This window comes from Acanthochromis polyacanthus, chromosome 12, assembly GCF_021347895.1.
Source record: "Acanthochromis polyacanthus isolate Apoly-LR-REF ecotype Palm Island chromosome 12, KAUST_Apoly_ChrSc, whole genome shotgun sequence".
In the NCBI taxonomy this organism is placed as follows: Eukaryota; Metazoa; Chordata; class Actinopteri; family Pomacentridae; genus Acanthochromis; species Acanthochromis polyacanthus.
The window spans coordinates 29,143,758-29,287,936 of record NC_067124.1 but is presented as its reverse complement, the minus strand read 5'-3'; the positions used below and the strand labels follow the sequence as shown (position 1 = coordinate 29,287,936).

The 144,179-nt window shown below is 39.0% G+C and overlaps 7 protein-coding genes across 7 annotated transcripts in view; 1 reads left to right on the top strand and 6 right to left on the bottom strand.

Moving 5' to 3' along the window:
- si:ch73-139j3.4 (tetraspanin-19) overlaps nucleotides 1–1,199 on the top strand; it is a 7,278-nt gene extending 6,079 nt beyond the window's left edge. The window contains exons 7-8 of the mRNA XM_022212037.2: nucleotides 214–297; nucleotides 418–1,199. Of these exons, the coding sequence (XP_022067729.2) occupies nucleotides 214–297; nucleotides 418–669 (336 nt within the window). The 3' untranslated portion in view covers nucleotides 670–1,199. The remainder of the gene's footprint in view (nucleotides 1–213; nucleotides 298–417) is intronic.
- Nucleotides 1,200–25,123: 23,924 nt separating this feature from the next.
- hjv (hemojuvelin BMP co-receptor) lies at nucleotides 25,124–31,418 on the bottom strand. Its single transcript, XM_022212043.2, is given in 6 exon segments — nucleotides 25,124–26,113; nucleotides 28,020–28,048; nucleotides 28,051–28,554; nucleotides 29,381–29,512; nucleotides 30,805–30,852; nucleotides 31,287–31,418. Coding segments are annotated over 4 exon segments (1,257 nt in total). The 5' UTR covers nucleotides 29,475–29,512; nucleotides 30,805–30,852; nucleotides 31,287–31,418; the 3' UTR covers nucleotides 25,124–25,483.
- Nucleotides 31,419–46,508: 15,090 nt separating this feature from the next.
- Nucleotides 46,509–84,010, bottom strand: thbs3a (thrombospondin 3a). Its single transcript, XM_051956792.1, is given in 35 exon segments — nucleotides 46,509–47,920; nucleotides 48,619–48,758; nucleotides 52,344–52,516; nucleotides 53,316–53,512; nucleotides 53,603–53,651; nucleotides 53,903–54,061; nucleotides 54,063–54,082; nucleotides 54,629–54,810; nucleotides 56,345–56,397; nucleotides 56,893–56,976; nucleotides 56,978–57,012; nucleotides 57,664–57,810; nucleotides 57,813–57,822; nucleotides 57,923–58,030; nucleotides 58,347–58,457; nucleotides 59,338–59,490; nucleotides 60,649–60,720; nucleotides 62,399–62,445; nucleotides 62,448–62,468; nucleotides 62,471–62,534; nucleotides 63,814–63,851; nucleotides 63,854–63,917; nucleotides 63,919–63,942; nucleotides 63,944–63,989; nucleotides 64,063–64,099; nucleotides 64,102–64,111; nucleotides 64,340–64,371; nucleotides 64,374–64,421; nucleotides 64,514–64,533; nucleotides 64,641–64,690; nucleotides 64,693–64,749; nucleotides 66,321–66,574; nucleotides 73,217–73,423; nucleotides 78,556–81,586; nucleotides 81,818–84,010. Coding segments are annotated over 34 exon segments (2,856 nt in total). The 5' UTR covers nucleotides 78,638–81,586; nucleotides 81,818–84,010; the 3' UTR covers nucleotides 46,509–47,858.
- A 127-nt stretch (nucleotides 84,011–84,137) lies between these two features.
- On the bottom strand, nucleotides 84,138–105,158 carry mtx1a (metaxin 1a). Its single transcript, XM_022212038.2, has 8 exons — nucleotides 105,034–105,158; nucleotides 97,478–97,547; nucleotides 97,309–97,388; nucleotides 92,111–92,203; nucleotides 91,851–92,033; nucleotides 87,115–87,191; nucleotides 86,768–86,925; nucleotides 84,138–84,857 (listed from the first exon to the last, which is right to left on the bottom strand). The coding sequence occupies exons 1-8, from the start codon at nucleotides 105,112–105,114 to the stop codon at nucleotides 84,628–84,630; spliced, it is 972 nt and encodes a 323-aa protein (XP_022067730.1). The 5' UTR covers nucleotides 105,115–105,158; the 3' UTR covers nucleotides 84,138–84,627.
- A 1,489-nt stretch (nucleotides 105,159–106,647) lies between these two features.
- On the bottom strand, nucleotides 106,648–118,834 carry LOC110963597 (V-set and immunoglobulin domain-containing protein 2-like). The gene is made up of 7 exons (XM_051956783.1): nucleotides 118,704–118,834; nucleotides 116,567–116,941; nucleotides 115,220–115,489; nucleotides 111,824–111,911; nucleotides 110,731–110,785; nucleotides 110,019–110,152; nucleotides 106,648–108,093 (listed from the first exon to the last, which is right to left on the bottom strand). Exons 1-7 carry the CDS (start codon nucleotides 118,753–118,755, stop codon nucleotides 108,036–108,038), a joined length of 1,032 nt encoding a protein of 343 aa, XP_051812743.1. The 5' UTR covers nucleotides 118,756–118,834; the 3' UTR covers nucleotides 106,648–108,035.
- Nucleotides 118,835–120,565: 1,731 nt separating this feature from the next.
- LOC127536437 (transmembrane protein 176B-like) lies at nucleotides 120,566–126,903 on the bottom strand. The gene is made up of 7 exons (XM_051956787.1): nucleotides 126,756–126,903; nucleotides 125,229–125,423; nucleotides 124,899–125,015; nucleotides 124,407–124,463; nucleotides 123,900–124,115; nucleotides 121,716–121,838; nucleotides 120,566–121,292 (listed from the first exon to the last, which is right to left on the bottom strand). Exons 2-7 carry the CDS (start codon nucleotides 125,403–125,405, stop codon nucleotides 121,227–121,229), a joined length of 756 nt encoding a protein of 251 aa, XP_051812747.1. The 5' UTR covers nucleotides 125,406–125,423; nucleotides 126,756–126,903; the 3' UTR covers nucleotides 120,566–121,226.
- A 1,207-nt stretch (nucleotides 126,904–128,110) lies between these two features.
- The window catches only part of LOC110968873 (uncharacterized), a 63,330-nt gene continuing 47,261 nt past the window's right edge, over nucleotides 128,111–144,179 (bottom strand). Inside the window, exons 19-26 of the mRNA XM_051956770.1 lie at nucleotides 137,459–137,673; nucleotides 137,095–137,348; nucleotides 135,834–135,965; nucleotides 132,931–133,069; nucleotides 129,755–130,148; nucleotides 129,093–129,140; nucleotides 128,708–128,751; nucleotides 128,111–128,523 (exon numbers count right to left, since the gene is read on the bottom strand). Coding sequence (XP_051812730.1) covers nucleotides 130,123–130,148; nucleotides 132,931–133,069; nucleotides 135,834–135,965; nucleotides 137,095–137,348; nucleotides 137,459–137,673 — 766 coding nt within the window. The 3' untranslated portion in view covers nucleotides 128,111–128,523; nucleotides 128,708–128,751; nucleotides 129,093–129,140; nucleotides 129,755–130,122. The remainder of the gene's footprint in view (nucleotides 128,524–128,707; nucleotides 128,752–129,092; nucleotides 129,141–129,754; nucleotides 130,149–132,930; nucleotides 133,070–135,833; nucleotides 135,966–137,094; nucleotides 137,349–137,458; nucleotides 137,674–144,179) is intronic.

The window sequence follows — 144,179 nt, the reverse complement described above, 5'->3', positions numbered from 1 at the left end:
TGTTTTTGATTGTAGAACAAATGAAATTTGGTCGCTTAAGAGCGTAATGACCAAGCGATTGACCAGGACGCTACTGTCCCACAGTGTTGTGCTCTACTGAGAGTCTGTTCTACGTGGAGGAGCCACAAAGCCCTCTATGTTAATGTAATGTTTATTTGACTCCATGCTGTCTGTGTGCTCTTTTCTATCAGGATAATGTGTTTGTCGTTGCAGGGTTGCAGAGACAAGCTCACTGATTGGCTGCAGGAGAACGCAGTGACCATCATTGTTATAGACCTCAGCCTCATCTTGATTCAGGTAATAAAATTGGAATCTGACTCAGTTTATAAAACGTGTAGCTTGAGAATTTCACAACCCCGTGTTCATTGCTTCCTATCCAACACTAATCTGTGGTTAATTTGCGACTGTCTTCTCCAGATTCTTCAGTTCACTGTCGTTGTGTTCCTGTATCGCGCATTTGGTAAAAAAGCGGCTCTGAAAAGATCCAGTTTGCTGGTTGACCACACCCCTAACGATGACCTGGACTATGGAGAGGAGAACTATGCCTGCGCAGAGCCTGATGGTGGTTACGTAGACATCAACAACACAAACTTTGTAGGTCCCAACCACCCAGCCTACACTCCTGATGACTCCTACCAGACATACAGTGAACCGGCTTATCGCTACTAGTCGGCTTTACCAAAAACCTAAACCTTTGGCTGGAAAAGGAAACTTCTGCTTCTGAACTGTTCTAGATTGTAAAGGCCTTTTGTGACCACCAAAACAACTTAAAGTGACCATAAGGAAACCAGAATCCTCCTTTTTCCCCTGACTCTTTCACAATCAGCATCATTTAAAGAATGAATGAAACCATTTTAAGGATATTTAAAGCTGTGATGACAAGTAGAACTGCATATTACACCTCTATTGTTCCTGCAATAATCATTACAACAATAATGTACAACACATCTATTACTATTTCTTTCTCGTTTTGCTGTCTGACAACAGAAATACAAAAATCTGTAAATGAGAACAGCCGAACTGTGAATTCAGAGTATTAAAGTGCAGTATATGTGAGCACAGAGAGCAGGAGAGAAGCTTACAAATGTAAACAGCAGCTGAGTTTAGGTTGAACTGAAGCCCAACAGATGACATGAAAACACAGTCACCCACCTAGTGCTTGTTTATTGGTTTAAATTAAAGTTTCCACCAACTCTGAATGTCCTTCAGTGTTACACTTTTTACAGAGCTCTGACCTGTGGGAATGCCACCAAAGCTAATATTAGAAACATTAGCCAACAACATGCCAATACTGAGAATTTTGACTTTTAATGTGGCTAGCACTAATGCTAGCTGTATTAGCTGCACAACATGCTAACAGTAAGGAATTTCCTATTGTTAACATCAGCTGCACAACATGCCAACACTAAGGATTTTCCTACTGTTGGTGCTAATGCTAATATCAGCTTGGATTGTGGTTGGTTAAGTGGTATGGAGCAAAAATTTTGTCTTAAAAAGATGGGGGCTTGAGGAACAGCAAAGGGAAACCTCTTCATATTTTAACAGCTTATAGTTTCTAAAATTTCTCTTTTTAGTTTTTCAATGTAAATATTGTCTGTTTACTTTCCTCTTTTATGACAGTAAACTAAATGTCTTTGGACAAAGCTAGTTGTGATCTTGGGCTTTCAGACACTCTGAATTTTGTCTACCAAATATCTAGTCAAGTATTTAAGAAGGTAATATTTGAGAAAAATAATGTGTTTTGCATATTAAAGCATGTAAACATATTCTAATAAACCCTAGAAATAAAATTATGAATCTGTAAATGTGCAGAATTTGGGCTTTTTTAAACTGCAGCGTAATTTCTGGCTGGCTTACTTTTAGAGGCTATTTATTTATTTATTTTTCGGAATTAATGGAAATGAAATGAAATTCTACATTAAAGAATTCATTCAGGAAGGAGGAGGCCGGGATGGATGGAGGGTATGCAAAGTTCAAGACTGTGACACAAGAGGCTGAGGTTCAGGTTAACAGAAAGATGGCAGTGTGGGTTAAATTGTCGTGTCTCAAGTCTTTGTGGACTTTTTCTGTCTTAAAGCAGACCACCGTCTTTTCTGAGTTGAAAAGCTGCTACTGGACTCAAAACAGAACAATCAAATGTCTAATAATGCTGTAGTTGTATATTTCTGTGGCAAAAATCCTCTTTGAAGACTTGAAGTTGGTGTACAGTGATAACACGTCCTGTCGCTGTGTGTCTGGAGGCGGGGGAACTGCTGCGGTGACCTTTAAATTGAAATCACCATCACAGCGTCATCCTGTCGACTGATCGTCTGCTGAGCAACATGAATCTGCTGCCTCTGATCTGTGTGAGCGCGCTCTGTGGTAAGATGTTCAAAAAGCTGTCACAGCTCAGATTTTTGCCTCATAATATATAACCTATGTTTATTATTTTTTCTATTATTTTTTACAAATGGAACTTGTTATACTTCTGGACAAAAGACTTTATCAGTACAGCGGGGTATATTTGATATAGTGGAGCAGTTATGTAATATCTACGTATGTAGTTTGACTTGTATACATGATAAATAGATCATAAATGTATATTTTGTTTGTCTTTTTGAGTCGGTGCATATAGTGGTCAGTATTGTGTGCATTTGGGCTGCATGATATATATTCATCAAGAAGGAAATGTCAAAAAAGCAAATCAGCTCAAACATATCAGGCTACAACTCGTTTTTTTCTGATTAAGACGAAAACAAAACTCACGCGGTTCTCATTTTCCATGAGTTATTTACCAGACAGACTTTGCAGTCATAAATATGTCACATATATGTTATTTCTATGTATTGGAACATTTAAGGTAAACTAAGCTTCCAGTGCTGTTAAATTTAATCATGAAGACAACCAATGGCAGCTTGTAACTTTACACATACAATGACGATATATAGATCCTTATGCACACTCGTTTTTGTCTTCAATTAATGAGTCCATATCATCATTTTGTCAAAATAGCAAAAACCGGAAACCTGTCCTTTTTACTTGCCACACGTGAAATTCTACTGATGGTAGAGGCCTAAATAGTTGCTGAAAGGTCAAACAAAGACTAAAATCCTGGGTCATTTTGTACAATTTGTGTTATTTTCAATCTTTTTTTATTAATAATTTTGAGTAATTTTTTTATGTTTGAAGTCATCTTAATCAGGTTTTAAGCCAACATAGCAAAAAGTTGGAACCTTGGCTTGTCATACAAGCAACGCATCAACTTCTACTGAAGATAGAGGCCTTAAAAGTTGGTGAAATGTTGACCAAAGACTGTATGTTTAGTAGGAAATATGGTTACATCCATATATATGTACACTTAAAGGAACTTTCTGGGGCCAGAATACTACTTTCTTGGAACATTTTCAAGGGTCAATAATTAAAAATTTTGGCCTCTGTTGGACCGATTTTTAATAAAGTAATTGGTGCTTAAACTTAACGACATAGTTTTTGCACCTAAACCTAATCGAGTAGTTTTCTGCAGTCACAGCTGGAGCTCTGCTGGTTCAGACTCCACCTTTTGTCTCAGTGCCAGCTGGATCAGACGTGAACCTCAACTGTGATGTCACTGAGGCAGGTGGGCGGTGCTCTGAAGTGGTGTGGCAGCACGTCGGACAGGTGAGCAACCTCAGACCATTAAATGGTGTGTCTGGATTTGAAAAAGGGACAGTGTGTCGGCTGCAGATCCCCAAAGTCACCTTGCAGGACGCCGGCAGGTATTACTGCGTCTACATCAACGGACTCATGCTGGTGAACAGTAAGGGGACTATGCTGACTGTTACAGGTGTGCTGTGGTCTTTTACAGATATTACTGGCTAATTAATTTTGATAGTAAGAAGATAAAACAACATTAGTGAGTCCAGTGTGCAGGATCCAACAGCTTTGACTGTTGCGTTAACTCAGAGTGCACCAGAACAACGACACAATAGCTACTGGATGCAACGCCAGTTCTATGTAAGAAACAGAGCTATGATGCCTTTATGGTGAATTTTAGGTTGCTGAATAGGATGCTGGAGAAGAGAAGACCTCAAAAGGCAGAAGAATGGCCCTCATTGTCTCACTGACTTTAACAAATCAGCACCCAGGCTGCCAAATTTAGCCAAGTACTATTAGCAACTAATTCCACCAAGCAGTTTTGGTATGTAAACTGAACCAAGTAGTTTTGGTGCCTCAACCTAACAAAGTAGTTTTTGTGCTTTAACTTTACCAAGTACTTTTGGGGCTTTGACTTAACAAAGTAGTTTTGGTCCCGAAACCTAATCCAGTAGATTTAGTGCATAAAACTTTAGTTTTGGTGCCTAAATTTAACCAACTAGTTTTGCATCTAAACTCAACCCATGTGTTTTGGCACCTCAACCTAACAGAGCAGGTTTTGTGTGTAAACTTAATCAAGTACTTTTGGTCCCTAAACTTAACCTAACAATTTTGGTACTTAACCTTCGAGTAATCCTGCAAGTCAAAATTGACCCGTTTTAAAGTCTGAAATTGTGGAAAAAAAAATAAAACATTTCACAGTGAAACTTCTGATGTCCACATTTTCAACATTTTTGGGAAATCTTTGAATATTTTTGGAGGAAAAAAGTTTCTTTAAGAACATTCACAAAAAAATCAACCAAAATCCAGCCAAATTCACTGGATTTTGGTTGATTTTTTTGTGAATGTTCTTAAAGAAAATATTAGAAGTTTTACTGATATATACGCAATCACTTTAGATATTTTAAGGATTTTTTTTTTGAAGATTATTACTCATTTTTTGAAAATATTTACAAAAATTTTCTTGCCAAATTTGGGGGATTTTTTTAAAAAATAAACCTTTTAAGGAAAACTTTTAAATAATTATTGGAATTTTCTTCCTCGAGGTTTTGCAAATTTTCAGGAATTTGGGGAATTTTTTTTTTTTTTTTCAGATTTTTTTCAGACAAGGCAACAATATTTTTTGGTGTCGGTAAATGAGGACAACAGGAGGGTTAAACTTAAAGTAATTTGGTGCCTAAATTCAACCAACTAGTTCTTGCAACTAAACTTAGCTCAGTGGATTTGGTGCTTCAGCATAACCAAGTAGTTTTGGTGCCTAAACTTAACCAAACAGTGAGTGAAAACAAAAGCTAAAAGCAGAAACTATAATGAAGATCTGAGGCAAACTCAGATTTAATTTACCTTGTTGAAAAATGTTTTGCGTCCAACAACTCCTCCATCCTCCAAAGGTGAACTTTTGTTCCTCTCTGTAAGTGCTTAATTTTTAACTTAATGGACTGACAACATTAGAGTCTGGTTTATGTCGAACTCAAACAACTGAGGACTTTCTCATCAGAGTCGCAGCTCCAAAGTCCTGCAGTCGAGCTCATGGTCCCCTCAGACGTCAGCTCCTTCCTCCCTGTTCCGTTGATCTGTCTGGTGTCTGGAGTGAAGAACCCTGATAAGGTCACGGTGGACTGGGAGGTTGTTGGGACTGATGGCGTCCAGCAGCTCAGTCCCACCATCCTCCCCGTCAGCCAGGCGGTCGTCATCAGCCAACAGGTTCATGTTCCTGCAGAGAGCTGGTCTGCAGGAGTGGAGGTGTCCTGTGTGCTGAATGATGGAGAACAGAGCATCAGAAAGACTGTCAGCAGCAGACCAGGTGAGTTTCAGCCAGAGCTCTCTGTCACTTTTGTGCCTCTTATTTTTTCTTTATCATTGTTCATGAAGTTCATTTGACCCTTATGGCATCAGTAATGAAACTAATACATATATTTCACAGTTTCATCATTATCTTACCAAGAGTTTTTCATGTGAGATGAAATCCAGATATTCTTTAAGGTTTCTACTGCGCCTGTATGTTCAAAGTGTCTGCAGGGAAGTCCAGTCAGTGTGTGCTGCTGGCCTCCATCACTGGGGTAGTGTGTGTCGCCCTGTTTACCGTCGCCATGGCGCTCAGCATCCTGTTGTGCCGACAGAGGCGAATCCGTGAGTGCTGCGTCTTCACCTTCACCAAATTCCACAAAGCTGCCTTGAATGAACAGTATCTTGTGTTTATCTGAGGAAAGTAAGAAAAATACATTTCAGATCTGAGAAAAATAAAAACTATGTAAAATATTTGTTGTTTTCTGTATGCAGGAGGGATATCAGAGGGTCCACCAAATATCAGTGAGGAGGTAACAGAGGTTTACAGCCTGTTTTGGATTCTAACTGTTAAACTTTAACTGCATCATTTCTTCTGTAGGGACTATGTGAAAATGATTGGATATATAGAGAAGACACATCTGGAATATTATTTCAAATGAGATCCAAGGTTAATGGCTTAACATGAGTTACTTTGTTTATTTGAGTAAAAATGTACCGTATTATGTAAAAGTTTGTTAGCTAGATTATTAGGAAAATTCTTCAAGTTTATCACAATTATATGACACTGGATGCAAACAAAGAATTGGGTTTAGGTTTATGCAGGTATTAATCAGTTAAAAAGCGCTTAGATATGCCTCAATTTTGACATCCCTAGTTAATGATGATTATGACAACAGCAACTCTGATGATGATGATGATAGTGATGATGATAGTGATGATGATGATGTGTCTGCAGGCTTCAGCAGAGCTTCATTATGCCGCTCTGAGATTTAAACCTTCAGACAGAAGAAACGTCCCCTGAAATCAGCTCATCTTCTGCTGCTTCTTCAAACCTTTCTGTACATTTGAGGACCGCCAACGGCACTGAGTAGCTAAAACCTTTTCATTCAAAATACCAGTTTAAATCACCAATTTAAAATGAACAAAAGACCATTCTGTTTTGTAAACTGGACAAACTGAATTTTCTCAGTGCTGAAATGAGGGAGTTTTGTGTTTGTACCATTAAAAGTTAGTTTTTGAAAAATTTCCTGCAGCTTTAAATCTGATCGCAATGCCTCTACTCAGCCAACAGACACCCACTGCTTTTCAGTCTAAAAGCTATAATATGTCACATCTGTCCATTAAAATGTCAAAAAACAATGACACCATTGTTATATAAGACAAGATAAGATAAAGCAAGATATAAATATGATACAAAACTGAAATAAGAAAAGCACTCAGAGGGTGCACTACTCTGCCAAGGCCGTTGTCATTTTAACATTTTCGATGGATGAAATCTTGAAAAAATTTATGGCAGTAATCCCGGCAACATAGACTGTGGCCATTTAATATCGATGTACTCACAAACAAAATGACCTTGCTCTGAGCACAGGTGTCTGTTATACATGTGCATGCTATGTACAGATACCGAATCATATGACCTAAATATGTAGCAGGCGGCAGGAGTTGATGGGACTTGGAAACACTCCAACAATTTAATTAATTGTTCCTTGTATCATTTCCGATGGATAAGTCCCAATAAATCCACAGTGGCTGATTTGTAGTAGGATCGCAATCATGCGATCATCAGCAGTCAGTTGACATAGTGTTCACTTGTCATAGTTACAGTGACGCCATGCTGCTACCTGGCAATGATACAGAAATCTTTAACAAATTTGTGGATCTGGACTATAAGCTGTCAAAATTTAATCAGGTGGTCCTTGTGCCATTTCTGACCTTCCCTGAAAATTTCGTCCAAAGCTCTTAGTCTGTTTTTGAGTAATGACACAGACAGACAGACGGACAAACATACACTGATCATCACATAACTCTGTTGCGTTCTTTAGCGACTTAACAAATAGCATTAGCCTCTCTACTGTGGCTCCAGTCAGGTTTCCATCCATCTGTAAATCAGCAATGGTGGTAAAGACAACTTCATTAAAGACTTACGTCACGCCATCAGTTATTACTCTGCCAAGGAACACACACCAGACGTTGGTCTGTCCGTCTGTCTGTCTGTCTGTCTGTCTGTCTGTGACATTACTCGAAAACGGACGAACGGCTTTGGATGAAATTTTCAAGGAAGATCAGAAATGACACAAGGACCACCTTATTAGATTTTGGCAATGATGCAGCTAATAGTCTGGATCCATGGATTTGTTAAAGATTTCGGTATCATTGCTAGATAGCAGCACAACGTCTCTGTAACCGTGACAAGTGAACACTATGTCAGCTGCTTGCTGACGATCTGCTCCAGTGGATCCTACTTCAAATCGACCATTACAGACTTACCAGGACTTTTCCGTCGGAAATCATACAAGGAACAGTTGATTCAATTGTAGAGGTGTTTCTGAGCCCCATCAATTTCCGCCGCCCGCTAAATATTTAGGTCTCGTGATTCAGTATCTGTACATAACGTACACACGCATAACGCAAGGCTACTTTGTTTGTGGGTACATCTATATTAAATGGACACATTCCATGTTGCCAGGATTTCTGATGATCAAATGCTACATTTCTAAAACAAAACACTGCATTTCTGACAATGCCATATGGGGGAATGAACAGCTTTGTTAGAGTACTGCACTCTGAGTGCTTTTCTTGTATTATTGTTGTGCTTGTATTTGAAAATGCAAAATGTGTAATTTTAATTAAATTAGTTCGAAAAGTGATTGTCTTCATTTTTATAACTGTCGTTTTCCATCAGTTAGCCTCCAGCTGTGTACAGAGACTTGTGTTTTTATTTCTAAACATATTTGTGTTGTAACATTTTGTAGAGTTGTCTGTTACTGGATACAGCAGCTTTACTGAACTGTAATTACGGTCAATAATATGTTTTACTATGTTGTTTTTATTGTTCCTGTAGAGCTGTATTAAAGGTTTGGAGTTAACTAATGTTCTGTCTGTGTAAGAGTAAAGAAAACACACACAAAAAAAACAACGTCTAGTGTGTCGGATGCGGACCAAAAAAGCAGCACCGAGCTGTTTCTGTTCACTCAGCTATTTCTCAGTGGAAACTCTCATTCTACAGATTGGTTGTGCTCATTTGAATTTCTGGTTGCTGACATCCTGCAAAATGTTGGCCTTAAAGCTGTTTTAGGCAGCATCAGCATTTTAGTTGTTAACCTACAAAGCATGAGCTCACACCAAACAGGAAGGGGTTCAAAGATGGAAAGGTTTGAGAACTTCCTGAAAACTTGTTTTTCGTTGTTGGTGGTCATTAGTTGTTGACATCTCTAAACCAGAGAGTTGCCATTCTTTTGTTTCAATTAATTCTCATTTACTAAGAGTGTTCCCATCTATAGTTTTTCCAATTTTTGCATAAATGCTGGACATCTGAAAGAAAAACCTCCATCACTGTAAATTATATCTTATTTTCTTCTTCGCTGGTTTCGGTGCCACCCAATGTTTTTGTCACTGCGATTTGCACAACCGCAGTGGACGGAAGCATGAAGTGTTGCAGTAATTGCATATGTCGTAATATCGTGTAGTTTAACGACTGCAAAGAAGAAGCATAAAAAAACAGAGACCGCAAACGACAAGCATGAGATGCATTCAAACCAAAAAGATTTGAAAAAGAGACGCAAAATGAACACAGATGCAAAGCTACAGCAAAGAGACGACAGGATGCTGGGCAACCACAAAACAAGGGAGAACAACTGCAAGCTACATCAATGTGTGTTACCCTCACAGCCTGCAGGAGGCCCTCAGGTGTTCCCAGACATTCAGTGTAAATCGCAAAAACTTTTTCTTTGAATGATTTATCTTCAAAATTTTATTAAAAGACTTTCTGATCAGAGAACAATTCAAGAGATTCAGATTCATAAAATATGAATATATTTACAGTCATTTGGTAAAAAACTAAAGTCCATACCAGTCTACAGAAGGTGTGCATGTTCATGAGTCTGTTTACATTTTGTGTTAATTCAGATAAAGTACAAAACTACAGCAGCAGTGCCCCCTGGTGCTCACACAGAGAATTACAAAAATCCATAAACAAACACCACAAATGCTCACATTGGAATTAAACATAGGAGACCAAGAAATTTGGAGCCAGAGATAGAAATCACAATAAGATAAACTTTGGTAAATGCTGAGATATAAATTGTTATATGATGTAGAATTGTTATCTGCGCAGTGCTTCCACCTGCTTGTTCCAGCACGCAACACACTCCAGTGACTGCCGGACGGAGGTGAAGTCCAACAAAGCCGGCGAAGAGGAGGAGAGGGGGGATGAGGTGGAACAATCTGCAGAGGCCTCGTCTGATCCCTTGTGAAAGAATAATCAATCAATCAATCAATCAAACAAGTTCCTCTAATTGATTTAATTGGTGTTTTGTTGTCTCAATAGCTCAGGGGACAGTCAGCCTTTTTCTCCTGATTTTATCATTTCTCCTTCCTTCATGGGCATAGACCAGCACCACCCCATTCTGGCCATATGTTCCCCTGCCGGTGTGTTGCCGGTCTGTGGGGCTCTCTGCAGCTGCTAATCAGTGATTGGTCGCAGCTGTGGGAGTCCCACACCTGTAGCGCAATTCCTCCGGCTGTTATATTAACCAGCTTCACATGGCAGGGGATCTGGGACCATAAAGGATTACTGCCTTGTTTCCTTTATCTTGTTCTGAGAGAACGCTGCAGCGCTGAGCAGCCAGTCTCTCCCCTGCTGCCCTCTGAGGAAAGGACATTGTGAATGTTTTGCCTGAGTGGCATAATTGTTATTTTTTGTGAATAAATCCTGTTGACTGTGACCTGCCTGCCGCCTACTCTGTAAACAAACAAACAAACAAACAAACAAACAAACAAACAAACACTCACTCACTCCTTCCTTCCTTCCTTCCTTCCTTCCTTCCTTCCTTCCTTCCTTCCTTCCTTCCTTCCTTCCTTCCTTCCTCATCCAATCAGCTCGCACGCTCACCAAGTTTCTATGTTTTTATCATTTCGCCTTTTCCTTCCTTCCTTCACATTTTCCTCGTCCAATCAGCAGGCAGAGACTCACCAGGTGTTGCAGCAGGTGCTGGTTCAGGACAACCACTTCACACAGAGCGCTGTTGTCCGGAGAGTAGGGGCGGAGCTTCTCAGCACAGTCCTTATAGTGCAACAGTCTGCTGACCACGGTGAATCCCTGCACCAAACCACATTCAACAATCACTCGATTTAAGCAGCCCAGATGGCAGCAAAGTGTCCACAGTACATCAATACTGGGAGGCAGGTGTACTTGTACATGTTTCTGTATGTTTCTGTATGTTTCATTAGCTACATTTGCTTAAAAACTATCCACAGATTATACATGACTACAAAAAGACTTAAAATGACCACAAAGAGACACAAAAAACCTAAATGGAAGACCACAAATATGTATTACAAATGCCAAATCATCTGTAATACATGCAAACATATCAAAAAGAAACTTCTAAACCTTGAAAATGGAAAAAAGAAACTCTCAAATGCATGCAAAACAACAGAGATACAATAGGTTCACAAAATGCTGGACGGCTATGAAACAGTGCAAAACAACTACGAGGAGCCACAGAATGACTACAAAGAGAGATGAACCAATGGAAAAGAGAAGCGAATAGGTTTGAAATTACTGCAGAAAATATATAAAGATCAGAGAAAAATGACTACAAAAACACAAAATGACTACAAATAGACTGAATGTGATCACAGAGACACAAAAGAAAAAAATTGAAGCATCTACAGAGAAATAGAATTCAAGTATATCAAAAAGAGACAGAAATCTTGAAAAAGAATAAATAAGCAGAGATAGATGTTAAATGACTGCAGCGAAACATGAAAGGATCACAAAGAGGTGAGAGATATGCATTCAAACAGCCAAAAGATTTTTAAAAAGTGCACAAATAAATGCCTAATTACAGAGAAGAGCGAGAGAATGACTATAAAGAGAGAGTAACCGATGGAAAAAGAGGCACAAATTATGAAAAAAGGTTCTAAAAAAATATTGCAGGAACATAAACCACAAAACAACTACAAAGAACCACAAAACAACAACATACAGAGTCAAAAAAAACTACAAATAGATACACATCAATCAGAAATAGATGCTGACGTTCAAAATTGAGCACTCATGTCAAAGTGAAACTGATTTCTACAAAGTAATGTCATTTGATTAAAAACGTAAAACTAAAAAAAAAAAGATTGCATAAGTATTCACCCTATTTAAAGTGATTCACTCAGTTCAACACAGGTGCAGCTAACTGGAGCCAGAAGTCACACAGTTAGTGAAATGGAGATCACCTGAGTGCAGTGGATGTGTCTCAGTGATTGTAGTATAAAGATACCTGCATCTGGAAGGTCCAGTGACTTGTGAATCAGTACTACGGGCCACATCTGCACCATATAAAAAGACAAAACAACAGTCCAAGCATCTCTGTGAATAGTTTACTGAAAAGCCCAAGTCAGGGGATTAATATTTCCAAGTCATTAAATAGTCCTTGGAGTCCAGTTAAATCCATCATTAAGAAATGGAAGGATTATAGCACATGTGTAAAACTGAGTGACAGATCAAGAAAGCAACAGTGAGGAGGGTCACCAAGACACCTATGAGTCTTCTGGGAGTGTTACAAGCATCAGCAGCTGAGATGGTAAAGACTATAGTTAAAACAACTGTTGGCTGTTCTTCACCAGTCAAAGGTTCATTAGAGAGCTTTAAAACTCATTAAATCTGAACTAGACTTCATTAGAAGACATATTGGAGACTCAAATTCAACTGGAAGAAGATTCTTTGATCTGATGAGAATAAAATTTAGCTTTGTGGCCATCAGAAGAGGCCGTATGTTTGGCAGACACCAGACACTTCACATCATCAAAAACAGCATCCTCACAGTGAAGCATGGCGGTGGCAGCATCATGGTGTGAGGATGCTTCCCTGCAGCAGGCCCAGGAAGACACTTGTGTTTCAAACAAAGAGGATGTGCACTCAATGAAGGACCTAGGATCTCTGACCCATCACTATACAGACCAGCCAATTTAGTCCCACAAAACCTCCAGGAGGCTGGGCAGTGAACTCTGGCGTCCCAGATTCACCACCCTAGTGCCAGTTCACACTGCTCCTACACAATCCAAACAGCACTGCCACGTTCCACAGACCCAGGCCCATTTAGAAGATGCTCCAGGTAGTGACCAGTACCAATGCTACCGGTTAGCTAGTGAGAGATGCTGAATACCTAGTGCCAACTGCTAAAAACTGACAAAGAAAACTTACCACTGACAAAGAAACTACACAAGCCAGCTCACCAAACTTGCGAGTGCTACACGCTAATCACTAAAATACATCACTTCAGCCAAACTCACCACAGACAAAGACTATACAAAAGCAGACTTCATCTAAGAATAAAGTGCCAATTGCTAACTGCTAATGCTATCTACCAAGAAAAAAAACAATCAAACAGCAAACAAAAATAGTAAGACACAGCCACTACCGTACACCACAGACTTACCTACATGGTCCCAGAGAGACTCTAACAGGCCACGCCCCCACCTTATCTACACTTCCTCTTCCTGGCTCTCTGCCCATTGGGGAGGGAAAAGAAGGCGAGGAAAGCAGAGTGAAGGAGAGGGCTTGTCCTCTGCCTCCCTCTACTTCCTCACCTTCCCTGTTTTACCCCCCAACTATTATTACTTTTCCTAATCCATATCCACTGACTAGATCTAGCAGCCACATCTGCCATGTCTCTCACCGTCTTCCTCAGACTCTGGTCCTGCACTCCCAGCTCCCTCAAAAGTGAAACAACTGGCTTTGCAACAAAGCCCCTACACCCCAAATCAACTGGGCAAACTCTGGGTTTCCAAGGTAAAGGTAGAGTGTGAAATTAATTCAGTAAAGTATAGAGAAATCCAGAAGGATTAGCGGATGCAGTCTGGAAGAGAGCTGCAGCTTAAGAAGATTTGTTTTCCAGCAGGACAAATGTGTCGAAGCAAACAGCCAAAGCTACGCAGAAATGGTTTAAAGACAAAATAGTGACTGTTCTGGAGTGGTCGAGTCAGAGCCCAGAGTTTAATCAAACTGAGATTCTGTGTCTGTACTTTAAAAAAAAAAAAAAAAAATCACTGTTCATTCATGATCCCTGTGTAACCTGAGAGAGAAGAATGGGCTAAAATTCATCAACATCCAGATGTTCAAGGCTGATTGAGACCTCATTGCTGCCATCTGTGCATCGACTAAATACTGACTTGAGGTGGGTCAACACTATGCAATCACTTATTTACCCTTCTAATTAGCTGACAATACTTTGTGGAAATCAGTTGTCCCCTTTATGTGAAAGTTTCTTTTTTTTTTTTTTTTCAAATCTTTGTCAAAAAAGCCATGTGGTACCTGGTTCAGCTGAGCAGGAGCCATTGGGCAGTGCTGGACTGGCAGATCTCCAAGGTGCTACACCAGAAACAAGCATTAATACACCCAACAGACAGTGATAGAAATGTGCATCTGTTAAAATGCATGTCTGTTAAAGGGAGTTTGGTGTCGGGAGTCTCACCGTCTCTCTGAGGACACGATTGTAGTTTTGCAGCGCTGCCAGCAGGTCCTCAATGATGCTTTGCATTTCAGTGTCTGTTCTGTCGGTCGGGTTACCTGCTGCAGGCTCTGCCCACAGCGCCAGAAACAAGAAGAGCACGTACCCACAATGCACTGGAACAAGAAGGGGAGAAGGCTTTATTTTAAATAACACAAATGGACATGTGATATTACGGTGTGAGACTCGGACACTTACAGTATATTTACACCAGTAACACCAAACACCATTTACATATTGGTGAGTTTAACTTCAGTTTTCACGTACATGACCATCAATGTTATTTTCATATATTTTCTAATTATAAATCAAAGCAGCTCCTATCAATTAGTACCAAATTCTGTTCAAATATTGATTAATTTAATATCAGTGTGCATGAAAGTGAAGACAGATTTATTTTTGATGATTTTTTAATCTCACATCAAAGCAGCGTTTATAAATTCACACCCAACTCTATTCAAATAGTGAGTCATTTAATATCACTTTGCATGTAGGTCAATACCAATTATTATATTAATTCATGTATTTTCTAATGCAGCTAGAATATCGACACCAAACTTCATTCAAATATTGATTCATTTAATATCATTTTGAAAAAAGGTGAATACCTAATATTTTAATCACCCTGAAATACAATGTTAGCCTGTTTGTCATTGTCCATTTTTGCAGTGATTTTTGTCTTTGTCCTTACATTATTCACCATACACATCACTGTTCCTTGTGCTGTAAGAAAATAATGATTGCATTTCTAATTTACTTTTTTTTTTTTTTTTTTTACCAATTTACCTTTAATTTGACAGATTTTGCCTGTTTCAATAAAGTACAGCTAATCCCCAGTAAAAATCCAGAAAAAAGCATTAATTTATATTGACTGTAAAACAACTGAGCAATAAAAAAAGTTTTTTAAAAAGCTGAACTCTACCGCACAGTTTTGAGTGCTGCTGCAGATCAACATGCATTTTAAATTCATATCCATAGATAAATAATAAAGTAAAAATAATACCAATATTGAAATCCTTAACTGTATCAACTCTGCTAAAACTGCCCAAATTAAGCAAGTAAGGGAATAAAACTGACTTGTTGCCTTGAGATGGAGGTGTGCAGCTGCTGGGAGACTTCAGTCTGGTCCGCTGCTCTGGTCCTGTGAGCGATGTGATGTGAAGCCTTCATGCTGCCGATGCTGATATTTATCCTCTGTCCATCCTGATTCAAAGTGCGTTCTGAGGAAACTGGCTGGCTGTTGGGTTCTCAGAAGGTTTGACATCAGTTTTTTCCATAGGCTTGGTTTCCAGGAGTGCTTGGAGCCTCTCAGCACTGACTCAGAGCCGGACGGAAGGTGCATCTCTCCAAATCAGGCACTTCCTGTCTGATCACAGACACAAGACTGTACTTATTCAAAATTTAATTTGTTGCATCACTGATACCATGTTCTCATGCCTTGATATTCCTCTTCTTCAAGCTTCTGCAGACTGTGAGTCATTTTGTCAGTCAGCATTTCGGTTTATCCACAGACATTCATGGTGCATCCTTAAATCTCCCAACACCGTTTCCAGTCGTGCAGCTTCATATCTTCACGCCCACCTCCATGTTTCACTGTCAGGACTGTTCATTCACTGTGGTAGTCCTGGTCAGGTTCACACCAAACATGCTGGACTCCACCTGATCTCAATAAATGTATCTGACATGACCAAAGAATGGGCTGCTTTTTATGTGTTTTTTTCTTTAAGTGTCATGTTGCCATTTTGTGGTGAAGACCAAACAAGTTTTTTTTCTTGTTCTCCATCCATAAAGGTTGACGCTATGAAGTGTCCTTTACACTTTCAGAGCTTCATAAAAACTCTGTCTGTGGAGTCATTTTAGGAAGATGACCACTGCATAGCCCATAGGTCCAAACCTGTTCACAGCTCATTTTGGAACCATGTGCATGCAGTTCGGCTGATTGGAAATCACAGGTGAACTCAGTTTAGTTTCAGTGATCACAGGTGGATTCACTTCAGTCTGCGTAAAAGATTTGTTCAAAGCAAGAAATATTCTACTGCAAAACCTAGAAAAAATGCACTTATTGAGGGACAATACACGTTGGAATAATTTCACAGCTGAGTGATATTACTCATGAGTGTGCTCACTGTTGTTCTATACTGTACAAAAAAAAATCCTGTTCAAAAAAATGAAAATCTAGCAACAAGTATGCCAGAAAAAGTATGTTAAAACACAGAATATCATAAAAAAAATAGTTAAATAATGGGAAATATCTGTAAAATCACATATTGGAGGATATCGTAAAATGCAAATACAGATTTTTTATGTTCACATTATTTACAATTTGGACCTTCTTTATGGTTAACGCGTAAATTAGTTTGCATTTGTAGAGGTGAAGTTTACCGTCACTATTGCACCACAATGAGTTCCACTGATATCCTCAGGTCAGAAATTCTGATCACAAGATTTAACCACACAATGCTCTGCCTTGTTCATTATCAACATCAATCACAGCGACTCATTGTTTCATCACTGATCATTATTCAGATTTCTGTGTATCGAAATGCTTCACCGCTGTGATTCACTGACTAATGAGATCCAGAGGAAACCGTATGAGTGACGTCACACTTACAGTCAGTCATGTTGTGGATCATGTTTCTCACAGTGATTCAAATCAACTGTATCTCTGCAGCACAAGCTGTGAACAGCAGCTTTTTATTTTGTGGCTACAGAAGAAGAAAAGTCTCACGTGGCAGGATCACTATTTCATAATGTTCAGTGGTTCTTTGCATTTCATGAGAAATGTGAGCTCCATAACTTACTCATGAGGTTGGTGGGTGTTGAAACATGTAGCAACAGAGCTCGCTGTCTGCAGTTTTTCCTGCCTCACATTCACATATACAGCGCCTTGTGAAAGTATTCGGCCCCCGTGAACTTCTCAACCTTTCGCCACATTTCAGGCTTCAAACATAAAGATATAAAATTGTAATTTTTTTGTCAAGAATCAACAACAAGTGGGACACAATCGTGAAGTGGAACAAAATTTATTGGATATTTTAAACTTTAACAAATAAAAACCTGAAAAGTGGGGTGTGCAATATTATTCGGCCCCCTTGCATTAATACTTTGTAGCGCCACCTTTTGCTGCAATTACAGCTGCAAGTCGCTTGGGGTATGTCTATCAGTTTTGCACATCGAGAGACTGAAATTCTTGCCCATTCTTCCGTGCAAAACAGCTCGAGCTCAGTGAGGTTGGATGGAGAGCGTTTGTGAACAGCAGTCTTCAGCTCTGCCCACAGATTCTCGATTGGATTCAGGTCTGGACTTTGACTTGGCCATTCTAACACCTGGATACATTTATTTGTGAACCATTCCATTGTAGATTTAGCTTTATGTTTTGGATCATTGTCCTGTTGGAAGATAAATCTCTGTCCCAGTCTCAGGTCTTTTGCAGACTCCAACAGGTTTTCTTCCAGAATGCTCCTGTATTTGGCTCCATTCATCTTCCCATCAGTTTTAACCATCTTCCCTGTCCCTGCTGAAGAAAAGCAGGCCCAAACCATGAGGCTGCCACCACCATGTTTGACAGTGGGGATGGTGTGTTCAGGGTGATGAGCTGTGTTGCTTTTAAGCCAAACATATCGTTTTGCATTGTGGCCAAAAAGTTGGATTTTGGTTTCATCTGACCAGAGCACCTTCTTCCACATGTTTGGTGTGTCTCCCAGGTGGCTTGTGGCAAACTTCAAACGAGACTTTTTATGGATATCTTTGAGAAATGGCTTTCTTCTTGCCACTCTTCCATAAAGGCCAGATTTGTGCAGTGTACGACTGATTGTTGTCCTATGGACAGACTCTCCCACCTCAGCTGTAGATCTCTGCAGTTCATCCAGAGTGATCATGGGCCTCTTGGCTGCATCTCTGATCTGTCTTCTCCTTGTTCGAGGTGAAAGTTTAGAGGGACGGCCGGGTCTTGGTAGATTTGCAGTGGTCTGATACTCCTTCCATTTCAATATGATTGCTTGCACAGTGCTCCTTGAGATGTTTAAAGCTTGGGAAATCTTTTTGTGTCCAAATCCGGCTTTAAACTTCTCCACAACAGTATCTCGGACCTGCCTGGTGTGTTCCTTGGTCTTCATGATGCTCTCTGCACTTTAACCAGAACCCTGAGACTATCACAGAGCAGGTGCATTTATACGGAGACTTGATTACACACAGGTGGATTCTATTTATCATCATCAGTCATTTAGGACAACATTGGATCATTCAGAGATCCTCACTGAACTTCTGGAGTGAGTTTGCTGCACTGAAAGTAAAGGGGCCGAATAATATTGCACACCCCACTTTTCAGTTTTTTATTTGTTAAAAAAGTATAAAATATCCAATAAATTTCTTTCCACTTCACGATTGTGTCCCACTTGTTGTTGATTCTTGACAAAAAATTTAAATTTTATATCTTTGTGTTTGAAGCCTGAAATGTGGCGAAAGGTTGAAAAGTTCAAGGGGGCCAAATACTTTCACAAGGCGCTGTAGGTAAGTCTAAAGGACCATTGCTCCACTGGAAAATATAAAATACAAAATTACTTCAAAGAGACCAAAAATGTTCAAAATGAAATGCAAAACGAGCAAAAAGAAGCATAAAATTACCACAAAGAGACAAAGGTGACCAAAGAAAATGTGAAAAATGACAATAACAGACAAAATTAACACAAAAAGGTGCATTCCAGTAAAAAGATACAAGAGACATGACAATAGAGACATGAGAAACCACAAAAAAAAAAAAAAAAAAGACAGATGATCACCTTATGGTGAAAACTCACTACAAAGACAAGCAAAGCAATATAAAATGACCACAAAAAGATGCAAAATGACCAAAACACTGTGAGAAATGACCACCACGACAGAAGAACTATTAAACAAAAAGATCATAAAATGTAACAAAACAAGAAAAAAGAACAAAAGAGACACAAGGTTGACACAAAATTACCACAAAAACAGGAAAAAATGATCAAAAAGTTGCAAAGCCACATTAAATCATGAAAGAATCAGAAAACGATGCCAGAATGACCACAAAAAAAATGCAAAAATGACCATTAAAACAAGCAAAAGATCACAGAATCATGAAAAAATTACAACAGAAAGATGCAGAATGACCACAAAATGATGTTCAATGAGCACAAAATGACTACAGTAAGGTACAAAGTGACCACAAAAAAAAATGCAAAAGTATCACAAAATGATGCAAAAATGACCATGGAAAGCTGCAAAATGGAGGTAACAAGCTAGAAGAAGAAGATGTGAAATGACCACAGTGCATATAAATAATGGCAACAAGGTGCAAAATGACCACTATCTGTAATGTCAGTCACTCAGCTGTTTCACTGTTGACCAACACAAACAGCAGAAACACGTCAAAGGCGAACTGGGGACATTTTCAGTCCATTTATAGGAAAAATGAAATGATTTGTTTTGTTTTTATGAAAATCTGATTTAATTTCAACAAGATGTTTTTTTTAATTTTCCGTCTTGCAGCATTTCATCTACAGCCATGGCCATAAGTTTGGACACAGCATGACTTACTATGTCTGTTTTGATGTCTATTACAGAACATAACTAATATTTTTTGACAGCACCAGTTTAATTAGTCAACAAATCAACAAGGGATATAATATTATCAATAAATTCCAACAATTGGAACAACTTTGTTCCCAAAACATATTAGAAGAAAATAACAAAAAAATGCAGTACTTTCACAACCGAATTTGGTAAGAAGAACAAAATGACACCAAACTCTTTTGATGTTTTTTTTAAATATGAAACTTAATATAGTTCTCAGGAGTTGTGTACTGTATTGTAAATGACAATTTTGTGGTATTTTCTAAGATTCACAAGCGTCATGGTACTTGTGTCCAAACTTATGGCCATGGCTGTATACTGTTGCTTCATCTTTTCATCATTTTCTCACCGACAGGCTCATGTGTGGCTCCGCCCACTCACCTTTCCGAGCTCTGATGTCACCTCTCACTTCCAATAAACCAGTGTCATGCTGTCATGCTGTCATTCTGATTAATTACACCTCATTTCTTCGCTGTAAGGGGTTTTTGTGCAACAATTCGGCAAGTACAGGAATAGGTGCCTGCAACACCTGAGTGGGCGGAGGTTCATACAAAAACAGAACATTCTACAATTTCAATTTCATTTAGCACACGCTTTTATCCAAAGCAATGTGAATCTGAAACATGTTTAGTTTAAGGTTTCTGAAGCCAAATTCAGACATCAAAAGACTCAGTTAAACTTTCCATCTGAAATGAATGTCAATAGCTTGACTCTAGATCTGTAAAATTGGCTAAATGCATTTATCAGATTTCTAACCCTCGTGTTGTCTTGCGAGTCAGAATTGACCCATTTTACAGTTTGAAAATGTGGGGAAAAAAAGAAACATTTTCACAGTGAAACTCCTTATGTCCACATTTTCAACATTTTTGGGAAATCTTTGAATGCTTTTTAGTTGAAAAAAAGAAATGTTAAAAATGTTTCTTTAAGAACATTCACAAAAAAACAGCGAAAATCCAGCAAATTTTGCTGGATTTTTATGTGAATGTTCTTAAAGAAAATATTAGAAGTTTTACTGATATATATATATATATATACACACACATATATATATATATATATATATATATATATACACATATATATACATATATATATATACTTTAGATATTTTCAGGACTTTTTTAGAAAATTCTTACTCATTTTTTATATTTCTAATATTTACAAGAATTTTCTTGCCAAATTTGGGGGATTTTTATTTTTTTAAATAAGACTTTTAAGGGGATTTTTTAAGGAATTATTAGAATTTTCTTCCTGAAGGTTTTGCAAATTTTCAGAAATTTGGGGAATTTGCTGACAAGGAAACAATATTTTTCGGTGCCCGTAAATGAGGACAACAGGAGGGTTAAAATCTTGGACAAAACTGTGTATTCAATATACTGTTTTCTATTAAAATGGGGTTCATTTTATTTTATGGGCTTAAATTTTAAAAATCTGACTGAAAGTCATTAATTAGGCTAATTTTGTTTGTGTAAGTTTGTTTTTCCTCTTCTGTTTCCATATTTCTGAATGTCAACTTTTAAACCTGAAAAATAAAATCACAAATGTTTAATGTTTCATCAATGTATAGTACATATTTCTATGCAATTCTTTGTACAGCTTTTCATCATCAGAAGCAGTAGCGGGTTTCTCTCTCTCTCTCTCTCTTTTTTTTTTTACAGTTTATTCAAAGGTGCTCTGGTTCATTTGTTTCCAACTAGAGCTTGAGCAGCAGTGTTTCATGAGGAGTCGATAAAAGTCTAAGAGCAGCTTTGTTTCATCCAAACCAGGACACCATGATCTGCTTCAGTTCACCAAAGGAGTCACCTTCATCACTTTTAATCCTCTGAACCCCAAAACCCGCTGGTGGTTTAAAAAGGCACGTTTTCTTTACAAAACTGAAAAAAATGTAACACTTTATCAGAGCCAAAAAGTGTTCTGTTCAGTTCTTGAAATACTCAACTGTTTTGTGTTGTTTCATTGGAAAATGTTACCTTTTGCTTTACTCTGGTGTTGTAAGAAAAAAAAATGGCACTACTGGTTGCAACTGAGAAGCCATGTCTGACTCAGCTGTGACCAACAACTACATGAAAAAAATTAGGAGTTTTTGGCTGGACTACAGGCAGTGTTTACACAGAAAATGTAAAGTAGTCAAATATCTACTGCATTCAGAGTTTCATGTTTTGAGCACTGGTAAACCTGCGGACAGTTTTGTTGGACTTATCATTACTTGGATGATTTATGTCATGTTCATGTTTCTAAGTTTTCTCTCCTCATGGCTGGGCTGGTTCCATAGATGCAGGACTTTACATTGCAGCGAAACATGAGACCACAGTGAAGACAAACATGACAGGAGCAAAAAGGTTCTGCCTGACTAAAGCTGTAAATCACAGAGCTTATAAATATCTTTCAAACACTCTGTCACTGGCACTGATGTTTCTGAATTTCTTCCAAAGATTCCACCAAATCTGAGCAGAAATGAAGACGCTGCATTAGCTTCAGTTTCTTCATTTTAACCATCTAAAGACCAAAGTGCGCCGTGCTCAGACGCCTTCTTAAAATGGTGGCAGGTCCTATTTAATATCAGATATGGCTCAGTTTCAGTCGAGGGGAGTAGACTGAACTAACGGGTCCGATGGTATGTGTCCACAAGATCAGTCATTTTCACGTTTCACATTCATTGACATTTGACGGTTCTGGTAGCACCGAGAGACAGAGAAAGTTAAGGTCTAAGCTACTTAATGCCTACAGCCATGGCGATAAGTTTGGACACAAGTACCATGACGCTTGTGAATCTTAGAAAATACCACAAAATTGTCACAATATAAATACCAGTCATAGCCATCAACCAAACTGAAATATATTTCATTTTGGTTGATGGCTATGACTGGTATTTATATTGTACAGCCATGGCCATAAGTTTGGACACAGCATGACTTCCTACGTCTGTTTTGATGTCTATTACAGAACATAACTAATATTTTTTGACAGCACCAGTTTAATTAGTCAACAAATCAACAAGGGATATAATATTATCAATAAATTCCAACAATTGGAACAACTTTGTTCCCAAAACATAATATTAGAAGAAAATAACAAAAAAAATGCAGTACTTTCACAACCGAATTTGGTAAGAAGAACAAAATGACACCAAACTCTTTTGATGTTTTTTTTAAATATGAAACTTAATATAGTTCTCAGGAGTTGTGTACTGTATTGTAAGTGACAATTTTGTGGTATTTTCTAAGATTCACAAGCGTCATGGTACTTGTGTCCAAACTTATGGCCATGGCTGTATAGCATTTAGTGCAACTACACATGTGGACAAAATTGTTGGTACCCCTCACTTAAAGAAGGAAAAACCCACAATTCTCACTGAAATCACTTGAAACTCACAAAAGTAACAATAAATAAAAATTTATTGAAAATTAAATAATCAAAATCAGCCATCACTTTTGAATTGTTGATTAACATAATTATTTAAAAAAACAAACTAATGAAATAGGGCTGGACAAAAATGATGGTACCCATAACTTAATATTTTGTTGCACAACCTTTTGAGGCAATCACTGCAATTAAACGATTTCTGTATTTGTCAATGAGCGTTCTGCAGCTGTCAACAGGTATTTTGGCCCACTCCTCATGAGCAAACAGCTCCAGTTGTCTCAGGTTTGATGGGTGTCTTCTCCAAATGGCATGTTTCAGCTCCTTCCACATATGTTCAATGGGATTCAGATCTGGGCTCATAGAAGGCCACTTTAGAATAGTCCAACGCTTTTCTCTCAGCCATTCTTGGGTGTTTTTGGCTGTGTGTTTTGGATCGTTGTCCTGTTGGAAGACCCATGACCTGCGACTGAGACCAAGCTTTCTGACACGAGGCAGCACATTTCTCTCCAGAATGCCTTGATAGTCTTCAGATTTCATCGTACCTTGCACACTTTCAAGACACCCTGTGCCAGATGCAGCAAAGCAGCCCCAAAACATTACTGAGCCTCCTCCATGTTTCACCGTAGGGACAGTGTTCTTTTCTCCGTATGCTTGGTTTTTGAGTCTATGAACATAGAGTTGATGTGCCTTACCAAAAAGCTCCAGTTTGGTCTCATCTGTCCAAAGGACATTCTCCCAGAAGCTTTGTGGCTTGTCAACATGCATTTTTGCAAATTCCAGTCTGGCTTTTTTATGAGTTTTTTTCAGCAGTGGTGTCCTCCTTGGTCGTCTCCCATGAAGTCCACTTTGGCTCAAACAACGACGAATGGTGCGATCTGACACTGATGTACCTTGGCCTTGGAGTTCACCTTTAATTTCTTTGGAGGTTGCTCTGGGCTCTTTGGATACAATTCCAACGATCCGTCTCTTCAATTTGTCATCAATTTTCCTCTTGCGGCCACGTCCAGGGAGGTTGGCTACTGTCCCGTGGGTCTTGAACTTCTGAATAATATGAGCCACTGTTGTCACAGGAACTTCAAGCTGTTTAGAGATGGTCTTATAGCCTTTACCTTTAAGATGTTTGTCTATAATTTTTTTTCGGATGTCCTGGGACAATTCTCTCCTTCGCTTTCTGTTGTCCATGTTCAGTGTGGTACACACCTTTTCACCAAACAGCAGGGTGACTACTTGTCTCCCTTTAAATAGGCAGACTGACTGATTATGAGTTTGGAAACACCTGTGATGTCAATTAAATGACACACCTGAGTTAATCATGTCACTCTGGTCAAATAGTTTTCAATCTTTTATAGAGGTACCATCATTTTTGTCCAGGCCTGTTTCATTAGTTTGTTTTTTTTAAATAATTATGTTAATCAACAATTCAAAAGTGATGGCTGTTTTTGATTATTTAATTTTCAATAAATTTTTATTTATTGTTACTTTTGTGAGTTTCAAGTGATTTCAGTGAGAATTGTGGGTTTTTCCTTCTTTAACTGAGGGGTACCAACAATTTTGTCCACGTGTGTACCTCTGGAAACTCCTGGCCAACTTTTGAACCATTCATTCCCTATCTAAGATGAAGACAGCTTCTGCATCAGCACAGAATATTTCTCTTCCTTCATATTTTAAGAAACTCGTTCCAGAAGGTATGTCCTACTCTGGTTGGTGGTCATTAGGCGTCATAGAAGTCTTTGTCATGGTGCCCTTGGATGCTTGGATGCAGAAAGTACTTGTTTCTTAACACAATGCAAAGCTATTCCAGTTGTTGAAAATATCCATTGGACTGATTTAAATGTCTTTATTGTCCTTTAACGGGAATCAACAGCAGCAGATGCTAAATATTCAATGACTCAAGTCAGACTGGAACGTCCCTAATTTTAACAATATCTCAGACAAAGCTTCCAGATGTGTTGGTCCAGTATGAAATCCAGGAGCAGTCAGCCCACAACTGAAGTGCTCGTCCAATCAGGTGCAGCCAGTGAAAAGGGGCAGGGCCTAAACTGGTTTCCTGTTGGAGAGCACCTGTTAATCATCTGCCTTGTTGCTTTCCCATTGAGCACCCTGTGCTGGGGGGCGGGCCAATCCCTTGCACCCATATCATAGACTATGATCTTTATATATTCCCGTGGAGACATACTTCAAGGTCAGTTTATGCAGCTCAGAGTTCCCAGCATGCCGAGCAGCAGCAGCAGCAGTGTGACATTTGGTCGGGCTTGGCCTGCAGAGGCGACCGGCAACAGGTGAACTCCCTCCCTGTCAGAGATCATGTTGCGGGCGTCTTGTAATGCGCTGATGGCGGCTGTGCTGGAGTTCAGGTCTCCGCTGGTGATCAGGTCAAACACGCAGGCCTGGTAGTAGACGTCTCGGGCAGGAAGCAGTGCAGCGCAGTGGGCCTCTGCACCAATGGCGGCGGATGTCAAGGAGTCCGGCGGTGGCGGCCGCAGTGTGTTGAGTCTCTGTGAGATGGGGCAACCCCACATGCACAGCTGCAGGTCCTGTTCGGGGCCAAAGGCCTCCACGACGCCACGTGGCGAGCGAACCGAAAGGCCGAGTGAGCGGCCGCTCTGACGCACCACCAGCAGGGTACCGATGTGAGCCGCTCGGATCTCGGCGTGCCGACCAGGGCTCTGAGTTCTGACTGTTAGGCTGCGATGACCCCGCCGCTCACCGCTCCACACTGAGCCGTCGGCAAACGCTGCAGGGACGTTATCCAGCTCTGCCTGGTACAGCTGCTGATCAATACACTGACGCCAGTTCTTAAAGATGATGGTGATCTGACAGGGGACCCAAGAAAACAAGAAACACAAGTTATATAGCACTAACACACGTGAAATGCAAACAAAATAAAAACTACAGTTTTTCTGGGAATATGGTTTCTTGTGTGTCTGTGACACAACCTATGTGTTTTAGAAATGATCAGGAGCTTAGTGTATGACTTAGTCTCACAGAGTCGGGCCGTTTTGCACCTCATTATCATTCTGATGTAGAGGAAAAAGAAATGCTCATAGGGAATCCAACGGCAGATTGTGTTTTGATTCAGATTGCTGGGCTTTCTGTTCTCTATAATTCATAAGGTTTCCTGTTGGAGAGCTGAGAGATGACATATGTTGTGAATCTGCGCTATATAAAACTGAATTAAATTGAATTTAATAGTTAGCTAGCACATGTTATTTCCTTGTCACAGTCTGAGTCAACAATTAATATGGATTCTGGATGCAAGCCCTTTTTTGTGTCAGATCTCAAAAATAACACACTCAGGACCTTAAAGACAAAAGTCTCTTTATTTCCACTTTCACTGAATTAGATAGTTTAACCAACATCAGTCCTAATCATAACCATCAAAGAAAATGGGAAAATTATTTTTTAAACAACTTACAACAGATCGTTTTAAGTTTAGGTGAAACCAAAGGTAGCAGCAGCACCAATCAGTCAAAAGAAAAACATAGAATATCTCTAAATGGGCTTATTTTTTACAGCCCCAGCAGATACAGTCCGCTTTCATTTATTTCGTTCTTGTAAGTGACTGACAGGTGTCATGTCCCGCCCCCGTGATTTACTGATCATTTGGGCTAACTTCAGGCAGCCCACAGGCCACTGACTTTTGACCAATAGCAGCGAGTTAACACAGCGGTGCTGCTATTTGTGCCAGAGTTGGGAAGGAGGGAGAAAAAGTTAAGCTATGACGGGTGTTAGCATGAACGAGGTGGATTATTTTCTTTCTTGTCCATTTTCCTCAATGTCTTTGGAGGAAAAGCTGGAAGTTAAGAGACTGGGATCACATCGGCCAAACGATGTTCAACTAACTCAACGGGACAAACGACAAAATCGTAAGTTTTGTGTTTCTTGGTTTGACAGAAAGGACTGGCTAACGGCAAGTGTAACTAAGAATTCACTTTTCTGTTTCCCATGCTTACTTTTTGGAGAAGATATCGTACGGACTCAACAAGGAATTGTGGATTTGAAACATTTGTCGGACATAATTAGAAAACATGAATGCAGCACAAGTCACATCTGAAACAACGTCAAGCTGTCCATGTTAGGAAAAGTTAACATCGCCTGTCAGCTGGATGAGGGCCACTGCATCGCTGTACAGAGGTACAACGAGCTGGTGAAAAAAAATAAACATTCACTATCAAGGATTGTGGACTGTATTAAATTTTGTGGAGCACACGAGCTAGCTTTACGGGGGTCTGACGAATCCCCCATTTCAACCCAACGTGGCGTATTTCAGGACCTGGTTGACCAATTTTCTTTTTTAGACAGCCAGTTAGCAGATCACTTGTCAAACACACAAGTTGCAAAGTACACTTCCAAGACTAGCCAAAACGAGTCTCTTGATTGTATGTTAGCTGTTTATGAACAAAAAGTGACTGATGAAATATCACAGACGGCATTTGTGGCTGTGCAAGCTGATGAGACAACCGATGTGGCATGTGTATCTGTATGTGTGTGAGAGAGAAAGAGTGTTGCTGTAGAGCACTAAAGTATAGTCTACCTGCAATTGATGTAACTGTGTGTATCATAGGTGATGTTGATTTTGCAGCTGTGTTAACTATTTAATCGGTACTATACATTTGTTAGCCCACTAAACAAATTTCACCACCAGCCACCACTGCATATAACCAAACGAAAACACAGCTGATGTCCTTGACTGTTGCATTCACATAACCTCTGACTCACCTTGGTGAGGACTGTCGCGTGCGTCCCCCCCTCACAGGTGAGCTGGTGGCTTGTACGTACAGGTATTCGTTGTCGATGAGAGGCCACGCCCCCTGCACAGCGCATGTCTGGAATTCGTTGGTGAAAGTTCTAATGTGTGGATCTCCAAACACGCCACAGTGCATGTACTCCGGCGTCCGTCCTTCTCTGCCGAAGAAGCTCCTGTCGTAGAGGCAGGTGTCCCCTGACAGCGTCCCCTGAGGTGGGGGCCGTGGCTGGGCCGTGGGTCCCGCTCGCGGGCACCGGTGTTGGATCAGCAGGTCCTCGATACCCTGAACCGCAGAGTGGTATGCGAGGTCACCGCGACATGCCCGGGCCATCCTCTTGGTGCACATATCGTAGGAGCGCAGTGCGCTGCAGTAGCCAGCGTTTACCGCCTCCCTGCTGAGAGCTGCTCCCCCTGCTGGTGCTGCACCGCTGCTGCTGCTGCTGCCCAGGTCCAGTGTTGCAGCCACAAAGTCAGAGTTACACTTCAGGATATGACAAGAGGCTCTGACTGGACGCACGGGAAGAGTTTGGTTAGAACATTTGAAAACCTGTAGGTGGATATTAGTTGTGTAGTGGCTGTGTGTCAAATCACATACCTACATACTATGTTTCACTCCAAGTTTGTACGACAATTTTATACTGTTTCATGGAGTATGCATACAGCTGGGGCATAGTACTTCGTCTTAAAGTTATGTCTGCCTTATTAATTTTTTGTAGTCTGTTGTGAAAAAAGCTGTCATCTATGTGTTTGTTTCTCTGTAGTTCAAACCTGTTTGTGACACGGTGACACTCTCATGAGACACTGTGATGAGATTAATTTGTACACAGGATTGAGGATCAGAATGAGCACAACAGCATGCAGGGTTGCAAACTGGATACAGCAGAACATCCTGCTATTTTTGACATACTGGATTGACATATTATTTTTCTGGTGTACTATATAGTATAAAAGTGGGGTTACTGACACCCACCGAGTTTGCAGAAGTAGTACTGATGGTATTTAGTGATGTTGCATCATGGGAAAAGTATGATCTATGTGTTTGGAGCCACTGCTGTAGTAATGTACAGTTCAACTTCAGGATGAATCATAAGAAAGCAACTTCTTTAGGAGGAAATATTTCATTGATCCACAATCCCACACACACTCTTTAAGGCTGGCGACAGACAGGCAGGCATTTGCTGCGTCATGCTTAGTTGTTAGGTTAAAATCCACATGAATGTTGTCTCAGCTGCCTTTCAAATATACTCACAGTGTGTTTGCGTAGTTCAGTGGCCAAAGTTGTTAACATGTGAGTGTGTGTTTTGTGTGTGTGTGTGTAGGTATGTGCTTGTACCTTCAGGTAAAGTCAGCTGGACCAGCAACAGAGTCAGGCGTATGCAGTGTTGCCATGGTAACACAGGATGGTGTGTGGTAGCCCGAAGCTCCATCAGCAGGCTGACAGCTGGACCGATCCGCGCTGATCGCTCTGAAAGACCACACAGGTACGTCACACCTGAGTGTTACCTTTGTCTTAACTTTACATTACCTTTATGGTACCTGTAATTTATGCTGCATTGACTGTACGTTATCTGTGCGTTGCCTGTCTGTTACCTCAGTGTTACTCGTCTGTTACTGTATTGTTTAATGACCAGTCGAGAATATCATCACTTCAAGAGGTTTAATGTAATATATCATTCCGTGAATACAGACATGTGATTCTCTGCCGCACTCATCCAACTTGCTGTCTCGAAACCAGCAATACTTTGGTCTTATATCACCATACACTGTGCAGCATTAACTAGTCACTTATACTTATTACATTCCAGTTACCTCAGTGCTACCTGTCTGTTACCTCAATGTTACCTCAGTGTTACTTCAATGTTACCTGTCCTTCAGGTGTAAATCAGCTTGTTTCTTGCTCTTGTCTGCTTGTTGAGGATTTCTGATCATGATGATGCTCCTTGTAAGAGCTTCCAGTTACCTCTCTGAGTCTCAGTATGAATCACTAACGGATTGATTGATTGATTATGATGTATTACAGTCCATTAGTGATGTCTATGACTGTGATCATCATTCTCTTTAAAACCCATCACTCTTTGTTCTTTGAACTGTCATTCATATTGAGACTGAGACTGACAGTGATTAAACAGCAGCAGTGAGTCAAACACAGAGATTTCAATTTGACTTCCAGCCACAAAACCTTCCCTTTAAACACCTGCTTCCATCTAAAATCGCTACACACTGTATCAATAAACAGCATTCACCCCCCTCGGAAATGTTCCCCTTTACCTGCTTTTCAACATTTAATTGTGGTCAATATAACAATATAATGTTTTTATTTTGTTTTTTATAAGAAAATCCAAAAAAGACTCTTTCATTTCAAAGTGAAAACAGATTTCTACAAAATAATGTCCATTAATTTAAAATATAAAATGTGAAGTAAGTTATTGTTTATCAGTATTCACCTCCTTTAAGTCAGTATTTAACAGATGCACAACTTAGACACTGCAATTTTCCACCGTTCTTGTTTGTAAAACTGCTCATGCTCTTTGACATGAAAGAGTCTTTTTTTTTGGTGTGTAAATTCTTGTCAAAAAAGCCAAATTATATTGACTGTAGTTAAATGTTGAAAAGCAACAAAAAGGATAGTCTTTCAATGGAGCTGAATACTTTTACAGGCACGGCAAGAAAGCAGCTGTGCAGTGCATTACGGCGATGCAGCGTTGCACTGATTTGGGCATGTGTGATGTTTGTCAGAGCGCCACCAACAGAACAAACCTGTCTGATGTTAGCTGAGACCTTCTTCTTCTGGAGCCATCAGATAACCTGCAACACAAAGAAATCATCACCTGAGTGACTCTTTCACAGTTTGATTCATTTTCCTCCTGATTCCATGTTTGCTACATCATTAATCAGTCCTGAACCCTCTGTATTCTGTTTCTGTTTGTATGATAATATTTACAATGCTTGATGATATAATATTAGAGTTTTGTCTTTTAGTATATTCTTTTGGTATTTCAGCCATAGGTGAAGCTTTTGTGTGATGTTTTGAATTTGAATAAACTTTTTACTTAAATGTGAGGATTTATTGCTTTTATCTGTTTACACTGAGCATTTTTCTGGCTCTAAATTAGCAGTTTGAAGACTTGTAGAATTTAATAACAAGTAACTAGCGTCTCTTGTAACCTTTAGGACCTGAATAATTTCAGCTATTACTCATTTAGATTTGTAATGATCGTCAGCTTTAATCAGAGGCCTACCTGCAGAGTCAGTGTTGTTCCTCAGTGATGAACCCATGAATGAAATGACTAAACATTATGAGCATGTTTCTGTGGTCGACTCCATTCAGCACTGACTGAATAATAAGGACCAGACAGAGTGTTTTGGTCAGTCAGTGTTGTAACATGGACTCTCTTCTGTTTGCTTGTGTTAGTTTTTTTTTCTGTAGAACAAACAGAAGTAGGCAAGAGGCAGAGTTTACTGTGGTGCTCTTCGGTCATTGGTTCCACCATCAAAAAGACTGAGGCATGAACCAGATGACTGACAGCGAGGACGTCATCAAAACTGAAACTTTCAAATACTGTCTTATTATGTGGCACAATGCTGAATTATCATGTAGGGCCCCAGATCCTGAAGGGCCTCAGAGGCTACAGGTTGTTGCCAGTGATTTACGTTATGCTAAAATCCACCAATAAAGCAGCAATAAAAATATTTAATGAGCCCTCAATAGGTAAAGCTTATTGCACACAATTTTATATTTAGATCATTTATGTGTGATTTTTAGAAAGGATTATTTTTTAGTAGAAATCCCTAAAAATTCATTGCTTCACTAGTTGATATTAAAAATCAGCAGTTACCTTTTAATTTCCAAAATGTTCTGTAATTATTTGCATGAAATAATTCTTAAATATTTATTATTATGATGGCTTTTATTATAATTTTCAGTTGCTGTCAGTGACAACTGGTGAAAACTCATTAGTTCTTTTACCTTTCTGTCTAGAGTTTTCCCCAGTTCCAGTCTTTAATCTATGTTGACCCTCAGTCATACATACAGGAGCCCTCGACGTAGAGAAGCAGCAGTCAGAAGTGCTGAAACAGGACTTCATGGATCTGCTGAACAGAGTCAGAGGTCTGAAACCTGTTGTTTATGTGAGCGGTCCACTACCTACAGTCCGGAGAGGAGATGAGAAATTTAGCAGGCTGATGCTGCTAAACAGATGGCTCAAAGCTACATGTGCTGCTCAATCAATAAACTTTATTGACAATTTCAACATCTTTTGGGAACGCAGACACCTCTTTAAGGCAAATGGAATTTTCCTTAACAGATCAGGACTGCTGCTACTGTGCTCAAACATTTTCTACTCCGTGCGTCAGACACCAGCCACAGTCAGAGATAAAAGCCAAGGACATCCAAAACAACAGATTGCACAGCAGGCTGGAGAAGAACTGTTGCTGCTGGAGATAAGGACTGACCAAGGACAACAAGGAACCCAGGAAGAGGCCCTAACTACATCACCACCTCCTGCCCCTCATCCAACAGATCAAAGACAACAAGAAACCCAGGAAGAGGCCTCAACTGCATCACCACTTCCTGCCCTTCATCCAACAGATCAAGGACAACAAGGGACCCAGAGAGAGGCGTCAACTACATCATCGCCTCCTTCCCCTCATCCAACAGATCAAGGACAACAAGGGACTCAGAGAGAGGCCTCAACTACATCATCGCCTCCTGCCCCTCATCCAACAGATCAAGGGCAACAAGGGACCCAGAGAGAGGCCTCAACTGCATCACCACTTCCTGCCCTTCATCCAACAGATCAAGGGCAACAAGGGACCCAGAGAGAGGCGTCAACTACATCATCGCCTCCTTCCCCTCATCCAACAGATCAAGGACAACAAGGGACTCAGAGAGAGGCCTCAACTACATCATCGCCTCCTGCCCCTCATCCAACAGATCAAGGGCAACAAGGGACCCAGAGAGAGGCCTCAACTGCATCACCACTTCCTGCCCTTCATCCAACAGATCAAGGGCAACAAGGGACCCAGAGAGAGGCGTCAACTACATCATCGCCTCCTTCCCCTCATCCAACAGATCAAGGACAACAAGGGACTCAGAGAGAGGCCTCAACTACATCATCGCCTCCTGCCACTCATCCAACAGACCACTGTCCATCTTCACCCCCACAGCAAGAGGAAACCTCCCCTAACCCCTTACCCTCCCCAGCCAGTCTCTCTCCTTCCCCTACTCATCTGGATTTCACAGATGACATGAAAAGGCGTGTTAATGCTGGAACAAAACTGACACCACGCCGAAATCCCATATGCTTGCCAACTAGTCTTGTCTTTGAAAATTCAGTTGTTTCTGATGTCTGACATGTGCCAGGTCCAGGCTTCAAAGCTGATATTAATGTCATCAACCAGGAAAAGCCGGGGCCTTATGGAAATCAGGTAACCAGTATTTCTGTCCTAGTAGGCAACAGAAAAAGAAAGGTGGCTTTGTCAAGGCACAGAAAGAAAAAGCTCTTAAATATATTACATATTATTTGTGAACCACAAACATCTTCCGCTCACATGGCAGGCAAAACTCCTCAAACATTAAAGATGGCTCTATTAAACATTAGATCTTTAGCTGGGAAGACATTTTTAATTAATGATTTTATTATTGAGCACAATCTTGATTTTATGTTTTTAACTGAAACTTGGTTAGACCAAAATAACAGTACAGCTGTTCTCATCGAGTCGACCCCTCCCAACTTCAGTTTTACCAGTGAGGCCAGGGTGCACAAGAGAGGGGGCGGTGTTGCAATTTTATTCAAAGAATCTTTTCAATATCAGCAGTTATCCTTTGAACATTTCTCCTTGTTTGAGTACATAGCCCTTCAACTGAAGTCCTCATCTCGAGTTGTGCTACTTAATGCTTACAGGCCTCCTAAATACTGTGCAAACTTTTTTGATGATTTTAGTGAACTGATGTCTATGATCTGCATTGATTTTGACTGTGTAATTATTGCTGGCGATTTTAACATCCATATTGACAATCCTCAGGGCAGAGGGACTATAGATCTATGTAACACTCTTGACAACTTTGGGCTGGTTCAGCATGTAACAGAGGCCACACGTGACAAAGGGCATACGTTAGACCTACTTATCTCCAAGGGTCTGAGTATTTCCAATGTTACAGTGTCTGACGTTGGTCTTTCTGATCATTCCTGTGTTTTCTTTGAGAGCACTGTCTCGGCGCAGTCAGCAACTTTCACGGAGGTAACCAAAAAACGGTGTATTACTGAAAACACCTCTGAAATATTTAACCAGACTTTTTCTTCTACACCAGCTCCGTCTGGGGCTTCAGTCGATGAGCTGATAGGTAGTTTTAATGCTAAAATTGTAAACATTATGGATGCCATTGCTCCAACTAAGGTGAAAGTTATCTCTGGTAAGAAAAAAATCTCCATGGAGAAATGCCACACTGGTCAGAAATGGCAAAAGAGAGTGTAGGAAAGCTGAATGTAGATGGCGAAAATCAAAACTCCAGGTTCATTATGACATTTACAAAGAGAAACTGTGGACTTACAATTTACAACTTAAAAATGCAAGACAATCTTATTTCGCAGATATAATCACCAAAAACAGTCACAGTACACGAGCCTTATTTGCTACTGTGGACAGACTAACAAACTCTCGTGTGTCAGTAGCCCCTGAGCTGCATTCTACCAGGGCCTGCAATGACTTTGCATCATTCTTTATAGAGAAAATCCAAAACATTAGACAAGCAGTTAATGCCCCCACAGTAGGTTCAGGATATGTCCTGTGTCAGCGTAAAACCATTTTAAACACCATGACGCAATTTAATCCTATTAATCACAAAAACCTGGAGGACATTATACATCAGCTAAACTCCTCCTCCTGCTGTCAGGATATTCTGCCCACAAGGTTTCTCAAAAAAGTCTCCCAAGTACTGCTGGCGGATCTTTTATGGATTGTGAACTTGTCTCTTACGTCAGCTGTTTTTCCTCAGGCTTTAAAAACTGCCGTGATTATGCCACTTTTAAAAAAGAGCAACCTCGACAAGTTACAAATGAATAGCTACAGACCAATCTCTAATCTCCCATTTTTAAGTAAGATCATTGAAAAAGCAGTTTTTCAACAGCTAAATCAATCAAACTTTATTTATAGAGCACTTTTCATACATTAAAATGCAGCACAAAGTGCTGTACATGTTAAAAACAGTCCCCTCCCCCCGCCCCATCTCCAACCCCAACACATACACCCACACACACCAAATACCACCCCCCCACACACACACACAGATGAAGTAATCTTAAAAGTGCGTGGCTGAGTACAGAGGAGCCAGGTCAGTAAACGCTAGGGGGCCGACTGCACGGGGCGCCGCCTACAGCACAGGGCCAGATGCCTCCGCCTGGGCATGCCCCGCCACAGCTAAACAACTACCTAATAAAAAATAACAGCTTCAGTGTTTTTCAGTCAGGTTTCCGACAGCACCACAGCACTGAGACGGCTCTCATTAAGGTAATTAATGACATCCACTTAAACACAGACAGCGGCAGGATGTCGGTCCTAGTCCTGCTGGATCTGAGTGCTGCGTTTGACACAGTCGACCACAATATAATACTTAACTGACTGGAGAACTGGGTGGGACTATCCAGCACAGTACTAAACTGGTTCAAATCTTACCTAAAGAATAGGAATTACTTTGTGTCTATAGGTAACTTCACGTCTGAGCAGACAGTAATTACATGTGGAGTTCCCCAAGGTTCCATTCTGGGGCCTCTTCTGTTTAACATCTATATGCTCCCACTGGCTCAGATTATTGAAAACAATAATGTAAGTTACCATAGCTATGCAGATGACACGCAGATCTACATTACAATGTCCCCAGGAGACCATGGCCCTATACAGGTGCTGGGAAAGTGTATTGAACAGATAAATGAGTGGCTGTGTCAAAACTTTCTTCAGTTAAATAAAGACAAAACTGAGGTAATGGTTTTTGGAGCCAAGGAAGGGCGATTAAAGGTGAGCCTAGAGCTTCAGTCTTTACAGTTAAAAACTGCAGACCAGGCCAGAAATCTGGGTATGGTGATGGACTCAGAACTCAGTTTTGGAAAACACATTAAAGCAGTTACAAAGTCGGCTTACTATCACTTAAGAAATATCTCAAGAATTAAAGGGCTGATGTCTCAGCAGGACCTGGAAAAGCTAGTCCATGCATTTATTTTCAGTCGGCTTGATTACTGTAACAGTATCTTTACAGGTCTACCCAAAAAAACACTCAAACAACTGCAGCACGTTCAAAACTCTTCTGCCCGAGTCCTCACTAAGACTAAGAAAATAGATCATATCACTCCAGTTTTAAAGTCCTTACACTGGCTTCCTGTCACTCAGAGGGTAGATTTTAAAGTCCTGCTGCTGGTCTACAAAGCTTTAAATGGTCTAGGACCAAAATACATCAGGGACCTCCTGACTCAGTATGAACCACCCAGACCACTCAGGTCATCTGGATCAGATCTTCTAGTAGTTCCTAGAGTAAAAACCAAACACGGAGAAGCTGCATTCAGCTTCTATGCCCCATATATATGGAACAAACTCCCAGAAAACTGTAGATCAGCTGAAACTCTCAGCACATTTAAATCCATTCTTAAGACGTACCTGTTCTCAGCTGCTTTTGATTAAAGTATTTTAAATTATTTTAAACCTTATTTTATGACAGTTACTTTTAACAGTTATTTTAACTCTTATTTTATGACAGTTATTTTAAACAGCCCTTGTTTTCCGACTCTTGTTTTTGATCTTTTTACTGTTCTGTTTTTCTTTTAATAATTGCCCTTGTTTTCTGACTTCTGTTTTTGATCTCTTTACTGTTCTGACTTTTTTTAAAATGATTTCATAAATGTTTTCTTTTGTTTTTCTTTTAATAATCATCATCCTCTGTTCTTAATGTCTTTGTAAAGCACTTTGAATCACCTCATTGTTGAAATGTGCTATATAAATAAATTTGCCTTGCCTTGCCAAGCTGTTGTCATCTGTTTCCAGGCTTTATGCTAAGCTAGGCTAGCTCCCCACCCCCACCCCCACCCGTTTCTAGTCTTTATGCTATGCCAGGATAGCTGTTTCCCATGTTTCTAGTCAGTAGCTAGGCCAGCTGATTCCCCTCATTTCCAGTCCTTATGTTAAGCTAGACCAGGAGTTTTCCTCTGGTTCCAGTCTTTATGCTAAGCGAGGCTAGCTGTTTACCCCTGTTCTAGTTTTATTACTGTACTGGGCCAGCTGATGTTTCTCGTTATGCAAAGTTTAGAAAACACTTTTCCCTGTCTTCAGTCATTATGCTAAGTAGTCTGGATGTTTTCCCCAGCCATTATGGAAAGTTAGGGTAACTTTAGGGCTGCCAACTTATGACCAGACCTTAGAGTGAGATTTGGTTTGTGTGGGATACTGACAGGGGGTCTGGGGGTCCTCTCCCAGAAAAATTTGAAAATTATTGATCCTATTTCCTGCATTCTGGTGTAATTTAAGAGCATTTTGCCTGTTAAAATCTTATTATACAGATAACGTTAAGGGATAATAAAAAAACACTGAGGTTAAAAAAAATCAGAAAAATAATACAGAGCATGGGCAGGCAGTATTGAAAATGGTTCTTCATGTAAAATGTGGATGAAAGTTCTGTGGCTGGATGTGCACAACACCTTTTAGTATTTTCCATAAATATATGCATAATTGAAATAACTCCAGCAATGACTTTGTAACATTTGTCTTGGAGGATTTTAATGCACACACTCAACAGCTTCAAGTTGACCACATCAGCCAACTAAACAATATAAAGTGCTTAAGCAAAAACAAAACATAACTTAAATTATCCATTCACTGAACAGAATTACAATCAGACACTAAACTCTGTATTAAATGTCAAAACAATCCATGTGACTCTAAAAACTCAGCAGCTTTACAAACTCTAAGACTAAACTCTCCACAAGGATTCAAAATAAGTTGGACTTCTACATGAGAGCTATAATTATTCTTCATCTACTTCCTGAAAAGTTTAGTCAATAAAAAAGACAAAAACTAATATTTTCAGCTGAACTAAAGACAGACTTTGTGATTTTTCTGCTCACATGTTGTTGTAAACTTACTCTTTCATATAAATACCCTCCTAACCTCCTGGAAACCAGCGTTTGTCCTGTTTTTGTGTCGCTCTTTTGTGACCCTGGACAGCCAGGTTGTAATAATTTTTGAGCAACACACCATACTATGACAGTTTTACACTGAAGGTTCTACTATGAAACCAGTTTGACATGTTCAGGCGTTCTTTGTGTGAAAACTCAGATTTCAGGTATAAGAAAGCGGTTTTCAACTTTCTTTGTTAGCTTTCTGCTTCAACTTTAAACTAAATTTACTTCACTAAGCCAGCCCTCTGGACTTCCAGTAAGCTGTGTTCCTATTGGCTGTCCAGGTGGCTGCTTGGTGTTATCAGGAACACCTGAGCAGCTCACCGTCTTCCTGCTTTATGTCTGCAGTCAATCATTTCCTCTGCTTCTCTTCACCACTGAACCGGGTTTAGCTCCGTTGCTTTAGTTTGTTCTTTAGGTGTTGGCTTGCAGCTTCCAGCAGTAAAATCCTCTTTAATGTGTTTTCTTGGTGTGTTTTAGGGCTTTGTACTGGATAGTTGTCTTGTCCACCAGGTCGGAGGCAGAAGAACTTGTCATGAAGAGGTGTTGAAGTCGGCGAGGATGGAGTGACTTTTAACAGCGACTAGAAGGAAGACGACTAGAAGAGCAGGTCTTTAACCAGCATCCCTAAAATCCATGGAGTCGGCTCCAGAGAAATGAAGGGAGGTCAACTTTTGTCAACCTCCATCCAGATGTTCAACTTGATATCTTTACTTTGAGATTTTTAGCACCACAAACCTTTAGTATCACACTTCATTATCATTTATTAGGACTTTAATGGAATCCTAAAATGATTTCCATCCGAACATCTATCTCTCGGAGACAAATAAAGGATCTGTACACAATATTGAACTAGTCCTTCAATATGAATGACAAGCTTCCACCAGGACTGTCACCTGACCTTTGGTCCTGTCTAACAGATGGGATGGGCTTAGTGGGTGTGTGTGTGTGTGTGTGTGTGTGTTTAGTTGACCCATGTCTAAATAAACTATAGAGTGGAGGTTTAGTGTAAGCTTTGGATAAAGTCAGTTTCAGGTAAGACTGGGTGACGGTATGTCTCCAGGAAATAAATGTAAGCCGCTGTAATGTCCTCTGACGTGATGGAAACGTTGCTGTGTGTGTTTTGGCTAAATTTAAACTCCAGTTGCCCCCCAGAGTTACAGTCAGACTTATAAATACCCACATATGTGCAGTTTACATACAAGAGCTCACAGTCAGAGCGGTGTATTCTCAGATACAACTCTTATTTGTGTTTAGGAAGAAGTATTTGTGGTATTTTTAATAATGGAATTAATAATGGACAATGGTAAGAACTGACTTCACGTGCTTGTTTTACTTTTCCTGCAAGCAGCATGCAACACGGTTAGCCCAGCTAAAGACAGGAGGCCTAGCTTGATTGAAAGAGAAAACACTGATTTGGTAATTAGATTTTCATGTATGTTGTTCTCTAATATAACATTTTGAGATGTTATGTTGCACCTAGTCAAAGGTGGCTGTAAACTGATCTGTGGTTCTGCCCTCGGTTGCTCTTCCTGAATGACCTGGATGTGCGTCTCTGTTACTTAAATGTTAATAATAAGAACTAAATTTTAATAGCGAAAATAGAAAGGAGAGAATTAATTGTTACTGAGGATCAAATACATTTTAGAATAACTGAATTCAGCAGCAAAACATTAGATTCAGTTTCAAGTTTATGGTTTCAATGTAATAAATTGAATTCATTACTTTTTTTTTGATGTAGTTGTTTAGATTTAACAATTCAGATCATGTGATTCAAATATATTTATAACTATATTCTACATTTATTATAATGGACTGAATCATGTGAACACTGGAAAAAGATATATATATAAGGTTGTGTAAAATTACAGGTAATTTCATGTAAACATGTTACATTATTTGAAATAGAGCTCACATTGTTTTAAAAATTTTCAAGCATCATTGAATTTACAGTTAATGACTATTTTGATCATCTCTGCCACAGATTTAAACAAAAATTACATGATTTTAAAAGATTTCCTTTAAATAAAGAGTCAGTACTTTAACGTTGATTATACATGCTTTAGGTGGTAAAAACACATCCAAAGAAACATTTTACATTTAAATTTCAAGATTACAAAAATGAATGGTGTTACTGTCGTTGAGAATCCTCCCATGTCACCTATTTCTATTACAACTGAATGCATAATAATTCTAAAAATAAAAAAGTATATAAAGTCACATAACATTTCACATAATTTTACATGAATTTCACATCTTTCAAAAAATAGTTAAATTCACAGGTAATGGTTATTTTTAGATTTTTCGACATTACAATAAAATTCTGTACTTTTTTAATAGTTTTTTTAGCTATTGAGAAAAATATCTGTAATTTCAAATCGAAGACACAACTGCACAAGTTGCATATTAGTTGCAAGTATCTTCCAAAAAACCCCACATATTTTTTATTTCAACTAAGTATATGACGTCTACACGTTGAAAAAAGAAAGAGATACATATAGTGCTGTATAAAATCTCTTGTAAATTTGTGTTAGTTTTACACAAAAGTTCACATTTATGGCAAACTAAAAGTTTTTCTTATGTCTTTGCTAAGTGTTTATCGACATTTGAACATTTGATGATCTGTATTGTGAGAGTTCCTTGAATTCAATAGAATGTATTTTTTGAAGAGAAATATGGTAGAAATAACCCACACAACTCTGAAACAAAGTGAACAAGATAAAGGGCAGAGATTCTGAAATTCTGTTCGTTTCCACGAGACAAAGTAAAGTTGTAATATAAGTGTAAAGATGTGAAATCGGGAGCAGGGATGAGAAGTTCACAGCATGCAACAGAGTTTATGTAATATTAATATACAGAATAAAGAGAACTGAGTACAGTCTTGAACAGTATCACTTAAATGGGAAATGATTCTAGACTGAGTCACCTCACAGTAATCAGATTACTTCTGAGTAGAGCATTTCCACTGATGTGAAACTAAAAACTAACAGTTTATATTTACTTGAATAAAATTACAGCCCCTACAGTAAGAACTGTCCACCTTCATTACTCTAAAGGATGCGTTCTCATTCTTTAGAGACTATTGTTTTAGCTGCTCTCTGTTGGAGGGGTTGTGCTGCTCCGGCTTTCTCTTTAAAATACTCCTAAGGTTCTTTTAGCTTCAGGTCAAGCCACTTACTATTGTCCACTTGCTGCAACATTTCTCTTCTTCAAGTTTCTGCAGACTGTCATCTTGTCACCCAGTATTTTGTATTATCAACAGACAGATGCTTTATTCATCCTGAGGGAAATTCAAGTGTTCAACAGCTTACACACAAATAACAAAAAGACAGGACAGGTAGGTTAGTAACATTAATGTTAAAGGGTAGTATATAACTTGAATTTCCCTCAAGATTAATAAAGTCTATCTATCTATTCTGAAAAACTTGCTGTACAACACTATGAAAAACACTTCTAATTTTAAAATCTGTAGAAATGCTAAATGTAATTAAAATTCAATATACAATATTTACACATTTCAAGGCGCAGTGATTTAAAGTGACTTAAAGTGAATTCAAACGTAGCAGGAAAGCTGTTGTATCAAACTACCTCAGGTGCATAGACATTTTACAATCAAACATTAAAGCAATCTCTATAAGGTGATACTATTTTAAATTATTTGATATTTAGATGACATTGCACATGCATGCACTCACTTCAGCTGTATACTGTATATGCCTGTGTGTAATGCCACATACCATCACATATATACTTATATATTAAGTATGTTTAATCTATTATATTTGCTTCAGGTTATTTCATAAAGCATTTTGTTTTATATTATTGCTTCAAAAACAGAGGCTGTAGATTTACCACATGCGGTATGTATTTGTCTCTTACCTTCAGTTGGTTCAGTATCAGAGTCCGTCCATGTTGCCAAGCTGTCAGAGGAAAATAACCCAAAGACTCCAAAACCTGCAGGACGCTCAGAGTCTCTGTCTGTAGTTCCAAGACTCGGTTCAGGTCTGTCCAGGACTCTGGTGGTCCTACCTCTGGTTCTGGTCTGAGCCTTGTGCTGCTTACACAGCCGACCGGGAGCTTCGGCAGCTTCTAAATAAATCACGAACAACCACCTGCTGCACGACAACTGTCCACACACACACACACACACACACACACACACACACACACACACACACACACACACACACACACACACACACACACAGCATCAGTTTATTTTTATTTCAGACCTCCAGGAAGTCAAACTCTATTTGTAAACGGCTGTTGCTTCGTTCAACCAAAACAGAACCTTAACCTGATTTCATTTCTACAAACACACAAACAAGTTAATGTTCTGTAAATATTTCTTGGATGTTTTATAGATCAAATTACACTCAAGGGTGAAATAAAAGTATGTCAGCCATTTGCACTTTATTTCAGTTTTTCCATTTCTAGCTGCTTTATTCTTGAACTGTCATGTTAATTTTCATTGCACTACATTCATGTGACTGCTGCACTCACACATTACTCTTCACTTTATCACAGGAACAGTTTATATATATAAAAAATACAGGTGGAACTCTGTATAAAATTGTTTAAAAGTATTAAAATATGAAACAGTAGAAAAGTTTCACTGTGAAAATATGTTTTTTTTCTCCCCATACTTTCAAACTGTAAAACAGGTCAATTTGACCCGCAAGATGACACAAGGGCTAGAAAGGGCATTTGCAGTACCCGAGTATGGACAGCAGGGGGCGGCACTGACTCTCACATCCATCCATCCATTCTCTATACACCGCTTTATCCTCATGAGGGTCGCGGGGGGGCTGGAGCCTATCTCAGCTGACTTTCACAGCTGCAGTGAAAACCACCTGCTGCTGTCTGAAGTGATTTCAGGTCGCTTCGAACGGCAGGTGGGAGAACAAATCAGTTTCTCTGCAGAGTTTGTGTGTTTCAGCTCCGTGTCGTCTGTTCGTTGCTGGCTTAAAACAAGTTCTGTGAGTTTGAATGATGATTTAATTGTGTGCAGCAGGTTAAGTGGATGGCCCTTTAAGCCTGAAGCGGGGCCCCTCCACGCCTCACTGAGCAGCTCAGAGCCTTTGTTAGGGTGGAGGGGTGGAGAGAAGGGGAGTCCAGACCAAAGCACCACTGACAGACCGAGACCCTCCACAGAGCAGCCGGACAGACGGACGGAGGCAGCGCTGAGGTGAGTTCTCCTCCACTTTTTACATTTGTTCCAATCTGAACATGAAACATCTGATGCAGAGTTTCGTGATAAAATCTGTCAGGAATGCTAATTACCTCACAAGTTGTGCTGATTATTCTCCGTCATGTGAAACTCAGACGTTCAATCGTGCTGCTTAAAGACTCTAAACTAATTCATCAGGTGAATTTGTGGGAACAGCAAAGCTGGACAGATTGAAGTTTTAAGGAGGAAAATAAACAACAAACTCCTCCTGAACGTGGGTTGAGGCTTTCAGCATTCTCAAAGGCTTTTCATCTCTAATAATCTATGTGAATGGATGGAATCAGATTTTATAAGCTACACTCTAGTGCTTCATTTGATTGTATCACACACTTTTCAGTAGTGTAGTTGTTGTTCTGTGGTTTTCTTTTGTCTGCCTGCTCAGACACAACACATGCACATCAGCTGCTTGTTAACTCGGCTTTTAACTGTGCACCGTGTCTGCAATAAAGAATAAAAAAAGCTTCAACTGATGTAAGTAAAGTGCATGTTGATTTCACTATTTACTCCCTTCAGTCAGCAGATCAGTGCTAAAGGACATGCTTTAAATCAGTCACAGAGCTAATATGATTATTTTTCCGAAATACTGATACATAATTAAAAGATTAAACATTTTTCAGCAGTGAGTTGTTCCACTGCTATGCGTGACAAGAAACAAGCTGTTAAATATCCAAAATCCTAAATTAATTATTAATAAAATAAAAAGAATACTTTTAAAGACATTTTATGTCCTTAAATTAGGGACCTGCAGATACCCAGTTAACATACATGATAGATAAACTCTTAATATAATGAAGATGTTCCAACTATAAATACTGATTTCAGATTCTTACCACACTTTTCCAGTGGCAGGACAACAAGCTCAGACATCCAGCCAGAGACATAAAGAACGAGAGTGGGGAAGGAAACCTGCAGAAGACTCAAACAAACTGAATGACAATAATTCTCATTTATATCTTCGGTTTGAAAATCAATGCATGAACACAGTCAGAGTGAAGAACTACAAATATGTCAACAAATGCAGCAGCTATACCCATAATTATCCAACATTAAGACAAATATAATCCTTCCAGCTCATTTTCCAGGAGCTGTTTATGTCTGGTTTAACTTGAAAACAAACTGGTTTCAAATAAGAACCAAAGAAGCTAAGTTAGGCTGTTTATCTGATATATAGATACCGGGCTTTGCAAAAGTTCTGTTACACGGTTTCATGATCTTTAGAGACGTTTACATGTCGGAGTGAAAAATTCCATTAAACAAACTGAAAGTTCTACCTTATAGGCAGGTGTCATTAATACAAATTTGTTCTCCGCTGAAGTTGTATCAAGATAGAATGGTGAAGATCTTTCAGGTCTTCACCATTCTTGAGCCTCTCCGCGACTCTGTGGACGGTCATCCGGCTGATGTTCAGCTGTTTGGCTCTGTTAGACTTCTTGTGGCCAGCACGAAGGAGAGCAGATATCTCAACTCTTTGGACTTCCATCTTGATACAACTTCACCGGAGAACAAATTTGTATGAATGACACCTGCCTATAAGGTAGAACTTTCAGTTTGTTTAATGGAATTTTTCACTCCGACATGTAAGCGTCTCTAAAGATCATGAAACCGAGTGTAACAGAACTTTTGCAAAGCCCGGTAGAGAGATATAGTTTGTACTCCTACAGTCAACAAGGACAAACAAACTTCTGATATGTGCACACATGTATTACAGTATGAGGGATTATTGGTGCTACGGTTGCTGTGATGTTTCACTGTAACATAGAAAATGAATCGTGAGACTTTGTGCTTTCAAAAGATGTAAAAGAAGTCAAAGCCTTTAAAAATAAAGGAACAGATTTTCAAAAAAAAAACAAATTTGTAGCTGGTGTCAACGCATTAAATCCCAGCACCTTCAACAGGATGTTGAAAGTTAGATTAAGATTATGTTTGATTTAACAAAAGGTTTTAGGTTAAGTTTAAATCAAGATTTGGTCTAGTTTAATGTTTTATTAAACGTAGGTTTTGGTCAAGTTAAAATCAAGGTTAAGTCTAAGGTTAGGTTTAGGCTGATGTTAAATCAAGATTAGGTAAGTCTCCACGAAGTTAATGTAGGTCATTATAATGCGTTTTAAAATGATGAAGCTTGTCCGTCCATTTCAGGTTGTGCAGCGTGTTTCCTCCCGGGGTCGGGCAGGTCCGGGATGCGGTGCACTGTTGTCATGTCCCTCCTCCAATATTGCACTCGTCCCGGCCTCCCCGGCCCAGGGGTCACGACCCCCCACCTCAGGACCATCAGGAGAGGATCCCAGCCAGAGATGACAGAGTCGAGGTAGAACAAAGATCATGAACTAATTGATGGTTTTAGCTAATGACATTCAACAATAAAACAACCAAAACACTTCATTTCACTCATAATATTCTGTCTGCTGCAGAATCACTCTAATAGTTATTTTTAACTAAGATTGTGGTTTGTCTACAAGTCAGTCGTCTAATTTTAGATGAGATTTTTTGTGTACTTTTACACACAGAAATGAATATTCTCCTGTGCAAATGGTGCAAACAGAAAATACGTCTCAATAAATGATTAATAAATTAAATTTGTCCAGATTCAAGTCTCTCACCAACTTTTGGATGGATTGTGACGACATTCATGTTCCCCTGCCGATTAATTGCAATAACTTTAGCAATTCTCTCAGTTTTCCTCCAGAGTCTCCATCCAATCAACATTTTAATGTGTCCAACGTTTTGGTTTTGGACCATCAGCCTCAGCTGGACTCTGTCTTTACTGCTAGTTAGCTAATGTTAGCATCCTGACGCGCTAACAGCATACCTGCTGAACATCATTTAGAACAAAAGGAACTACGATGAAGTAGAATGACTTAACATATTAACTGATTAACTTATCTGTATTTCAGTAGCTAAGAGTCATCGTGGAAGAGCTGGGGAGATGAAAGGTCAAGCATGTGACGAGCTATAACATTCAAATGTTGGAGTAACTGTGTACAAGGTAGCCAATTTAGATTTATACTGCTTCTGTAAATTTCCACTTAGTCTGAGTCAGTCCTTGTGCCGTAAAAATAATGAAACACAAACCAGGATTGTAAGAAAAGTCTTGGTCGGGTAGTTTATTTCAACAAAGTTATGTACATTTTGAAAATACACAAAAACAGGCATTCCCCTTTTCATTCAAATCAAAGCGTCTCTTCTGTGTAACGTTAGCTTATCAAGTCTCAGCAGGGTCGTCTGGGTCGGTAAACGCCTGAAATTATCCTTGCTGTTGGTTTGCAGATCAGTTAAAAAGAGAGTTTATGCTTTTTCCTTAAATCCTTAACAGCTGCACAGTATTCAGGACTGTTTTCATGTTTTAACGGCACCGATAAACTCAGATCAGTGAGGAGCCAAAGCAGGAGTTTGTTTGAAGAAACACGACTGAAAGACGAGCACACCGACGTTCTATCAAAAGGAAACACTTTCCGCAACAGTCTCCAGGATTATTTTTTCTGAAGACTGGACTGTCTGATAAAAGTCAAGGACTGACAATCATCACAAAAAGCTCAATATTTTATTGTGGAGACATGAGAAAATGAGATCCTTCTTTTTTGTTGAGGAACCGGAATTTAAGAAATCAGCAGCTATGTTTCAGAAAATATGAATTTATTTCCATTAACTTCTTTAGATCAGATAAACCAGACTGTGCCTTATTGCCAAGAGGTGGCGCTACAGGCTACGTTAGCCGGAGTAAACGTAGAAGAAGCCAACTGCTAAAAAAGTTTGAATTTTGGAATCCTTCCTTTCTCTTCTGAGTTTAGCTTCACCAGCTGTGTTGCTTTTAGCTTGTATTATATTTCTGAAACTCTTCATATTTGTTTCGGAGCTCCTTTCCATGTTTATGACCGTTATCTGTTCCCAGCTCCATTCCTCTTATGTGAAAATGCTTAAAGCCAAGTCCAGAGACCCCAGTTGACTTACTTAATTAATAACCAGCTTCGTGTGACTGCAGCTGTTTGGTTTAATGAAGTCAGAAAACGAAAACCAGACCTGGATTTGTTACCTTGCTTCCTCATGTTGTTTTGTGAAACATAACTTCATGAACTTGACAAAAACTCTGTTTTAAACCTTTATGTTTAGCTATTGGTTAAAAATATCAAACAGATTTTGAATGAAGATTCTTCTGATCCAACCTCACTCTATGTAAAGACAAACAACAAACATTTAAAAGCTACACAAACCGACACTGATTCAGGCGCTCCTGAAGTGTTTCCCCAGACTGTCCACTCTGACGCTTGGTTTCTGTCTTTCAACGATTTCCCTTTCATTCATGCAACACACAAACACAAACACACACATGCTCACACAGCTCGCATTCAGACTACAGTTAAAGTGTTTGGGGGATGTGTTTGTCCATGTATTTGTGTTGTGAGTGTGTGTGAAGAGTCTATCTGCAGCTCTCAGACCTCAATGTGCATCATAACTTGTTTACGATGAGACTTGAAGTCTTCAGGCACGGTGTCTGAAATTAGAAAAAAAAAAAGCAAAGTTATTTAGTTGGTTATTAAGGATAAATTCTGAATTCATGCATTTATGATTTCTGCAGATACAAGAGCAATTCAGTGTAGGGCTGTGTAATTTTTGAAAAAAACCCAAAACAAAACATTTTTGTTGTTTTTAAGAATTTTCAACAGATAACTTGAACAACTTTATCTGAAAAGAGTTGATTCTAGAATAACGGGTGATTTTGTAGGGGAGTGAATCTGGATTGGAAATTGAAAAATGATAATCACGATAATTTATCACAATTATTCACTGACTTTTTTTTTACATTTTAAAAAACTCTACTTCCACATTGTGCTACATTCCCTCTTACTGAATGAAAGAAGCCTCTGTTACAGATCATTTACTCTGTTCTGAAATATTGCATCAGTCATGGTAAAGTGTCCCTGGAGCAGATAGAGTAAAGGGCTTTGCTTAAGGGCCAAACAGTGGGAGCCTGGAAGCACTGGGGCATCAACTACTGACGTGGTCATGGCTGAAAACACCTCAATTACCACTGTTGTGAACTAGAACGGGCGATTAATGGGGATATTTCAATTGTGATTGCGGAAAGCAGCTGCACCTTTCTTGTAGTTACCAGAGATTGTGGAGTTAAACCCATGTAAAGGAGGAACATGATATTATACTCCCTAAAAATGATGTGATTGGAGGTCATACCGTTACATCTGTAGCGCAGGTTGGACCAGATGATATTTTCCTGGGAGAAGCAGAACACACCGAGCCGGCCTCCTCTCATGGAGGTGTCGACCACAACGCCTGAATCCGCCACCATGTCCATCCCCTCAAACAGCTTTACCCTGCAGTCACAAAAGCACAGAGACGCGCCGGTTCAGAAACCTCACAAAGAATAAAGCCAAGAGGGGATACATAAATAAAAACTTCATGAAGAAGATTCAGGGACTGAAATAAAGTGTTTCTAGACTTTGGGTTTCTCACCTAGAATCTATATGAACAAACAGTACCAGTCATAAGTTTGGACACAACGTCTCATTTAGTAGGTTTTATTTAAATATTTTTTACATTGTAGATTAATACTGAAGACATCAAAACTATACAAGAATACATATGGAATTATATTGTAAACAAAAAAGTGTGAATCTTCAGTATTAATCTACAAAATAATACAATTGAATAAAAACCAATGAATGAGAAAGTGTGTCCAAACTTTTGACTAGTAGTGTATTTATACATTTTCTGCTTGGAAAAAGTTAGCTATACAACATCAGTTATCATGGTGTGTTAGCCAAACACATTTAAGCTGTGGCTTTAGCCTCAACATACCTTGCTAGTCCATTGATCCTGTTGCGTAGTACAAGAAACTAAACAGTTCCAAAGGTAAACATCAGTACACTCATAGTGAGAAACCAAACACCCCTTGACATAAACACCCCTTGATACTGCAGGTTAGCAATCAGTTTGAAAAAAAGGTAAAAGCACGGACTGGGCAGCTTTGAAATCAAATGACCCCTGATACAGTGGGTTGAAAATCAAATGCCCCTACGTTAACGAGAATCTCAGCAAGTGTGTCGCAAAGCACGTCAAAACAATACAGTAGTACGATTCTGATGTTGATGACGGTCAATCAGCTATTGATCCAATTACAAGTATATCAAAGCAGAAGGCAGCAGACAAAGGACATGCATGTCAGAAAATGTAGTTGTTGCTGTAGTACCTGGTTGTTCCACCAGGTGGAGACTCTTAGTGTTTATTACTGTAGTGACCAGAAGATACTCTACGGGCAGTTAGCGTTCACAAGCTGAGAGCATTGTGGGAATTCAGATAGCAATGGGTCAATACGACATAGACTTCTGTGGCTGTCAAAGGCTTCTGGTCAGAGCTTCCATATACAAATAGAATTCCTGGGCTGAGTTTAGTCTGCTTTTAAACTTGGTTTAAGACAGGTCTGGGCTTGGTTTGAGACTAGTGTAGGACTGCTTTTAGACTGGTTTGAGAGTAGCTTCTGAGATAAATTTGGACTGGTTCTTGACTTGGTAATAAACTGTTTTTTGACTTGTTTGACTATTTAAATGATTAAAAAAATATTAACCAGTAAGACAGAAGAAGAAGGACAGGCATGTCAGAGAACTGTGTTGTAGATTAGAAGTGGCAGCAAGTGGAATCTCGTACTGCTAAACACTGTAGCGACCAGAAGAAATGGTCACTACGGGCAGTTTATGTTGGTCAGCTGGGAGCATTGTGAGGGTTTAGCTAGTAAAGGGCACCATGACAAAGTCTTCTGTAGCTGGGTTTCCATTACAGTTTTTCGCAAAATAAAAGCGATATTTCTAAAATTTCAACAAAGTATATTTGGGCTTTGAACGCGTTTCCATTGAAGGTTGTTCTGGGCAGAAGCATCGTAACTCTTGTAAAATATCATCCCGCGAGATTTCGATGTCGAACCCTTTCTCCCTCATTTCCGCTTATATCTCCTTATAACACTCTGCATTCCTCTGCTGTTTGCTGTCTAGTATGGCAGTGATGTTTTTCTCAAGAATAATGGCAAGAAAACTCTCGGTCTCCTCTTCTGTCCACACGTACCGCGCCATGTTTACTCCAAGAAAACTGGTCATGTGACCAGGTACGTCACGTCCGGTGACGTATAATTGCGGAAAAAGTGTTTCCACTGCGCTTTTGCGATATTTTTCAATATCGAAACATCTGAATATCTGAAAAACCACCTCATGAGAGCGTAAAAACTTTTTAGCGATATTTTAGTCCTTTTTCGAAATTCAGGTGTTTCCATTACCAGTTTTTTATTTCACTATTTACATTTTGCGCATATCTAAGGGTAATGGAAACGCAGCTTGTGACAGTTAATGGATACCGTCCAGAACTCACATTATTAAACCAGACCTAAGTTATAAGGACAGTGTACCTGTAGCAGAATGGCTAAATAATTAAGCTGTAATGGGGTCTTATGTCATGTGTCTGTTGTTAAAAATAGTTATATGGAAGGATGTCCAGTGCACTTAATTTTTGCAACTGATTATTGATTGGTAATGTTGCCAATCTGTTGGGAAAACATTTTTATGACGTTTGGATCTCTGGTTTACAGCAATTATTATCTCAGTCAAATAACTTCTTATATTCACATGATGTTTGTGGGTGGAAACAGGCCTTGTTGTTCCTGTATTTTGCTGGTTGTCTTGAATCTAAGTTACAGTGTGTGCTTCGTTTGGGCTTTTGATGAGATAAAATGAGACTGATCACATCTTTATAATGTAATGAATGCAAAGCAGAACAGTTAGGATATAAAGAGGTAATTTCTGAACACTTTATTCCCAATGAAACATCCAAACTACAAATCTGTGCTTGAAAGAGCTGAACTGTGACTTTGAAATAATATAGCGGCTGAGAGAGTTGAGAGAATGGTGGGGGGGGGGCTCTCTCTCTTCAACTTCCTGAATAGACTTTCTACAAACCTCCTCCACCTCCTCCTCCTCCTCCAGCAGTCTGTCCTCCTTTATTCCTTTTCTTTTCTTTTTCTCCTCCTGACTGACTGAAGAATGTGAGTTCAGATTTTTTTTTTAATCCGCTGCTGTATCAAAAACACGAATGTTTCCAGAAACAAGCACAGAAACAGCAGAGTTAGAAATCTCTGAAACAAGAACGGATGTTTTAAAACATCCTGTCAGCACCACACTGCAAAATTAATAACTAATAACAAAATTAAAGTTTTTATTTTATTATTATGTAAAGAGACCGAGAGGCTGCAGTGAGAACAAATGATGAACATTGAGCTGAGTCAGATTCAGTCACACATGAAGCTCCATCAGCTCTGACTGGATGCAGCAGGTATTTAATGTGATAAAGTTTTCCAGTGCGTCTCTCTGTCTCTCCGTCTGATCTGCATATCAACGGTTGCTGAGGCGGATTCTTGCCAGGGCTTTGGTCGCCATGGACACGAGTACAATAGAGTACCGGGGGCCCCGGAGCCACAAAGAAGTTTCAGAGGGGAAAGAATGCAGTAAAACGAAAAGAAAGAAAGAGACAGAAAACAGACGAGTAGAAGAGCCACAGCTGCAGGCATACAGAGTACTACACTGTACTGCAGTATCTGTACTGTACAACAATGCAAATTCAGTACTAAACTGTGCTGCAGCATCTGTACAACACAGTTCTGTAATATTTGTACTCAGTGGCGGCTGGTGGTAAAATTTGTTGGGTGGGTTAACAAATGCATAATACAGATTAAATAGTTAACATCACCTATGACTCTCTCTCTCTCTCTCTCTTTCTCTCTCTCTCTCTCTCTCTCACGCACGCACGCACGCACGCACACGCGCACGCACACACACACACACACACACAGAGTAGTTTTAGTCGAGGCCACTACAGGTGTAGTTTTAGTCCCTGCAGATGTGGTCTGGTTGGGGTCTTACCTGATGTATCCCACTTGCGGCCGGTGGGTGAGCTGCCAGCGGTACGAGGTTTTGTCCTTCCAGCCGGTGTTCCGAGGATCCTTCCACAGCAGCTTCACCTCTCCAGGTGTGTCTCCGGTGTGCCACAGAGCGTTCCTCAGAAACTCACCTGGTCCAGTCCGAGACTTCACCGCCTGCAAGACCAACACAGGTATTCAGTTTCTACACCATTCCCACTGGGTTCAGTTCAGTTTGAGAGGAGAACCAGGAGAACACAGAGAAGCAGAACTGAGCATGGCGCAGACAACAGCTGAGGAGTCAAACCACCTGAGACGACTGAAAACCTGCAGGTTCTATCTGTTCCCTGACTGTTAGACTGACTCATGATGGTACCAGAAACATTGTCAATCACTGCAGAGCGCTGACCCCAGATCTGAGGACTGACCCAACATCTAGACCAGTAGAAACAGCAGAATAATGAACAGTAAAGGACAGTGGAATAAAGAACAGCAGGACAAAGGACACAGTAAAACACAGTAGAGAACTTGACCTGCAGGGAAGGCTGAGCCATGGTTCTAAACAGTAGAATAAAGAACAGTGGAATAAAAATAGTAGAATAAAAAACTGCAGAGCCCTGCAGAATAAAGACCAGTAGAATAAAAAAAATAGAAAAAGAACAGTAGCACAAAGTTGAATGAAGACCAGTCAAATCCAAACATTGGAAAAAGATCAGCAGAACAGAGTGGAAAAAGAAGAGTGGAATGAATAAACAGTAAAAAAAAAGAAAAGAAAATGAGCAGTAGAATACAGTACCATAGAGAACAGTGGGACAAACACCAGTGGAATGAAGAACAGAGTCAAGGAGAACAAATAAATGTATAATACAGTGACATAAAGAATCACAGAATAAAGAATAGAACCCCTTGAGCTGAAACACAGGCTGGGCCATGGCTCTGAACAGGAGAATAAAGACCAGTAGAACCCAGTAGAGACCTTGAGCTGCAGTGCAGGCTGGGCCATGGCTCTGAAGGGGATGGACTGCCAGTACGTCTGCTCCGTCTGCTTCCACATCACCACATAGAAGCTGGATGAGTCCTGGTAAGCGAAGATGAAGCCGGCGTAGTCGTCGTCTGTCACCGTGTTGACGTGGAACGTTCCCTCGAAGTCGACGCCGTTAAACGCTGTGTAACCTGCAGATGCAAGGAGGAGGAGACGGTTTGTTGTAGCACCAGAACCAGAGGAAGGCTGTGATTTAATACAGGTTAAAGTAAAACACGTACCCACGGCTAAACCAGGATCACTGTTCATCGTCTGGACGATCTCCATCCCCTGCAGAGCAAAGAGAGCCTCAGTTAGTCTTGATCACACCTGTATTCACTGAAGGAGTTGGCATGTATAATTATGTGCAGTACCAGTCAATCTGACAGTTTTCTTTTGTCTAAAAATTGATTTCAGGACAGCCATTAAAACACTGAGTTTACTGTGATATGAGGCAAACAACAGCATCAGATCCTCTCATCTGAAAACCTGTCAATCTGAAGTGAACAGGTACAGAAACAGTCTTCGAGACCAGAGCTGACCTGATTGAGGACCACCCAGTTGGGGTCGATCTGGGCGTCGCCCTCCGGATCCAGGATGACCGTCTGATAGGCTCTGAAGTCGGTCAGCGTGACCTCAGCGCTCTCTGGACACACGTCGATCAGATCCATCACAGCGTCGTTATCGAAGTCGTTCTCGCAAAACATCGCCAACGCCGTTCGCTGAGGACAGACAGGCAATCAGACAGAAGGACGGACAGATGGGAGTCCAGCACTGTTCGGTGTTTACAGGAATGATCTGGCAGCAGAGGTTCAAAGATCTGTGGCTGCATGAAATTCTGCGGTTCAAAGCAGAACTGCTGTACAGTGGAACTCCACAACAACCATTTTTAATTCAGGTGCACCCAAAATTTCTCTCCATAAACAATACATTTTTTAGCATTAGCTTTATTGTCAGCTCCGGTACACATGAACATACCTGCCACGCATGCAGACAAGCAGTACACACGAGAAGTTACCAGTGTTCCCTGAACTCCTCACATGCAAACTATTATTAGACGCTGCAATTTACTGATCTTACAATAGACATCATCATAGACAGTCATAGCCATCAACCAAAATGAAATATATTTCATTTTGGTTGATGGCTATGACTGGTATTTATATTGTAAGTGACAATTTTGTGGTATTTTCTAAGATTCACAAGCGTCATGGTACTTGTGCCCAAACTTATGGCCATGGCTGTACGTGTTTTTTTACGATCCTTACCATCAGAGTCTTTCTGGTTGGGGTTGACGATGAGCCGGCAGTTGTCGTAGTCATCCAGGACGCCGTCGTTGTCATCGTCGTGGTCGCAGTCGTCTCCGAGACCGTCGTTGTCGGAGTCGAGCTGGGAGCTGTTGGGGATGTCAGGACAGTTGTCTCTGCTGTCCTGGTGACCGTCTCCATCCCTGCAGAGATGAAACACTTAGTGTCTGTTTCACTACACTTCGACTTTTACTGTTTTCATCCTGCTTTACTGCAGAGTCATGATTTAAAACTGTTAGATATTTATACTTTTGTCTTTGTTTTTATCAAGAGACATTCAAGTACCGTGATATATTGCAGTGAACAACATGGAAAAGGCTTGAGTTTAACTGCTGTAGAGTGGAAACAATTAACCAGCTAATAAAATAGTTGTCAAATTGTCTTCTTTTTTATGTAAAAATTTTTGATCGAGGCTTATAAAATATGAACATTTTCCTGTTTCTCTTCTCCTCTGCGACAGTAAATTGAACATCCTTGAGAAGGGAAACACGATCAATATTTTATGCAATTGTTGGACATTTTATTGACTAAACAACTCATTGATCAATCCAGAAAATAATGGAATGAGAAGATAATTGTTAATTGCAGCCCTCATGAAAATACAGCTAATAGCTAGGTGATGGATAAACATATTTGCTTTAACATCTAAGCTATTCTAACTATGGCTTGAATTTGTGTACATTTTTTTTTAAATACAAGAGTTTTGTTAGAAACAAGTTTATGTCATTGTGAATTAACAACTATTTTGATAACTGTTTCGTGTAATTATTTAAGAAAAACTAAATTATCTGATTGCAGCTTCCTAATAGCAAATATTTGCCAATTTCTTTCCTCTGCTGTGACAACAAACTTAATATTGTTGGATAAAACAAGACATTTGTCATCTTGGGCTTTTGCAAACCCTGACAATTAAAAAAATTAACAGCCTAATTGACAACAGAAATAATCACATCTCGTCTTAATGCACGCAGCATGAACTTAGTAGTTACAGCTTTGATTTAAAAGGATCCAACATATTTGTTTTTACACCTAACACTTAAACTGTTCTCTGACATTTATTTTCTTGACAAAACAAGTACAGCTATTCAGTGAAAAAGGAAAATGACAAATAAAATGAAATAGCAACAACTTAACAGAGGAAAAATTTGGGAACGATTGGTCATTTCATGCTGGTAGCTTAATTACCTCCGCCAAGGAGGTTATGCGATCGGGTCCGTTTATTTATCTGTCTGTGTGCGTGTCTGTGGACAGGATTTCTCGGAAGCTACTTGTCGGATCTTCGTGAAATCTTCACCAGAGGTGGATCTTGGCCCAGGGAAGACTCCATTCAAATTTTGTGTTGATCCGGTTAAGGATCTGGATTCTGGATCCGGATTTAGATTTTCAAACTTCGTATCATCTTCCCTTGGCGGAGGTCAGAAATCTCGGATTGCTCTTGTTAATTTATTTCATTGAGGTAAAATTTAATGTAGCTTAAAACATTTAATTTCAGCAAGTAACATATTTACATAGCTGATATCCCAGTGAACTGTAGGTATGAAGAAACTGACGCCACTCAAGCCTGTTGTCAGGTGTCTTTTTGCAAGTACATGGTGTGCATGTTTCAGGTGGTTATTCTTGTTCAACACAACAGACAAACTAGAGAACCAGAAGAAGGTGTGTGTGCGTCCAACATACGTGTCCTGGTTGGTGTCACAAACATCTCCCACCAGGTCGTTGTCAACGTCTGTCTGAAAAAAAGAGAGAGGTTCATGGAAACACACTGTGACCTTTTTTGTTAATGCCGTAAGATTCTTGATCCAGGAGGTGATTAATTAAATGCAGACATCTCACACTGACAACATGACATAAAGCATCATCTTGATACGTCCTGTATTTAAGATCATTTGAGACCTAACATGAAATTGTAGGTCCATTAAGAGATGAACTCATAGCATTCATGTAAAATTATCTTAAAGACACAAATTCCCTGAAAATGGTCCAATAGACAAATCACAGTGGTCCAAAGATGATTAACAGCTCACATAATAAAGATAAAATAACCCTGGTACATAAATTCACAATATTTAGCCTTGCTTTTAATTGTATATTTGTGTTTAGGTCCCTAAAGAGTAGGCAAAAAACTGAGCAATCCACATGTAGTAGACGTTTGCAGGGTGAAACACATCTGTTGTGAAAGAACACGGGTTGATTTTAAGGTTCACATGCTGACTGACTGGTCGTACCTGCATTGGGTTGCTGAGTTCAGGACAGCTGTCGCAGGCATCTCCAACTCCGTCTCGGTCTCTGTCCGTCTGCATTGGGTTTGGGTACCTTCGGACAGTTATCAAGAACGTTGGGAATACCTGAACACACACACATGCAAACATTATTCACTCACCAGGTCTGTTTTTTGGAGTCTAACGGCTGCTCAGTTTGCTCCTTTCTGGATAAACAGATTTGGTGGTGATGCTGACCCAAACAAACATGATCCTGATGGTTCATCTGCTCTTAAACAGCGGTGGGCTACAAATATAAAGTTTGTCCAGAGGGGGGCGTAGGAGGAAAGTTCTAAAGGTTACCGTCATAGCAGACACATTTCGTGAAGACCTGTAGCTGTGGAGACTTTCTTTCTTTGGACAAACTGCAACCTTCACTCTCAGAACTTTTATTTCCTTGGATCAAATAACCTTCCTGTGATGTCTAGCTGCTGTACAAAGCCAAAACTCTGGAACTACAAGTTTGGTGTCTGACTTTCTGACATCTTTTATATTGTATTGAAAAAATGTTAAAGTTAAAGCAGCGATTAGTTATTGATTATTTTATTGATAGAACAGTGTTTCATATTATCATATTGGGAAATGAACAACATCAATTGATGTCCAGGACAGTGTTCCTGCAGTTCAAGTTTTTCTTTAGTTCCTGTCTCTGCCCGTAGAGGACAGAATAGATTCTGTCTCCTGGTCCTATCTGCGATATCAGATCATGTATGTGAGGACAGGCTGGTTGTCTCTTACCGTCTCCGTCGATGTCCTGGTCACAGGCATCTCCCTGTCCGTTGCTGTCGGTGTCTTTCTGGTCACTGTTGGGGACGTTGGGACAGTTGTCACAAGCGTCTCCGAATGAATCACTGTCTGAGTTCTGCTGATCTTTGTTAGGTACCAACGGCAGTTGTCCTGAAGGACAGAGGACATGTCATGTGATCACATGATAGTAGCTGTTACATCTGCAATAGCCCTCAGTCTGTTATAGCTGCAGTCACAATCTTTATCGAACCTCCACGTTTTTGATGCCGTCTCCGTCTGCATCCTCATCACACTGATCACCGATCCCGTCGTTGTCGGCGTCCTCCTGACCCGAGTTCGGAGTGAACACACAGTTGTCCTGGAGGACAAAGACACCGTGTCAAACTCCAACACTGATGTCACTAAAGTAGTGGCTCTGACATTGTCAATTCACCTTTAAAAAAACAAACAATGCTCTAACAATCTGCTGCTGTAGGTTGATTTACTTACTTTACTTAAAACCAACGTCAGTTTATGCTAGAGTGATATAAAAACATATGCTAGAGTGATTTTACATTCCATTGTTTAACACTGTGATAATTTATTCCATATTGTGATAAATCTGACAGGGAAATAAGAGAACACATGGCAGAATGTGACAGGACAGGATACATTAGTTATGGATCACATCAGACCTGTTTGCAGTGCTTGTCGTTGTCCATGCAGGGCAGCGAGCGGTCGGGATATCCGTCGATGTCTGTGTCCACTCCACATGTGTTTCCATTACCAGCCCAGCCTACGTTACACTATGAACACACACATTTCACATGCTGTCAATACTGTCTTGTAGTAAATGATGAAAGACGATTCCATTAAATAATCAACATTTTCATCAGAGAGACAGTATCAGGAGGATCTACAAAAATAATATCAGTTTCCTTTATTTTCATGTTATTTGAAAAGAAATAATGGAGAGAAATGTTTTTAAAACTATTTTACAGATTTTCAGAAGAAAAAAGCATATGTTTACACAGTAATGGTTAAAAAAGGTCCAAATTGTAAATAAAACATTAAAATTCAGTTTTTTACAAATAGTAATTTGTATTTCACAATGTGTGACCATAAAATGACCATTTTACTGTATTTATACAGACATTTGCCATTATTTAACATTTGTTACCATTTTGGAGCGTTAGAATATTTCATTCTGTTGTCACATTTGACAACAACACACTTGTGATGATTTCAGGTTTTTGTTATTTATGATTTTGATGCTGGTCCTGTGAGGAGGAGCATAGTCTAACAGTCTCAAAAAATAAATTGAATAAACAAACAAGTAAAATAATTGTAAACACAAAGTTTGCTTGTAGGGGATCTAGGGAAATCTTTGGAATCCCATAACTTTAGTTCTAAATCAGTCAAGTTAGTCCCCATAATTAATAATTCTGTTGTGTCTTAGCCTTAATATGTTTTAGAATCAGTTAAAATTGAGTTTATATTATATTTGTGGGGATTTAATCCAAATATTTAAATTACTGTAAGGATGATCATATTTTTTCTCTTTGAAGCACTTTGACTTGAACGCTGTTGCTTTAAATTTGCTGTATACTTAACGGTGACTTGACACTAATGTGTGCGTTTCTCATAATGTTAAATAAATTTGAATTAAACAGGATCTCTGCTCACCTGACAGGAGACCTCCCCGTTCCTCTCCATGGCACAGTGGGCGTTGGTGTCACAGGGGTTAAACGTCAACGCGTTGCACGACTTTCTGGGGAAGCAACCGGACGTCTGGTTGCCGAGGAAACCAGGTTTACATCCTCCACATTTGTACGAACCCTGAAGACAGACAGAGAGGCCAGGACGTTGTAATGAGGAGAGTCCACGAGAGGGCGGCCATCTCACTGAGGCTCACCACTATGGAAACAGCACAACCATGACTAGAAGATAAGAGAACGCAGGAATGTCTTCTGTGCAGCTGACACAGTTAAAATGACAACTCTCTCACAACTCACGGACAACATTTTTCCAAGTGTACGCAGGTGTTACCAGTACTGGATAAATGTTGACTTTGGAAAGATGTTTCACCATGTGAATGTATCTTTGTCTTGTTGTTTTCTGTATCTTTGTGGTAGTTTTGTGTCTCTTTGCGCTCAATTTTATGACTCTGTGGTTGTTCTGCATCTCGTTGCAATTGTTTAGCATCTTTTTGTGTTTTTTTGCATTTCTTTGTGGTTTTTTGCGTATGTCTGTGCTCATTTTGTTTCTCGGTGGGTTGTTGGTGCGTCTTTTTGTGGTTGTTCTGCGTCTAATTATGGCTGTTCAATGTTTCTTTGTGTCAGTTTTGTGTCCTCTGTTATCATTTTATGTCTGTTTGTGGTTGTTATGTATCTCATTATGGCTGTTTTGTGTTACTTTGCGATCGCTTTGTGTCTCTGTTATCACTCTGTGTCTTATTGGTGGTTGTTCTTGTATCTCTTGTTGTTGTTTTGTGTCTCCTTGGGGTTTGTAAATGCAGCTTAAAAAACGGTAATACAGAAGAGCAAAGGTGTAAAGAAAGTTGTTGGAAGATAAATTCAGCATGGTGAAACAGGCTTTCTGCAGTTGATGTGCGAGTTGAGCAAAAAAGTTTGTAGAGGCTGTAAGAGGTTAAATAGTTAAAAATCCTGTAGTATGCTGAGCCTTTTTTCAGTATTTGTAAAAATGTGGAAATGTGGAAAATGTTGCGTCAATCTCTATTTTTTTGCAAAGTAAATAATCAAAGAAATTCAACTTTTGCTTATGTTTTTGCGATGTTGTGTCACTGCAACTGTGTCATACTGCACAGAAGCACAATGTTTCTCTTTCCTTCCATATCTGTGCTGTTTCCATTGAGGTGCAGCATTTTATAATTGAAAAATGAGCCCACAGTGATGAAAAATTTGACCGTTCCTGACCGTAAACAGTGCAGTGAATGCTCCATCTGTGTGAAACAACCAGTGACAGAAACTCACCAACACTGTTGATGCAGACAGAGTTGGACACACAGGCGTCAGGTAGGTCGACACACTCATCGATATCTGAACACTCCTGAGAAACACATTCGACACGTTACTTCACAGACATGTCACTGCAGGAAAACCACCGTGAGACTGACTCATGATTTTCCTGCTTTTGCAAGTCAAAGCATTCAAACTCTCCCCCAGCTGGGCTAGAAGGTAAACACATCTACAGCTAATTTTTAGATGTATGTGGTGAAGGGGGTTGTTTTTTTTGTGTGTCTATTTTATCTCACTTATTTTTCCAACAAGAAACTATAACCTTAAGAGAAACAATTAGAACAAAGAAAGAGTGGTTATTTTTTTTACGGGACGATTCCAATAATACAACCAAGAGGAGAATGTTTTGTTGTTTTCTTGAACCTTTCACACAATAAAAGCAATAAAATAAACTGCAACTTTTTACTATTATGAGTTTTAATTACAGACAAATGCGCAAACACATGAACACACATCCGACAAAAGACATCCGCTTTTAGCTGCCAATTGTCGTCAGGTTTAAAAGAATAATAAAATAATAAACTCTACTGCTCTTGTTTTCTGAAATTGAGTTCTTTCTGCAATGAATATTATTTTCACTGTCAATTATTCTCTTGCTTGTTTCCAGATTAATTAACTTGCTGCTTAGTTTATAAAATGTGAGAAAATGGCGGAAAATGATATTCAGTTTACTGTCAGAGGAAAGAAAATCAGTAAATATTCACATTAAAGAAGCCGCAATCACAGAATTTAGACTCAAACTGATTGATTATGAAAATTAATTTATTAGTTGACAACTATCAATTATTAGTTGCACCTCTTATGAAAACAGACAACAAAATGGCATAAACTCGCTTTTTATCGGAGCTAATATAAATTTCTTCTTCAATGCAAACAAAATACTAACTTCTATGTTTGCTGTATGTCCACGAGAGGGCGCAACTAATATTATTAGCTAAATTATTACGTTATTTCATCTATATAGTGTCAGAAAATGTTAAAAATGGCTGATCACTGTTTGCCAACAAAAGTTATTCAGTCACTGTCACAGAAGAGGGCAAAAAAAATAAAATATTTACATTTAAGAGGCTACAATCACAGAATGTAGGTTGTTTTTTCCTTAAAAAATTACTTTAACTGATTTACTGATATCAAAAGAGTTGCAGATGAATTAAACAATCAACAACCAATTGATTAATCAACTATTGCTGCAGGTCTAAAGTAATGACATTTTAATTGTTGTTTCTGTGTCTCCTGTAGGACACTTTTGTTCGTGTTTTAGTTCTTATACAACATTACAGATCAACTGTACCCAAAAAGGAGAAAATGTCTATGTTCAACTCTTCCAGTCAATTTGAGAAGCATTTTTAAAACACAGTCGTGTGTTTTTTTTAGGCTAAAAATACAATACACAGAGCAGTATATTATACAATATTGCAGAAATAACATCACAGTGAGACAGATGTTTTTTCCAAGATGTAATAGTGTGGTTTTGGTGCTCTGAGCTGTTTCACCTGCATCCATGATTAGTTGTAATTGTTTCAGCTGCACCAAATACTGAATTTCCAGCGTGAACAGCTCAGACTGTAAAACTGCTCCGACTGAGTGTGAAGTCTGGACACTGAAACATGTTGGCACACACCGGAGAGGTAGGAAACAAGCTCGCCTTTGTCAGCCACCACCTCACACGTAACATTCCTTAACAAGCCGCATTCATTCATGTGTCTGACCTGTCTGTGTGTCTTGGCGTAGTCCAGTCCGGTTCCAGCCAGAGGCGCCCCCACAGGCCTGGAGGACAGGCTGACAGCTGAACCCCCCCACAGTGTTCACACAGGCCTCAGGAGAGTAGCAGGGCTGCAGCTCACACTGACAGAGCAGGATTGTGTTACTGGTAGTTACTGTGTTCTGATGTTGTACACCGATCAGCCACAACGTTAAAAACTGTCTGCAAATACTGAGTCAGTCCCATCGTGACTCCACAGCCCTCTGAAGGTGTCATTTGTGGTCGTTTTGCATCCCTTTGTGATAGTTTTGTGTCTCATTGTGGGTTTTTTGTGCCTCTGTGGTCATTTAGAGTTTCTTTGTGGTTGCTTTGTGTGTCTTTGTGGTCAATTTGCGGTCTTTTTGCATATGTTCCTGTATGTTGCACTGTGCTGTATTTTGTAGGTTTGTTGCATTATGTTGTAATGTGGGTGTATTGTGTAGCGTTTCTATGTGCTGTGGTGTTGTTGTGGTGTTGCTGTATGTTTTAGTGTTGTAGTGTTGCTGCATTTGTCGTGTTGTTGAATGTTGTAGTGTTGCTGTTGCATTATTGTATGTTGCAGTGCTGCTCTAGTGTTTATGCTGTAGTGTTGTATGTTGTAGTGTTGCTGTAGTGTTGTGTATGTTGTAGTGTTGTTGTATGTTGTAATTTTGCTGTAGTGTTGTTGTATGTTGCAGTGCTGCTCTAGTGTTTATGCTGTAGTGTTGTATGTTGTAGTGTTGCTGTATGTTTGTAGTGTTGCTGTATGTTGTAGTTTTGCTGTAGTGTTGCTGTATGTTGTAGTGTTGCCTGTATGTTGTAGTTTTGCTGTAGTGTGCTGTATGTTGTAGTTTTGCTGTAGTGTTGTTGTATGTTGTAGTGTTGTATGTTGTAGCGTTGCTGTAGTGTTGTTGTATGTTGTAGTGTTGTTGTAGTGTTGTTGTATGTTGTAGTGTTGTTGTAGTGTTTTGTAGTGTTGCTGTAGCATTGTTGTAGTGCTGTATGTTGTAGTGTTGCTGTTATGTTGTATGTTTGTAGTTTTGCTGTAGTGTTGTATGTTGTAGTGTTGTTGTAGTGTTGCTGTAGTGTTGTATGTTGTAGTTTTGCTGTAGTGTTGTATGTTGTAGTGTTGTTGTAGTGTTGCTGTAGTATTGTTGTATGTTGCATTGTTTCTCTAGTGTTTTATGTTGTGTTGTTGCTGTAGTGTTGTATGTTGTAGTGTTGCTGTAGTGTTATTGTATGTTGTAGTGTTGCTGTAGTATTGTTGTATGTTGCATTGTTTCTCTAGTGTTTTTATGTTGTGTTGTTGCTGTAGATTGAGGTGTGCTGTATTTTGTAATGTTGTTTCTGTATGTTGTAGTGTTGTTGTGGTATGTCGTAGCATTGTTGGTAGTTGGTTGTCACCTCGTCCACGTCCCTGCAGTGTGTTCCGTTGCCGGTGGTCCAGGTGGGCAGGGTCCACAGGTGTATCCAGGGTAGTGCAGACTCTCCATGCAGGTTACTTTCTTTGTAACAGGGATTTGGAGAGCAGCGGGGAACGAGGCTCGTGGAAACCTGCACACAGACACACAAACAACTGGCTTCAATCAGGTCCTCAGATTTTATCCAACTGGCTTAACGGTGACAAGCAAAAATGCAGCTGCGACTCACCACCAAACCTGACACTCCGGGATGGTGTTCCTGATCAGAGCATCTCCTTCACCTGAGGACCAAGACGCAGCAGTTAATTCCTCAGGAACTTTATGTTTCACCTGTCCTCTGACGCTATGTCCCACCACTACTTTGTACATTAATCCTCACCTGTCTGATCTCACCTGCTTTCTAATGTCCTGTCTCACCTGTTTTGTGATGTCCTTCTCACACTGTTCTCTGATGTCCAATCTCAGCTGCCTCCAACTTTCGTCTTTATCTGTCTGACAGTCTATCTCACCTGTTCTCTGATGTCCTGTCGCAGCTCTCCAGAATCTGATTGAAGATAATGAGTTGACCAATCAGAGCCTTCGTGTGATCGCCTGTCAGGAAATTTTCAGACAAACAACCCAGTCATCAAAACACAAGCTGATAAGGTGAATACTGACAGTTTCAATGAACCAACAAATCTCACCCAGGATGGAGTTTGACGGTCTCCGTTCACTAAAAGAACAAAAACATCATCGGTACAGGGGATGAGCCAAAAAAGCCATCACAGAGCTGCTTAAGGGGGATTGCCTGAACACTGACATCGAGTTGACTCACCTGAGTTGTACGGCTGATGAGTCGCTTGGAACGGACAGTCGGTCAGGAGCTCCAGGCCTTTAGCAACGCTGCCCCTAGAGCCAGTCTGAGGGACTCCACCGCCCCCTGACAGGTAAGGAAGGGAAAGTGTGAGATTGGCCACAACACGGTCTTCACGGGGATTCCGTGAAACTGTCACGTCAGTTTTGTTTCGGTTTCGTGCGCACCAACACGATGTCGTCATGTTTTCGTGCGCTCACACACGACGAAAACCCCGCTGTGGGTAACACATCTGAAAGTGGTTTATAACGGCGGATTCCATGACGATCTAGCTGTCCATCGGCGTTGCCGCCCGCCGCTGCAGCCAGATGTCTGGCAGCCGCAAATGGCGGCCGGCGGCCAGCGGCCGCAAATGCCGATGGACAGCTTAGATCGTCATGAATCCGCCGATTTGCATAGGATAATTTAAAGAATGTCCGGCGGCCGCAGCGGCCAAAACGCCAATGGCAGCTTAGATCGTCATGAATCCGCCGGTATAAACCACTTTCAGATGTGATTACCACAGCGGGTTCGCTCGTGGTGAGCGGCACGAAAACATGACGACATCGTGTTGTGCGCACGAAACCGAAACAAAAACTGACGTGACAGTTTCACGAATCCCCGTGAGACCGGGCTGAGATGCAATAACACCTCCTGTCAAAGCTACATCACTTATCACAGTAAGAAACTGTAAAAATGGTCTGACTGTTTTTCAATTAATCCGTGACATTTGGCTTTATCGGAAAAATACAAAAACAAGCTTAGAATGGTGATATTTCATTCTAATCACTTATTCTACACAAGGATGGAACAATTGAAAATGTAAGTTGCTAAAATAACTATAATATATAGAAGCCAACATGTTTTCCACTGTTGGAAAAACCTGTGAGCACTTCTTTTTTTTTCATGTTTGTAAGACAAATAATCCAAGACATTCAACATTTGTTTCTTCTTTTTATCATATATAGCACTCTAACTGTGCCGCATTGCACAGAGGATATGCTGGGTTTTCTCTACTTTAGTCTACCGTTTCCATAGAGGTGCAGAACTTCATATTGCAGTGAAAAATTAGCCCACAGTGAGAAAAATGAGACAGAAACTGCTTGGAGTTCAGACGGTTTAGGAACCAGGAGATCACTTACAGCTTTACCTTCTCCTAAATAGAACAACATTAGTCTTCCAGATAAAAAAAAGAAAAAACAAAACAACAGCACAGAGTTAAAAGTGTTCCTAATGTAGTAATAATAATTTGGCCTAGCAAAGGTCACTTTCATGTTTGCAATGCTGCAACAAATACTTCAAGAGTGATTCAGCTTAGAAGAAGGGATTTAAATTTCAATGTAAGTGCATCTGTTGGATTCTAAGAGTTTAACAGAACAATACTGGAGGGTGTGAAGGGTATTTCTGCAGGGAAAGTACCTCCATTCCGATGGTAACAACTTATATTGACCATCAAATGGCTGCGATATCTTTTCTTCACCACTCAGACCTCACAAAGCTCATATTCTTGCTAAACATGTCAACATTATTTTTTGACTTTGTCTTGTTTAGTACAGTTTATGACACATAACAAGGAAAATCTTTACAACATATATTTAGCATTTTTCCTGAACTGAAGATTTAATAATTCATTTTTTATTCATCTATCTCTCTCTAACCTGGAGTCTGGCGTACGCCTTCTGTCCATGTCTGATCTCCACCATGTCTGCTTCCCTGGGCAGAGGAACCAATGGCGGCAGACCCTGGCTGGAGTCGGCCAATCGGCAGTCAACGTAGAGCTCCATCTGCATTTGTTCACGATGAAGGCCGCCGAGCCTCAGGATGATGGAATGAGTCCGCCCATCGGCCAGGTTGGCGTTCTGCAGGTTCACCGTGTGGAGCTTCCCATCAGCGCGGACATAACGGACCAGGACTGATGAAGAAGAAGAGGAAGAAGAAGAAAACATTAGTCTGATATCTGCTTTGATAGTATCGTGGTATGAGATCATATTTTCCAGATATTTTAAAGATCAAAACTCTAAATCCTCAAATGCATTTGAGTTCGTTCCGTACAAATCAACAAATTGTGTATAAAGTTCCCTCCTGACCCCTCAGAATTTGGACAAAAACTTTATTTCTTATCCATTCTCTATACACCGCTTTATCCTCACTAGGGTCATGGAGGGTGCTGGAGCCTATCTCAGCTGACTCGGGCGAAGGCAGGGGACACCCTGGACAGGTCGCCAGTCTGTCACAGGGCTACATATACAGACACACAATCACACTCACATTCGCACCTACGAACAATTTAGAGTAATCAATTAACCTCAGCATATTTTTGGACTGTGGGAGGAAGCCGGAGTGCCCGGAGAAAACTCACGCAAACTCCATGCAGAAAGATCCCAGGCCCAAGCTGGGATTTGAACCAGGGATCTTCTTGCTGCAAGGCGAGAGTGCTAACCACTAACACACTGTGCAGCCCACTTAATTTCTTAATCAGACTATAATATATTCAGTGTTACAGGCCCTTGAAGTGCTGTATATAGGGGTGGGAATAATGTCTAGAAGATGAACCTCGTATCAAAATGCACTGTTAAAAGTTTTCTCTGATGAATTATCTGACAACAGAAAATTCATCCAGGCTACCGATGCTTGTTTCTGTGACTTTATGTCATAGACATTAAACTGTAGCTGGACCATAGCTGGTCACAGACAAAATAAACAAAACAGTATATTTAGATTTAGAACTTTAGATTATGACACCTGGAATGGACGTAAAATTGATTTGGTTGTAGTTTTTAACAGAACTCAAGTGCATTTTTCTGCCCTAAAATTTCCTGTGTCTATCTCCTGTATTTATTTGGTTATGAGACTCAGAAATAATAGAAAAAGTAACAAAATTAAAGACTGTTACCCACCAAAATTAGGGTCTGTAACTCTGGAAATATTCATAGTATGAACACAAAGCTTTGCATGCTTCATTAAATATATTAAAGTTATTGTAATTTAATATATTCATAGTATGAACACAAAGCTTTGCATGGCTTCATTAAATATATTAAAGTTATTGTAATTTAATATATTCATAGTATGAACACAAAGCTTTGCATGGCTTCATTAAATATATTAAAGTTATTGTAATTTAATATATTCATAGTATGAACACAAAGCTTTGCATGGCTTCATTAAATATATTAAAGTTATTGTAATTTAATATATTCATAGTATGAACACAAAGCTTTGCATGGCTTCATTAAATATATTAAAGTTATTGTAATTTTTAAAAATCTACTCATTCTGAGGAGATCAAGTAGGAGACAATGATAGATTTTTCATTAACTGACCTCATTAAGTGTGTGAGTGATAAAATAATAATTAGAGTGGGACCTAATAGTCGCAGTGTTGTCTCAACTAAATCTAGACACAATAATACAGAAGTGTGTCTGTTAGGCTTTTGTCACATGATGCTGCAGCAACTAGTGCAGAAGAGCACTGAAGGATTTGCAGATGAAGATAAAAATGAGCTATCAGAGCACTGTAAAGCTGAACCAGAGCATGAAGATGGCAAAGTCATCTAATGTCTACAGTTCACTCAGCTGTATCAATCTTGCTGCTATAAACACACAGGACAAAATGTACAAATTTGCAGCTTGTGAAGTTAGAAGATCTGACAAAGTCTCCTGGTACACCATAAGCTGCAGAAAAGGAAAGAGAAGCCACGACTTGCTAAAACCGATGAAAGTCTTAAAGTCTTTAGGTTGTCCAGAATCCGAACCAAAGAAACATTGCAGAACACATGACTGTGATTCATGATTACTGCTCTGACTGATTTGTCAGGTGTGGCTCTACAAGAAGAGCAACATAAAACAATAGAAGCATCAAATATATCAGTTTGATCTGAACCATTATCATCAGCATACAACAAACTATGAACTATTTTTCCATTTTATAAGACACAAACACATTATTGAGCTTGTAGTTGTTAGTAACAAGCTATAAACAGGCTACAACATGATTTTATCATCTGCGTCGAATAAATATCGGTGCTGGGTGTACTGGTGTCAGAAAAATGCATTTGAGAGTTGATCAAGAACATGATGTTTGCCCCTGGTCAGAGCGAGGCTGTGAACAGGCAACAGTTTCATCTGCACTCCGGATGAGAAAATGGAAAACATGAAAGAGAGTAAACAGCCTGAAGGAGTGGACTGTTGGCAGCACGAACAAGGAAGGCTGACCAATAAAGAGCCACAATATTAAAAAAAAAGCACAAGAGTGTAAAAAAACAATACAAACACCAGTGAAGGGTTGAGGGGCTCCACTGAGCTTCAAAAATGATTAAAAACACCATCCTGCTGCCACAACAAAGTTATTCCATCATACATCATGAGCGGCTTGATTCTTTTTTTGTTATAATCTATAGATATTTAAAATGGTATCTGTGACATTTCAGATTGACAAATTAAACACTTTCCAAGTAAAATCATTTTAAAAATTGCCCGTCTACCCACTTTCAGCATGTTTTTTTTTTTTTTGCACATTGAAATTGGAGGTTATTTGAACCATAATATCTCCACAACAGCTTGCAAATTTCAGTTATTTCTCATCATGTCATTGACTCAGAATCAGAAATATTGGACAAAAAAATCAAACAGTCTCTGAACCCCCCCCCCCCAAAAAAAAAATTAAGCTTAACTTGTGATATTTCCTGAACCATATGAAACTGCATGTCTCTTAAACTAACTGATTGAGCAGGCATGACAAGTTGTACTTTAAAGATAAAAATATTGGTAGATAGAGTAATCCGAACAGGGCAGAGTTCGAGACTTTCAAAAGGGTTCTCCAAATATAACAAAAAAAAAATCTTTTTTATTAAGGACATATTTATCCTGAGATACGGCCTTAAATTTTAATGCACAAAAATATATGCAGAAAGGGGGTTGACGTGCAAATTTTGTCTTTAAGTTTTGTAAAACATTTGATATATCAAAGTAAAATTTCACTAATGTCTTAATAAATATCATTTTTCATGTAATTTTCAGGCAAATTAGAGATGATTAAGTTGAATGTTTTCTAAATATTTGATCATTTAAATGGAATGAGTCTATAACGCCAAATGCCAATTCATTCACTACTGAGAAAAGTCACCAGCATCATTTCCTTGTTTTATAAAGACTGTATTTAGCAGCTGTTTATGGAAAAAGTGGTTGTAAAAAATGAGTGAGATGGTTTGACATTTACATTTTCAGTAGGAAACAAGTTTATACGGGTCTTTCAGATGTTGAATATTAAATCTGTTATTCAAAACAAGACATATGTTGTTGGACAAAATATTTTGGCAATTACTGTTGCAATACACAATAAAAAAAAAGCAGAATATTTTATGCTTCCAGCTTGTAAAATCTGAAAAATTGTTGCTCTACGTTGTCAAACATGACTATCAGTTGAATATTTTTGAATTCTGGGCCGTTGCTCAAAACTAGACACATGAAGGTGAAACATTTGCCGGTGGGAAGGTTCAACAAACATTTTTCGCAATTTCTTGACACTTTAGAAATAAAATAGTTAATTATCAATTTCAAAAAGTAGCTGCAATTCCGCTGTAATGAAAACATAGTTGTGCAGTCAGATTCAGTGACTGAATGTTCTCCGAGAAATGAATGATTTGGCTGCTTCCCTGTTCTGTTCTTATTTTTTCCTGAGCAACACATAAGAACTCTTCAGTGAACTGTAAAAGGACTTTGATAACCCCTAGAACATCCCCAGTGACCACTAGAACCTTTTCAGCAATCCACAGATCCTCCTCAGTGAACTATATACGGTTCTCAACACCTTACAACCTCCCATATGATCACTAGAATCTCTTTGACAACTCCTAAAACCTCTTCAGTGAAGAGATTTACCACCCCAGTGACCCATAGAATGTGTTTAAAGACAACTAGAATCTCTTTCACAACCCACAGAACATCCTCACCAACCAGTGGATCCTCCCCGTTACCTCTTGAACCTTTAAATTGACCCTAAGAACCTCCTGAACTGTACTTCATAGGCAGCGCTCCTCCTCCTCTTAAGAACCTTGTTAATGACCATTAAAATGTCTTTAGAGATCCATAGAACTTCTTCCGTGACCAATAGAACATCCTCACTGAAGACAATTTAATGGTCATTAGGGAGTTTGTAATTGCACAACTGTGCACAATAACATCCTCAGTGGGAATGAGAACCTCCTTAAAGACCACTAGAGTGTCCTCCATAGAGGTCAGTAAATAGAACCTCTTCAGTGACCCATAAAACCACCTTAAAGTCCACTAGAACATTTTCAATGGCAACAGGAACCTCTTCAAAGAACATTGGAATGTCTTTAAGAATCCATAAACCCTCTTCCATGACCAATAGAACATCCTCACTGAGCACTGGCTGTTCCTCTGTATCTTCTAAAATATGTAAAATGATCCCACCCCTGGATCCTCTTTTCTGTGCACGAGAACGTCTTCAATGGCAAATAGAACCTCTCTAATGACCACTAGAATGCTGTTCATAGAAGCCAGTCAATAGAATCTCTCATTAACCCACAGAACCACCTTAATGTCCACTAGAACATCTTTAGTGGCAACTAGATCCTCCTTTATGACCACCAGAATGTCTTCCAGAGATGTCAGTTCAAGGACCCTTAGAATACCCTTACTACCTGCAAGAACCTCCTCTATGATGTCAGAAGCTAATACTAAGAACCTAAGATAGAAATGCATGAATCATGAAGGAGATTCTTGCGTCAGATATTGCTCAAAAGAAATCAAAGGACACACAAAGGAACATTACTAAGCACTTTTTTTCTACAGTTTATAGATAAAATATTTAATTGATAATAAAAACAATCATTAGTTACAGCTGTGTGTTCATAAAAATGTGATTGTATTGATTCAGTGAATGAAGGTTCTCTAACACTGACGTAGAATTTTGCTGTTTCAACGGAACAACTGCCACCCACCACCTGAAATCAGCAACAAGCACATTAAGATTTCACCTAAATGAGATGCTGATGAGAACTGCTCTGCCTGAATACCGCAGATATCAACAAACCGACCGTTCACCTTGAAATAAATCGAATATAAATACAAAGAATACAAACAACACTTCAGGCAGCAGCAGGAGAAGAAAGATGAAGGTTTCATGCTGAACTCAGTCTCCTCTCTGGAGGTCAAAGGTGGCGCTGAGCCCAAACATCAACACGGAGCAGTTTATGAAATGTCGGCTCAGATTATAATGATCATGCTGTCAGAGCAGCTGCAGGCTGAACTCACACTCTGTCATTATCAGGATAAAGGGTGTATTAAAACGACAACACAGCCAGAACCGGATTCCTGTGCAGGGCTCTGAGGCCCAGCACAGACCGGCTTATCAGACCAGACGGAACCCTCAGATCCAAAAACACAGAACTGCAGTGCATTCTGAGAACGAGATGCAGCAATGAGTCAGTCGCACACAGCTTCAATAAGCATCATCTGAGTGCTAGATGGATCTACCTTAAATGTCATATTTCTTCTGAAGTCGACCATCGTCTTCATATTTATTAAGTTCTAGTTGAGATCTCAGAGTTTCCACACATCTGGGGTCTGCCAGGATGGATTGTAGGGAGATGTATGCAAAAAAATGAGGCAGACCAGTAGAACACTTCCAAAGAAACATCACTCAGAGGAAACAACCCATAACAACTCTTTAGTGAACCACAGAAGGTCTTTGAGAAATCCTACAACAGTGGCAGAACTTCTAGATGACTTCTACAACTTATTTCTTGGCCCATAAATACTCTTTCAATCCTCCATAAAAACTCATCAGTTAACCATAAGGTCTTCAATATCCCCATGAAGATCCCAAGCTACCATTACTACCTCCTCAGTGACCCATAGGACCTCCTTAATGACCTCTAGAAGCTCATCATGGAGCTTCCATATATTTAATCATTGACAGAATATCCTGACTGACACCTGGAACCGTTCAAATTTCCCCAAGAAACTCCAGGAACAACTAGAGCTTCATCAGTGACCACTAGAACCCTTTATTTACTCATAGAAGCCCTGTGGGTAACTTTCCAGTGGCGACTGCACTTTGTAAAGAACCACTAGAACTTTCTAAAAGACTCTGATATTTTCTCTAGTAACATATGGCACATTATCTTAAAATCTTCAGGTTCCCTTACATTTAAAGGTTAGTGCTTTGTTCTGTCAGATATCACAGATGATTCACTGACAAACTGAAGGATCCCTGAAGGTACATTATTTCCTACCACATTTCCTGCCCCCTGACTCCAGAACCAGGATTTCTTCCTTACATTTCATCCTAATTACCTGGAACCTCCTCTGAGAATCTGTGCTGTTTCCACTGAGTGAAATATTCAAACCACAGACTCCATGTTTCTGTGGAAATGTTCTACAGGTCTGCTGCCTCATGTCACACATGTTCCCCTTAATTCATCCTGACAGATTTAGGATCTGTGGAAACTTTGAGATTTAAAAGTGAAGAGGATTTGAATGGAGTCTGGCTTAGTGCCGTCAGACTCAGCAGTTACATTTCCACCAACCTTTACTGATCTTCCCCATGACAGCGACCTCCAGGTACTTTCTGTTGTCCTGTTTGCTGTAGAGACCCAGCAGGACTCCACCCAGCTTTGCTGGCAGGCGAAACGTAGACACCACATAGACGTCACTGAGTGCGCTCAGACCACCTGCCAGCTTCTCCACAGCTGAAATGATCTGCTTCGAGTCTTGAAGGCCCAACACATCAATCACTGAGGAGGAAAGAGGGACAAACACCTGTCATTAACACCAAAAGAAAGAAGATCTGGTTTTATGGCACTATTTCACTCATTTTATTAACACTGACTGCATTTTAAAATGATCTGTTTTGTTTATGACCATAAGTTGTAACTTTAAACCCATCTCTACAGCACAGATTCCTCCCAGAACTCCCACAACCTGTTTCAGAAGCTTTTTACTGGAGCTGTGACGTCCAGGTGGACTGGCCGTCTGGTTGGTCGATATGTTCTGATCAAATTGTTACTGATCAGACAATGACTGGTGTTATTTCAGAGGGAGAAAAGTACAGATGGTCCCAGGCTTGATCAGTCATTTATTATTTAGTATGTGCTGATACCGAGTCCCAATCCAATTTTCATAGCCAATACACACATCAAGTGCATTAAGGTTTCTAAAATCAATCCAATGTATATGCTTGACGAGTGAATAGCTAAAGGAATTCTGCAGGTTCATCAGCTTAAAGCCTTTTAAAGATCTTTTTAAACACAAAAATAATTGTAATTAAACAGCACTTTTCTAAGTGAAGCCACACAGTGATGAAACCGCGACTAAAACTTGAAGAAATGTGATGAGGCAGTGAAACCAGAGAACAAAAAATAATACAGGTAAAAGGAATAAAATACCAAGGTCTGTCATGTTTTGTGTAACTGTTGCTATGGTTACAGGTGATGTTGATATATGTGGTTAAAAGGATGGACTCATTTTACCTGTTCATACATGAAATGCCTCCCTGCAGGCTTGTTTTGTAAAACTAAACTGCATTTGACTTGAGCTGGCAAACATAAACACCACAGAGGAAGAATAGCGAGAAGCTGATAATCTGTCTCAGCTTGTGGAGCGACGCACATCCTACCTTCTCCACACTACATTTCAGACAGTGCCATACCAGGGCTTTACAACAAGGTTTCTGACCACCTGTTTGACATGAAGGAACAGCTTGGATGCAGAAATTCTATTTTTTTCTTAATTCTTTGCAGAGCCATTCAGTTGTTCAGCATAAACTCCAGATTGGCTTAAGTAATTTTAATATACTTAAAGTGTGCATTATCTAGGAAAATCGGATTGTCAGACGGGGACAAAAACCTTAATCAAGACATCTGTAGTTACGACATGTCAACAGAACACCCCAGAGTCGTAGAAAACCTTCAGGACTAAATCAGTGACCTCCCAATAAACAGATACAGTAACGTGTATTGTATTGATCTGCTGTGCTGCTCAGATCGAATTTGACTGAATGATCTGAGTAAACATTTTTTGACTCCTTACAGTGCAGATGCTTCTACAACCTGTTTTTCCATTTCTAAGGTGTTTACAGTAATTTCTAGGTTGCCAGGTTGTGCAAAATCCTTCTCCAGCTCAACACACTTTAGCTCTTTATCTGATTCTTCTAGTGCAGTGTTTTACCTTCTGGAAAAGAGCTGCAACTCTTCTGTAAACCAAAACCCACAGCTGCACACTTGACAGGCTTTCCTCTCTTTTGAATAAATGATTTTCCAGGACATGAGCCTGGTATGATAGATGGGATCAAGCCCTGGACTTCCACAGACCACATTTACACTTGTCTGTCCAACCTGGACTTGATTAACTAACTGTTTAAGACACAGCTTGGAATGGGGAGCGTTTAAAGGCACAGTTTTCAGATTTGTAAAACCAGTATTTGTTTGGTTCAATCTAGACATAATCTGAAAACAGCTTTTAATCTAGTTAAAACTTGAAATGTGATCTCAAACACCCTTTACATTATTCTACTTATCTGTTGTTGTTTTTTTTTAGTTTGCCTGATTGCTATCTTACATTTTTGGTAGCGTGTTTTTGTGGATTCGTCACTTTTATCTTTGCTTCTTTATAATGCACACTAAAGTGATGCTGCTTTCCCTTATTGTGCAAAATCTTCAAAAAAATGAAAACTTTTTACGCAAACGTTCCTGTAACTGTTGACTTCAGTGAACTGCATTAAGAGCTAAAGCCACAAAAAGTGATACATCTAAGACTACACCTCGATGAAAATTAGGAAAATATGTCATTATATCCCCTGAACTCTTATAAGTAATTCAACTGACCAATTCTCAGCACTTAACTAATTTTAAGTTGATATTATCTAAATGGTTGACATCATAATGTTGCATCAACTTATTAACATGTTTAACTTAAAGTCAAATTTCTGCACTAGTTGACGTTTACCTAAATTCAAGTTGAGGCAACTTAATAAAATTGATTTAATAATTACTTTTTCTTCACCTTGAGGTCAGGCTTTTGAATCCACTCATCTCATATCTACTTTAAACTGGAGCAACTTAATCTTTCTAATTTGCCAACTTAAAACCTTGTGTTCATTATAATGTTAATTATGTACATTACACTTAAACATTCCTTTAAAATAACAGATTTTGATGTGCAAATATGCTACCAATGATCAAAAAATTTAAAATGCTTTGGATTTTGGGGGAAAAGCTAATTCCACTAACTCAATGCAGTTTGTTGGTTGAACATAATTTCATTTGAATTTAAAAAGACTGATGCAAAATGTTTTCATTTGGATGGGAAAGTAATCTTGTAAAGATCTGAGGGATGTAGCCAGTGCAGAAGACAATCTAATTAGTAAATACTGGGAGACCACAAGGCAGCTGCTCATTGTTTGCCAAACTAACCTCTATGCAGGCGTTATGTAAATGTATTACGTGGTGATGTCGATAAGTAACAGAAGAAACTTGAGGATTTAAAACGAGGTGTTTCAGTCAGGCCATGAGCGAGGTTTTCTGTGGGTGAGAGGACTTCACCTTTGTAATTTTGCAGATGTATTAAATGCAGAAAAAGCAGACATATAACAGTGAAGGTTAAGCAGTAGAATGTGGCTCTTTAAACCTCCACTTAGAGGCTCTGCTGTACTTATTGACGAGATGAAGCGTGTGGCGTCATCATGAAATGGCTGTGGACGTATTTGGGATTTATAAAGATCTCCAAATGATTTAAAATCAATCATTCCACTGCAAATTTATCCCAAGAGCAGAGATGGAAAAAAAGAGTCCTCAAGAAGCCCAAGCTTTTTATCCCTGGATCTAAAGGTAATTTTGCAGCTGTTGGTGTCAAAGTGCTTGCAGTTACAATCAGTATCATTTGAGCTGCAGGGGAGGTGTTCCAGGAAAAAAGCCTTTACCAGTAAACACACACGCAAAGAGAAGGCTTTTTAAAATAATGAGCTCTGGACAGATGAGCCAAACACAGAGCTGTTTGGTCGCAGTAACAGTCGACACGTTTGGCAGCTCTTCAGGAGAAGCACCATGCGCCATCTGTAAAGTCTGGTGGTGGAAACATTCTGGTTTGTTTCAAAACGACGACAAACACACACAACACCACTACAAAGAGACGCAATGCAAATTCAGTGAGGCACACTATGACCTCAATGAGACACAAAATGATGACAAAGACAAACAAAACCACACAAAAAAATGAAAGCGAACTGTGACACCAAAAATGACTTCAAAGAGACAGAGGTTTACTTTACTTTTTTCCTTTTGGCACTAACCAAATAAGACAACACGTTCCAAAGAGACACAAACAATTACAAAGAGGCACAAACGACTACAAAGAGACACGTGACAACTTCAACACACAACACGACCTCAATGAGACACACAATGATGCCGAAGAGACACAAACAACAACAAAGAGAATCGAAATTACTACGAAGAGATACAAACTACAACAAAGCCACATAATATGACCACAAAAAGACAAACGACAACAAAGACAATCAACACAAAACGACGGCATAGACACAAACAACTACAAAGATATAAAGCAACTACAAAGAGACAAACTACCACAAAGAGACAGAAAACAACTGCGAAGAGAGAGAATGACCAGAGACAAAACAATCCCAAAGAGACACATATGTCAGTAAAGAGACACAAAACCACTCCAAAGCCACACAAACAACGACAAAGAGGCACCAAACAACTGCAAAGAAACACAAACAACTTGGGAAGAGACAAAAAACGAGTACAAAGAGATGCAAAACAACTACAAAATAACACAATACAACTACTACAAGAAAGCAAAGTCAAGAAGTACAAAGAAAACAACTACAAAGACACACAAAACAACTACTACGAGACACAAACGACTACAAAGAGACACAAAACAACCACAAAAACACACAATCAATTATAAAGAAACAAAGAGACACAAAACAACTACATAACAACACAAAACAATTACCAAGACACACAAATGTCAAAAAATAGACATAGAACTATTATAAAGACACACAAAATTGGAAATAGACACAAAACAACCACGAAGAGACAAACAAATGGTCAGAAACACTAAATAACCAAAAAGAGACACAAAACAATTACTAAAAGAAATACAATGTCAACGAGCAGACAATTACAAACCAAAGGCAACAACTACATGTAAATATTGTAAGTTTTACAGGAAGTAAACAGCAAATAAATCAAGACATATTTGCAGATGTAAGCATTACAGATCTATTTCTAAATCTCTAATTTAGTCAAATAAAGAGCTGAAAACACAATAATGAAGCACTGATTACAACCTGGCAACCCAAAAGAGTAAATAAAGAGTATAAAGACACGTCAGCAAACAGAAACCTTCAAAGACCATTCCCTGAAGGCTCCCTAAAGGTTGTTTGAAGGGTTCTTTTTGCTGGGATTGCTATTTATGGTCTACATCTGGAATTCAGAGTAGTGTTTATACATCTTTAAAGACTTAATGTTGATTATTATGATGAAAATGGCAACACTAGAAAAATACTGTATATAACTCAGTATTAAACACAAACTCTCATATTCTACTACAGAGTATTGTCATCAGTTATACATTAAATATTTTAGTAAAAATACAGTAACATATTTTCATTTGGTAACTACATTTTTTAAATAAAATCGGTTTCAGTATAACAAGAAATGATTTATTAAATAAACGTACATAAGACAGTAGTTACCAGCCGTTTTCTATAAAATGTTAAAGTAATACAGTGAAACAAATACGTTTCCTTCTAAAATGTATGTAAGTAGTTCAGACGGGGACCTGACTGCAGTATCTGTCTAGTAAAAGTACTCTTCAGACACTTTTTGGTTACCTTGAACGGCCGGGCCGTCCGGGACTCCAGCCGTGAGCTGAGCGCAGATGACTGACAGCAGAACCGGGACACTCCAACCCATGGTGGAGCAGGAGGGGGGCAGTCCGAACTAGCAGAACCGGGTCTCAAAGCTTCGGACACACAGAACCGGTCCGAAAAGTTCCCAGAGCTGTCAGTGGGGGGAAACCGAGGAATGGAGAGTTTGAGTCCGGAGGAAGGAGCAGGAGGGTCGGGGCAACAGGCTGGATCCACACCGGGGAGACAGCTGCGGGGAAAGGACAGACCGACCGAGCGCCTGGTCCACCACAGGACTCACTAACGGTCCGATTCACGAGCACAGCTGGAAACTGCTGCTGGCGCGCGCTCAACTTGCCTCCGAGCGACGCGTGCGCACAGCGTGATGAGCACGATGCGCGTGACCGAGGAGGGAGCGCACCGAGTTCACAACCAGTTAAACAAACAACTTTAAAACGGAATTGCATGATTTAGTAATAATAAAAATCCTCATATGTTAGTCAATCTGCAGTTAGTTAAAGTTAAAAGAAAAAACAGAGAATTGAAATGATGATTTTCCATTTCCGTCAAATGAGATGCAGAAAGAGACAAAATAATTACAAAAACTCACATGGCTACAAAGAGAATAAAACATCACAAAGACACACAAAACTATGACAGACACATAGAAAAACAACTACCCAAAGATAAACTACTACGAAGACACACAAAACAAGTACAAAGAAACAAAAGTATTGCAAAGACACAAAATGACTACAAAAACACACGACTACAAAGAGAATAAAACACTACAAAAACACAAAACACCTACAAAGTTACAATCAACTACAAAGACACAAAACAACTGCAAAGACACACAGAATAAGTACAACGAAACGAAAGTACAACAAAAAGACACAAAATGATTAAAAATGGGCACACAACTACAAACGGAAACATAATTACAAATATACACAAAACACCTACAGAGAGACACGAAGCGACTACAAAAAAACTAACATGGCTACAAAGAGAATGAAACAGGACAAAGACGCACAAAACGACAAAGACAAAAGTACTACAAGGAGACAGAAACAACTAAAAAAGACACAAAACAACTACACAGAGACACAAAACCACTACAAATAGAAACAAGACAACTACAAATAGATACAAACATTTTCAAAGATGCAAAAACAACTACAAAGACACACACATCTACAAGCTACTACAAAACAACACACAAACACCTCAGACAGACAAAATAATGAAAAAAGACACAAATGACAAAATTACTACAAAGTGACAGAGGTTTACTTCAGTGGCACTAACCAAACAAAACATGACGTTACAAAAAGACACAAAACAACTATGAAGAGACATAAATGACATGAAATGAAGTTTTAAAGAAAGCTAAAAAGAGAAATACAGAGTGACTGAAGTGCACCTCTGAGACACTACTGTTTTATGCTTCGATTAGATTAAATTTTCCTAAATATTTTAACTTATGTAACTCATAAAACTCAATATTATTGAAGTATATTGTCTAAATTGAAGCATTGCATAAAATTACACATGAATTTTATACATTATGATTGATATTTTGATGAATTTTTTGTAAATAGTCGATATACTGATTATTTTTACAGCATGAGGCTTTTATGCTAGAAAAATGTCGCATCCGGAAGCTGAAACCAGATGATTTAACTGAAAATACTTGATCAGTAATTCCCTCCATCCATCACAGCAGCCTGTAGGTCGGAGGTCAGGAGCTGCCTCTCAGTTTGTCTATTGAGCTTTTACTTTGGACCAACATTCAGGTCTGCAGCGGTGTCTGCAGAAGGCCCAGAACCAGACGATGAGAACCCTCACTGCAGCCTCTACGAAATAAACACAGCAGAGAGACGAACAAAGCAAAAAGCAGTGCTACAAAGATGTGGCAAAACTACAAATAAATGCAACATAAACACAAAACAAACCACGAAAACAACCACAAAGAGACAGAAAACTACAATGAAAAACAAAATGACTACATAAAGACACAAAACAGCTACCTCAACACAAATCAAAAAATAAAAACAGACACAAAACAACAGCAAAGAGACACAAATGTAAAACAAAGAGACAGAATGATAGAAGAGAAGCAGAAGGGCTACAATGACACAAAAGGAGGCACAAAAACAAGAAACACAAATTGACTAAAAAAAGAAATAAAGCAGCTGCATAAAGACACAAAACAGCCAGAGTGATGCAAATCAGAAAAAGTAAGACAAAACAATCTCAGAGAGACAACTACAAAACTACAGACACAAAACAACCACAGACATAACTACAGAAAATACAGACAAAATCAACTACAAAGAAACAAAAAAATGTGACAAAGAGAAACAAAGCAACTTTAAAGACACAAAACTAAACCCACAAAACCACAGAGACACAAAACTCCTACAAAGAAATGAAAACAGCCACACATACAGACAAAACAATGAGAAAGACACACAAAATGACTACAAAGACACACAAAATGACTGAAAAAAACAACCACTAATGACAAAATAATTCTAAAGACACAAAATAACTACAAAAATACAAACTATCTACAAAGTCATACAAAATTACAACAAAACAAACAAAATGACTACAAAGAGATGCAAAATTACTAAAAAGAAAAACAACAAGATGAGCCCTCAGTAGAGGGCAGAACCACGCCCTCTGCTGGTGAAAACCCTGTCCTCCCTATACAACTGATGCAATATGTATCAATTTTGATCATCGCACGTATATCCCTCCCTACTTGATCTGCTGACCTGTAACTCCACAACTGAGCAGGGGACCTTAGACTGATCTTCAGTGCCAAATTTGATTATCCTGACTTCAGCGGTTGCAGAGATATCGGACCGGACATACACACATACATACATACTTACCCAGCCAGATACCTCACCGAATGCAATAACACCGCCGACGTACCAGTCGGGACACAAAGTAAACACTTTGACAAACAACACAAACACACAAAATGACTACAAAGAAACAACTACAAAGAGACACAAAATGACAACAAGGAGATACAAAAATTATTAGAGATACAAAATGAGTACAAAGAAACAGAAAACAACTATAATGACGACTATAATTTGGCTTCATGCATTGAAGGGTTACTGAACAAGCGACTGGTGATGAAGACATGTACACATATGACAAAGAGAAAGTCTCTTTGTATTCATGATGTCAAAATTTCTGGAGTCCTGATTTTAACTCCAAGTACCCTCGCAGAAGTTTTCGGGTCCCTGAACCCTGAAGGGGCCCCGGGGTGGGTGAAGTCATGATCCAGTTCAGTAAATCAGCAAAAACTGGAGTGATTTTTCAGAGCTGAAATCAGCGGAACAAAGAGAGGAGGATCTAAAGCGAGAGGTTTTTCCCGCAGGCCTCCCCTCACACTTCGGGACTGTTTGTTTCCGATTCTGGAGCGTCGCTGTGGAAACCGGCGTTTAACAGCAGGTGAGGGGAGGGAGGAAACTCTGCCTCCCACCCCTCCGAACTTGCTTTCTCTGCTCGGCCTGAAACAGAGGTGTGTGTGCAGAGGGAGAGATGGCGTAAATGTGGGTCTTTCCTTGGTATTTTAACAGTGTTTTCGCTTAGAGAAACAGCTCAGATCCAAAAACTGCTTCCAGATCAGCTCATTAAGGCCCGAGCAGAGCAGAGCAGGAGGGGAAACACTGCAGTGACAGGACATTAACAGCAGCAGCGGGCGAACAGGAGCCAGGCCAGGATTCCTGTGTGGTTGCGTCATGTGCAGCTGTACGTCCCCGGGGTACAGACCCGGTCAGGGAGGGTGGAGGCTCAGGGTGGAGGGGTGAGGGGAGGGAAGAGGGGTGTTTGGGCAAGCTGGAGTCAAAAAACTGAGTTTCCATTATCTTCACATGTGGACGTCTGTTGTTTAGTTGGAATGGTTCACTGCCAGGAGTATCCTGTTGGATTAGCTTTGTTCTTTGGTTGCAACAAAAGCACTGTTCACTCAGAGGATTACGTGTAGTTTTTCACTGAATCACACCACATAAAGTTCAATTAAATCAGCTTTTCATGTATTGTTAACACCATGTAATTATGACTGTTTTTTCAGGTTTCATCTGTTTAACCTCCACTCACCCTGCTAGTTTAGATAAAAAATGACCACATGACCAAATTAAAGACACTGTAGCTCCTGACCACTCTGACTGTATCGATGAATGAGTTATTGTCAGAAAGAAAACCCTGTAAAGTTTCTTAAAAAATGTCAGACAAGCTAGACGTGAAACAGAACCAGTAGCAGCCTTACTTACCAACTTAAAATTTTATTTAAAATTATAAATCCCATGTTTCCATGAAGATAAACCTTTAAAATTCAATAAATATAATGTTTAAAATCTATAATTTGAATTTTTAAAAATTAATTTATTCATCTTTTAGTATTTTTGTTTGTTTAGTTTTGTTCTGTAGTTGCAATAAAACCACTTTTCACTTAGTTTAATTCATTCTTTAACTGAACCAACTAATGGCTGTCATGAAATATGAAGTTTTTAAAAAAAAATAAAACAATTTGATTTTTTTAAGTAAACATGTCAGATACATAGTAAACTGACAAAACAAAACTAGACATTTGCAGACATTATCTTGGCTTTTACAAAATTAAAACAGGAGGTTTTAAATTGTTGTGAACTTTAGAATAAGAAAATCTTCACATCCAGAATGTGTGATGTGACTGAATAGTAGATGAATAATAAAACAGTTAAGGAACAGATGAAAACACCTGTGAGCAACAGTGAGCAGGACACACGTCTATCCATACAGCAGTCATCACGACTAGATAGTGTACATTTAAGCTACTCTTGTGCAAAATATACAAGCTTTGATTAAAAGTTTCAAGATTTTCGCATGCGAGCATGAAGCGTCATAAGTCAGGATTTCAAGTGACATTTTTTATGTCAGGTTCCAGCTCCCCAAACTGTGTCTAAACGGTGACCCTTCAACTTGACCTGTATTTGGAGGAGGACGAGGAAAAAGTTGCACGGAGCCAAATCTGGAAAGCGAGTGGAGAGCAGTGATTGTGACGTTGTTAGCATTTAAAAAAAAATCTAACTTAGCATTAGCATGAGCCTCAGGCAGACACCCTTAAACAATCTGATGCTGCAGAGTCCATCACCACAACTGCCACAGTTAAACAGCAGAGAGGTGCGCTTGTTTTATGGACCCTGATGGGCAGCCAGCAAACACAACTATAACTCCATTTCATTTGTCAGAAAGAGGTGCAACTAGGTACTACCGCTAATACATTTTCTGACATGCACATCCCTCATCTTCTGCCTTATTGGTTAATATATTTATAAATGAAAAAAAATTGACCTTGCTTTTTCCTGCTGTTGCTCCTGTTTTATTGTCACCCCTCATTTCTGTCTGTATCCTCATCAATACTGGCCACCACTGGCAATTTCCACACATGAAAACTGCTACTGGTGAATATTAAATGTCAGAATCCAACAAAGTGATGAGAAATATTCCATTTGTCACATTAGAAGCTTGCTGAATATCTCCACAGAATCAAAAACCCATGAGTCTTAAGTTATAGATTTATTATTTTTTGTCATTGCCATGTGATTAATTTTGTTGAAGGCAGAAAAGAAGCTGTGTTGTTTCTGAACACTATTTTGGTTTAGGGAACAGAATGAACTCATTCTAAATGGCAAAGTAATCCTAAGTTAACTTTACTTACTGAAGGAACAATGTTCATAAAAAATGCAACAAAAGTTAAGAAAAGTTCAACAAAATTGCATTTTACGAAACAATGGTACCCATTTTAAAGAATATCCAGTGAATAATTTAAAAATGTATTTCTGTACATACACCAGCACCAGCTTCTGTCCACTAAAAGGCACAAGGATGTGTCGATAAATAATTTTTTAATAAGAGAAATTTCATACCAACACGTCTCTTGTGGCTTTCTTTGGTGAGATACAGTTAATCAAATATCTGTAACATCCAGATTTTATCCAGAATACTTTTACTTCTGTCCATGAAGTCCTGTGATGACGCCTGTCCACCTCAGCCATCTCCTTCCTCATCGTCGTGGGATCCCATATGCTCCAAGTCTGGCGGCTCCTCCAGCGCCTCCTGCTGGACGTGCTGGATGGACACCATGCCAGTGAGGAGGGCGTAGCTCAGCATGGCGCCCAGAGCTACTAGGGCCGAAAGGATCTGCTTCCTCCGCTTGTTGGGGACGTGGTCGAAGTCTCCACCTTCAGGCTGGGACGACGTCTTCTGGCTGGAGCTCTCTGAAAAAACACGATTTGAAGGCTGTCAGTCATGAGGTCAACAGCTCTCATAGATCTCATAGACCAGACAATCTCCAGACTAGTTGGTTGCAGGAAGAACAGAAACCTGTAAACACCCTTGTTTTATGATAAGCCTGAACTATCTCAACTGGTTCAGGTCTGACTTGTTTACCGTTTACTGGGAGTTCGCTCCAAACTAACTGAAGTCAAATAAGTCATTTGTGTGGCTACATTTTGCTAAAATTGATGGCCAAAATTCATGTGTAAACTTTGCAGACAGGAGTTTGTAAACTCAAACTCAAAAACAAACATCTTTCAAAAACTGCAGCTAACTTGTCTGTCCCAGATAGCAAACTGTGGGTGAATCAATGTTGAATCTATGTTGAGACCTAACGTTGAAATTATACAGAAAGCGCAAGGTTGATAAAATGTTGAGTCAACGTTTGCTTACATAGATTACATGTTTGCAAACATAGATTCAACATTAATTAAACATTGACCTGTCAAACATTTTAATTAAACCAAAATACAACGTAGATTCAATGGTATCTTTTAAACACAAACTTCAATGTTGACAAAATGTTGTTAAATCAACGTTGATCCAACCATCAGTCTTCAACCGTAACCACAAGTCAACCTTCTTAACCCCAATTCAACATTGATTTAACATCTTTTGCTATCTGAGTAAAGTGTGATTTATGGTTGAAAAGCAAATGTTGACTCAACATTTTATCAACCTTGCGCTTTCTGTATAATTTCTACGTTAGGTCTCAACGTAGATTCAACATTGATTCACCCATAGTTTGCTATCTGGGGTGTTATAATCCTCAGTAGGTTTTGGGCTGAGATCACAACGGTCCAAAATCTTCCATAGGTGTTCACTTTTATCGACTTAATTTAAATCGATTTTTTTTCTATCTAATAGTATTTTCTATCCCTTACATGATTTAACAGCATTTAGCAGTGAAACGGTCAGATTTTTCCTTCAAGAATTGTTAAGAGACCAGAAACAGAGCTCACAGAGTCATTCAGGTGACCAGAAACATGACTCCAACTGAATCACGATGTGTAAATCAGGTTCTATTTTAATGGATTGTTAAATGTGTTTCAAGATGGACGACTTTCCTGCTGAAGTCAAATCTACCTGTAGGTTGTAGAAGACATGCCAGTCATGTTGATCATTTACATTTGGAACACTTCCAAGTTTAGGATTTAATCTGTTCAACTTTCTAAACTTGGAAGCATAAAAACACCAAACAGAAAGCAAACTGGGAGCCTCTCAGACACTGGTGCTGCTGATGGTATAAACTAAACACCAAAACTTCCTAGAAATCATCAATGGTAAAGCAAAATCTGGAAATAAGACCCTGAAATATGAAAAAAAAGTCTGCCTGAAACACTGGTCCAATAATCAGAGATCCAAAGTGATGACATGCATGTCTTCTCACATTATCCATCTTTTCCCTAAATGCTTGAATGATTTCAACCATTTTTGTTTGAGCAGCAAACGTCTCCATGTGTTTTTGTCTTCAATGAGATAATCTGTTTACAGCAACGGTTTACATGACATCACACATTCTGATTCCAAAAGATCTCAGTGGTACAAAAGCACAGCCAGACTCAAGGTGGAGCAAACTTGAACTCATAAATCTGTCAAACACTTAAAAATCGATGGTTCTGAAAAAAAATGCAACACGATATTCTTTGGTGAGTTTGATCGTAAAGCCTGTGGGCAGTTTGTCAGAAAATGTAAACATATTGAAATGAGTGAGAAAACCTTTTCTTCCTGAAAATAAGAAGTCTGTACAGTCTTTACACACGAAGTTTAGTTCTTGGTAAACTACTTCACTCCTTACAATAAATCAGCTGCTTATCATCACACATTTCCAGTCTGGGTGTGTTCGCCTTACCTCGGTTATCTCTGGGGAAATAGAGCAGCAAGATGTTGGTGCAGAAGTTGGTCAGGTTGTCAAGGGATTTCAGACACTGTTGCAGTTTCCCGTTAGGCAGTTTGGACTTCAGGATGGGTGCCAAGTGGCCAAACACATAGGCATCCAGAGATGAGGGCCTACAGTGGAAAAGCTTATGATTTTACAAAGTGCAACACCAAGAAACAATAACTTGACCGGAGATGTTATATCAATCATGATGTCACTTGTTTACAGCAGCTTCGGCAGGTTTTAGAGGTCATGTTGGCTTAGTATTTACAGACCTTTAGTGACTGCCTTTCCATGAATACGATTGTGGATGAACTTACGAGTCTCCAAAGAAGAACTTGTGTGAACCGAGTCGTTGGGACAGCAGGTTCATACACTCTGCAGCATCACGGTACAACTGAAAAACACAAAACCAAGACAAACAACGCTCACAATCCAACAGGTTTTTTGATGGAAGCAGATCAGCAACGCTGTGAACAAAGACAGCAAGACATAATCTGGAGTGTAAGACGTCAACATCTCAAAACTATCCCTGGGTCTTGGTCACAGAAACTGGTCCAGACTAGCCAAAATCTACCAGAAGGTTCTTGGTTTGTCAGAACCACTCTGCAGTCAATCAACTCCTTCTTCGTGACCTCCCAGATAGAGTCCTTCTACATCCTGATTCTGTAGTAGCCATGGTCAGAGAAGCGAAAATGCTGAGAGACAATTCTCAGAACTGCTGCGAGTTCAACTAAAAGTCTTTCTTCATGATCTTCTACTGGTTTTTGAGAGTCAGCAGCTGGAGTCATCCTGGTCCATTGAGACCTGTCAGCTTATTTCCAGAATCTAGTTAAATCTGAAAGGCCTGATCCATCAGGAAGGTCTTCACCACTGGTTTCCTCCAGCAGGTTCAAGGGCAGTTCAAGAACAGGTGCCATAAGCCTTCAGCCGTAAACCAGCTGATTGTACAACAAAGTCTTGGAACATGGCCCACTGTGATCTTGTGACCCTGACCTTATTCCTCCTTGTCCAGGGCAAACCTTACTGCAGTTCATTGTTCAACCTCCTGCTGTGTACACAGCTGTGCCATGACCGGCATCTCTGATTTACTACTGCTGACAGGATGCATTAAAGATCCAACAGCAAGCATAAATTACACTGTGGAAGGTAAGGCAAGAAACTAACATGGCCAAGGTCAAAGGTCTATAGACCAATGGAAGTGCCTGAGCTAAACATGTAAACTGTGGTGGTTAAAAAAAAAAAAAAAGGTCATGAATGACAGATGTGCTCATCATTAATATCTTTTCAGTTCAGCCCAGTATTAGTAGCTTTCTTCCAACTTCTTTCACTGAAAGTTTCCACTGTCTTCTCTGTGATGAGTTTTATGACCAGTGGGCTTTTGAGACTTGCTAATACCTCCACTGCTTAACTTCTGAACCCGACAGGTGCAAATTTCATTGTTCTTTTGCTGTGAGGCCATGTTAAAGTCACATGTCTGTACTAGAGCAGGTGATCTCAGGTTAAATCAATAAACTAATTAGTTAGCAGAAGTTACCAGTAGACATAAAATGCGAAATAACAGAACGGGTGGCAGATTCACGTAACTCAAAAAGAAATATATGGGTTATTTCTTCAATGTAAAGTCAAGAGGTCACCACAATTTAAGGAATCATCCAAGTGTTAAAAGGTAATTGGTTAGGAAACAGTTTCTTAAATTATCCTCAACTCATCGTCAACTAGAAAGCCGTTTTATGAGTGTTAAAATGCATTTCAGTTTTAATCAGTGAATTGACTCAGCTGGCTTAATCATCATCACAAACTTTGGTCGCAAAATGACAAGCAGTTGGAACATTGTATGTTCCAAAGACTTAACAATGTGGCTGAAAGCTCCACGTCGTTTCGGTGTAAAAGTTTCCAAGTACCCAAGTCCACAAAAGTCTGGGAGTACTTTAAATTGTCACAGAACAAACAGGTGGTTTGTGCACCGCACAGAGTTTGGATTGCAGACCACAGCAGCACAATGCAATGCACCAATATCTGAAGAGAAAACACAGGAGGATTGTGGAAGATGCACCTCCACAAAAGGCAAAATCACAAGTGATGTCTGTTCGTTGGTGTTAACTTTTGTCCTTGTAATTACTAAATACACTCACAAAGCACCAAAGGTGTCTGTTTGCTACCTGAGAAGTTCCAACAAATAAGAGAAAATGTTAAGGCTACAATTTTAGGGCTTACTCTTTGACATGCAGTGTTCCTTACCTATTAATAATTGTATATTTGCTATTATCTTAAGCACATTTCTTTGTGTAACCTTTGCTTACATGTTATTTTTTGCCATGGCATACAGTTTACCAAAATGAAACGCGCCTAAATTAGATAACCGATTAATCGGTTAGGTTAGAAATGTCCCAATCAAGGCATTTTTTTAAACTGATGTGATAGGATGCGCATGTGGCTCTGTTCACAGAACAACTGGGCTGTGGAGGTAAGGCTCCTCTAAAGCTCCTCCAGCAACTAATGGTAAATTATACAGGTGTGGATGACAGAGAATCTTCTCCTAAAGAGTATCTCCTCATGACACACATTTGTTATAATAAATTAAGCACCTTGGACAAATGGCCTGTGCCGACACTGCAGTTTTAAGTCACAGACGTATGTAATCACCCCAGCTTGATTCAACATTGAGCTCTGACTGGACTTCATTAGGCGTCACTGAAATCTTTGTCATGGTGCCTTTTTACTAGTTAAACCCCTACAACACACTCTGCTTGCCAACACAGAAATGCCAGCATTAAACAGTATGAGGTGGCACCTCGTACAGTATTTGAAGTGTGTATTATCCAGAAAACTGGTATCGAGTGAGGACTCCATTTCGCCAGATACAAGCCTAGCTCAATGGTAGGAGGATGTAGGTATAAACCACCTGTCATTTCAGGAAGCTTTGTCCTCTCTTCTTCTGTCACTTTTTTGTTATGATTAAAAACCTGCGAGCAGAAGCCCACCGCATTGAAACTTTTGCAGGGATTTGGATGGCACAGTAAGGCTGTCCTGCTACTGTTTTTTTGGGGGATTATCCTTTATAGTCATAGTGCTCGTCTCCCTGTACGCAAATGTTCCACCAACACATTTCCACCCATTGTTATTTTGATGGATCAGTAAAGCCAGATCCCTCACTTAGCCCCATCCACAATGACCGTGATTGGTTTAAAGAAACACAAAGAAGCTAGAACGTTTTTTTTTTCTCTCAAGTGGAATTATAGCGACCATTTTGTTTGAGACTAGCAGCTACAAAAATATTAGTATGTCCGATTTGGAGCAAAGAAACATTTTAATCAGGACATCCCTAGTTTAACTGATTAATCCATGAAATAGTCAATAGATGAATGGATTGAAAAACAGTAGTTAGTGGCTGCCTTAAAAAACCTCCTATACTGGTATTTGTATCTTTGATCTAAAGTTGAATAATCCCAGTCAACACAGAGAGAGCCATTGTGGAAAAATGCATGGATACCAACGCTGGCTTTCAAAAGTGGCCTCTCTGAAGGTTTCTCCTGCTGACAGGAACAACTTGTTCTTTAGTGACATTTCCCTGAACGCTATGTGACCTCTGACCTCTGTCCAGTGGGCTGATTGTTCCACACCAGTAGTTTTCCAACAGAAAAGCCCACTGAAGAAAGTTTTCCTTTCGCGCTACATTTGTTCCAACCACTTCAGCAGCCCAAACACATGGAAACGATATCTTGGTACAAACTGGAAAACTGCTGCATGTTCTGAAGTTACGGCAGCCGGCCGACACACAAAATCAAAGTCAGTCCTGTTTCCTCACAGACAGACAAAAACGCTCTCTGTGGTTCTGATGAACATTTGGTGCATGCTGTGACCTCATGGCAGTTTTGACATCATGTTTAATTTTAGGAGAAAAATCCAATTTCTTTCGCATTGAGGTCTAAGAAAAAACAAGTATCAAACAAAGAAAAAAGGGAGGAATTACGGAAGAAAGGATAGATAAAGATGAAAGAAAGAAAGAGATGGAAAGAAAGAAAGACAGACAGAAAGACCGAAGGAGAGGGACTTATGAATGAAAGATGACAGGAATAACAGAAGAGAAGGAGAATGATTTAAAGGTGAGACAGAAAGATTAAAAGGAAGTCTGAAAAGAAAAAATTAAAGAGAAAGAAAACAGAAAAATGGAAAAACAAAAACAGACTTATCCATGTTGTTTTCTTTCCTGCTTATGTATATGTTTATACATCAAGAAGATTTGTTTAATTCTTCCTGCAGATTTTCACACGAATGAATGAATGAATGATTTTTGAACAAACCACAGATGAAACTTTGACTGAGCACTTCTCATGTCCTGGCTGTGAGCAGGTAGAAGTTGCAACAGATGTGTGGTCAGAAACAGCAGATCGACTCTAGCCTAGCTTAGCTAGACTTTGTATTCCTGTTATAAGGGATATACGGAAATACGGTCTAGCCCTCCTCCATTGACACATTTTGACAGGTTGTCAAGCTCCGAGCAGATCAGACCGAACCAATCAGAGCACCAGAGGCGGGAGTTAACGATGCGTCATCTTCAGGGCCGAGATTACCCATCTAACACCTGTGCACCTCCCGCATACAAACGAAATGGCGACCGCAACAGAGCGAGGTTTCTCTCGTGCGCTTTCCTCTGTTTTGCACGGGCTGAATTTGTCCTTAAAACTGGTCGCCATAACTGTTTGGACTACTTCTTCTTCTTTTAATTCCGGCAGGCTGTACGATAGAATGCGTAATGCTGCCCTCCACTGTTGAAAGGGAGAGCTTAGATTTTCCTCAGGACCCCTGTACGGCGAAGGAAGCTGTTAAAACTACAAAATATCATGGCGGAAAGGCAGCTGTTAGGTCGCTTAGTGATTGCGTCACACATGCGTTACGCTGATTGGCTCTCTCCAATTCAAGCTGTGATCGGTAGTCCCGCCTCTGGGCTAGATTTGGTTCAATGGAGCAGTTCCAGACTGACTTTGTGTGTATTTGTAATACACAATATAAAGGCTGTCTGGTCCCCAGGCAAGATCGACTCCAACCTCCTCACCTCCTTCTCCAGCTCCTCTCCAGCCTCCAGGCTCTCGTCTCCTCGCAACAGTTGCAGTTTCTCCAGCTGTCGCCGCTGCATTCGACCCGGCAGGAAGAAGTTCAGGGGGAACGGCATGTGCTCGGCGTACCAGCGGCGAGTCACGTCCACGTAGTTCTTCGGCTCGATCCAGAAGGTGTAGATCTGCAGAGATTCAGGAACGAGTTTAGCACCAGCAGATTTTCGGTCGGTGAAGGTTAAAAGAAAGAAACGTGTCTCACAAGTGCCGGCATGAGCTTCTCCTCCATCAGAGAGATGAAGGCCAGGCTGTCGGCTCCCTCTTTGGCCGACAGATCGTAGTCTGCATTGTATTTCTAAAAAAAAAAAAAAAAAACACAAATTACCTTTCATGTTGAGAAACTGAGAAGCAGCAGAAACTTTCAACATTGCAGCAGGTCACTGATACACCTGAAAGACGCCAAAATATTCCAAACCAAGTACTGGTGCTGTCTAACCACACCTGGCTCAGATGTTATAAAAAACAAAAAACAAAATATGTAAATGAGAAACGGCTTCATTTGGAACGAGTCAGTTTTTTTCTAGCTTGATATTTAATCTGTTTTGTGCCAATATAGTAACCAAAAATGTCTTAAATATCAAATAAAAAAGAAAAAAAACTGACTTATTGCATTGTCTCAGTACAGAAAAAGAAAAATATATAAAATATAAATACATAAATGAGCAACAGCTTTATTGGGAATTGAGCTGCATTAAAGGCAGTATATGGGAGTTAATATGAATTAACAAAAACAGACACAAAAGGGAAAAAGAACCACACAGAGACACAAACGGACCACAAAGAGATGAAAAAAACAAAAAATAGGGACAAAATGATCACAAAGACACAAAACTGACTTGAAGGAAACAAAAATGATCACAAAAAGAGACCAAATGAAGCCAAAACCCACCAAAACAAAAAGGGTAGCGCAAAACAACCGTGAAGACATACAAAATGACTACAGACAAAACTGACTGCAAAGAGACACAAAATGACTACAAATAGATACACAATGAACACAAAGAGATGAAAAGCACCAAAACAAAGGTACACAATGACCACAAAGACACAAAACTGAGTACAAACACACAAAAACAACCACAAAAAGAAACAAAATGACAACAAATAGACACCAAATTAGACATGCAAAACAACAGAGTGGCGCAAAACGACCATAAAGACACAAGATGACCACAAAAAATGCAAAATTACAAGACACTTAAGACTGCCACAAAATAAGAGGAAAAAATAGGAAGTTTTATTGGAAAGGCTGATGAGGAGGAAGGATGGAAAAAGAAGAATGGAGTGTGAGTGAAGGCGATAAATGTGAGGTAAATTCTGTAGCCGAGCGTGAAGCCAGTAGTTTTCGCCTCTGAGCTTCTTCAGCAGCTTTCCTGTCGCTGTGGTTTCTGAACAACCTACCGCAGCGTGCAGGCACCGAGCATGCTGGGTAATGTCTTCCAGCTGCCCGTTAGCTGCTGAATGGAGGCTGGGGGTAGCGTTTGGTTCGGAGACGTGACTTCTACCGAAGGGAATGTGTGTCAGAGGACAACCAACTGAAGGAAGAGGATGCAGATTTATGAATCAACTGTTCTCTTTGGGTTGTTCCTCTTTGTTTTAGAAAAAAAAAAATTTGAAAAGGGCTTTGATTTTGGGTTTACAGTTTAGATTTATCACAGTACGGCACTGTCTAATGCACTATTTGTACATTTGCAGTGGAGCGCAGAAGGTGGAAACAAACCTGGAAGCTAGAAAACTCTTCAGTTAGCGTGCCAAGCAAGAAGTTTTTATTCAAGTGAGTGAATGTATGGTGTTTAAATATTCTCAAAAAAAAACAGGGAAAATGTAAGTAAACGCCCTCTCAAGTTGGACAACAAGGACGACTCGGAAAGTGATAAAAAGGGTTACATGACTTCCCCGTTTGTTAGCCGCCATACATGCAAAAACATGGTGGACAAAAGCAAGACCACAAAGCATCAAAAACCAACAAAATATGCGACAAAAAGAGACATAAGAACTCGCAAACAACAGAGATAAAATGACCACAAAAAGATGCAAAACAAACGTAAGACGATGCTTGAAAAAAACAAAAAACAACGAGATATAAACTAAAAAACAGACAGACTGATGAGGGAGACATAATTGACCAAAAAGAAACACAAAATACCCACAATAGGATGCAAACTGACCACAGAAAGATAGAAAACGGTCATACACTTACAAATGAGCAACATAAATGACCCTGAAGAGACATGAAGGGACCACAGAAAGATTAAAAAAACAACAATATAAATGACACAAAATGACGCCTTCTTAAGGAGGTTCTTGAGGACATGTTGTGGGAACATGGCAGAAGAAAGTAAGAGACAAAAACCAACAAAAAAGACGTGAAGTAACAAAAAAGACACAAACTGATAACATAAAGACGTAAATAACACAACAAAGACATAAATTCACAAAAAGAAAAACATAAATGACTAACAAGAGTCGAAAAGTGACCCCCAAAAAGACACAAAATGACAAAAGAGATGTAACGTAACAAAAGACGAGACACAAATTGACACGAACGCCCCCTTAAGTCTGAGCGGCAACTTGGAAAGTTAGTGAAGATTTTGACACACAACTTGCCAAGCTGTTGACGTCACACATGGAGGAACACACTGGACGAAAGGGAGACCACAAAGAGACAAAAACCTCATCCCTTCAGCCTCTGATCAGTGTTTCTGTGTGATATTAACATGTCCAGTTGTGTTTAGAGTGACCGGAACAAGCTTTTCATCTCCACGGCACGTTTTTAAACATGTAAATCCATATGCTGCTGTTCGCCTGCTCTCTCTCTGCTTCCCCCTGCTCAGCTTTATGAGAATTATCAGCTCTGTTGGAATGTGTCTCTGCTGCAGCTTCCTGTTGTTTAATGAGTTTTTCCAGTCGGCTGGAGACACACACACACACACACATGTCCAGTACTACACCGTACGCCCGAGAGAAAAGTTCTGACTGCAGAAATAACAAGTGAATCTCTGAGTTTTATTCCTTATAGCTCAGTCAGCTGGATCCCATCAACACTGAGCCTCCTGCAAATCAAACTACTGTTTGTGTACGAGTATCATTATTATTACTGCACTACTAGTGTACTACTACTACTACTGCTTCCCTCACACTGTAGTTTTCGTTCAGCTGATCAAAAATAATTATCTATTGACTGTTGGATAAAAAGATGGGAAAGTAAAAAAAAAGACGATACTTGAGCTTTTATTCAAATCAGCTTTGCTAAAATCCAAAGAAAGTCATCCTCACCAAGATGACTCCATTTACCAGAGCCAGAAAAGTAAAACCATAAGACATGTGGTTCCTTCACGGAAATTAACCAAATTCAAGCTTGAAATTGTGATATTTCAGCACAATCACTTTATTCTACACTTCATCTTTGAGTCTGCCAAAAAAATAAAGAGCGCTTCATGAAATTCTGACAACACAAAACATTCTAAGCTCCTTAGCACAACTGATTCTCCATAATGGACCCAGCTGTGAGTAACAGTCAAAAATCCGAGTTTTCAGGTGAACTGCAGGCAATGTGGGCACAGAGCAGAAAGAAAATAACATAAAACATGCTGGGCCAATACAATAAATGCAGCATGGCTCAAAAACAGTACACAGAGGAGCAAGTAGTTGGAGATACATTCAGCATGGTGAAACACCTTTCTACAGTTGACGTGCTGAGCAGAGTGATAGTTTGTAGAGGATCTGAAAAACCATTCATAGTTAAATATGTACAGTTGGTAGAGTCACCATTTTTTGAGTACTGATAACACCTGCGGACACTTGCAAAAATGTTTGACAAGCCAATTTGAGGTTTTTCATTCATCCATCCATTCTCTATACTCCACTTTATCCTCACTAGGGTTACGGGGGGTGCTGGAGCCTAACCCAGCTGACTCGGGCGAAGGCAGGGGACACCCTGGACAGGTCGCCAGTCTGTCACAGGGCTACATATACAGATAGACAATCACACTCACATTCACACCTACGGGCAATTTAGAGTAACCAATTAACCTCAGCATATTTTTGGACTGTGGGAGGAAGCCGGAGTACCCAGAGAAAACCCACGCATGCACAGGAAGAACATGCAAACTCCATGCAGAAAGATCCCAGGCTCAGGATGGGATTTGAACAGGGGATCTTCTTGCTGCAAGGCGAAAGTGCTAACCACTACTCCAATGTACAGCCTGAGGTTTTTCAATTTTTGCAAAATAAATAAATCAGGAACTTCAACTTCAGTTTTCTTTAATTTTGTGATTTATTGAACGCTACATGTGTCATGCTAAATTGTAGTCAATTCTCTCTCCTAGTCATGGTTATGCTGTTTCCATAGAGGTGCAGGACTTTTTATTGCAGTGAAAAATGAGCCCACACTGAGGAAAACTGTGACAAGAGCAAAAACATACAGGAACTGCTAGCAGTTTTCTCTTCCATGAAATGATAATGCACCGGTATCACCATATAAATAAGACATAAAATCATTTTTTGTGTATCTCCTTGGGGCAAAATGTTAATTAAAGTGAACACAAAACACCTCATTGGTTGAATCTGCTTATGTATAAATAATACAATTTGCAGATGTTTCCTCGATGTCTCACACAGGCTACAGCAGAAGCTAGCTTGGTGGCTGCACACAGAGAGGTTTCTAGTCTCCATCAGTAACTGCAGCAGCTCAGACAGACAAGAGACCAAAAACGAGTTTAAAAACAGTTAAATAAGTTGCTCTAATGTCAGATTTACTCAAGTGAAAACCGTCTGTTTTGGTTTTTTTTTTTTAAATTGAATTTCTATAGGGAAAATGAAGAAGAGTTTGCTGATGCTTACCTAAATTGTTTTATTTGAACATAATAGTTTTTTATTTGTTTCACCCTAAGTACTATTAATCATTAAATAAATATTAAAAGTGAAACATTTTAAGAAACACATACAAAAAGGCAACATTAGAAAAAAAATCCAGTTTTAATTGACTTCTAATAACTTTTTACTGTGGAAAATTGAACTGCTGACTGTTGCTCTGGGTTTCTGCCTCTGCTTTGTTCTGATCTGTTGGTTGAACAAACTCAGTTTGTGGTTAGAGTAATAACCACACTGGACACAAACTGATTTAAATATTAAATGAAGATGTAAAACTTTCAGAAATCACTGCAATATTTAATTCCTACAGATAAGATTAACAGATTTATAATGATTTCTGAAGATCTTGACAACAAATGGAACATAAGGTGAACCTTGAATTAAATTTCTTAATCTAAATAATAAAAAAACTGAAATTTTAAACATTTTGCATTTTTACTCTACAGTATTTATGGCACTTGTCTGACTAACTCTTGGACACCAGGGTTGATCAGCCCTCAGGCGTGCTGGGAAGGATTGGGTGGTTACCTGTTTTCTGAGGTGGATGATGATGTCAGAGGGCCGGGACAGAGTCTCTTTCTGATTGGTCCTCAAAGCAGGAAGCGAACCTTTGAAAACGAGAAAAAAAACACAGATAAGTCAAGACTTTCTTCTGCGTAGCCCCTAGTGTAGCTTTAATGTGTTGAATGTCTCTTACCGCTGGGACTCCTCCAGGGGTTGGAGATCTTCCGAAGTTTGAGAGGAGCTCCAGCAAACTGAGCGTAAGCCTAAAGAAAGAAAACACAACTACAGGTCAGCTACGCAGGCAACCAACTGCACTTGAACATGATCACAACCTACATTTTGACACTTTTTTTGCATTCCTCAGCTTGACGTTTCTGAGGTTAGACGGAATCCCGCCAAATTCAGCTTTAACGGGCAACTTGAATGAGTTAGTACACAAACTTTGGATAAAGTCTACATTATTTTCTGTCAATGTGTCTGGGAAATAAAGGGAATAATTATGCTTGAGAGGTGTTCCTAAAACATCATGTTTTAGTATTTGGCAGATTCGGAGCATCGTAAGACAGTTCACAAACAGACACGCACAGAAAAAATTGTCTTAATTATATTTTGTCTTCGTTGTTGCATCCAGCATTACTAAAAGTTAATTTTCCACTGCAGGAATTCAGGGCAGGGCTGACATGAAACAGCAATGGACCTCTAATTGATCATGCAACAGTTTGGAAAATTCTTGAACATGAATCATTTCAACAGGTTGATGAAAATGTATACATTCCAAGCTGATACAACCATATTAAAACAAATTTGGAAAGTGGGAGTGGCTTGTTAAAGGTGAATTACGTGTAAGAAATGTATTTGTTGTCGTATTTATGCTGATTTTTGATTCGCGTCTTCATATGTACAGCATTTATTTTTGTATTCACTCATGATTTGCTGCGTATTTGGATTTTGGTATTGATGATGTTTTGTACTCCAAAATATGACGAAGTAATGCTGGAGTTCAGTTTGTTTCAAAGTGACATTTTAAGTTTATCATTTGTTAATTGTCATTTAAAATAAAAAAAAAACTGCATAATAAAAGTTTACTGTGGGCTTAGTGTGGAGCAAGAAATAGCAAAGGATTGAGGCTTGTGGCTCTTACAGTAAAAGTTGGAGATGACTCAGTTATTCTGGAAATAAAAAATAAAGGTTTTGCTCCGAGTCGACTGCCTCGTTCAACTTTTACAACCAGAAAAACTGAGGAGGAATTTCCTCATAAATGTGCAGCCGTGAAGTCAGAGTTTGATGAAGGTGAAGACGTTTGTTCCACGGAGAGAAACTGACACACAGCTGTGGCTGCACAGCTGGATCTGTGGGTTAAAGTAATGGAAGAACACAGAGTAACTACAGGCTGAAGAATAATTTCATGTACATGATGCTGCACAGTCAGGTTGTACTGGTTATACTGTTTAAAATAAAGAAAAGTACAGACAGCAAAAAAAAAGCAATTAAATAATAATGTTCAGATAAAGAGGGCAGCATAATCTATCAGACATTAAGAAATGTACAGACCAAAGTAAAACAATCATATTCACAAAAGGCTTTTCAAAAATATACTATTCTTGAAAAAGATCTGTGATAGAGAACAGAACCAGTGAGTGCATTAAAGGTCACATATAGTGAAAATCCTTTGCTCATTTTTTGTTAAAATCTTGGAAATTAAATATTTTAAGATATGAAAACATTGAGTTCTGTTATTCCTCAGCTAGACAGCCTCCCAATTTCACAAGTCAGTTTGAACTATATTCTATATAGAAAGTGAGGAACCAATAGTGGTCCAGCTTTGTAAAGACCCGCCCCCTTACTACGTGCAGGTGAACCATTCAGATGAGCAGCTTCTTAACAGTCCACCAAGTCTGTTCACTTTTTGAGCTGCTTCTGTAAAATGTCTAAGCTACTACTAAAGCTCCCCAGATGTTCTGCTATTGGCTGCAAGAGTGAACACAACAGTCTGCATGAACTCCCAGCATCTGCGGAACTAACATCCAGTGGATTACCGTTATTATTGATGGAAATGTCACCACAACAGTAAAAATGCAGCGCTCGATTTAGACGGTCGCCAGGTCGCCATGTGCGACTAAAAACCGATTTTGGCGACCAAAAATGACAAAAAACACACTGGCTAGGAGCCCAAATATTTTGATTTGGGCTACTGACCTCCAAATCCAAGTTTTAGCCGAAAATCACCGAGCTGAACCGCCTATCATGTTTTCTTCATGGGGGCAGCCATTTTGTATGATGTCATCAACCTCCCATGATTCCCGGTGCTCGGTCAACTTACTAGCCTAGTTGACTGAGCAAAGTCTCAAGCCTGACAAGCTGCCTTCAGGCAAACTCCAGCTCAGGTCTGACTGGGAACAGGGAGTTGCAATTATGTGAAAATAGAAGCACTTAAAATTGATGGCTGCTGTAGTTGAAAGGTATGTAAATCACACTTTTGCCATATTATAAAAGAGTAAATTTCACATCAAAATATTTATTTCTATTTCTGTCACACATTAATCTGATTTTGCCTAGTGAGTTGGGAAATAAAAATATTTAAAAAAAAACACATGAACTAACAAATTTTTGGCCAATGTAAATAATTGTTGCTTTCTAATTTGTTGTAGTTTTCTTCCAAAAATTAAAATCAGTTTAAAACTTATGCTCAGATCATATTTATTATAAAATTTTGGTCCCATCCTGCTATATTCTCTAATCCAGGTGCAGCGCAAATTATTACACATTTAACGCACAAAGGATGCAAAAAGTAGGATTAATTTTTTGGCCACTAAAAGTTGATTTTGGCTCCTAAAAATGTCTAAATTAACGTATGTTGGTGGCCCAAAAAATGTCATTTGGGCCACCGGACCTCTCGGCCTTAAATCGAGCGCTGAAATGTATCAGTGTGCTATGTGGCTAATGGTAGCTTTGATGGTATGCCCACAGGACAGAGCTCTGCAGAAACTGTAACACTGTGGGACTTTCAGAGTTGGTAGAACCTTTAATTTATACTATGACATGAGAGACAAGGCAGACTTTGATTAATTCGCTGCTATATAGAACCTTTAAACATGATCAGTAATCAGTCATGAAAGTATTTAGTAAAGGATGAACGTGGTAGAAATAGGGCTGATGTTTTCTTTATGAAGCTGAGAATCATGTTTTGTACTAATTGCAGCTGTGAAATAATTCTGCGGGTTTAAGCCTGACGATATAACCCTCTCACAACCTCATCTTTAAAATGTTCCTAATTTAGGGAAAGTATGGCGGGACAACTGTACGCACAATGTAGCGTGATATCTGTTGTCTGTATCGGCTGACAGAAACCAGAGAGTAAATATCTGCTGCTGCATGTTTTACCACATTGTGTACAAAAATGACCTGCAGTATAAAGACAAGTGAGCCATAACTAATGTGCTTAACATGAATAAACACTGAAACAGTCCTTTATAATGAATTTGGCTTAACGGGAAAGAACCATTTATTCTAATATAGAGCTCCTGCTGAACATGCTGTAAAATCATCAGAAATGTGTTTGTAAAAGCTGCTGTTATGTAACGCTAACAGGCTCAGACGGTCATTACTGCCTCTGTCCAGCTGTGAGCATCCAATAATAACTCGGACTGAGGGACAGTAACAGGAAAAACACTCCTCATCAAGCAGTTTCGGCCCAACAGTAAGACGTCATTTATCGTGATGAGGTGTTGGAGGTCACTTTCACCACAAGCCAGCCAACTGTCCGGTCCGTTGTAACCTGATGATGCTGATTTCTGAGTCATTTTCAAGCTAACGATGAAAAGCAGCAGACAAACTGCGGCAGCAGATTCCCGTTCCTGCAGCAGTGTGGAAAATCCAGCTGTGATTCAGCAGCAGCAACACATTACTGTTTTCCAACCACAGCATCATTACCCAGCTTGCATTGCTGCTCTGCTGTGTGATGTCAGTCCAAAACAAACATGTTTCAATCAGAGTTCATTATTCAGAGGAGCGATGCAGCCCTCAGGGCGGTCTGCAGGCGGGATCCTCGTATCCACACTGTCACAAGACTCTCAGGACCGCATCAGTCATGGAAACTGTTTGCAGCCACAAAGCATTCTGGGTGGTCACGAGTCCTTAACTACAACCAGGAACTTGACTTAAAGGTCCAATCTGCTGTGTTTCAGCGTAGTGAAGCCTAACAGGGTGGTAGACAGTCACAATCTTTGCTTTTCTACATGATTTATTCAATTTTAGGCAAAAAAAATCTCGGTGGACAGAAGCCATATCTGCTCATTTTAGTTTGTGGTCAGAAAAAAAAAAATCAGCATTTTATCTTGATATGAACTGCAAATAATTATTTTTACTGTTCATTCATCTTTTTATTGTATGGAATAACTGATATGTTGTTTGGTCAATTAAATATCAGAAAAAAGTACAATTTCCATCAGTGTTTTGCAAGGAACAAGATGACAAATATCTTGTTTAGTCCACATTTCAAGGATACGTAGTTTACTTTCAAAGAGGATGAAAGAAACCAGAAAATAGTGTATATACTACTTGGTGTTGATATATATGTATATAAGAACACTATGTGCAATTTTGCAGAAACTTTTCTGTAAACATTTGTATTTCTTCTAGAAGGAGAATATGAGTGTGTGCAGGGTGTTCTGCTCTTTTTCTTGCACTATTTCTTGTATTCGCTGCTGTAACATTGAAAATTTCCCCACTGTGGAATCAAAAAAGGTTTAATCTGTCCATCTAATCTATCTATACATGTTTAAGAAGCGGCAATTATAAAATCTAAACATTTTTTCTGAAAAAATTACTCAAACCGATTAATCGGTACCCACTTTTTAACCAACTGATTGGTCGCAGTTTCCTTGACTTGAGCTGCAATGAAGAATTATTGTTACCCTTGATTAGTCTGATATGTCTGGATTACTCGAATAGTTGGTCTGTTAACAGTCAGAAACTAGCAAAAATAAAAAAACGTCAGCTGGTGCTTCCTAAAGCCAAAGATGACAAATGCATTGTTTTGTCCAAAGATTTTCAATTTACTGGGATAATGGTGGGAAAAAAAAATAAAATATTCATATTTAAGAAGCTGCAATGACAGAATTTAAGTCTCAAACCAAATATTAAAGCAGTTTTACCATTTTATTTTATATAGTTAATTATCCACTTAATTTAATAGTTGGTGATTAATTAACTAATCAATTATTCATTGCAGCTCTAGGGACAGTTAGTTAGAAGCAGACTTCCAGTAAACATTCAGTAAACATGAAATAAGCTGGTTTTCATACTGTCAAAATTAATGAAATAATCTTGGACACTACAACTTCAAAAAATATAGTTTGCATTCATGTTACTAAATAGTAGCTGTGGATATTTTTTAAAATATCTCATTATGTGTCACTAAATACATCAAACACAAGAAAAAGGAGCACCTTCGCTGCCATCAGACACCATAACAAGCTCATCATCAAGTAATTACACGTGTGTTGTGATTTTATTATCCTAAAGCCCAACAACACGACAGACTTTTGTTTTCAAAACAAAAGAATAAAAGTATTCAGTTTATAATTACATGTTCAAGGTAAAGCAGACAGCATTTGTGCTTTTTTGATTGATAATTTAAGTGAAAAACTAAGTTGGTAAAAAACCAACATCAGTCAGATGGAGGAGAAGCAGAGCATCACACAACAGAATCAGTTTAAACACACTCTGGTGCTGTCTAGTGGTGGTCGGAAGAATTACAGACATGCATCTGTGATTACTTTTCTAACCAGGACTGGGACGATTTTCCACCAGAAAACTTCTGGTTTTACCACCAGTTCCAGCACATAACAGCTCTAGAAAATCAAGCATTTCTACCAGTTTGTACTGCAAATAGTTTCAGGTAAATGTATTGTTTTCCTGCCGCTTTTACCTTCCAAAAGCCAGTTAAGGATGTTTAGTGGACAGAAAGTACATGCAATTCTGTATTTATGGACAATTTTTATGTTGTTTTAAGCATAGTTTTGGCTGTAAATAAGACTGTCACTGCCTGTTATTATTATGATTAATCTGTGTATCATTTCCTCAGAATTGTTCCAAATTAGGTTCAGTATCCACAACTAAATCAGCTCTGTGTTCTTGAAAATGCTTTAATAGACTTCAGGGGCAAATACAATCTTTTTTTCTGGCTATCTGGTTCATGGATTAATGAGATCTACTAATGGCATTATTTTTGGAAACATCCTCCATTCGTCACTGCCTGCACAGTGCTGTATGTGCAAAACCAACCTGCAAGCAGCTTGTTTTAGAAAACAAAACGTCTTGATTCTCTGACTCCAGCTTTTTAAATGTAAATATTCTCTGGTTTCTTTCATCCTCTGTGACAGTATACTGAATATCTTTGACTTGTGGATGAAACAAAGACAATCTCAGTCCTTGAGAAGCACGAGAGGACCATCCAGAAAGTAATCAACTGTTCACTAAACAACAGAAATGATCATTAGATGCAGGTCAACTAGGAATTTTCTATTTAAAGTAGTTATATTTAAACATAAAGGCTGAATTAAAACACATTCTTTAGTACTGAATGGAGTGTTAGATGACCATTTGACTATGCATATCACAGTGTCATTGATTGTTTCCCTGTTCTGACTTTGTGTCTCTATGTAGACAGTTTAAAATGGTAAAATTTATATAGCGCTTTTATCCAAATCACTTCACATGATACATCACATTCACGGCGGAAGCTGCCATGCAAGGAACTAACCACAACCCACCAGGAGCAATTAGGGGTTCGGTGTCTTGCTCAGGGACACCTCGACATGAGCACGACAGGCCGAGGATCAAACCGGCAACCTTCCAGTTACAAGACAGCCACTCTACCCACTGACCCATGCCACTTGTAGCTTCTTAAGTTAGTTTTGCTTGTCTTTGTGGTCATTTTGTGTCTCTTTGTGGTTGTTTTGTTTACCCTTTGTCATTTTTGTGCCTCATTGTAGACCATTTTTAACTCCTTGTAGTTGTTTTGTGTCTGGTTGCAGCTGTTTTGTGTCCCTTTATGGTTTTTACTCTTTTTAAACAGTTTGTGCCATTTTGTGTCTCTTCGCACTTGTTCTGCGTCACTCTATTGTCATGTTATGTCTCCTTATGGTAGCTTTGTGTCTCTGTTTTTTAGTATCCCTCTTTTAAGTAGGTTTGCATCTCTTTATAGTCATTTTGTGTCACTTTAAGGCCTTTTCCAACAATTTGCAGTAGTTTTGTCTCTTTTAGATCCTTTGTGTCGTTTTCGGTCTTTTTGCGGTTATGTGTCTCCTTATGCTTGCTTTATGTCTCTTTATGGTCACTTCGCATCGCTTTACAGTCATTTTGTATCTCTTAATGGTAATTTAGTGTTTCTGTGGTCGTTTCGTGTCTCTTTATGGCAATTTAATGTCTCTTTATGGCAACTTAATATCTCTTTATGGTCATTATGTGTCTCTTTATGCCAATTTAATGTCTCTTTATGGTCCTTTAGTGTCTCTTTGCAGTCAGTTGATGATTCCTTGTAATATTCTTAGTGCTCAACTTATCAATATCTCTATTCATTGTATGCTCTGTCTGTCTTCACTGCGCAAACGTCCGTGAACCGCGTCGTTCATTGAGCCGTTAGCATGCTAACGGTAGCTACGGCGCTTTAACCCGCCTCTCTGAGCGTCACCGGCACCGACATACAGCCGGTGACCGAGCCCGGTGTCGGTGTGAACGGACACTCACCAGAACCACCAGGCAGTCGGTGTTGACGGACGGTAAACCCCAATCTCCTTCCCAACAGAAAAGCTCGTCAGGAGCCGCCATCTTGGATGACCTCTCACACCGGAAGAAAAGCGCAGACTACCAACATAAAAGCTCATACTTCAAAAATATAAAATAAATTTAAATTAAATCAAGTTTAAATCATTGGCTGTTTGTACAAATGTTTAAAATAAATGATTATTTATATAGCTATATACGCTGCTGTGTGAAAACTAGGGTTTATTTAAGCCAGTAGTGCAACTCAAAAAGAAATCCAAACTTCTATTAAAATCCTCATCTTAAAATACAGCTGAATTTATAGGACAGGCGTCTTCTTTAATTTGTGTTTGGTGAGATTGTCAGGTGATGTCATCTCGTTGCACTCATTTGTTTCTCTTCAGTTCTTTTGTGTTTTTTTATGGAAGTTTCATTTCGTTTTCAGACATTTTGTGTCTCTTTGCAGTCAAGTTTTAACTTTATGTGCTTGTGTTCAGTCTCTCCTAAGACTTTTTGTGTTTCTTTGCAGTTGTCTCATGTCTTTTACAGTCATTTTGCATGTAACTGTATTTGCTCTGCATCTCTGTTGTTGATTTGCCTTTCTTTGCAGGTGTTCAGTGTTTCTTTGTACTTGTTTTGTGTCTCTTACGTGTGTCTTGCATCTCTTTGCAGTCAATTTGTGTTGCTGTGTTCCTTTTGTAATTTCTTTTTCATCATTTTCTGTCTTTTTTCAGCTGTTTTGTGTATTTCTGTGTCTGTTCTGTTTCCTCTTTGTGTCCCCTAGTGGTTATGTCATGTCTCATAGTTTGGGTCATTTGGGCATGTAGTGTATTTTTGCAGTTTTTTTTTTGGCTTTTGTGGTTATTTTGTATCTCTTTGTTTACAATTTGAATTTCTTTTCAAGTGTTTTGTGTCTCTTTGTGTTCATCTCTTTGCAGTCGATTTTCTGGTTTCTGTGCAGTTATATGATGTCTTTTGCAGTTGTTTTGTCTCGTCAATCATTTTACGTCTCGTTGTAGCTGTTTTGTATCCCTCTACAGTTGTATTGTGTTCAATGGTTGTTTTATCTTTTATCTTTTGCTGCAGTTGCAACTTTGAAAAATCCAAAACTCAAAACATTTTTTTCCCTTTTTCTACTTAATTTCCCTTGTGCTATTTCATAGTTCTGTTGTCTTTGGTTTTCTTCTACAATGTAGAATATAATAAGATAAAGATAGACCTTTGAATGTGCAGCCAATGTGTGACTGCCAAATAAAAAAACAACGTCCCATTCAGTTTCTGTGCAAACATGTGACACTGTTTTCAGATGTGTTTTAGGTCAAACATGTTGAAATAAACTCACACTTCCTTATTTTCTGTGTCTCAAGTGTTACAATTATGCAACTCCTTTCCAGTTATTTGGGGCAGGCTCGGTTACTCAACCCTTTTTCTTACCGAAGATATTAAGGCTATTTGATTCTAAGAAAGAAGTAACTACAGATTAAAGATGTCACAGTGCTGCTAAGCCTGATATATTATCTTTATTAAGATCTTACATTCCATTGGATGTGTACCTGTTTCTGGGTTTCCCAACAAAAAAACAAAACAAAACAGGAACACTCAATTTAAATTCATCTTTATTTACAGGGCACAAAATAAAGCATTTCATATAAAACAGTAAATTACAGAAATATACATGTTTGCGTTTTATTGCAAAAATAAAAAATGACAGGTACAAACTAAAGCTGGACACACCAGCTGATACTTGTTGGTACTGTACTTTACTGTTTAGGCTGGATTTAATTGTTTCAGTACCAGGTATCTTGCTGTAAAGTTTTCTCCCACTCATACTGGACACTAGTTTTCATGAGAGGTTTGTAAGAAAAAATAATGGAAGATGTTTGTACAAACCTAAGCAGTTAGAACTAAAGCAAATATCTTCCAAAGCTGCTGTCTTGTCCCTGTTGAGTTGCAGTGGAACAGATAACATAGACTGCATATTGTGACCTAAACCCGCGTTCTTCCTAATAGCCTGCAGAGGGCGACTCCTCTGGAGAAGTACGATAACATAGAAGTCGATGAGAAAAGAAGCCTCCTTCTCACTTGATTTTCTACATTGCCAAACATTTTTTGAATGACTTTATGGTCTCAATCTCCTTTTTCAATAATATTTCAACACAGAATGATGCTCATTTAGTAAATCACGGTTACATTTTGAGGAAAACAGACATTATAGCAGGGTATTTGTTTTTCTCCAGGTACCTCTATCCACATTAAAGAGCTCACTTTCTGCACATTTACAGATTTGTCATTGTATTTTTGGGTGTCTATTAGAATATGTGTGCATGTTCTAAGGTTCAAAAAGGCATTATTTTTTATATTTACATTGCTGAAGCACATCTTCTAGCATATTTTTAGCTCCTGTGTCTTTAAACCTGACTCCTGAAAAGCCCAGTCTGTTTGGGCAATACTTGTTACATACTGCTCCAAATTTAATTTCACACAATTTATTTTTACTTCCAGAACTTACTGCATCTGTTCTTACAAAATGAATACTATTGCATGCTATGCCCATTTGTTCATACTTTAAGCCTAGCACAAGATACCCGGAAATATCACTTATCTTCCACTGCACAGTGGATTGTGGGCCAGAATAGCTTGAGAAACACCCACCGTACCCCCATATCTGTAAGTACAGAGATGTAGCTCTTACTGAAGTGTGTTACAGGGCAACACAAGTAAGTAACAGAAGAAAAGCCTCAATCTAAATGGAGAGAAGAAGTTCTGACCTTTCAAAAAAGCGATTGCTGTTTTCTGTAGAGAACCTTTTGTTTGCTGTCAAGTAGATGGTCAACATAAACTATACGCTGCTGTGACAAACCACCACTTACCAGACTGATAAAACTGAACTTGATCAAAGTATCTGACAAATGTAAACTCCCACAGGGCAGAGCCTCCAGCAGTCGGTACATTCAATGGCATCTTGTGGGTGTTACTGAGATGTCACTTCAGTCTTGAGTGGCAACTGAAGAGTAGACGGTGGAGTCCTCTGCCTCCTGCATTTGTCTGAAAAAACAAAAGAAGCAGAGTATGAGTAAAGACTGAATCCAAACAGAGCTGAGTCCAAGTCAAGGTACATCCAAAAGGAGCTAAGTCTGAATTAAGACTGTGTGACTAAGTCTGAGCCTGTGTTTTATTCTTTTTCTTTTGGAAAGGAGTCTTCACTTTATCCTTTTTTTGGGACCAGGGTTTGTTAGGTAACTTTCTTACTGAATAATTTACAATTTATCTGTAGTTTAAAATACTAATTAGAAGTAAAGCTGCAAGCAGCGGTAATCAGGTCCTTGCAGCTCAGCTATCACTACTCCTGTCCACCAGATGATGCTATGACTGTGAATAGATATCAGCCTAAGAATGTCATCAGACCCGGATTCTGATCAAACATGTAAAGACCGAGGCAGACTGGAGCATGTACAGACTAGTTAGACGGCATTTCCTGTTACATGACAAAACATCAAAATTCTGGTGCCGACATGGCCACGCCCTATGGGACATTTTGACAACTTCTGAGCACTAATGTCTGTTCAATAATAATAATAATTCCGGCATTCCAATAGGTTTGCTAAGGCGTTCAGACCCTAAAAATGATTTACAAATGTCAAATAAAGAAAAACTCAGTTAAAATTAAATTAAAAATTATAAACAAATACATAATTATGCTAAGAAATTAATCATCAAAAATCATGCCTCCCAAAATTAAAATTATTTAAAAGGTAGCAAAAAGTGACAGTAAAAATTGACACAATAAGAGATGATGACATATTTCTAACATATCATTGCAGCAATTGTTTAAAACCAAAAGATTATTTCATAAAATAAAAAAATGAAACTGTGAAATTGAAGAAAACAATTCCAGTCTTTTCAAAATGCTAAAATTCTTAATAAAACAAATCAAAACAAGCAATGATTTATGCGCATTTTTTAAGCTTTGTCAGTGCAAACCTTTGTGCACTGACACAAAAAGCCATCCTTGCAGACTTCTCTGTAGTCACCTCCAATATTTAGAGTTCAACTCACCTTCCAAGTTATGTCACTGCTAGGCTCAAAAATGCAACATTTTCTGCCTCAATTTGAAGCATTTTTGACTTTGCGGGGTAAAACCAAGATGCTCCTCTCTTGGCTTTCTCTTTAACAAAGGCCTATCCTCATTCTTTATCTCTTGAGGTCCTGTGTACAGACAAACCGCCATTTTATAGATTCTAGAACATTCCAGGTTTGCTTTTGTTACTGTTTAAGGAGATCAGTAGAGCCCTTCTCTCCCTTTAAAGCACCGATCACCTCTGAACAAGTCAATCGAATCCAAAAGCGGATGAGGGGAAATTTGTGTGCCGTCTCCAATGCCATTTCACTACAGAGATTTGTACGTGTAAAGCACAGCCATTCACAAGTGCCAGAGGACCTAACATTTTCTTCATGAAAATGCTCAGAATCTCACACTCAGCCATTGTTTTCAATCATGGTGTATATCCCTCGGTGAGAAAAATGCCTTTAATTAGTACTTTCTCCATTCAGACTTACAGTATGTTTGTCTGTTATATGTCTTGGAGGGTGTTATATTTGTCACAAAGTATGTATGCAACTTAATGAAAAACTGAGAGAACAAACATGCAAAGATGATTAAGCTGAAAGAACAATCTGTTCAAAAACTGACCTATCTGCTGTTTGCAGTTCTTCTTGCAGTATTTTTTATTTAGCTGCTATTATTCACTGGTTTTACTTAGAACTATGAGTGTTTCATGCCTCAATTGCGCAGACAAAGTTCAGTAAAGTTATCGGTTTCCTTTCAAATAATGACATCTGTATTTATTTCTGAGTTCCTCTGAGCTTCTTCGTCAGTATCTGACTCACACCAGGAAATTTAATCTCTCTTGGCTTTTTACAAGCAGCATGTAAGACTGACCTCCCACATCTCAGACATCCGTCTGTCCTACCTTTTCTGTTTGTTGTGTTTGAACTGGACGGCGGCGTAGCTGACGTCCTCCACAGCTCGGCTGGTTTGTGGTCGGTCATAGACTTCCTCTAGCTCTGCAGACGGCATGATGTTGCTGTATATGTAATCACGATGCTAAAAACAGACAGAAGGTAAGAAAGAGGAAGAGGACCAAAAATGCAGAGATACTTGATAGCTATTCAGATCTAATCTTGTCTGTGTGGTTGATGGAAAGCAGTGGGTTAGAAACTATTAATAGCTATCTCTCTATCTCTTCTGTTCAACTTTGATCCTTTGTGGTTTAAAAATGTAAAAAGTTTCTCTCAGCAGTATTTAAAAAGCTGCACATTAGAAAGACTGTAAAACCTTTACTTTACTTTTTAAAAAAGTAGTATTTTACAGTAGCATAAACATTACATTCCATACAATCAATTCCTTAACAGTTTTTAAAATATACAAAATTTTAACTTATTTTAAATTATAACTTATAACTTATTTATTACTAATATACTTACTAGTAATCCATTGATAACTTCAAAGCATTTTGCAATAAAAATACTTCACATATCACGAGAATACTTTAGTTTTTTTCTGTGTGACACAGTTAATATGCTATGTGTGTGTGTGTGTGTGTGTGTGTATGTATATATATATATATATATACATATGTAATTTATCTTACATTGAAAGTGTTGCTAACATTTATGACTCACCTTTTCCTCCGTCTCACCTCCTACATCAATCTGATCCACTGTTACCACTCGCCTCCTGCAACAATACAAGCACTGTAACCATGAAAAGTACTGAAAATAGAAAGCATGTGAAGTAAGAAAAGGAGGTGTTGAAGAAACAATGGCACACAGTAATCACATGTAAAAAATGTCTGATTTTAACTACGAAAGATAACTTGTGATTAGGAGATACATGTAAATATATATAACATACACAAATAAATATGTAATTTATAATACAAAAAGATACATATTTTAATTAAAGGAAAATAAATCCTTTTATTGTTTTAACTAATCATGTAGGAACAGGCAGCAAAGCTAATGAAGAAGGCCTTGCTACGTTCTTGCAGGATTACCTAGCATGCTAGATATAGTAACAACCAATAAATTTTCCTTATTTATCAAGAAATGCTTAATGTTTTCTCCGAGAAAAATCAACAACAATAAATCTTGATGGAAGCAGGATTAAAATTAGCTTGTTAGCTAACGTAGCAACACAGAGGCCAAGCTAGCCAGCGTGCCCGTTAGCGCAATGGTTGTATGAAGGTGGCTTTAATGAATCTCTGTCATGATTATTCTTACTGCTCTTTATCTCATTTGTTGTTTAGTCAACACTTTTTAGCTAAATAGTTACATTTTGTTTCTGTCACAGACATACTGTACATGGACTCCATTTTTATTGCTATTTAATGTTAAATGTGTCCGAGTGAGAATGAGAATTATTAATTCTAAATAAAAGATAATGATATAGTAAATTATATATATAGTAGCCACAGCTGAGTCAGTCACAGAGAATCAGTGTTGCCAAGGAGCTCAGAATTTTTAGTTTTTTACAGGATGTGATGAATGCAAATGATTTATTTTTGATGAGTTTTTAAATTAGGAATGCAGAACAAAGAGATACTGGTGAAACCAGAACTTTAAGCTCGTCACACATGACTCATATGAGAGTCATCAGAAAGCTAAAAAAAAATGGAGTCTTACTGTTTAATTTTAGCAATTAAAAACAACATGCTTTCCAAATCTATCTGCAGGTTTTGGGGTTTGGAGGATTAAGGCAGAGTTATTTAAGTACCTTCTGATGATGAAGAAGACCAGTATGAGAGTGATGACAGCCAGCAGGACCCCAAACACCACACCGACTATTAGAGGCAGGTTAACGTCTGTAAAAACACCAGAAACTGTTGAATTATTGCACACTTTTTAAAAAAAATCACTGGCAGTGTCAAAGTTACAACACACACCGAAACTGATCTTCAATTTGAGTATCTCCACTTAATATTCCATGTTCCAGTAAAACTTATCACCTGAACACTTGTATGTGAAAGATGTCGCTGATAGCGATTGACACACAAGGGCATGTCTGCCTTTTTTTTAGCTCCTACTTTTGATTCATTCCATCTGAAATCATCATTATTTTAGGACATTTTCTGCTCTGATTTGCCTGAATTTTTAAAGCATAAAATACTTATTAAATATTTGGGATTTGTTTAGATTAGTATAGCAAATATTTTCCAAGATATATTTTTAAAAAGTCCCTCAACTCACTTTCAACAGCTTTTTTTTTTTACACTTTGGAATTTGAGGCTGTGTTTGAATGACAATATCTCAAAAAGTATTAAATATAAAAGAAAAAAATGAAATTGAAAAACAATTTAAAAAAAATATGGGTATGTTTTTCAATTTTTGGACCCCAGTTTGTAAATGTAGATGGTATGAATTCAACAAGTACAATAGGTAACAGTTTACTCTATTTCTCCAGCTTAGAAAATGGGGTTAGGAAAATAAATATATTCATATATCCAGAAATAAATAAATAAAAAGCTTTTCTTCATTATAATTGGAGAACCATTTTGAAACTCCAGAACTCTGCTGCTACTATGATTAGGTCATGCACCTTTTTTTGTTTATGAAAGCTCAAGGGAAACAACTTATTTCACTTTTGTGATCAAGTTTTTCACATTTAGAAGTGTTCTATACAGTTTGTATCATTGTGACATGCAGCTGCATATGTTTCCTAAAATATCACTGGTGTTGCATTATCAGTTGTTTGTTAATTCTTGCCAAAAATGGAACTTTCCATGATGACCTAATTTGTTTTTTCAGAATTAAACTTCTCTATAATCAGAGACTTTTCTACCTACTTGTCCATTAATGTGAGATTTTGAATCAATGACATGATGAGAATAAACAGTGAACATTTCAGGTTTTTATCTTTAATACTTCCTAAGGTATTATTCAAACTGCTTCAAACACCCCCACAATTTAACCAATTGTTCCTTGTATCATTTCTGATAGATAATAGTCCTGATTGTAGCAGGACCAATCATGTGATCGTCAGCAGGCAGCTGACGTGGTGCTCACTTGTTGTCATAGTTACAGTGACACAGCGCTGCTATCTCACAAGGGGAAATCCTTAACAAATTTGTCAATCCAGACTATAAGCCGCATCACTGCCAAAATCTAATGAGGTATCATTCCTGACCTTCCCTGAACATGTCATCTGAATCTGTTATTCCGTTTTTGAGTAATGTTATGCATAGAAAGACAGATTGACAGATTCACAAAAGGACAAACGTGCGCTGATCGTCACATAACTCCACCACGTTCTTTGGTCGAGTAATGACTGAGCAGAAGGCCCCTGATTATTTGAGAAAACCCCTTTGCATGTCAAGTCTTTAATCCAGTAATGTACACACATGGACAAAATTGTTGGTACCCCTCAGTTAAAGAAAGAAAAACCCACAATTCTCACTGAAATCACTTGAAACTCACAAAAGTAACAATAAATAAAAATTTATTGAAAATTAAATAATCAAAATCAGCCATTATTTTTGAATTGTTGATTAACATAATTATTTAAAAAAAACAAACTAATGAAACAGGCCTGGACAAAAATGATGGTACCTCTATAAAAGATTGAAAACTATTTGACCAGAGTGACATGATTAACTCAGGTGTGTCATTTAATTGACATCACAGGTGTTTCCAAACTCATAATCAGTCAGTCTGCCTATTTAAAGGGAGACAAGTAGTCACCCTGCTGTTTGGTGAAAAGGTGTGTACCACACTGAACATGGACAACAGAAAGCGAAGGAGAGAATTGTCCCAGGACATCCGAAAAAAAATTATAGACAAACATCTTAAAGGTAAAGGCTATAAGACCATCTCTAAACAGCTTGAAGTTCCTGTGACAACAGTGGCTCATATTATTCAGAAGTTCAAGACCCATGGGACAGTAGCCAACCTCCCTGGACGTGGCCGCAAGAGGAAAATTGATGACAAATTGAAGAGACGGATCGTTGGAATTGTATCCAAAGAGCCCAGAGCAACCTCCAAAGAAATTAAAGGTGAACTCCAAGGCCAAGGTACATCAGTGTCAGATCGCACCATTCGTCGTTGTTTGAGCCAAAGTGGACTTCATGGGAGACGACCAAGGAGGACACCACTGCTGAAAAAAACTCATAAAAAAGCCAGACTGGAATTTGCAAAAATGCATGTTGACAAGCCACAAAGCTCCTGGGAGAATGTCCTTTGGACAGATGAGACCAAACTGGAGCTTTTTGGTAAGGCACATCAACTCTATGTTCATAGACTCAAAAACCAAGCATACGAAGAAAAGAACACTGTCCCTACGGTGAAACATGGAGGAGGCTCAGTAATGTTTTGGGGCTGCTTTGCTGCATCTGGCACAGGGTGTCTTGAAAGTGTGGAAGGTACGATGAAATCTGAAGACTATCAAGGCATTCTGGAGAGAAATGTGCTGCCTAGTGTCAGAAAGCTTGGTCTCAGTCGCAGGTCATGGGTCTTCCAACAGGACAACGATCCAAAACACACAGCCAAAAACACCCAAGAATGGCTGAGAGAAAAGCGTTGGACTATTCTAAAGTGGCCTTCTATGAGCCCAGATCTGAATCCCATTGAACATATGTGGAAGGAGCTGAAACATGCCATTTGGAGAAGACACCCATCAAACCTGAGACAACTGGAGCTGTTTGCTCATGAGGAGTGGGCCAAAATACCTGTTGACAGCTGCAGAACGCTCATTGACAAATACAGAAATCATTTAATTGCAGTGATTGCCTCAAAAGGTTGTGCAACAAAATATTAAGTTATGGGTACCATCATTTTTGTCCAGCCCTATTTCATTAGTTTGTTTTTTTAAATAATTATGTTAATCAACAATTCAAAAGTGATGGCTGATTTTGATTATTTAATTTTCAATAAATTTTTATTTATTGTTACTTTTGTGAGTTTCACGTGATTTCAGTGAGAATTGTGGGGTTTTCCTTCTTTAACTGAGGGGTACCAACAATTTTGTCCACGTGTGTAAAAAAATGTGAAGCTGCAGTTTTCTTGGTTCAGTTCAAATGTAATGAGTATGAGATTGGATGCAGCCTCAAAGAGGAATTGAGATGCTTTCGGTACTCAATATTTGCACAACTTCTGCAATGCAAATGTGGGAACGAACCTGCCTTTGCCTCCTTCACCTGCATGCTGTATGGCATACATCCTGTATTTGGCTTGTTTTTCAGAGCACACGTGTAATTCCCAGAATCCTTTGCAGTCACAGGGCCAATCCGGAGGACGGGGCCTGATTCTGGGAGGATCAGTCCATCTTTTGACCAGTTGATGGCCAGTGGGTAGAAAGAGCATTCTGAAGTGCATCGCAGTGTGACCGTCTCACCTCCTCTAGTCTCTCCAGCATCACTGGAGCTGTTTATTCTCATTTTACTGTTATCTATAATGAAACACAATCAGATTAGCCTTGAATAATCCCGTAGCAGGTAACTTGGCAGCAGCAGCAGTAAGCAGTGCAAAATGCAGAGACACAGCAGAAAAGCAAAGAAATATACATAGGTTCTGCTGATATTGTACAGATTCCCCCATATGCAATTACTCTGATGTTAAAAATAATCCTCTGAATGTGGAAAATAATGAATGCAAATTTATATATTTGCAGCTGATTGTGCTGCATCTAGCAGCACGTTGCATTGTGATCTTGGTTAGTACTTGAGCATTACTAGTGGTGGGACCACAGGGAAACAATGGCAGCAGTTCCATAAAGCAATTCTTCGGTTGTACTGTTAAAAGTGACCCGGTGATGTTTCGCAGGTACAATATTTTTCACGTTTCGTTTAGCTGTTTACAAAAATTGTACTGTTTGTGGCTGAGGCTCATGAGTTTATCAAACTGGCTCAGAGGAGTCAGCAGCTGCAGTCAAACATAAAGACTCATGAAAGTTTTGTGGCCATCAAGGTAAGAAAAATTCATGAATACAGCTTTCTACATCACCAAAACTGATAATTCAAGTTACTGTATGTACATTTTTCACCCTTCAGATTTGATAAAATTTCCAGAAAACCTGTAATAAATCTATGAATGAATGCATGATTGTTTTGTGTGTGTGTGTGTGTGTGTGTGTGTGTGTGTGTGTGTGTGTGTGTGTGTGTGTGGTGTGTGTGTGTGTGTGTGTGTGTGTGTGTGTGTGTGTGTGTGTGTTAAGGACGCATGTGTTTCAATGATTCCATCGTAGAAAATTCAGAGTTATAGAAGTCATTGGAAACTCAAGACTGCCGTGAAATGCATACGAATGTATGTAAGCTTTTGTTCACAACTCATCCAGAACCACATTTCATCACACTTGATCCCAAAGTTGCTGAGACTGAGAACTTCTTGACAACCTGAATAACTGCACTAAATGTCACATGAGTCCATTTAACATCAGCTGAGAGTAAACTATGTCAGTTCATCTGGAGGATTATGAATGCTCATTGATATTAGCATTATTGTTCACATTTGACATCAGCTCTCTTACTGTTGACTGTGACATTCACTCCAATTTTCCCAGTAAAATTTTGGACTGGAACGTTCGCTTCCATCCTGAAGCGAAAGGTTGCGTTGTCTTCCATCTGTACGTTGCTGATCTGTAAGGTGCAGTTTCCCTTCTTGTCTCCCAGGTATTGAAAGCGGCGGCTGTTGGTTTCTGACTCACTGTCATATACAGATGGTGTGGTACCCTGACAGATCTCATGGTTCTTACACCAGAGCACTCTGACGATCTGCATGGAAACATTTCTTCCATTCTTCTCTGCAATCTCTTTGTATGTGAAGGTGCAGGGCAGAGTGACCGTCGATCCTTTCATAGCACAAACTGGTCGAACAGGATAGTTCACATTTTGAGCCACAGCACCTGGAAAACACACGGTTAAAGGTGGTAAATGTTACTGAACATCAAAGACAGATTACAGTCCGTTTCAGTTGAAGTCTGGTTAGATTATGCACATATTAAAGGGGTAGTTTGGTTTTTTAGGGTGGGGTTACATGAACTGTTAGTGCAGCAGTTACAGCTGGTGGCCGTACATAGGATCCCAGTTTGTAAAAACTAAATTCAAATTGTAATAACTAAATAAAACTGGCTTGAAAATGTCATGATTTCACATTCCTTCCTCTGCCTTGACATGTTTCAGACAGTTCAGATTGTCTGCTACTTACAGGCTGAACAGATGTGTTATTTCAAGCAAAGTAGCAAGTCTTTAACAAAAAAATTCCACTGAAGCAATAAATTTGAGAATATTTTTTACTCTGATCTGACCAACAGTGGATTCGTGTACAGAGTTTATTGTACAGCTGCGGATAGAATTGATGGAATCTGTTGTTCTGCTGCACTGAGCTGATGTTCATCATATTCAGCAGTGAAATCTGTCCATCTGACCTTTAGTTTAGCAAACTAGTGGAAAACAAATAACAAATTACAAATGTGTATTTAGAATTTGCAGGGAAATTCATTTTTGCTTTCAAGATTGAAACATTTTATATAATCGCATGTTAATTACCAAAATTTGGGATTGTTGTGTTAATTGAAGCTATAACAATTTTAAAAAGAAGAAGCAAAAAAAAAAAAAAACTCAGAAGAAAATCTAATTGGAGCAACTGAGTTTTTAAAATTTGTCAAACTAAAAAATGGTCACTTAAAAGTTTCTTTAAAATAAGATGGAAAAACTGTTTTAACAACTTCATTTGTAAGAGTCACCAACTTTAAAAACTTTATTAAGTTGGTTGTTTCCAATGTTTAATTAATGAAAAATTAGTTTAATTGAACCTAATTCCACTAACTCAGTGTAGTTCATTGGTGGAGTGTAATTTTATTGGAACTCAACAAGATTAAGGCAAATTATTGCATTGTTTTTTATTTTCTTTTTATAGTACAAATTAATTTAACCTATTTAAAAACTATCAAAATGTCTAATGGGCTTTAAAGTATACAGATTACACATATTATTTTATACAAGACATGGATGGTATTTAGTTAGGATCAAAACCTGTCGCATGAAATGGTGCCTTGCTGTTATTAAATGGTAAAATATCAAAATTAAAGTTACTTGTTTGGGGTCACAGAGTGTTAATATTCGATAGGGCAAAAACACTTTTTATTCTTTATTTTTATTTGCTTTGGCTCAACTGAACTTAACATCACAGTTGAACAGATAAAATCAGGGAAGAAACACGAGAAAAAACAGAAGTAATTTAAAGAATCACACAAAAGCAACAAAACTCCTGCTAATGCTACAACAGTTTAAGTATCTCACAGTTGCTCAAATTTGGCTATTTAGTCATTGTGTCTTATTAAAGCTGAATTTCAAACCCTCTGCAAGGTTGCCAAACCCACTGGACAGATCCCGCTTGTTCTTATTTTAATCTATATGATGCCAATAATGTTCTCAAGAGAAGAAAAAGTCAAACACAAGCTTGCGTGCTACTGTGAACGAGCTATCAGATGGACGTGTTCCAGACGTCTTTGCTACTTTTCAAGATAAAGTTAAAGAGCAGACTTTGCTGGAAACTTTTTTTTTTTTTTTTTAATTATTGGCTTGTGGTTTTGAACAGTGAGTCAGAGAATTTAAGCAAAATTTGAAATCTAAGAAATAAAATTAAAAACACCGCTTCAGCATTACCTGCTAGAAGCACCATGAAGCTCCACAGAACCTGTCCGTTCCAAACCGCCATCCTCGGTTTCCTTCTGCGTCTCTGTGGGTTTTAACTCCCTTCTGCAGCCAGAAAACTGCTGATGGCGAGGTTGTGAAACACAGCAGGAAGCCTCATTTCACCACCTCCAAACATGTTCTGACTTCCTCCTTTTTTTATTCTTTTTATTCCAGTAACTTTTCTGTTACTTGGACAAGTCTTTCTTCTTTTAAGGTCACTTCCCCAAAAAGCCCACGCTCACACTTTACATGCCATCATTCTTTATTTTCAGAAGTCACTATGTCAAGTCGACTATTTCAAACCCGACAACCAGCAGAGACATAGTGACTTCTGACAATAAAGAATGATGGCATGTAAAGTGTGAGCGTGGGCTTTTTGGGGAAGTGACCTTAAAAGAAGCAAGACTTGTCAGAAGTCACTATGTCAAGGTGACTATTTCAAACCCGGCAACCAGCTGGCATTTTTTGTTCTCTTTTGGCAGACCTCAAAATGAGCATGAATCCCTGTTAACCCAACGCAAGCGAGACGAAATGACTGCAAAGATGTGCAAAATAACTACAGAATGATGCAAACCAGTTGGCAAAAGGGGCAATCGAAGAGCAATACCACCAAAAAGAGCAGAAAATGAACACAAAGACATGTGAAAAGCAAAACAAGCAGAACAGAACAGATGGAAGAAACCAACTCACCAGAAACAGAATGACCACAAATCATTGCTGCTGCAAAGATAACAAAACAGCAAAACAACTGCAAAGACTCAGAGATACACAAATGGAAGCAAAACAAACCGACCTCTCAGAGATGCACTGAAAGGACACAAATCAAAGCAAAACCAACAAGAAAAGTACTCAGAGAGCGCAGCACCCCTCCAAGGCTGCTCATTCATTGTATCATTTCCAATGGCTGAAATCTTGAAAAAAATTGTAGCAGAGATCACTATAGAATGTGGCCATTTAACATAGATAAACCTACAAACCAAATGACCGTGTGCTGAGCATATAGGTGTGTGTTATGCATGTGTACGGTATGTATGGATACCGAATCACGTGACCTAAATATGTAGCAGGAGGCGGAAATTGACGGGACTCAAAAACACCCCCAAAATTTAGTCAGTTGTTTCTTCCAACAGATAAGTCCCAATAAGTTTGCAGGTCGATTTGTAGTCGGATCAAAATCATGTGATCGTCAGCAGGTAGCTGATGCAGTGTTCACCTGTTGTCATGGTTACAGTGATGCCATGCCGCTATCTCGCAGTGATACAGAAATCCTGAACAAATCCGTGGATCCAGACTATAAGCTGTATCACTGTCAAAATCTAATCACTTGGTCCTTGAGTCATTTCTGATCTTCCCTGACAATTTCATCCAAATCCATTCATCTGTTTTTGAGTAATGTTGCTCACAGACAAATGCACGGCAATCGTCACATAACTTTGCCAAAGCTCCGCCTCCTTGGCAGAGTAATACCAGAGAAAAGGACCAGGAGGAGATTTAGGACACATCTATGTGTTTGTTGTCATTGTGCATGCCTTCTGGTTCACTTTTGATTATTTTTGCATGTTATGACACCAAATTTGGGAAGATAGAAAGAAGCTGGATATTAATATTCACTGCCAGTGTTTAAATCTTCATTAAAAATGTGTTCACTCACTTTTTCACACTTTAGAGCTGATTTAAATTTAACTGGCTTGATATTAAATTCATCTTCATCCCTTCACATGTTGTTTGAATGCAAAATACGTAACCGATTCAACTTTCAGATACTTTTTCAAAACTCATACTGATACTGCTTGGCTCAAAAGTTGCAACAAAACAGGGAAACAACAACAGTGTGGTGACTAAAAATTGATTTATTGCAATACAAATAACCAACCTGGTGAATTAAAGACAGCAAACAAAACCCAAAACCATGAGGCTGGAGCTCCCAGGCAGCAGCTCCTGTCAGAGAGAAACCTGGAATAGGAGTGAGAGGGATTAAATGGAGCTGAACCACTTGATCACAGGTGTGGCTCGTCAGCTGATGACCCTCAGCTCCAGAAAGACCAGACAGGAACATCTGTCCAGGTGGAGGGTTATCACAATACACATAAAAACATGTAACAGTCAACAGCTTTTACACCTGTATTTTCAATTGCATGCATAATATTGTGAATAAAAAAACAAAACAAAAAAACTGCAAGAAACCCAGTAATGCCACATGAACGTCTACAAACTCCTTTCTAGCAACAAACATCTTGTAAGGCACATCCCTTCATGGTAAAATTGTTACATGTAAAGACCAAAACAAAGATTAAAATGGACAGCAGCATGTTCAGTTTAGTGCAGATCACTGACATAAAGAAATGATATAGTAGAAGTGCATTTAGTTTAAAGCAAAGCTCAGCAAAGTGCCAGAATATGAAGACTGTACCATCTGAATTTGTGTGCTTCACTGACGCTGCAGCACAGAGAGTCAGTGGTTTAAAGCTGCAGGATCACAGTTCCTGCTGACATTCAGGCTCCAGGATCAGTGGTGACTTCATCCAGCAGCGGTTTGAAGTATTCTGGCTCTTCAGGGCTCTGAAAGAGACAAAGAACATGGAGAAGGTTCAGAAAAACCAGTTCACACACTCAAATTACATTATTGAAGAACAAAACGAAAGACTTTAAAATTGTTAATTAGCATATTAGCATTGGATTAGACAGTTAGAAATAAACTGCAATCAGACCAAACAAATATGTCTCCATTTTGATTCTTGAAAGTTGTCTCCTGGTGCTTTAATAAAACCTCCATCTGTCTTCATTCTCCAACCAGAGCCAGCATCATTGTGGTATTTTTGTGTCTCTGTGGCATTTTTTGTTCTTTTCATGACGTCTTCAAAATCAGTTTGCATCTCTGAACAACTGTTTTGTGTCTCTTTGTGCTTATTTGTGTCAGTGGCTACTGAAGGTTTTTGCTTCCTACATAAATCCAAATGTTTTTGGATTTTGTTCATACTCCACCTTGTTTGATTCCTTCTGTCTGCTCCTCAGAGCCTTGATCCCCAACACGGCAGAGCTGATGACGACGCAGAGCTCCAGGACCGACAAGACGATCAGAACACCAAATATTCCTCTCAGCAGCATCTGGAGGAACACAAAGAACAGCAGGGCAACACAGTCATGGCCAAAGTGGTATTTATTGTTACTTTAATCAATACTAATTCATTTTAGAAACAAAATATTCCTATTGCACAATAAACAGAGCACTGCTCTCACTTCCATATTGTGCTACATTCCTGTTAACGTACAAATCTCTGCATCAAAATAATATTTTAAATGACTATTATCTAACTTCAGAGCACCTCTGAGAGGCAAAGTATCAATAACTTGAACTATAACACCTCACTGGCTGAATTTCTCTTAATCTGGAGACACTACAATTCACTGATGTTCCCTAAACGCCTCACAGTCAGGCTGCAGTCAGCTGAGCTGCTGTGCACAGAGAAGCCTCTAGTCTCCATCAGTTACTGCAGCAGCTCACATTAAAAAGAGTGAAAAAAGAAGTTCTAATGTCAGATTTACCTGAAACCAACTGGATTTATCTACATGGGCTGTTTTCTGGATGTATTTATACTGGTTCTCAGTGCTCCAGATTGCAAATAAATGGTCACATTTTGTGACTAAAATTTGAGACAGCAAAAGTAAATTTCTCATCTACTCGTGCATGTGCGACTAGTAAATACGTGGTTATGTGACCGAGCTTTCAGCTTGACAGTCCGGCAGATGAGTCGGATAAACACAGCGGTTCGGCTGCAAACCTCTCCCCATTTTTCTTCCCAAAACATTTCAGCGAAAAGCATTTCTGAAAGCATTTGAGGTGAGAAACAAGATGTGCAGCAGCTGAATCTCTCCTCGTTTTAGGTTACTGATGGCGAGTTTAGATGTTTGGAAACAGTTGCCTGGGATCTCCGCACACCGCGTCGAATTTACATAAAGTAGAAGACCAGTCTACTTTATGCAATTAAGTTGCAGCCCACTCTGATTAAACACACCAGATCGCACCTGGAAATGCACCGCAACCGGACCAGCATGCTGCATATGGTGTGTTTCCAGCTGTGATCCCATGTGTAAGCTGTTTATTATGTTGTGTCTACTGCTGCACAATAAAATTGAAAACATTATAGTTTCTCATTTATCAGTAATTCAGTGAAAATATGTGAATATTTACTTTGCAAGTATCCTAAAATTTAAAGTCTGGAGCCCTGGTTCTCCTAAATTTCTATTGTAAATGAGCTCATAATGTAATGAATATTAAGTGTCAGAGATTAAAATGCTTGGGTAAATGGAAAAACATCTGCTGTATTAAATTCAATTTACTGATTAGTTGAGGAAAGTGTTTGAAATTTGCAACCCTAATTTGAACATATTTTAATTTATCATACAATTAATCTGCTCGTTATTTTTAAGTTCTTACATGACCCATTCCCTTCCCATTACAACCATTTCTCAATTACAGTGTAGTACTGTTTAGTTTCTCAGCATTTGCATATTTTCACAAACTTTAATACTCTGGATTTCTTATGACTTTGTGTCTAAGACTTCACCATATATGCTATAAAAAGAGACATTTTTCTCATATTTGCTACATAAAGTCTCCAAATATTTTTTCTGGGATAGATGAATGTGGGGCTGCACAGTACAGTAGTGGTTAGCACTTTCGCCTTGCAGCAAGAAGACCCCTGGTTCAAATCCCGGGGTAGGCCTGGGATCTTTCTGCATGGAGTTTGCATGTTCTCCCTGTGCATGTGTGGGTTTTCTCCGGGCACTCCGGCTTCCTCCCACAGTCCAAACATATGCTGAGGTTAATTGGTTACTCTAAATTGCCCGTAGGTGTGAATGTGAGTGTGATTGTTTGTCTGTATATGTAGCCCTGTGACAGACTGACGACCTGTCCAGGGTGTGTCCTGCCTTCACCCGAGTCAGCTGGGTTAGGCTCCAACACCCCCCACGACCCTAGTGAGGATAAAGTGGTGTATAGAGAATGGATGGATGGATAAATGAATGTGGTGAAACTAAAGTCAAAACCTCAAAATATTCAATCAATATTCATCTAAAAGTTTCAGAAGCTGAAGGAAGCTGTGGAGATGGTGATCATGAACATACAACTTATATTTTGACTGTAGAAATAACTCTTTCCATAATTACCTGAGCCAGTTCTCTGGCCTCCAAGCACTTCTCCTGCAAGAGATCCCTCTCAGGAGATGGAGTAGTTGTAGTATCATGTCTTCTGTCCCAGTAGTAGTCATCATAACGGTCACAATACCACCCCAGAGATATGTCTTCTATGTTGATGCTGTACAGGACAATGGCTGTAATGGCAAAAGCAACTCCTGCCAGATTCAGAACCACGGTGAGGATGACCTGAAACACAACACTCTTTACTTTATGGACAGAAATATATAAGATGTCACAGCCATATATAATACATCATTTCAACATAAAATAAACAATAACATTTGTAAATAGAGTGAGCAGGTAGATTACACTCAGTGCACTGTGGCCCATTAAGTTCATCTGCAGATAATGTGCAGATTTTTGGCCCTGATTTGACCAATAATTGGTTGAAGTGTTTCAATCCACCAACATTTGCTTCAGTTGACTACAGAACTAAAGAAAAGAAGTCCTTCTAAGATTAAAAGTTCAACTACTCACCAAACATGGACTGGGGTACTTCTCAGACAAAATGCACACGATGCCAAACACAATGAACTAGACAAAAGACAAAAATATATTTTAAAAAATGCTCACAGTTCTATTCTGTCATACAAACACTGAATAAAAACTCATTGATGTAAATTCTATCATCTTCTATTGAGTGAAGACATCTCATCTTGTGCTCACACTGATAGTGACATGAAGAAGCTCCTTTTTAAAAAAAAAATAAAAACATCTCAGAACAAAGAGATGTCTGATAAGAAGACACAGATTCAGTGTCAAACCTTCTCCAGAGCTCAGAAAGCCTGAACACTCTGAACTGCTGTTTAGTGAAGGTGTTCAGTGTAATAAACTCAACAGCCTCAGTAAAACTGGAGAGACTCTACAGCTGCAATTTCTGCAGGAAAAGTTCTGTTGTATTTGAGTTAATGACACAACAAAAACATGACGGAGAAAACAAAATCTGGAATCAAACATCAGCTTGCTTACCAACGCTCCCAACCAAAAAGGAAACATGGCAAAAAAAAAAATATGCCACCAGGAACTAGGGCCGAGGAGGATGGCTCCAAAGCCAAGATTGAGCAGCCCAACCATAATCTGCAGAGTCTGTGAAACAGGAAGCACAGTATAAACTACAAACATGGTGCACAACACAACTCTCTCATGGTTTCATAGAAATCATCTCATATAAACACAACAACACCTGAAGCTCAAACACAGGTCTCCATGATTTATTCAAAGTTTGATTCAAAATCAGAATCGGAGAAAAAAAATGTATGAATTGAAAATCTGGGAGCATCTTGAAGCATTGATGCTCACCCCCAGCACTGACTGAGAACTTCTCTGGATCCTCCTCAGCTGCTGAGACACCGAGCAGCAAACTGGACTGTAGCAAAGACCCTTGAAGATCTGGCACAGAGGAGGCCAAGCACTTTGGGGGTCCGAGGTCAAAGTGAACACAGTGACCCCCTCGGCCTTGGTAACAGTCACAGACATCCTGCCTGCTGCTGGACACTGAAAGACAGGATTTAGAAGACACTATTTAAAAGTCCTGCATCAGATGAAGACTGAACCCAAACCTCCAACTGTACATGGATGAAGACACCACAGGAACAACTCTGCTGGTGACATTAGAGCTTCTAACACTTTGTGAAATTGGACCATGCTGGCTGAAGGATCTGACCAAATAAACCTCCAAGTTAAGAGGAGAAAAGAAACTGTGGGGCAACACGGTGAAACCAGTTTCAAGTTGGATAGTTAGCAAAGTTAGCTTGTAGATTTGATAGGAATTGTTTGCTTCTGGTTCACCCAGCTGAACAATCACTGATAGTCTGAGTTAATGAATCCAAAGACAGCTTCATACTGTTATTTTTCTATTGTGGATTTAATATTAGGCTGCACAGAGGTTTGGTGGTTAGCATCATCCCCTTGCTGCTAGAAGATCCACAGTTTGCATCCCCGCCTTCCTGGTATCTTTCTGCATGTTCTCCCTGTGCATGTGTGGGTTTTCTCCAGGTACTCTGGTTTCCTCCCACAGTCCAAAAACATGTTCAGGTTAATTTCTAACTCTAAATTATCCGTCGGTCCGTTTGTCGCTGGATGTAGCTCTGTCATAGACAGATGACCTGTCCATTGTGTCCCTTGCCTTCACCTTAAGTCAGCTGGGACAGACTCTAATGAGGAGTCAGTGGTGTAAGAGATCATGGATGGATGAATTAAATATTAAAACATAATTTAGACTTAAAACAAACAAAAACTCAAACCAGTTAATCAGCTATTAAAATAGGTGGTCATTAATGTAATATTTGACAACTGGTCGATTAATCTGACAGGATTCACACAGACATTAATAGAAATGTGGACACAACGAAACAATAGAAGAAATGCAGAAGTACAAAAAAAGTTTCTGTATTGAAATGTGAAAATAAATTCAGGACATGAATTTAACAATGTCCTTGTTTGGTTGTAAAATGTAGATATTGTTTATTTAATCATTTATATCTACATTAATGTATACTTAAACCATTTTTCGACCTTCCTAAAACCCGGAAATGAAAGTGATATCAGCTCTATTGCTGATATTGTTAATATTCTTTATGAAAGCTGCGTGGTCGCTTAATACTCAGTGTTTAAGGTGTTTAAATCACCTTCTACTTATCAGTGAAAGCAGGGAAATAACACCAGCAGCTCTGTCTAATTCAGCACAGTTCAGCAACAACATTAGCAAAACGAAGAAAAAAGAGAAAGAAACACTTTTCTTGTTATCTTTCAGTAAAAGTGCTCCAGGAAGGACAAACTCTTCACTGCTGGAACTGAATATTGTTATCTGACGGAAATGATACTCACCACGAGAGAGATTCTGGATTTCAGGAGGCGAAGCTCGACTTATTCCAGTAAGCTGACGCAGTTTTATTTCCAGGAAAACATCTGGTCCTTTAAGCTCTCAGACTTCACCTCCTCCCAGGATTGTCTCCAAGTCCTCAGCAGCGCTCAGTGCTGCCACCGGTGGCCGAAAACGGAACTGCATCAACTGCAGAATAAATCCCTCCTGAACCCTGTAACACAGGGTTCTAAATCTACCTGCGGCTATCTCAAGAGTAAAGTGTACACGACTCGACCAAGAACTCTGGATGAGTTAAAACAGAGAATTCAGGATAAAATTCACAGTATCCCAGCTGAGATGGTGCAGCGGTCAATGAGGAATCTCAACAGCAGATTTCAAGAATGCATTCATACAGGAGGACGCCATCTGCAAGAAGTAATTTTTAAAAAAAATGAAAATTCCACCATTGTTTCTTAAATGACATGTTTTAAGGTTTCAGTTACTATGAATAAAATATTTTTCTTCCATCACTCTTGGTTTTATTGGATTGTTAAAAAGTTCCTGTTTTATTTGTGTCACCCTGTACATTAAAATATCTAGATTTTGAAAATGAAAAATGAGTTCAATTAATGTCTTGAATTTATTTCTGCATTTCCATACATCAGATCTTTTATTCATTTTTTTTATTCTCTTGTATTAATTTCTTTTTCCATTCTTTTCAAACTCATCTGAGCTGCTGCAGTAGCTGATTGAGTCTAGAGTTTTCTCTGTGGACAGCAGCTCAGGTGATTTTCTTTTTCTGTTAGATTAGTAGCAATATTTCACCTTTAACTTTCTAGTGCATCAACCTACTTCATTTTATAAGAAATGGACAAAATTTATATTATTGAAAACCGGTTTGATTAAACATTCAGAACTTAGATCAAATTTAACACATAAAACACTGGATTAATATATATAATCATTTGTCTTTCCACTGTATCTGCATTTTACATGGAAATACTGTACTGTTTCGACACTAAATTAGAAGCATTTTTTTTTATTGTTTTTCTTCCATCTGTTGTCAAAGAGCTGCTCAAAGGGAACTGTTTGGAGTTATTGGGGTCCCAACAATTTTGTCCAGCACATTTTTTTGAGTTTTGTGTAAAATTATGTCAATTTTGGCTTTTTTCTTCTGTTTTTTGTATTTTTCCATTGCACATCAAGGAAATAAACACGTGTATAACAAAAACATTTGTAATTGCAGCAATTTCTGGGAGAAATGCTGTATTTTCTGGAAAAAATCCAGGGGTGCCAGTGCTTTCGTCCATGACTGTATAACTGAGTTCACACAAGCCATCTCCACAGACTAAAAAGTCCATCACAAAAGCAAAAGGAATCCAGTCCAAACCAGTTTAAAATCAATTTCAAAACCAGCATAAAACCAGTCTGAACTCAGTCCAAAACTTTCTGAAATAATAAACTAGATTAACAAGTTTCTGTTTGTTTCCATCACTGCCTGTCTTTGGATCATGAGCTGCTGTCTGACAGCATCTGCACCAGATCATTCCTGTTTATTTTCTTAAAGGCCTTCTTGGTCAACTCCACAGTCTCCACAAGGGTGTAGGTGTGAATCATCAGATCCACCAGGTCCAACATGTCTGCCTTGTCCAGTTTACAGTTTTGGATGTATGGGAGGTCCAACATGAAGTTTCTGTCCTTCAGGGTCCACTTGAATTCTTTAAACTCTGACTCATTCAGATCTTGCAGCATTTTCTGAATCCTCTCTCTGTCTGATGTGATCGTTGCTGCCTGATGAAGTCAAAGCAAACAAACCAACAAAAGGATGTGATCAGATCATAGCTTCATCAGTGGATAACTGATCATCAGTTGTACATCCACTTTAATCAGGAGTTTAATGAGTGACAACTTAAAACACTGAATTATTTTCATGCTGCATCTGATCAAATCAAAGCTTTGTCACTTTGTTACTCACTTTGTGCAGATGTGCAGACAGCTGTTCATCCACAGAGAGTTTCTCTGAGGAGAGAGGAAAAAACAAATGACCGTCTTGATTCCAGCAGAGTTCTAATACAAAAATTTTGATCTCAAAATTAGCAGTGAGTGAAGCTGGACTCTGGTTTGTGTTCTTGTTTCTCTGAGCTCATGGGAAGGTGAGTGAAACAGCAGCAGCTATAAAGTGTGGCCAGTTAAACACATCACCTCTAAAGACCACAAATCTCACTTGAGTTGACATTCTGTGCAGCACTTCCATGGATGATGGTAACTTTTCTGACACTTGATCAAATTCCACCTGTTTCTATTTCTTGTTCTTTAAAATCATTTAGTTAAGAGAACAGCATTAATTCCTGTAAACTTACCATCAGCCACAGCGCTGACCCCGGTTGCTCCACTCAAAGATCCTGCAGCTGTAAAAAATATATGAAATACTGAAATGCTCTGTTTGTCATGAAAAGGATGAACAAACTGCTTTCTTTAATACATTTGATTCATAAAACATCAAAAACAGATGCAGGCTCTGACTGTCTTATTTTCTGAATTTGACCTCAACTTGCTCTTCTTGGTTTTAAATCGTTCCTCTCACTGCTTTTCTGTTTCTAAGGTGTCTGAAAAGTCAACATCTGAAAATGAACATTCATCACTTTTTCAGTTTTATTGAGGTTTGACATGAATCAACTAAAAATATCAAGCTATTGTTTCATATCTTCAAACCAAGTAACACATGCTGCAGAAGGATGAAGCTTCATATAAAGCTCAAACACAAAGTTTTCTCTGTAGAACCTCTTGGTCAGAAAATCTAACATAACTCACTGTCACTAGACCAGGAGAACTGTCCATCTGTGTCTTTGATTAGAAAAGATGTGAACAATTTTATTCCACAGACTGTCATGAAATACCAATCATGTTTACATTCTGGGAAACATTGAAATCCAGACACTTTATAGAAATGACTGCAGAAGGAATAAATTAATCTGACTGGATATTGGAAGCCTTAAGTTTCAATGATCAACAAGTAATCTACCTCCTACTGCAGCGTCAGAACATGATCCAGTTGATGACTCTGCAGCTGCAAAACATTAAAAGACACGTGAACTCATGAAACTGAGTAACATGCACTGTTCTGGATGTTGTACATGAACATGAACACAAAGACGACTTCTGAAGAGTTTTCATTTCATGTGTGATTTGAAATAAGTTAAAACAAAGGAGCAACAATACAGTTATAGGGATGCATGTGACAGTAGCTGGTAGCTGACGGTAACTCACAAACACAGACACAATAATAACAAAACCACAGCTAACTCTATTCTACTTCAAAGATCTGCAACATATGGAGTTTTACTAAGACTGAAATCCAAAGTTCTTCTAAATCCTCTTCAGACTTACCTTCTACAGGACAGAGCTTGGATGGTCATCTGAAATAAGATGCACAACAAATCAAATTATCATCACAGTTACGGTTCATGTTGTAGTTTAATGCATACATGTACATTCAAAACAAAGGCTTCAGTAACAAGGTGTGTTCACAGATCAAAACAGGAAGCGGCTTTATACTTTTCTACTGCAGAGAAACACTTCAGATCAGAAGTGTTTTTCTGTCATTTGTGAAACAAAACCGGCGGTTCACGCACAAACTGATTTTCATATTTGTTGGCTGTTAGTTTTCAATACAACAGCTGTTCCAACAGTCTAAAGCACTTACAGCTGTGACCAAAAGTTTACATACAGTTGCAGAAACCATGTATATAATAGCAGTCTTCAAATGGCTCCCACAACTCTTCATTTTCTATGATGGAATTAGTGCGTCATGTGTCTTTGTCACACACTAAAAACAAATATACATTTTGGTTCTGTCATAGATTTATTGAAGTTCTTTTGGAAATATGACCAAATCTACTGAGTCAAAATAGACAGGAACTTGAAATATGAGTTTTGGTGATGTTGCAAGTTGTGTTCATCAAATTTTCTAAGAGGCACAACCCCTTAACTTATTGTGAGTGATAACAATTGACTACAGCTGCTGACTCCTCTGAGGTCATTTAATTAGAGTCCATTCAATCCAATCATGAGACTCAGACACAAATGCTCCAGTGGGAAAGTCTGAGGAGCTCAAAAAAGATCTGAAATAGCAAATCATTGACTTAAAAAGTCAAAAAGGTCACTTGAAGCCATTTCAAAGCAGCTACAAACCCTACAATGATACACTATATTGCCAAAAGTATTCACTCACCCATCCAAATAATCAGAATTAGGTGTTCCAATCACTTCCATGGCCACAGGTGTATAATATCAGCACCTAGGCATGCAGACTGCTTTTACAAACATTAGTGAAAGAATGGGTCGCTCTCAGGAGCTCAGTGAATTCCAGCATGGAACTGTGATAGGATGCCACCTGTGCAACAAATCCAGTCATGACATTTCCTCGCTCCTAAATATTCCACAGTCAACTGTCCGCTGTATTATAAGAAAGTAGAAGTGTGTGGGAACGCATAGTGCCAAGAGATGGCCAACTTTCTGCAGAGTCAATCACTACAGACCTTCAAACTTCATGTGGCCTTCAGATTAGCTCAAGAACAGTGCTTCAGCAGACAGCTTCATGGAATGGGTTTCCATGGCCGAGCAGCTGCATCCAAGCCATACATCACTAAGTGCAATGCAAAGCGTTGGATGCAGTGGTGTAAAGCACGCCGCCACTGGACTCTAGAGCAGTGGAGACTGTTCTCTGGAGTGACCAATCACGCTTCTCCATCTGGCAATCTGATGGACAAGTCTGGGTTGGGCGGTTGCCAGGAGAACGATACTTGTCGGACTGTATTGTACCAAGTGTAAAGGTTGGTGGAGGGGGTTATGGTGTGGGCTTGTTTATCAGGAGCTGGGCTTGGCCCCTTAGTTCCAGTGAAAGGAACTCTGAATGCTTCAGCATACCAAGACATTTTGGACAATTCCATGCTTCCAACTTTGTGGGAACAGTTGGAGCTGGTCCCTTCGTCTTCCAACATGACTGTGCACAAAGCAAGCTCCATAAAGACATGGAGGACAGAGTCTGGTGTGAATGAACTCGCCGTCTCGTCCAACATTAGTGTATGACCTCACAAATGCGCTTCTGGAAGAATGGTCAAAAAATCCTATAAACACACTTCTAAACCTTGTGGACTGCCTTCCCAGAAGAATTGAAGCTGTTATAGCTACAAAGGGTAGACAGACGTCAGATTGAACCCAATGGATTAGGAATGGGATGTCACTTACCTTCATATGCGAATCAAGGCAGGTGAGCGAATACTTTTGGCAATATAGTGTATTACAGTATTTTAATTATTCAACCAAATTTTAGAATTTCTGTACAGATATTTTTGAGCCAGCAATTTTGTCATATTTCTAGAAGACCTTCAACAAATCTATAAATCAACCTAAATGCATTTTACTGTGTGTGTGTGTGTGTGTGTGTGTGTGTGTGTGTGTGTGTGTGTGTCTGTGTGTGTGTGTCTGTGTGTGGTCAGGTGCTGGCTATACTTGTGGGGACCAAATGTCCCCACAACTGAGGGAAAACCAAAAACAATGTCACTTGTGGGGACCTCATTTCAGTCCCCACAAGTTTAAACAGTGTTTTCTTGGCCATGTTGTTGTTACTGAAAAAAGTAAAAGTGCAAAAACGTTTCTTTAGGGGTTAGGCATTGTTTTGGTCTGGGTTAAGGTTAGGGTAAGGGTTAGGGGTTAGGCATGAATGGGAGTCAATGGTATGTCCCCACAATGATAGATAAACATAGTGTGTGTGTGTGTGTGTGTGTGTGTGTGTGTGTGTGTGTGTGTGTGTGTGTGTGTGTGTGTGTGTGTGTGTGTGTGTGTGTGTGTGTGTGTGTGTCAAAGATGCAAAAGTTTCAGTGATTCCTTTCAAGGAAATTCAGAGTTATAGGAGTCATTCGAAACTAAAGACTGTCATGACATAGCTACGATCTTTTCAAGTGTATGGAAACTTTTGTCAATGACTATTTATGGATTTCAGACTTTTCATGGAATTAAGTAAATTGGTGTTTATTCAAAGGCAAGTAAACACATAAATGAAGTTGTTACATCCAGACTGTGTCTTCTGATTAGTGTCACATGAAAGGTGATTTGGCTCTATTCCGTTTATTTTTCCATATATTAGATCTAATGATCGTCTTCAAATAGCGTAGGTAATGCTGTTTTATAATCACTGACCTTTTCGAATTTTGCAGGTCCAAACTGCTTCAGTCTTCTTTGAGGAAGGGTGTAGTGTCATGTTAAACTTTCTGTCTGGATTCTCAATGTACACTTCATAGAAGTTTGGGTCTTGGTTGTCATACCTGAGGGTTATTTCCTGTTTAAAAATATAACATAAAAGGATGAGGAGTTAGTATGATTCAATCATAAACTCTGAGAAAATATGGAGGTTCTGGGTCAAACTAGGTTGATTCCTGATTGGTCAACAGATAAAATGAACACTGGGCTCTTCAGAGCCAGGAAGGAGGCAATGTCATGTATGGCACCACTAATATCAGAACAGAAGTGCTTCATCATTGGATAAAGCTGGTCACTTAGAACCACTTTCTATAGTTTCTAGCAAGTCTCTCTCTCAAGGTGAGTGTACCCAAACTATGCCGGCAAAATACCCCCAACAAGAACTAAACCCCATGTGGGGAAAAACTTTTTTTCTTTTAGCCTTGCTAACATGTTCATGTACTGTTTCTTTTATGATGTTATGTTCAACACCATGGCTATGCATTTCCACCTTAAAACTGCAGTGTGTCAATGACAGTTGAAAGACATATTCAGACTTGTCATACATAACAAACCTCAAGAACCAATCCTGTCAGTTTGCAGGGTAACATTATTCCCCTTTAGAATCGGTTTCTGGTTCCAAAGTTAATGGCTGAATTACTCCAGTATTAGAACTTGTCATAGTAGAGCAGTTTTACAGTGTTTGAGCAGAGTGAAAGGGTGGCTCTAGCTGCAGTGAGTGGGGAATGAATGTGGAGAAAGGCAGGGACTTCATAGAACTGCACATTCTAAAGCAGGAAGAAATTATTTTAGTGGAAAAACCTAAATATTTAATTTTGATATACAGAGATAAGTTATAACCACTGAAATTAATGACTTGGATACTTTGTCAGGTGTTTATATGCTCGAGGAAAGACGTCATTATTGCGATACCATCAAACTGCACAAGATACAACGTCAATAAGATGCATTCATCACCTTGGAAGTTTGCCCTTTTCATTGCTTTTCAACATTGAATTGTGGGAAAAATTTAATTACAAATTACAAAAACAGCTCTTTAATGAAAAAAAAACAAATTGCGACAAAGTATTGTCATCTAAAAATAGTAAAACAAGCAGTTGCACAAGTATTCGCCCACTTCCAGTCAATATTTAGTCAAAGCACCTTTGTCTGCAGCGACAGCACTGAGCCTGTGCGGATAGGTCTCAATTAGCCTTAACATCTGAACTGCAATTTTAGCCCATTCTTCTTCATACGACAACTCAGTTAAGTGAACTAACAACTCAATGAACAGTCCTTTTCAAGTCCAACCACAAATTCTCTGTTGGACTGAAGTCTGGGCTCTGTGTCGGTCACTCCAGGAAATTCATCTTATTGTCATTATTTGTAGCTTGGAATGTAAGCTTTGAGTCATTCTCTTGCTTAAAAACAAAATCTTTTTCAAGTGTTAGTCCTTTTGTGTTAGGTAGTCCTCCAGGATTTCCCTTTACTTTGTTGCAATTATTTCACCTTCTGCCTTTGCAAGTCTTTAGGAGCCTGCAGCCAAGAAGCATCCTCTCTTCATGATGCTGCCACCACCATGCCTCCAAAAGAGATGGTTCAATTTATGAGGATGTAGTGTTTTGTGTCAAAGGACAGGCAACACTTAAGGGTACAGTCTGTCCCATCACAGCCGCTGAAGCTTGTAACGCTCTCAGTGGAGTCATAGGTGTCTTGGTGGCCACTTTCACTTGTCTTTTTTTCTTGCATGGTCCGTTATTAAGGACGAATTACACATGTATCATTATTTCTTAATGATGGATTTAAATGGATTCCAAGGGATAATCATCCTACCATCAATTATCTATACACTGCCTAATCCTCATTAGGGTCACAGGGGGACTGGAGTCTATCCCAGCTGACTTAGGGCGAAGACAGGGGGCACCTTGGTCAGGTCACCTGTCTATCACAGGGCTACATGTACAATTCATTTAAATTCAATTCAATTCTATGCAGACAAACAAGCACACTCACATTCACACCTACAAACAATTTAGAGTCACCAATTAATCTGAGCATGTTTTTGGACTGTGGAGGAAGTCGGAGAAAACCCACACTACAGGGAGAACACGCAAACTCCAAACTGCAGAAAGATCCCCAGAAAGAGCCCCCATCTTCTAGCTGCAAGGTGACGATGCTAACCACCAAGCCACTGTGCAGTCCAAGGGATTATCAGTGACTTAGACATTGTCTTGTAACTGTCCCCTGACTTATGCTTTTCAATAACCTTCTCACAGAGTTGCTTGATTTGTTCTTTTCTCTTCATGCTGTAGATGTAGCCAGGAATACTGACTCACTAGTGACTAGACCTCCCAGATACAGGAGTCTGAGTGCCACAGTCACTGAAACACTTTCACTGAATTCACATGATCTCCATTTCACTAAGTGTGTTACTTTGAACAGTAATTGGCTTCACCTGTGATGAATTAGGTGACTGACTAAAAACCTAGTGAATACATACACAATCATTTATTTTACATTTAATTTTTTTTGAATTCATGATCATTAACTTGCATATATCTGTTTTCACTTTGGGGAAAAAAATGTTTTTGGTAAAATCTTGTCATCTCATTAAAGTGACCACGATTCAATGTTGAAAAGCAATAAAAGTGGAAACTTTCAGTGGTGGTGAATAAGTTCTACAGTAACTGTGTAGTCACAAAACTTTACACAGGTGTAGTTAAGAACAAAATACACTCTGTGTTCTAAAACAGGTCTGGTTTGAGTACTGAGTATTCATGTAGTAAAGTAGTAACGATTACTAATGTGGTTAGAATATCAATATGCTGATGGTCTCCAGTCTTACATTAATGTACTAACCGTACCTCTGGATCTATTTCTGCTGTGTCTATGTCAGCTGTGAGGGTGAAATCTTGCTGCATTTGCAGGTACTTGTTCGGGCGTGGCTTTTTGACTATTTTCTCATATCCACTGGAGGATTCTTCTTTGTCCACCTTCTGTGAAAAAACAATGCAAGCACAATGCTGCTTCAAGATCACAAAAGAATTGTCTGTCATCTGCAGTTTTACAAGAGTAATATAGTTTATTTAGGAAAACACTGAGGAAGAGGCCATGTTAATGAGGATAAGGAATGAAGTTTAAAAACGACTGGAAACATGGTGTAAAATTTGGATGGGACCAAAACACAAATTATGATTACACGAGTAAACAGTGAGAACAGCCTACGTGTAAAAATTAGGGACCCAGTAACAAAAGTGAGAACACTTCTATGCGATATGACTTTTATTTCAAATCATTCAAGCTTGAATCGCCTTACAGTAATTGCACTATTTTGAAGGTGAATGCTTGAGTATTTGTTCTGATCTCAAATTTAAACCCCACAAATTAGATTTTCCATATTAAAAATTCCGGCCCACAGTAGGAACTCAGCTAAAGTCAGTAATGACACCTTTCATTAGTGAGAATGAATTTTTCCAATACTTCATATGTCCGCTTTTATTTTTGATGACAGACTCAATGCTCCTCAGCATGGAGGATACCAAATTCCTGCAGATGTTCTGACATTCTACACAGACTATTTTTGTCAGTTGCTCCTTGCTAAAGGTGTTGTTATTTTTGCTTTACATTTCTCTTTAAAATACACCCCAAGTGTGAAGGTAGGTCGTAGTTTTCATTTTGTTCTTTTGTAGAAACATTTATGATTTTGTGTTTTGGATGGTTCTCATGCTGGAATATTCCGATTCTGCCTTTTCTGCTCGTCAGCCAGTATTTTGGTATATCTACAGACATTTATGATGCCATCTATAAATCATCTCCCCAACACAATTAGCACTCATGTAGCCACATATCACACTCCCACCTTCGTGGGAAACAAGACTCCTAAGGCGTTGTTTTCCTTTTAGACACATTTGGTTGTTGTGGTCTCAAAATATCAAGACTTTATTCTTGTAATTGTCATTTTATGTTCTCATATTTTAATCCCCACAATAGTACAAATATTGTTTAAGTATAAAATATTTGAACAGTATTCTCACAGTTCCACTTTGTTGTCATTGTCAAAATTAGCCTCATACTCTGCTGTTGGCTTTGGTGTTACATATTTGTGACACTAAAATGTTCACTAACCTGTTGTAGAGCAGGATCCAGTGGGATCACATAGACGTGGAGCTTCAGGAAACGTGTGTTGGGTTCATAGTACATTAACACCTTACATTCAATTTTCGTAGGAAAGAAAATTTCTATCAGGGTCCCCAACAGAGAGAAACTTGGCTCAGTTAACTTCACATGTGATGCTGTGACCTCAGACACTTTTTCCACAACATCTCCACACTCATTTATGTGGAGGACGGCAAACTTGTCCAGTATTTTAGGGTTGTCCTCTGCACAAAATCCACATCAGGTACATACAGTGAGAAGAAAAGGTTTGCATCAGACTGTCAGAAATGTACAGAGTTAATACATGTAAAGTGTTTTCTCCACGTCCTCTTACCGATGCAGATCCAGTGTGGCAGGTACACTTCATTTAACTTCCCAGCAATGACTGAGATGTCTATTAGGGCACCTGCAGGCATGTACTGTCTGCTTTTCATCCTCTCCATGTGTCCTCCCCAAGAGCAGAACTGGTACTTAAAGCTGGCGTTTTCCTCACAGACCCAGCGCAAGCCAGAGACACTGCATTCAAAGCGTCCTGCTTCAGACTGCAGGCTGAAATGTAAATTGAAATAACAGGTTCAGTTGAGTTGTGAGTGCTTAGGATTGAGTACAGCTGCTGACTTCTCTGAGCAAATTGAAAAAGGATCCATTTTATATAGGGCTGCAACTAACGATTATTTTAATAATCGATTAATCGGCCGATTATTTTTTCGATTAATCGATGAATCGGATAAAAAAACATTTTTAATTTCCGCCTCTTTATTCAGAAATAGAAGATTTGGAATGACAGAACAAATAAGATCATTATAGGGAAGCCTTCATCTTCAACCATAGACAGAGGCTTCACGTCAGTGACGTTCATGTTGAGGATGCTCTTAGTTAGACAGCTGCTTGCTGTGGTGGACATGATGTCTTTCTCATCATAAAGCCTATCATTGCAATTCATCCTGCCTCAGTCCAACACAAACCAGTGTCTTCACTCAGATGTTGTCAGAAAATAAAAACTTGAGGCTTAATGTTCAAATTATTACCACTACAGTTTGCGAGTTATGTAATGCATATTCAAACCATGCTTTAGCTGATGAAAGTGAAATAAAACCTATCTCTCACAGTCACACACGCCCCATCTCTGTCATTAATCAGTTAATAAGCTAACCCTAGCATCAGACAAGCTACCAGAGAGACTGATATTACGTTTCCTCACTTTAAAACGGAACAAATGTATGCAATGACTTAAGATGCGTGTCCACTAGATGCGACACATCGCATGTGGCCGGTTGGTGCGTTTCCAGCTGCGTCTCCAGTGTGTTTACCTGCAGCTCATTTTTATAACTTCTCCTGTCCTTAAACATCTAAACTAGCTATCGGTGAACTAAAACCAGGACAGGTTCAGCTCCTGCACAGATTATTTCTCGCCTCAAATGCTTTAGAAATACTTTTCCCTGAAGTGTTTTCGAAATAATAGAGAAAGTTTGCCGCCGAGCCACTGTCTTTATCAGACTTATCCACCGGACCGACCGTCAGCTGAAAGCGCGGCCCGCTCGTGACCGTCCGGCATCAGTGCGATTTTCAGATGCGTGCATTTGCATGTAGTGGACACGCAGCATGTCTTTGTTTTGTGAAGCGTGAAATGCTCCCATACTTTTGAGGACTTCGGTGAAACTGTTTTCTCCGTGCTGGTCATGTTTCATTTGTTGAATTTACTTCCCTTTGAAAATACCTCCTCTGCTCTGCCTCCACCTTGCTCTGTTCAACTTGCTCTGCAGGTGAAGTAGACGGCTCTGCGACCGCGACATGAATCGCGCGACACAACGAATCGATAATGCAATTCGTTGCCAACGCTTTTAATAATCGATTATTATTGATTTTATAGATTCGTTGTTGCAGCCCTAATTTAATACACTCATTGGACTCTGCCACGAACATTACAATAAGAAAGTCTAAGGAGCTCAGCAAAGATCTGAAACACAATCACTGACTAAAACAAATGAAGAAGTCACTTGAAGCATTTAAAGCAGGTTCAGATGCTACAGTCATACAATTGTTTGTAAGTATAAAGTGAATGGTACAGCTGAGTCACTGCCATGGTCAGGGAAGAAACTATCACAAACTATCACCTGAAAGACATTTGGTCAGGATGGTCAAGAGTCAACCAAGAATCACTGAAGCAATGAATTAGAGTTGCTGGAACACAGATGTTAATGTCTCACCATGAGCTGAGAGGCTACCCATGCAAGAAGGAAGCTCTTCCTCCATAAGCAGCACCTTAAAGTTCAACTAAAGCTTGCCTCCCAATCACATGGGCACAGAAAAGGTCTTCTGGAGGAAACTTCTGTGGTCAGATGGAACAAAAACTGAGAAAACTGCCCATAACAAACCACAAATTTGTTTGAAGGAGGGAAGGTGAGGCCCTTTTACCCCAAGAATTTCCAATCTACCCCTGCTAAGCATGGTGGTGGCAGTATTATGCTCTGAGCTCGAACTCTTTGGAACTGGTTTCTTTATACAAAGTAGACAGAATAATAAGGAGGAGGATTACCTCCACATTATTCCAATTAAAACTGAAATCAGAAGGTTGGGTCTTGGACACAGTTGGGTGTTTCAACAAGACAATGATCTTAAAACACACATCAAAAAGTGGTGAAGAAATTTCCATATCAAGCTAGAATTAAGGTTTTAGACTGGCCTCCCCAAAAGGCAAGATTTAAACCTGATCAAGAACTGGTGGATTGTGATGTAGAAACTAGTCTGTTAGAAAGCCAGTACATTTAGCTGACCTGCAGCACATATGTCCGAGCAGAGACCAACAGAAAGAGTTATAGGAGTCACTGGAAACTCAAGACTGTCAGGATAACATGTGGTGCTTGCAACTGTCAAAAATTTTTGGTATCTGCCATTATGCATGTACATGAAGGGACAAACAGAAAAAATTTAAACAGTCACCGTCTTGATTTTATTTGACCCAAATGGATCATTACCACTTATATTGTAATATTACAGAAAAACACATCTTGGTTTTATTCCTGTGAACCCAGCTGAATGTTTCAACTGAAGTTCTACTTTGCTGTGCTGCAGTATTTCAGAGGTTTATTTTTAACCTGTAAGTTGGAGCCTCGTCTGTATCTGCATTGTTCACCTCAGGCTCCCAGTTTAGTCCAAACACTGGAGTCCTGCTGCTTTGGAATAAGTGAAGATGTTCCATGACATGTTCAGTGAACAAATGAATTAAGATAAATTAAATCAATAAAATTAGTGAATATTAGGACTTACCACAGCACTTCCACAACCCTCAAGCTCCAAGCTTCTGGAAGCTCCTTGTTGAAACACAGAATTTAGTTAAAATGATGTTGACATATAGAATCATTATGACAGCTGTCCATAAGTCTTGCTGCTGTATCCCATGTGTGACATAATGCTGCTCTAACATAAAAACGTGAAACATGACATGCTGCTCAGTGAAGAATGGTTTTGTCATGTACAAAGTGCAGGTGAGTAAATCTGTCTAAGAAATGTAAAAAATAATATTAATGTCACCAAAAAATATTAAGTCTGATATATTTTAAAAACTAAACTTTATTAGCCCTGCTGGTAGAACCAGAGGGAAAGTCCAGGCACAGATGAAGTCACTGGGATTCATCTTCAGGGGTTCTTCAATGTCTAAACTAAACTTCATGGCAATTGTAAAATACTACAGACTGCACTCTATAGACCAAATTATTGATATTTGTTCTTTCACATAACTTACCCTTTGGATGCTGAGCTGATCTCTGGCAGCTTTCTGCTCCAGATCAGTCCTGTTCATCTTCCTGAAAACCTCTTCTGATCATGTCCACAGACTGCTCACTGTACATCGCCACCATCAGATCCACAACATCAGCTCTGTCTGCCCTCTCCATTCTGGAACTTAATATTCTTGGAAGGCCTCTCTGTCTTACAGTCTTCTGTAGGATCCACTTGAAATGGTTAAGCTCTGCGTCATTTAAAATCTTTCAGCGTCTCCTGAAGTTTCTCTGTAATTGATGTCATGGGGTATTTCCTGATGGATTCAAAAGTGATCACAATGAGCAGGTTTTGTCACATTTCCCGCAGAATCCATAATAAAGGTGTTTCAGTGATTCCATCTTACAAAATTAAGAGTTACAGGATCACAGGAAATCAGACTGCATGATATAAAGTGCTGGTCGAAAAAATAATTTGCTCCATTCCCAATGTCTTCTATTGTTCTATACACCTCATACTTAAATGTTCCAATTCACCAAATTAATATTTCTATTTATTATATTAGATATATTTTTATAAATTATTTATGATTACACAAAATGCAGTTTTTATAATGCCGATTTATTGAAAACTGTATATCAACCATGTGAAAAAGTAATTGCTTCCCTAAAAACTAATAACTGGTTGGACCACAAATCTGGCAGCAAGAACTGCAGTCAAACGTTTGCCATAGCTTGTGATCAGTCTTTAGATCCCCATGAGGAAATATGACTCATTTTTTTCTGCAGAATAGATTTTTTTGGTCACATTAGATGGTTTTCGATCAAGAACTGCGCTTTGAAGGTCTTTATTGGATTCTGGACTTTGACTGGACTCCTGCAAACCTTAATTCTGTTCTTTTTTGAGCCACTTTCAGTTGTTTAATATCTGATTTTTACATTAACAACATCTTACATATATGTGGTAACTAACTTTAAATGCCTTGTCTTTTTAAAGTTCCTCAAATAAAAAAAAAAAACACTACTTGAAATTTCCTCTGTCATCTGTCAGTAGTAGAGAATTTAGTAGTGGAGAACATTATTCTGATTAAAGAACACAGAGTTCAAACTTAATTGTCCTGTTCCTTCACCCTTAAAAGATTAATTAATAATTTAAAGATACATTATAAATGCATTGTACGGCTTTCATTTACATCCTGCAGCTCCTGTTCACATTCTGTGCTTGCCAAACACTGTCATCGTTTAATGAACAATAAGTGGATGTTTCTGAATGGATTAAACTTTCCAGATGTCTCGTTGCTGTGAAGAATAAAAACAGTCCAAGTGTTCATGCTGACATTTCCTCATCTTGATGCTCAGTGGTAAAGACATGGTGACATTACTGTTGGATAAAGTTACTGCTGAAGAGCTCAACCTGAAGGCAGCTTCACTTCTGTCACAAACATCCAGCACAAATCACCACTTTGGGTTTGATCTTGAAAATCTTGCTAAAAACACTGTGAACACGCTGATCTGTTACCTTCATCCACTTCCACCACACATATAAGTTTATTATTATTTCAATGTAATTATTCCAATGTCAAATTCTGAGAATAACATGATGCTGAACAGTGAAGATCAAACATTAATGAGAAGTAATGAATAAAGTATGTTTTTTCTGAAGAAGTTGATTTTAACATTAATGTTTTGACCAATCATGTTTCATGTCTGCAGAATGTTGTCTGAGTTTGTTCTTTAACAGAATAATGTGAGGGAAAAATTTGGAATTTTTATTTGTATTTGTTCTGGCATTTTAAGATTGAACAAAGAATAAAATTAGACAAATGGGATGTGTGAATCGAATGAAGAGCTAAAAAAGATAAGATGGGGAGACCCGACAGGTCAACTGAAGTTATGAGTACACTAAATAATCTTATGTAAAGCGGAAGCCTGTGGGTGCCCATATAAGGCATGAGACAGGAAGTTCATGTTCCTCTCTACATCTACGCTTGTGAGTTGAAAACTCAGGGCACCTTGAGCTAAGGAGATAGAATGCCAACCTAGCAGAAATAAATAAGAGGAGGTGGATTAACTTTTGATACAGTTACTTCATGTGTATCCTGATTGGGTCTTAAGACGATGGGTTGTGGCCTTTCCAGAATGGAAGAGGTGTGTTTAGAAGGAATTTGGCATAGATATAAAAGACGATGCAATCCTTTGTTTTCGGCAGAGAAAATCTTAAGAATTTCCTCATGTTTGTTCGTACAGCCTCTGTATGGAATTAAACATTACTCGCATCAGACTCTGAAGACTGCGTGAAGACTTATTCTTTGAGAACTTTTTGAAGACTCCAAGTTTTGATCCAGAATTGATTTTTGGATAAAAATGTGTGACAAAGCTGCCTGACCATCACTGGCCCTTAGCAGGCAGACTGAGTCACAAACAATTTCTTATGTTGTAAGTGAAGATTGATTCTTCAGTCTTCATCTACTCAATCAAATTCTGTGCGTGTTGAAGTTCGGACTGACGTGACGTACTCACCTCTCTGACCAGTGGAGGACACACTCTCCTGCTGAGGAAGGAAACAAACACAAAACATCTGTTACAAGTTATTTTAGCATCAGGCTTCATGAGGATTTAGAATTCAAAAGATTTCACACCAAAGTGACACTTAAACTCCTTAACAGAGAAATAATTATGAATACTAGAGCTGTTGAAAGATTTGCCATCCATGCTGAATGGTGCTGAATGGATTGATAACAATAGGCATGATTTTAAAAGATCTGAACAAAACTGTAACTCAGATTGATGGACTTTGATATAAGTTTATGTGCTGTTGCAGCTTTGACCCCTGTTGACAGTTTTTTGATAAAATTTTGAACAGAGTCTTCTTTTCCTTTCGGCTTTTCCCTTCAGGGGTTGCCACAGCGAATCAATTGCCTCCATCTAACCCTGTCCTCTGCATCCTCTTCTCTCACACCAACTACCTTCATGTCCTCTTTAACCACATCCATAAACCTCCTCTTTGGTCTTCCTCTAGGCCTCCTGCCTGGCAGTGGGAAACTCAGCATCCTTCTACCAATATATTCACTCTCTCTCCTCTGGACATGTCCGAACCATCTCAGTCTGGCCTCTCTGACTTTATCTCCAAAGCCTCTAATATGTGCTGCTCCTCTGATGTACTCATTCCTGATCCTATCCATCCTGGTCACTCCCAAAGAGAACCTCAGCATCTTCAGTTCTGCTACCTCCAGCTCTGCCTCTTGTCTTTTCCTCAGGGACACTGTCTCCAGACCAAACAACATGGCTGGTCTCACCACAGTTTTGTAAACCTTTCCTTTCATTTTAGCTGAAACTCTT

What these genes read in the sequence shown, in the direction of transcription:
- mtx1a (XM_022212038.2), bottom strand. Translation starts at nt 105,114, where the DNA reads ATGGCGGCTCCTGACGAGCTTTTCTGTTGGGAAGGAGATTGGGGTTTA. An exon ending in TCATCCACCTCAGAAAACAG is followed by an intron (nt 92,204 to 97,308) that starts GTAACCACCCAA and finishes TTTTTTTTTTAG; the next exon opens with AAATACAATGCAGACTACGA. An exon ending in AGAAGCTCATGCCGGCACTT is followed by an intron (nt 92,034 to 92,110) that starts GTGAGACACGTT and finishes GAATCTCTGCAG; the next exon opens with ATCTACACCTTCTGGATCGA.
- LOC127536437 (XM_051956787.1), bottom strand. Translation starts at nt 125,405, where the DNA reads ATGTCTGTGACTGTTACCAAGGCCGAGGGGGTCACTGTGTTCACTTTG. An exon ending in GTTCTCAGTCAGTGCTGGGG is followed by an intron (nt 125,016 to 125,228) that starts GTGAGCATCAAT and finishes CCTGTTTCACAG; the next exon opens with ACTCTGCAGATTATGGTTGG. An exon ending in AGGCCAGAGAACTGGCTCAG is followed by an intron (nt 121,839 to 123,899) that starts GTAATTATGGAA and finishes GTGTTCCTCCAG; the next exon opens with ATGCTGCTGAGAGGAATATT.
- LOC110963597 (XM_051956783.1), bottom strand. Translation starts at nt 118,755, where the DNA reads ATGGCGGTTTGGAACGGACAGGTTCTGTGGAGCTTCATGGTGCTTCTA. An exon ending in GAGGTGAGACGGAGGAAAAG is followed by an intron (nt 110,153 to 110,730) that starts GTGAGTCATAAA and finishes GTCTGTTTTTAG; the next exon opens with CATCGTGATTACATATACAG. An exon ending in AAACACAACAAACAGAAAAG is followed by an intron (nt 108,094 to 110,018) that starts GTAGGACAGACG and finishes TTGTTTTTTCAG; the next exon opens with ACAAATGCAGGAGGCAGAGG.